The sequence below is a fragment of the Eulemur rufifrons genome, chromosome 21 (genome assembly GCF_041146395.1).
Source record: "Eulemur rufifrons isolate Redbay chromosome 21, OSU_ERuf_1, whole genome shotgun sequence".
NCBI lineage: Eukaryota > Metazoa > Chordata > Mammalia > Primates > Lemuridae > Eulemur > Eulemur rufifrons.
Genome location: NC_091003.1, coordinates 14,775,191 through 14,890,238, shown reverse-complemented (window position 1 = coordinate 14,890,238; position 115,048 = coordinate 14,775,191). Strand labels below are relative to the sequence as shown.

At 49.6% G+C, this 115,048-nt stretch overlaps 1 protein-coding gene across 1 annotated transcript; it reads right to left on the bottom strand.

Moving 5' to 3' along the window:
* Positions 1 to 1,928: 1,928 nt before the first annotated feature.
* ACACB (acetyl-CoA carboxylase beta) lies at positions 1,929 to 101,801 on the bottom strand. The gene is made up of 53 exons (XM_069497550.1): positions 101,500 to 101,801; positions 94,919 to 95,583; positions 74,588 to 74,720; positions 71,936 to 72,074; positions 69,544 to 69,653; positions 69,249 to 69,330; positions 67,926 to 68,024; positions 66,185 to 66,294; positions 65,961 to 66,071; positions 63,533 to 63,742; positions 63,051 to 63,221; positions 60,487 to 60,648; positions 58,613 to 58,776; positions 56,496 to 56,646; positions 56,309 to 56,412; positions 55,921 to 56,002; positions 53,854 to 53,999; positions 52,562 to 52,712; positions 51,197 to 51,331; positions 49,497 to 49,643; positions 47,463 to 47,651; positions 45,189 to 45,289; positions 43,135 to 43,223; positions 42,897 to 43,021; positions 40,508 to 40,621; positions 40,286 to 40,399; positions 39,244 to 39,333; positions 38,203 to 38,321; positions 34,646 to 34,783; positions 33,761 to 33,860; positions 33,552 to 33,659; positions 31,016 to 31,072; positions 30,736 to 30,777; positions 29,352 to 29,567; positions 27,506 to 27,661; positions 26,166 to 26,369; positions 25,068 to 25,223; positions 19,872 to 19,994; positions 19,496 to 19,765; positions 18,968 to 19,065; positions 17,844 to 17,964; positions 15,034 to 15,144; positions 14,044 to 14,187; positions 12,707 to 12,827; positions 10,858 to 10,954; positions 8,841 to 8,937; positions 8,140 to 8,275; positions 7,674 to 7,851; positions 5,831 to 5,943; positions 4,017 to 4,171; positions 3,146 to 3,316; positions 2,886 to 3,022; positions 1,929 to 2,174 (listed from the first exon to the last, which is right to left on the bottom strand). Exons 2-53 carry the CDS (start codon positions 95,572 to 95,574, stop codon positions 2,048 to 2,050), a joined length of 7,380 nt encoding a protein of 2,459 aa, XP_069353651.1. The 5' UTR covers positions 95,575 to 95,583; positions 101,500 to 101,801; the 3' UTR covers positions 1,929 to 2,047.
* Positions 101,802 to 115,048: the final 13,247 nt, after the last annotated feature.

Sequence of the window (115,048 nt, the reverse complement as noted above, 5' to 3'; positions counted from 1 at the left end):
GAGGCAGCCTTTCTGCGGCCTGTGTGGGTCACCCTTGTTCCCGTCTCTACCCCATTCGGGCCACAGTTACTCTAAAAGGTGGACCCTGGGGCACTTCTGGATTTAACAGTCACTGTCCGAGTTTGAAACCAGGCTGAAAAATTGAAGCAATGTACCTGTAGGCTTCGGGATACAAAATCAAGTCAATGGCAAAGTTCTTTTTTCAAAAAATAGTTTATTCTGCACATTTCCTGGTAGGCTCCCTGCCCAGCCACCGTTCTAGGACAGCAGCTATTTATAGACTGGTCTTTTCCCGCCAAAACCAAGAGGGCCTTGCCCGGCACAAAACCCTTCGGTTCCCAAAGCAGCAGCGATTCTCCACTGTCCCCCAACAAGCTGCAGGATGGGACAACGGGTGACTCCTCTTTCTCCCGCCCTCGCTGCCCCCATGCCCGCTTTACGTGCCGGGGCTGTCACTGGATAATGTCCAGACTTTTTTTTTTTTTTTTTAAACCTGGACATCCTCAAGCATCCCAGCTTGCAGCGGCTTCCCTGGGCAACCTCGTGGGCTTCCACGCCAGCCAGGCGTAACACGCCCACCGTGGCAGCAGGTTGGGGCCAAGTCCCCTCGTCCCTAACTCCAGCCCAGGTGGGAGGGACGAGAGGACCACAGACCCTGAGGCTGTGCAGGCTTCGGAGCCAGGTGCCCAAGGTCCTCCCTGAGCAGATTGGCGTGGTCATCACAGTCTGGTCCTTGGTCACCAGCAGCTGGGCCCACCATGGACATCAAGCCAACAGGTGAGGAAGCAACAGCAACTCAAGGGGGTGGTAGTGACGATCACAGCAGTGACATTTGCGCGCAAGCTGGGCCATGAGTCCGGGTGAGGGCTTCCCCTCCCCCTCTGTACTTGGGCAGGGGGTGCGAGCCCAGGGTGGGTGGCCAGTCCTGCAGTGGGAGGGGACAGTCCTTGTTCTCCTTAGAGGGACGAGGCGACAGAGGGCCTTGAGCCGCACAAAAGACTCCTCCAAACACCCTGGAACCTGCAACCGGGCATCCCACTCATTCTGCATTCCCTCTCTCGAAAAGACAATCTCCGCTAACGAGCGTGCTCGGCGCGGCCTGCCAATGGGACATTCCTGGCGATTCATTCAGCAGGGCCACTTGGGGAACAAAGTACCATTTTATTCTCTTAATAAAAAAATCATTCATACCCTTTCCTGAGCGACTAGACAGTATCCAAAGAAGCATCATTACAAAAATAGGTTTATCCCTCTAGTCTTGTCTACATATTTTTTTCCATGGCCCATTTATTTGGCTGAAATATATAAGATGCTTCCAACCAGTGCTGGTCTCGGAGTAAAAAAATAAAAGAGTCTGTTACTGATATCAAGAATACCTGGATCCTGGGCACCAAAAAGGAAAAAGGAAATGGATGTTTTGGTTCAATCTGATTCAGTGATGCAGCAAAAATGTTGTCTTAAGACACAAAACAGAACAAACTTGCCAGCTATGGAGAGGGGGCTATTTCTGGAAGGGCCCCCCCCCGGGCTTTTATGGAGACAGGAGTCAGCCGGGGACCAGCAGCCCTGCAGAAACGCCCAGGACTTTTTTTTTTTTTTTTTTTTTTTGAGACAGAGTCTCACTCTGTTGCCCAGGCTAGAGTGAGTGCCGTGGCGTCAGCCTAGCTCACAGCAACCTCAAACTCCTGAGCTCAAGCAATCCTCCTGTCTCAGCCTCCCGAGTAGCTGGGACTACAGGCATGCACCACCATGCCCGGCTGATTTTTTCTATATATATTTTTTAGCTGTCCATATAATTTCTTTCTATTTTTAGTAGAGATGGGGTCTCGCTCTTGCTCAGGCTGGTCTCGAACTCCTGAGCTCAAACGATCCGCCCACCTCGGCCTCCCAGAGTGCTAGGATTACAGGCGTGAGCCACCGCGCCCGGCCTTTTTTTTTTTTTTTTTTTTAAATAAGGAAGCCCCCGGCGAGGGCGTGTGGTCGGCGAGTCAACTCGACTTCTTGTGCCCGTGGTCCTGGGTATGGCTGGGTGGCCGGGGTCACAGGGTCAGGTGGAGGCCGGGCTCTCCAGGGTAGACAGCAGGTGGGCAACCTGGGCCCGCTCGGCTGGGCTGATGTGCTGGCTCAGGTACATCACGCAGTCCATGGCCACCTCGGGGTTTTCCTGGACCAGGCTGCGGGGGCAGGGGAGAGAAGGGCTGGGGTCACTCTTGCCACTTCACTCAGTGGCTCCTAGGGTGGCAGGGTGCTGTGCAGGGCCACATCCCCAAACCCGGAGCTCCCCGTTCCCTTCCTGCTGTGGTCACCATGGGGTGATGCTCCCAGGGGGCAGAAGGGACTTGGGACTAGGGACTAGGGACTAGGACTGGGGGTCAGAACGCCTTCAGGTACCACTGTCCCTGCTGGTCGCCAGCTGTGTGATGTGACCTGAGGCAAGGCACCTCCCCTGAACCTCAGCTTCATCCCCCAAATGGGGGGCCCTGTGCTCTGCTACATGCCTCACAGGGGACCCCAGGGGAAGGGGAGGCGGACCCCGGCAGGGACACTAAGCCTGGCAGTCAGAACGCGGGTTCTGTGCCCAGCCCCACTGTGCCCTGGACAGTCCGGCAGGGGTGACAAGTGGCGAGAGGCTCACAGCTCCTCAGAGCATCGCGGGGCTCTGTGCCTCGCCCTGCCACTGCGCCGGGAGACTGGGCACAAGGGGATGCGGTCGCTTTGCTGGGGGGCGGCCAGCCCGACCCCAGGCCGTGGACCTCGGCGCATGAGGCCCTGGGACTTCGAGTCAAGGTCCCAGGGGCCGCCGTGGAGTCGGGCAGCTGGAGGTGAACGCTGGCTCTGGTGCCCGCCAGGAAGCCCGGGGCCAGGCCGGGGTGGTGGCCACTCACTCCTGGATGGTCTTAAGGACGAAGTCGTGCTGCAGGCACTTGATGTTCTCGCGGATGGTGGAGTGCAGGCCATCCTCCGCCTGCCAGTGCTGCTCCAGCCACTGCACGACCACCTGGTTATTGTCCCACAGGTAGGCCTGGGGACGGGCAGAGGCTGCGTCAGAGAGGGACCCTGCTGCCGGGCAGGCTGCCCTCCGGCCCAGGCAGCCCCGTGCCCGCTGCCTCCCCAACCCGCCCCCCGAACCCCCGCCGGGGCCCACCTTGACGGCGCCCTCCGACTCCACGAACCAGCGGCGCAGCATGGACTGGATGTGCACGTGGCTGAGCGGGCCGCTGGCCTGCAGGATCTCCTGCCGGACCTGGTCCTCCAGGAGCAGGCGGCGCAGACGCCAGTACAGGAAGGTGCGCGCCGTCTTCCACTCCAGGATGTCCTGCGGACGGGCCCAGCCTGAGCCCCGCGGCCAGGGCAGGAGGAGCCGGCCCTGGCTCCGACCACGCCCTCGCTAGCGGCCGTCTGGGGCCGGGCCCAGCCCTGCGCCCATTTCACAGGCCAGGAAGCTGAGGCTTGGGGAGCTGCTCAGGAACGGGCAGAGCCAGGACCTCACCAGGTGAAGGAGTGTCCCCCATACAAACCTGGCACCTACCTGCGCCTCTAAGGACACAAAACACAGGCTCACGCAGAGGCTTAAGCCGGCTGGGAGGGACAACATTCCCACAAGGGAAGCTGACAAGCACGGGACACGGGGGACTGTGGGATGCCCTTGGGGGCAGGGGGTCGGGGCAGGGTTCGTGACAGTCAGGGGCTGGGCGCACACTGGCAGGAACTCTGGCTTCCAAACCCGGCCCAGGTCCAAACCGACGGAGGGGTTGTAAACACACAGAGGTCAGATTAGTGGTCCCCAAACTTCCGCTGCCTACTGGAATCTCTTGGGAATTAAAAACAAAAGCACAACTGCCCGGCTCCCACCCAGGTACTTGGACATGACCCATCTGGAACGACACCTGGATGTAGTTTCTTTAAAGCCCCCCGGGTGACGGTGACATGCGGCGTTTGACCCACGCCCAGCCCCTGGGCCTTCATCTCCTCCGTGTGTTGGAGGCCAGGTGGCCCCGCGGTGACAGGCAACTCACGGAGATGACGCCCTTCTCCAGCATCCTGCCCGGCGTGTCGTGCAGGTCGGCGAACTGCACTGCCACCTGGTGGTAGATGGGGAGCAGCAGGTCCTCGCGCGCCTTCAGCCGGCCCTCCAGCTCCTTGCGCTCCTTCTCCGACAGCTCGGGCGCCCCTGCGGGGACGCGGAAAAGCTGGCCCGGCGTTCGGAGCCACCACGGAAGGTGGCCACGGGAAGGGGGCTGGGGTATGCTTGCTATGAGAGGGCGCGGACCTTGCCCCGTGAGAGGTTTGAGCTTTAATGCCGATATCACTCCTGGACCAAGTGCAGTCTCAGAAATGCAAGTGCAAGACAGCACTTGGCCGGGCGCGGTGGCTCACGCCTGTAATCCTAGCACTCTGGGAGGCCGAGGTGGGCGGATCGTTTGAGCTCAGGAGTTCGAGACCAGCCTGAGCAAGAGCGAGACCCCACCTCTACTAAAAATAGAAAGAAATTATATGGACAGCTAAAAATATATATAGAAAAAATTAGCCGGGCATGGTGGCGCATGCCTGTAGTCCCAGCTACTCGGGAGGCTGAGACAGGAGGATTGCTTGAGCTCAGGAGTTTGAGGTTGCTGTGAGCTAGGCTGACGCCACGGCACTCACTCTAGCCCGGGCAACAGAGTGAGACTCTGTCTCAAAAAAAAAAAAAAAAAGACAGCACTGGACATGCAGCTTTCAATGTCCCCTTCTGTCACACCCGCTGTGCTTGTGGGACACTATCGATTACCATTTTAATACATACTATAAAATATAATAAGGGAATATTGGAAGCAACTCTATGCCAACTTGACAACACAGATGAAATAGACAAATTCCTTGAAATACATAAGCTACCAAAGCTCACCCAAGAGGAAAAAGATAACACAACTAGCCCTGTATAGCACAAAGAAGTTGAATTTGTAGTTAGAAACCTCCTGTGGATGATTTAAAGAAATAATGCCAATTCTACACAAACTCAGAAGAGGAGAGAACACTTTCCAGCTTATTCTATGAGATCAGCATTACCCAGATACCAAACCAGACAGAGAAATGAAACACACACGTTGCAATAAATCTCGTGAATAGCACAGTTACGAAGACACTGCCATCTCATACGGACATTTAAAGAGAATTACATCTAAAGATTACAAATGAAACAAAGCTATCATTCAAACAAAATTGGTAAAATACTTTATATCTGATTAGGAATTCTAAAGGAACATTTTGCCACCAAAATTCTCACGTTCCTCATTGTCCCAAAATACTTGAATTGTTTTATTTTGTGAGTGCTGAGAAATAAATTCATTATGGCATTATATATATTTTTTAACATGAAAAGGGTTGATTTAGAAATGTGAATATCTAAAATATGTCACAATTATTGCAGCCATATTTTGTTTCGTGTTTATTTTATTTTTAACATACTAGAAACCTCCGGCAGTATAGTATGGGCATGGTGCCTCATGCCTGTAATCCTAGCACTCTGGGAGCTCAAAGTGAGAGGATCGCTTGAGTTCAGGAGTTCGACACCAGCCTGAGCAAGAGGGAGACCCCGTCTCTATTAAAAAATAGAAAAATTAACTGGGTGTTGTGGCACATGCCTGTAGTCCCAGCTACTGGGGAGGCTGAGGCAGGAGGATCACTTGAGACCAGGAGTTTGAGGTTGCAGTGAACTACAATGATGCTACTGCACTCTACCTGGGGCGACAGAGTGAGACTCTGTCTTAAAAAACAAAATAAACCCTCCAGCAATAGAGCCAGCTGGGCCTCTCTTGACCTCTGAGGGGTGACGCCTTTGGGACCCTCTTACCTAGCTGTTCCACGAGCTTCTTGTAAGCTGGGTCGAGCCTTCTCATGGACTTTATCAGATCTTTCTTTCGGAACTTAATCTCCACGGTTCCCTCCGGCTCCAGAACACCCCCCCTAAAAAAAGAAGAGGCAGGGATGGGGGTGCACGAGGCATCGCCCACCAAGGGACAGCTCGTGGCCGCAGAGGAAGCACGAGGCAAGACAGCCAGGGGACCTGGGTGTCAGTTCTCAGCTCTGTCACCGACACACTGTGTCCTTGGGCGAGTCACTTCTCTCTGGGCCTCTGTATCTATATCCACAGGAGAGACTGAGCCAACTTTTTAAAATAGTACTTTCTGAAGTCTGGAGGGCCGTTTCCTGTCCAAGAGTGTAAGACTTTCTCCATGACAGCACAGCCTCCCTGCTCTTCAGCCACTGTCCTTTCTGGCTTTTCCTAATTTCTGCTCTTCTAGAGCCGGGACGCTGTTTCTGATCTCTTTAAAGCTCACAAAGGCACAATGAGAGCCCAGCGTGGTCCTGTACCAGCCGCCTGCCTATCTCTCCCCACCCTCTTTTGCTTTTGACAGCTTGGAAGCCCTAAAGAATATGATAGGTAGCTCTGAGCTTCCCGGTAGCCAGAGTGAAAAGTTAATGATGACACCATTTAAGTACTGCTCAGTATCTTGTCTTCCTGGAGGACTGACCTCGGCAGCTCCCCACGAGGGTTTAGGCACCCTGAAGACACGGCAGGCTTGGTTCGTTTGCCACCATATCACAACGACTAGCATAATGACAGCACATAGGGCACATAGTAGGTACTCAATAAATACTCATTGAATGAATGCATGAATGAGGGAGTGCACATAGGAATGGTGTGCCTGCATTTCGGGTAGAACTACTCTTGAGGGCTTCACATCTTGCACAGTATATAGTTTTCACTTGGAAGCCATCAATCCCATGCTGTTGCAAGCATTATTGTCATCATCCCTTCTGTAGGAGTTCCTCGGATAAATTCCTCCTAAAGAAATGCCAAGGCCGGGTGCGGTGGCTCACGCCTGTAATCCTAGCACTCCGGGAGGCCGAGGTGGGAGGACTGCTTGAGGTCAGGAGTTCGAGACCAGCCTGAGCAAGAGAGAGACCCCCGTCTCTACAAAACATAGAAAAATTAGCCAGGCATCGTGGCATGTGCCTGTAGTCCCAGCTACTTGGGAGGCTGAGGCGGGAGAATGACTTGAGCCCAGGAGTTTGAGGTTGCTGTGAGCTGTGATGATGCCACTGCACTTTAGCTGGGGAGACTGTCTCCAAAAAAATAAATAAATAAATGCCAAGAAGTTTTCCTCTCCCATGAAGAACTGATTTCTTCTCATGCAAGTATTCATTCAGTTATTGTTTAGCCAGTATTTCCTGACTACCTCTAGGAGGTCAAGAACTGTGCTAGTCCCTGGGTTATAAAACCGAACAAAATAGCCTCTACGGAAACTCATAGCTTTGGGAGAAACTCAGAGTCTAATGAAAGATAAACAACTCATCATATTTCCCTTTTCATCCTGGCTGCCAGGAAACTCATATGCTTTTGGTCTTTCCTTTTTATTTTTTGATTGCAAACTTCCTTGGGAAGGAGGTAAGTATAAGCTTTGAAAGAAGAGACAACATTCCTCCACCACCTTGGGGCTCCAGCTCCTTACTCTCTCGGGAAAATCTAATCGCACACAGATTTAGTTCTAGATTGGTAAAACTGGAGTTTCTCCTTCCTTCAGAAACTCAGAATAACCTTTGTGATTCCCAGCCAGTGGCTCAAAGGTGATGAGGCCTCAAGACTGGGAGGACAAGAAAAGGCTAAGCCAGGTTGAGGGCGACACACCCACCTGCTCTCTTTGTCCGCGTACATTTCTATGCACAGGGGGTTGATGGTGGCATCTATGACCACCCAGGAGCCTCCCCGGAGCTCTGCGTAGGGCGGGATGTAGATCAGGACAGGCTGTTTGTACTTCCTGAGGCCGTCCACTATGTAGGCTCCAAACTTCACCACCTGGTCGTACATGTCTGAAAAGCAAAGGTAGCCGGCTGGTTAGGTGACTTCAGGCCCCCCACTCACCCACGTGCGAAGCCACCACCCTGACTGTCCTGGGGGCCCTGAGATAGTGCGCTCAGCTGGGAGGCTTGCAGAGCCTGCCCACCCTGCGCCTCACAGCGTGACCTCTGCAAAGTCCCTTTGCCTCCAGCCCCCAAGCCCTCACCTGTAAGATGGGACGATGGTACCTGAACTGCCTCCTGCGCTCAGGGCTGTCGAGAGGTGCCGACCCCAAGGCAGCCGTGGGACGGGGAGCTCACCTTTCATGCCCCCGGAGAAGCCCCTCCAGTTGGCGAAGATCAGAAGGGGCAGCTTCTCCCTGCTGAAGTCCTCGATGGCCTGGGCCGTCTTGTAGGCCGAGTCTGGGAACCACACCTGGCCCGCCTGCTGGATTACCTGGGACACAGAGCCGCCTGGATCAGGCGCCTGCCTCCGCGCAACAATGGCCCCAGGGCACGGGGACAGCTGCCAGAGCCCCCATCCGCGCTGGCACCAGAGCCCGGGCTCAGAAGGAGGGCCCAAGGCACGGCGGCTCGGGACCCCGCTAGACCCTCACGCTGCAGCCCAGCAAGGTTTCCATGGTCCCCATGTCAGGCTCAGACAGGTGCTGAGCTAGCCCAGGTCACACTGTTCAGTAGCAAAGCTGGTCCTAGGAGCCAGCTCTGTGACTCCTGAGCTCTTTCTAGTATGTGCTGTGGCCTAGCGTAGGGACAGCAGCAGAGGCAAGATGGGAGGGAAGCCTGGCGCCTGTACCACCCCCTGGAGAAGAAGGAAGATGGCGCACGGCATCGTGCACCCCATAGAGGAAGCGCCAGAGAAACAGGCACCAGCCCCCCAGGGCCAAGGGCTGCCGAGCCCCCTGCTTCTCCCCTTCTGGGTTGGCACGGCAGGGGTGGGACCACCACGCCCAGCACCTACTGTCATCAGCTGAACCAGCAGCCGCAGCTCCCCGGCCCCTCACCTTGACCTCGGAATCCAGGTTGGCGGGGTCCGCGGGCACCACCAACTCCACGGAACGCGTCTCTACGGCGATCACTCCGACGGGGATCCCACCCAGCCTGGAAGACGACCACAGGTGAGCCAGGCCCCGGGCGGCACCCCGGGCGGCTCCCCAGGCGGATCTCGGAGGCATCTGGGTCCACCCAGCCCCAGCCGTGGGCATTTCCGAGGGCAGGCATGAGGCGGGCAGGGAGGATGCTATTTTTAATCTGGTGGATTGTTTTATTAAAAGGCGAAGGAAATGCCCCAAAGTGCAAGAGCCTCCCAAATTGGCAGACTTGTCAGTGCCCTTGTTGGGGAAAGAACCATCACAGGAAGGTTGGGACAGTGCAGGGTCTGGAGCAGCAGGGTCCACTAGAACCTTCTGTGACAAAGGCCACATTCTCTATCTGCGCTGTCCAATATGGTGGCCACAAGCTGCACGTGGCTGCTGAGCACGTGAGACATGCCGAGTGCCACTGAGGAACAGAATACGTCATCCTGTTTCACTTTAACTCACTTAAATTTATTTACTTACTTCATTTGTTTATTTATGACACAGGGTCTCACTGTCACCCAGGCTGGAGTGCAGTGGCACGATCATAGCTCACTGCAGGCTTGAACTCCTAGGCTCAAGTGATCCTCCCACTTCAGCGACCCAAGTAGCTGGGACTATAGTCTCGCGCCACCATGCCCAGTTGATTATTTTTAATTTTTTGCAGAGATGGGGTCTTGCTATGTTGTCCAGGCTAGTCTGGAACTCCTGGCCTCAAGCAATCTTCTCACCTCAGCCTCTCAAAGTGCTGGGATTACTGGCGTGACCCAACGCTCCTGGCCTTCACTTCAATTGTCACATGTGGCCAGCAGCCACCACATGGGACAGCGCAGGTCTATACACTGAGCCACACTTGGAAAGGGCTGAGGGACGTGACCCTGACCGAGACTCAGCTCAGAGGATGCTGCAACCTCAGCAGCCTGCTACTGGCCAGCTCTGAGCCGTGTGCACCGCTGGATTGTTCTCAGTTACCTGCACAGCGACCGACCCTGCGAGGCAGGTGGGGGCCGGGTGTCTTCAATCAAGGGAGGGCTTTCACGTGGAAGGGGGAGTCAATTTCATCTCAGGTTTTTACAAAAACTGTTTTTAAAATAAACCCTTATGGAGAAGCAACTAAGTGCCAATACTATGTGCAGTACTGTAATATGTACTGCCCAGGAGGTAAATACTAAGTAATAATAGCAGCAACCACCACTTACGGAGTACTTGGGAAATTTTAAGTGCTTAACATGTGTTGTTATTCTAATCATCACAATAATCCTGTGGGGTAGACTTGATATCCCCATTTTACAGATGAGGCTGTAGAGGCCCAAAGAGGGTGAGTGATGGAGGCCGGGGCTTGACCTCACATCCAACACCAGAGCCTGGACTTGTAGCTACGACATCGTACCAGGAATCTGAGTGGTAGAGTATGAGGATGCAACTTTGGGCTCAATATAAGGAAGAACTTTCTGGCCGCTGGAGCTGTCCAAGACCATGAAGGCTGTATCACTAAAGAGTGAGCTGCTCAACTCTGAAAGCATCCAAGCATCTAAGCCTCTACCAACAACTGTGTACAACAGGGCTCCTACCCATGGCCCTCCTGAAATGGAATTCATAGCGTTTGGTGTCTGAGCAGTTTTCTGGGGAGGGCACCTAGGGCCACCTTCTGAGTCCCCAGGGAGTCCGTGGCCCCCAGGGATAGGGGAGTGACCAGAGGGGAGGGTCCCAGTTCCCAGAAGGAGGTTGCCTGAGGTGCTTTCTAAGGCCACAGACAATCTGGATTTAATGAGGTCTAATATCCAGAAAACGATTCCTCCAAATTGGGTTTTTTGTTCAGAAAATCCTGGAGCCAGGGAGAAAATGTCCCAGGGGGCGCCCCACCCCATGCCCAGGACTAATGCCTGGGGGTCCCAATGCTTGGCGAGGCCAGGTACGTGCAGCCTGCTCCCGTCCTCAGGGTTACCTCGCTCGTCCTGTCACCACGGTCTGGGCCCAGGGTGCCATGATTTCCTTGAAGCTGCCCTGGTCGAAGAATCCACTCTGCCAGGTTCCCTTCAGGGCTGCGGGCAGAAAGGCAGGGGCCCAGGCGGACGGGCCGGGTGAATGAGGGCCCCACGGAGCGCCTGGCTGGGCAGACTGTTCTACACCCTAAGGACGGCCCGCCTTCAACCTCACGGCCCAAATGCCCCTTCCCCCAGGACCACACAGATCCCAATCCCTGCCAAAAAAAAAACAAAAACCCAAATAAACAGAGCTGCAAAAACACACAAAGTCAGGAATTCAGTCCTTACAGAACATCCGACTACCACCAACTTCCCATCAACACCAAACACCCCGAGATCCTAATCACATGCTCTGATTTCTCTTCCCAAGAGGCAAAGAGAGCCGATGGACGTCTCCCGGAAGCTGGGATTTCAGGGAGGGACCACCTGCTCGGAAAAATGCATCCCTGACCTGTTAGCTGCAGCTTAATAATCATTAAACTGGGGAGAAAGTCTTCAATTTCCCAGAGAGAGAGAGAGAGAGAGAACGATGACGTCAACTATAGCCACCGCTGGGGAGGAAACGGTGACTTCAGTCCTCACCACAGTGTCAGTTTTGACAAGGAGAGGGGAGTCAGACAGGTGAGGGGGTCTCAAGGTGCCGGCGTGGGAGGCCGGGTGCCCGGGAATGCGACAGCCCAGCCTCAGTGTCTGCCGGAGGGCTGGCCTCACTGCGTGGCAACGATGTCGGGGAGAAGCTGGACATATTTTAATTGGGATAATGAGCCCCCTCGAGAGAGCCGAAGGGAATCAGCAATGGGGAGCAGCGAGCCACAGGACTCCTTTTGCTGGCCGGGGTCTGGCACGCTCCGGAGGGTCGCCTCTCCCACATCGCGCGGCTGAAGGACCGGCCGGTGTCTACAGGGAGCAGCACGTGAAATTCTAGACTTGGGATACGGTGACGGGGAGCTCGGCTTTCCTGTTCTGTTCTGGTTGCTCCGAATGAAATAACATACTTCCAAGAGATAAACCTCCCCTCTCAGAGAAAGCGAGAGAGGAATGTGTGTGTGCAAAGGGGTGTGTGTGCGTGTGCGCGTGTGCATGTGTGTGCATGTGTGTAGAAGAGGCCAAATGGCCTATTCTGGATAAACTCACAGGAGTTCCTTTGTGAAGATTTAGCCAAAGAGAGAGAGACAGAGGCCCCGATGTTACCATGGGGCACTTAGGGGAGGGAGGTCACGATCACTTCTGCACCTCACTTCCAGCTATTAGTCCCAGAAACCAGAGGCTGTTTCTACCCCTTCTTTTTTTTTTTGGAGACAGAGTCTCGCTCTGTTACCCAGGCTAGAGTGCCATGGCGTCAGCCTAGCTCACAGCAAACTCAAACTCCTGGGCTCAAGCGATCCTTCTGCCTCAGCCTCTCAAGTAGCTGGGACTACAGGCATGCGCCACCACGCCCAGCTAATTTTTTCTATATATTTTTAATTGTCCAGATAATTTCTTTCTATTTTTTTAGTAGAGATGGGGTCTCACTCTTGCTCAGGCTGGTCTCGAACTCCTGAGCTCGAGCAATCCTCCTGCCTCGGCCTCCCAGAGTGCTATGATTATAGGCGTGAGCCACCGTGCCCAGCCTCTACCCTTTCTTGGTTAATGGCTCAAGAAAAGCATTGAGTAAAATCTTCATTCCTCCACTCCCCCTGTATTTGATCTTGGGATACTTCTCTGGGATACAGGAATAAATATCAATGCTTCTACCTAAGTGCTCCTTTATCCCAGGCCCAGGAAAGAAACCCAAGATCCAGGACTCGGGCAAAACACTTTAGCACTTACTTGGGTGAAGCCTGCCTGCAAGCATCCACCGGGGGTCATAGGGTGCTCTGGATGGGAGGAATTCAATTTCTCTGTCAATGGGATCAGTGGGTGTGATGACAGGGACTGGGCTGTGATTATCCTAAAAAAGAAAGCCAAGTTTCCAACTCAGTCTCTGGTGCTTGTCAATAACACCCCTACTCTGCTATCTGTGCTTTTCTCTTCTGACTATGATTGCGCCTAGTTATGTAGCAATATCCCCTCCCTAGGGCTCTGAAGCCACTGTTGGGATTAGAAAATGCCAGACAAGGATTGGCCATCCCATGCATTCTTTTGAAATCTAGTTTATGAGCTCTGGCATGTGCTTCGGGGTTCAGATGGATTCAGGGATGTTGGGAAGTGAAAGAAAGGTGGGAAAGGGTTGCTACCGCTACATAAGGCTAGATGAGAGGAAAAACATGGTCAAAGAAAGAAAGAAAAAGATAGACCGGCTGCAGATAGTGGTAGCGGTTGGCACGCAGATGGGGAAAGGGGCACTCGGGAATAACAATTAACATATGTGAAAATATGTTAAACTTGAGGATTTTTGGTAGAAGGTCTGGAATGAGCTGAACTCTGGAAACCAACCTTTCAGAGATAATTACGATGAAGAATAATGACCTCACTCATCTGTACAGAATGCCACAGTTAACTGTGACCACTATTATCTTATTCTCAACATGACTGTTCAGTAGATCTCCTACGAACCAGGCAGGACAAACATCATCACCATCCGACGACGGAAGAAGCAGTTCCCCAAACATCTGCCTAGTCAACGTGGAGTTAAAGAAGCCCCACCTGAACTAACTAATCATCACCATCATGAGTAGCAGCTGGGGAGAGTCTACCAAGTTCTGAGCTTTAAATACCATTGCCCTTCATCACCATGGTAACACCATGGGATAGGTGCTGTGATCATGCCCATTTCACAGATGAGGAAACTGAGGCTCAGAAAGATTAGGAGGCTGTGCCAGGGTCACACAGCTACTGAGGAATCAAATCCAGCTTGAATGTAAAAGCTTGAGGGTTCTCTATTGTCCAACATTGCCACTTCTGTCAGGGGGAATGCTACCCCATTTTAAAGGACCCCTAGAGAGCCTCCTTACAATGGCATCAGTGCGGCCAAAATGGCAAAGAACAGCTAGTGCAGGACTAGGCGTCAGAGAGGGAAGAAGGAAGGAAAAATCCACCCAGCCACATTTGCAGTGCTTCCTGCTCACCACTCTCCCACACCACTCAGGGGGTGACAGGGACACAGTTAGCAAATGAGCTTGGTAACAGAGTCTCCCAGGCTCCAGGCTGCAGAGAGGATACTGTACCTTTGGCATATAGGACAGCCACTCCAGGATAGTATAAACCCCCTCAAAGTCATCCGGCACGGTGATGTGGGACACGCCATTATAATGCATGATCTGCACGCCACCCAGCTGGTTGTTGGATGTGTAGACCTCTCTTCCCAGGACCTGCTTGGACACAACACGGTTAGCGAAGTCCTGCACGGCCCAGGCCTCTCCTTCCTGTTCAGAAATCATCTCGCTCAGTGGCTCTCACGCCTGGCTGCACTTCAGAATCACCTGGGAGTTTTCAAAACTCCCGACACCCAGGCTGCACCCAGGCCAGGGACATCAGAATCTTTGGGGCTAGGACCCAGGCATCAGTGCTTTGTTTTTATAAGTTTCCAGATAATTCCAATGCACAGCCCAATTTGCTGACCAGTGATGCAGCTGACTACTTTGACCATCTCTAAAGCAAAACCCGGTGGGGCACGGTGGCTCACACCTGTAACCCTAGCACTTTGGGAGGCCAATGCGGGAGGATCACTTGAGGCCAGGAGTTCGAGACCAGCCTGGGCAATGTGAGACCCTGTCTCAATAAAAAATTTAAAAATTAGGTGGGTGTGGTGGTGGAGGCCTGTAGTCCCAGCTACTGGGGAGGCTGAGGCAGGAGGATCACTTTAGCCCAGGAGTTTGAGGTTGCAGTGAGCTATATGATGACGCCACTGCACTCCACCAGCATGGGCAACAGAGTGAGACCCTGGTTCAAAAAAAAAAAATTTTTTTTTGTTGTTGTTTTAAAATGTCAGTAACACAGGGAGTTAATTCCATGAGAATAGCCTAAAATTTTTTTCTTTTTGGGCTCATAAGGGGCCCAGAAAATTACAAATTGGAAGAATAGCTCTCATATCTATGAGAATGAAACTGGTTTCATATTGAGAAACACCCCCCGCCATCAGAGGGCAATGGGAATGTTAAAATGACCCCTGTCCCCCACGATTCCCCTCACCACTCGGGAGGCCCCTCCTCTGTCACCTTGTTGAGAGCACCTGCCCCCGTGAGGATGATGTGGGAGTTCTCCACCTGGATCACTCGCTGGCCCAGCCTCACCAGGTAGGCCCCGATCCCAATCGCTCGGCAGGTCACCTGCAGGGAGAGGAGCTCCTCTGAATGCCCGAGACTGGCATGGCAACCCCTTCCCCAAGCCACGGGCGAGCCCGGGGGCCCACCGGGTATGAATGGCCAACGGCAAACTGACTGAGGCCCAAACAGCAGAGGCAAAAGCCTATTTCTCAGGCCCCCTGTTTGAGCTTGGCTTCCTATCTGGCAATGACAGGGTTCACAAAGAGGATCGTTGTCAAGATGAACAGCAGACTCTACTGAACATTCCAGATGTTAAGAGGCTTGTGTGTCGCTCCTCTGAGCTTGGCCATTTGTGAGCCATCACAGCCTCTTGCAAAACCACAAGGATGGGCCGGGCACGGTGGCTCATGCCTGTAATCCTAGCACTCTAGGAGGCCGAGGTGGAAGGATCGCTCGAGGTCAGGAGTTCGAGACCAGCCTGAGCAAGAGCGAGACCTCGTCTCTACTAAAAAATAGAAAGAAATGATTTGGACAGCTAAAAATATATAGAGAAAAAATTAGCCAGGCATGGTGGCGCATGCCTGTAGTCCCAACTACTCGGGAGGCTGAGGCAGAAGGATTGCTTGAGCCCAGGAGTTTGAGGTTGCTGTCAGCTAGGCTGACGCCACAGCACTCTAGCCCGGGCAACAGAGTGAGACTCTGTCTCAAAAAACAAAAGCAAACAAACAAACAAACAAACCCACAAGGATGTCTGTGAGTGCGTGTACAAACTGGTGAAACCCCGATAAAGTCTGTGCTGAGTTAACAGTATTGCACCAACATCAATTTCCTGGTTTTGCTAACGTACTATAGTTATGGAAGATGCTGTCATGGGGGAAGCCAGGTGCAGGGTACATAGGGACTCTCTACTCTGTCTTATAACGTCTGGTGAGTCCAACTATTTCAAGATGAAAAGATACATATATTTAAACTATCTAGAGAACAAGCCTCAGGAAGACACTTATGGCCAGCATCATCTACCTTACAGGCTGAAGATCTAACTTTTCATGTAAAAATAAGGCCTTGAATGACAGTTTATCATTAAAGAGTACTATTACTATTAGGTCATCAAATATGAAATGTCCGATTTCAAATCAGAAGTCTAGTTTATTATATCTCAAACAAGAAGCGATACAATTAAAGTATGTGCCTAAACTATGGACACAGTTTTGCCATCTTAATGGTAGCTTGCTATTCCAGCAGCAAAGAAGCCTGGAGAGCAAGTGGCAATGAAATCATGAAAGGTGTTTCCCACAGCTTGTTGAGAATTGAATATTTTTCCATGCAAGAAGTGGTCCAAAGCCTGGAAGAAGTGGTATCAGTTGGTACAAGGTCAGATGGTGGATGACAAAGAGTTTCCAAGTCCAGCTGCTGTAGTTTGAGCAGCGTTGTTTTTTTTGCGACATGTGGCTTTGCAAGAGGATTGGCCTGTCTTATTGACCAATCTTGGCTGCTTAATCGCAAGCATCCTCATCATTTTGTCCAGCTGGCTGCAGTGGACATCCGCTGTAATGGATTTACCAGGTTTCATGAAGCTGGAGTGGATAATCCCAGCGCTGGACCGCAAACAGATGAATTAGCTTTTTCTGATGAATATTCAGTTTTGGACTGTGTTTTGGCATTTCATCTTTATCCAACCACTGTGCTGAATGCTTGCGATTGTCAAAATTCATCACACATAACAATATGGTGAAGAAATGGTTCGCCTTTATGTCATGATGGCAAAGAAAGTCAAGCTTCTGGATGATTTCTCTGCTGACGCTCATTTAATTCATGCAGTACCCATCTATCCAGCTTCTTTACCTTGCCCATTTGTTTCAAATGGTCCGATATTCTTGGAATAATAACATCAACCCTTGCTACTAATTCACCCATGGGTTGAGATGGATTCGTTTCCACGACAGCTTTCAGCTCATCATTATCCACCTTGGTCTCAGGTCCCCCACATGGCTCATTGTCAAAACTAAAATCACCGTAATGGAACTTAGCCACATCCTTCCCAAACACTTCATTCATATTTTGAGCTGTCTGTACTGCATTGGTTCCACGACAGAACTCATGTTTGAAAATAGCATGAATTTTTGACTTGCCCATGGTCACAGTGAAATGTCAGAGATACCAACTGTCAAACTCAGTACTTAAGGAAATCGGACATCCCATACTTAATAACCTAATGCTGCTACTACTACTGGACACAGAAAATATTTAGAAAGGCCATGGGGAGGGGAGGAGGAATCCTCATTTTCTACCAGTTAAAGTCTGACACAAGTCCTTCTAAACACTCAATACCTTTGAAATAAGAGATTGGATCCTGATCCAAATAAAGCAACTATAAAAGGATACTTCTGAGACAACTCCTAAAACAGAAACCAAAACTGAGTTCTAATGCTACTAAAGAGTTGTTGATTTTGGGGGATATAGTGATAGTATTACAGTTACGCAAAAAACGAAAGAAAAAGCCCTCATCTCCCGATCCATTACAGATCCACCCTGAAGCATTTCCGAGTGCAAAGACGTACTGGGGGGTTGGCTTTAAAATATGCTAAGCGGGGTGGGGGCGGGAGGTGGATAGAGGACACGGGAAGGACACGGGAAGGCCTGCTACGGATGACTGGGGGAGCTTCTGGGCACGTGGCGCTCGTCATTGATCCTCTCTACTGGGACTCCTTGAAAGTCTCTATGATGGAGAGTTGAAAAAGGAAGGGAACTAGGAGGGGACTCACCAAGCTAATGGTGACGACCTCTTCGTAAGCCAGGGAGGACTCCCCGGCGATCGTGCCCGAGCCCCTGAGATTCTCCACGCCCAAGCCATCGTCCTTCCCAATGATATCCGTGATGACGTATCTGCCAAAACCCAACACAGGTTAGAGCCCAAGCTCTAACCCAGGAAGTCCCGAGGACCCAAGGCAGGAAGGACAGGGCAGTAAGGTGAGACCCCAAAAGTGGAAAAGCAGCCAGAGGCTAAATGAAAGCAGGGGTCTAGCACCCTCACGACGGGTGCTAACACTTCTAAAAGGGCAAGCACAGCATCAAAAATTATCTCCCTTGTCCCTCGACCTAAGATATCTGTCTGTACAGAGGCTGCCTTAGTAAAACGTTACTCCACCTTGCATTCCTTCAAAAGCAATTTAGAATAACGTTTGGTCTACAGAGAGATGGGGGTACACAGCTGAAGCCTGTTCACGGTCCAGCAAGATTCCATGACCACATAAGCCTGTCCAGTCAAACCCCTGTTAGAGATTCACAAAGCACGTCAGCATGTTAAAGGTTCTGACAAGGCCTGCACAGTACAGATGCTTATTAAATCTCATTGAACCCAATATTTCCCAAACTCTTCTGACTATGGAAATTTTTTCTCCCCCACATATCACTAACTAACATTCCGGAAAACCCAGTCTAGGAATTCCTGATTTAGTCAATCCCACTAAGGAAGACACAACTACCTGTGATGTTCTCAAAGAGCAGACCCCTGCTCTGCCCACATCTTCCCTGCTCGCCAAATCACCGATGCATCTGTTCAGCTAATTTAGTCATAAGGTACGAGCTTGTGGTTCCTGGGACATCCTGAGAGTTAGATCCAATCTAATTCTCCCTGCAGGACGTGCTATTTTTGTGGAAGGGGTGAGTCATTTTAGAATGACAAGGATGGGTTCGCCCTGGAGAAATGTCCCAAATGCTTAAGTCAGCAGTGCCTGCCATGGAAGCTTAGGGGTCCTACTATACAATCTCCACCACCCCGCTTGAAAATATCAATCACCACGAGCCCAGAGGAAACAAGACCGATTCCCTGTTACTAGCAGATATGAACCATGAACAAAATCAAGGAGCTGCCCGATGAGTTATTTACCTGGATTCTCCTCCTTCCTCGACGTGTTTACAGTGGACGGAGTTCAGGGAGCTGATTCTGGTGTAGTCTTGCGGGGTCAAGTACAGGTACTTAAATCCCTTAAAAAAAAAAAAATAGACTTCAGTGAGGCTACGAATCCAGTTACCTGTGCTGACAGCCACTGTTTTTTTTTTAAAATGTCGATATGGAAGGGGCAAATGTACCCCAGCAGCGGGGTATTTTTAACCTTCACATTTTCCGTGCACGCTGCATTCAGGAGATGCCCAGGATCTACCAGCTCAGTGTTTGCAAACTTTGTTTCATTATTATCCCCCTAAGGAGACTTTTTAGATATGTTTTTCCTAATCCCCACCAGTGAAATTTTAAAACCACTCCTATACTGCCTGGCTGTTCATGCACGACCTGTGCACCTGTGCTTTACACATAAAAAGATAAGATTTCTTTCACTCTTCTTGCAGGTGCTATCACCCCCGCTGCAAAGACACGCGCAGAATGGAGTCACCCTGCCACGCCAGCTTCATGACGTACTTTCTGGGGGTCTTCTGGGTCCACCCAAGCCACCTGGAACATGTGTTTGATCTCCTCTGCCATGCCGATGCGGGCCCCACTGTTGGCTGCCAGGTAGATTTTGGGGATGCCCTCTGCCCGGGCCAACTCGGATGCCCGCAGGTACAGAAGGTCCTCCCCTGGGCCAAACGATCCGATGCGGAAGGTGATGTCGTTGCCGATGACAATCACATCCCGCCCTTCTGGATACTCATGGGTCTTCAGCCTCATTTTGAAGACCACCATGCCTACCTGGCAAGAAAAACGAACACGCAGGGAAAATGAGTTCGTTCGTTCAGGGGGAGCTTTGTTAGAAGGGGTGACAGAGGCCGGGGGCTGGGCTTTGCTGAGCTGTCACCTCGTTGCCACCAGGAAGCCGGTTCAGCTCCACCAGCTGGCCCTGCGGGTCCAGCACCAACTCCGTGTATGTCAGGATGTCTTTGGGGTACTTGTCCGGCGAGCCCCACAGTTTAAAGAGAGCCTGGGGAGAGCAGAGGAAAGAGGAGAAACTTGAATCCATCAGATGGAGCTGATCTGTCATGATTTCAGTGTGAATTTTCTAGTTCTGTCTTTTTAAATCATGAAATATTTGAAGCATACCAAAAAAAAAAAAAAAAAAAACCCTATGTAGAATAATAAATAAACACCCAGGCATCAGGCTGGTGCCTTTGTCAAATCTGAATGTTTGCATAATTGCTTAAGATTTTTTTAAAGAAAGAAGAAAAATGCAGTTGAAGTCCCTGGTACACCCTCCCCCTGCCACTCCCCACCCCCCCCACACTCCCCACCCTCCTCCCTGCTCCACCCCCCGGTAACCATTAGCAACCGCCAGTCCCGAGCATTCTTTCTTAGGTCTTGTCTTCCTCATATGTGCATACGTTGAAACCACGTAGTGTTATTTAAACAAACTGTAAATAAACGGCGCCACCCTGGACACATCCTTCAGCAATTTACATTTTCTACTCCCCATGATGTTTTCGAGATTTTTCCGTGTTGATAAATTTAGCTCTTGGTCTCTGCTGTTCAGATTTCCACAGTAGGAATATACCACAAGTTATTTACTTCCAACCCTATTTAGGAACATGTAGGTTGTTTCCAGTTCTACGCTATTGCCCATGAGGCTGTAATCAACATTCCTATGGTCTCAGAAGCAAGGCTGAGGGTCCCCCCCTCCCCCACCACACACACCCGGGAGAACTGCTGGGTCACAGGGACTGTGACCTTCAACATCACTTGACATTATCAAATAGCTTCCAAATTTTTTGAACCCCTTTACAAGACCACTGAGAACGTATAAGAACTCCTTTGCTCTGTATATTGCCCAACATTTGGTTTTGCCAGATTTTTTTTTTTTTTTTTTTTTTTTTTGAGACAGAGTCTCACTCTGTTGCCCAGGCTAGAGTGAGTGCCGTGACGTTAGTCTAGCTCACAGCAACCTCAAACTCCTGAGCTCAAGCGATCCTCCTGTCTCAGCCTCCCGAGTAGCTGGGACTACAGGCATGCACCACCATGCCCGGCTAATTTTTTCTTTATATATTTTTAGCTGTCCATATAATTTCTTTCTATTTTTAGTAGAGATGGAGTCTCGCTCTTGCTCAGGCTGGGGTTTTGCCAGATTTTTAAATGTTTACCCGTCTGCTGGGTGTGAAATTGTATCATGATATTGATCCGTACTTTGCTGATTATTAGTGAAGTGAGCACCTTCTAAGATGCTTGTCAACCATGTGAGTTTCTCTTTGGCAAGTTTTCTGTTTATAACTCCTTCCCGTATTTTTAATAGTTTTGCTTTTTCTTTTTCCCTAATTGATTTATAACCATTCTCAAGATCATCTAGTGGGTGATAGTAGGCACTGAAACATATTCTCCCAATCTGGGGCTTAATCTTTTTTCTTTTTTGTGTAAACAACTTGTAAGTTTCAACATAAATGTATGGGCTTTTCCTGTATAGTTTGTGCTTTTAACTGACTCCCAGTTAATTTCCTCCTGAAATTTATTTTTGTTACTGGATGCAGCAGAAATCTACATTTATTTTTTCCAACTAGATAAGTGATTTCCCATGTATCTTTTACCGAAGTTCATCCCCCTGATTCACAATCAAGATCATGTCTACAAGTGGGTCTGATTCTAGGTTCCCTATTCTGTTCCATTGGACTATCGGTCTAGCTCCATCACAAAAATACCACATTGTCTCAATTACTGTTGCTTTAAAATAAGTTGTGACATCTGCTAAGATGAATCCTCCTCACTTTGTTCTTTTTCAAAACTGCTTTTGGTTTTCCATATACATTTTAGGATCAGCCTTTTTAAGTTTCACCAAAAAACTCTATATGTATTAATTTGAGTGAAACTGATATCCTCACAATATTGAATCTTCCCATCATTCATAAGCATGGCATATCTCTCCATTTATTTAGGCTTAAAGTATTTCAAGAAAGTTTTAAAATTTCCTCCATAAAGATTTTGGGGTTTTTTTGTTTTATTTATTCCAAGATAAACTTATGGTTGATCTTGATATTGTAAACGGTATTTTCCCCCAATTATATTGTATAATTAGTGCCGGTTTATAGGAATGCAATTAATTTTTGTATATTGATCTTATATCTAGCAATCTTGCTATATTCTCTAATTGGTTCTATAGATTCTCTTGGATTTCTTATACAGACATCTATATCATCTGCAAAAAAACAATTTTGCTTTTTTCTTCCAAGTCTTTATATCTTTTATTTCTTTTTCTTGTGTTATTGCATTGGCCAGTAACTCCAGTAAAAATGTGGAATAGAAGGGTTGATAATGGCTATTTCTGTCCTGTCCCTGTCTTTAAAGAGAATGCCTCTAACATTTCACTATTAGCTTCTATTAATTTTAGGTTGATATCTTTTATCAAGATAAACAAATTCTCTTCTATTCTTAAGTTTATTAAATGTTTTAATTAAAAATAGATGCTGTCTTGTCAAACTTTTTTGCACCTAGAGACATTTAAGTTTTTTCTTAATCTATTAATATGGTAAATTTCATGAACAGATTTCCTAATATAAAATAATATAAGAAGTCACAGGATAAACTCTACTTGATTTAAACTTTAAAGAAATCATTACCGGATTTCATTTGCTAATATTTTCTTATTTTTATGTCTGTGTTCATAAATGAAATCACAAATTTCCCTTTTCCTGAGGTTCTTATGTGGGATTAATAGTAAGGTAATAACCCGATAAAATGAGTTAAGCAGCATTCAATCTTATTTTTTACTGTCTAAACAATTTGTATGTGGAGGTCATTAACTGTTCCTTGAAGATTTGATTAAAACTGTTGTAAAACCATCTGGGCCCAATTTTTTAGCTATTTATTCAATTTCTTTAATGCCTTATAATCTATTCAGATCAGATTTTCTATTTCTTCTTCAGTCAGTTTTGATAAGATATATTTTCCTTGGAAATTTTCCATTTCATCTAAGTTTTCAAATGGATAGGTTGTCCATATTATTCTGCCTCTTTATCTTAAAAAAAAAAAAAAGGAGGGCCGGGCACAGTGGCTCACGCCTGTAATCCTAGCACTCTGGGAGGCTGAGGTGGGCAGATCGTTTGAGCTCAGGAGTTCAAGACCAGCCTGAGCAAGAGTGAGACCCTGTCTCTACTAAAAATAGAAAGAAATTAGCCAGACAACTAAAAATATATAGAAAAAATTAGCTGGGCATGGTGGCGCATGCCTGTAGTCCCAGCTACTCGGGAGGCTGAGGCAGGAGGATTGTTTGAGCCCAGGAGTTTGAGGTTGCTGTGAGCTAGGCTGATGCCATGGCCCTCTAGCCTGGGCAACAGAGTGAGACTCTGTCTCACCAAAAAAAAAAAAAAAAAGGAGGATAGATTTGCTTCCAACTTAGTCACGCTTCTTCCCATGTGGTCCTTGAGGTCAGAGGCAAAAGTATACAGACAATGACATTCTTAATCATAAAAGTTTCCATTTATTAAGCATCTACTGAATATGTTACATATATTTCTTCAAAGACCTTGTGAGGTCGGTATTATTATTATCCTCATCTTACAGAGGAGGAAACTGAGGCCCAGAGAGGAATTTGCTTAGGGACAACAGGAAGCAAGGGACAGACCCAGCATTCGAGCCCAGGCCTGAGTCACTCTGAAGAGCAGCTGTTCCTGCTATTTGGCATCTCTGTGCCCAAAGCACAGGCGCAGGTAGGAACTCACCCCTCCCACCTACAGTCAAAGGTCCCTGACCTTGGTGTTATGAATGTCATGCACAAAGTAATGGTGGCGATGTGCGGAGACAGCCACGACACCAATGTCAGCGTGTTCAGTCTACAGCATAAAAAAGTAAAAGCATAACAAAATACCTGAAGGAAACACACTAAAATGTCACTGTGAGCATCAGTGGTGGGAAGATTGTATACAGGTGAAATTATATTTCCTTATTCCTACTTTTCTCTATTTTCCAATGTACACTTTAATAATCAGAAAAGTATAACACCTAGCACTCTGGGAGGCCGAGGCGGGTGGATCGCTCAAGGTCAGGAGTTCAAGACCAGCCTGAGCAAGAGCGACACCCCGTCTCTACTAAAAATAGAAAGAAATTATATGGACAGCTAAAAATATATATAGAAAAAATTAGCCGGGCATGGTGGCACATGCCTGTAGTCCCAGCTACTCGGGAGGCTGAGGCAAATGGATTGCTTGAGCCCAGGAGTTTGAGGTTGCTGTGAGCTAGGCTGACGCCATGGCACTCTAGCCAGGGTGACAGAGCAGGACTCTGTCTCAAAAAAAAGAAAGTATAACAAAACGTTATTTTTTAAAAGTAGATTAAAGCTTCCTCAAAGGCAGTGACCCCAGCCTCTTCCCTGTGGTCTATCTAGCCTGAGAATGGTGCCTGCCAAGTACCAGGTACTTAATAAATGAACATGAAAAAAACAGCAGGAAACACATCAGAATGTTAAGCAATTTGTCATTAGGGTGTGGGACTATGAGTTACTTTTTTCTTTTTCCCATTCTCCTTTATTTTCCAAAGTTTCTAAATCATATTACTTTTATTACTGGAATAAATATTAGGTTTATTTTGGGAGAACACACTATGAAGTATGAAGTCAATCTCAACATTAATTTCTTTTTCTTCATGAAGATCTTGGTTTTTTTTTTTTTTTTTTTTTTTAGAGACTGTGTCTCCCTCTGTTGCCTGGGCTACAGTGCAGTGGCATCATCATAGCTCACAGCAACCTCAAACTCCTGGGCCTCAAGCGATTCTCCTGTCTCAGCCTCCTGAGTAGCTGGGACTACAGACACATGCCACCATGCCTGGCTAATTTTCTTTTATTTTTTGTAGAGATGGGGTCTTGTTATGTTGCCCAGGCTGGTCTTGAACTCCTGACCTCAAGCGATCCTCCTGCCTTGGCCTCCCAAAGTGCTGGGATTACTGGTGTGAGCCACCATGCCCAGCCCAACACCTCGTTGTTTAGACTGAGGCTAGAGAAGAGGATCTACGGACCGGGGTTTGGTTCTGGTGGAGTCTGTTGGGAGGAGCTGGGGGTGGTGACGCATCTGAGCTGCAGACTTGCCTGCCTGAACATTTCCGGGAAGTCATAGATGTAGGTGGTCCCCAGGGACTGGGCCTGGAATCGCTTGGCCTGCAGCAGGTCCTTGGTGACATACGGAGTATTGATCAGCATCCCGTGCTGGGGCCCTTGTTTGTTGCCAAAGGAGTGAAACATGATCTGGACCAGAAGGAAAGTAAAACAGAGAGTGAGAGAGCAGGTCTTAGAGAACCACATTCCTCCCCAGGTATCTCTTCCCCATCCTCAACAATGAAACAGTGTGGAGAAGCAAAGCATGTCGTATCTCGTAAAGACGGGCGTGCCTGGGATGGGCACGACTCTCTTGTTCACCGCTGTGGGCAACCAGGACAAGAAGGGACAGTGGGAGCTGGGGAGACGCAGCTCTGAAAATACAGCAATCACAGCACCACCCACATAAACAAGAGTGGGTGTAGAAACCGGTGACATTGAGCAAGGTCTGTACTGGGATTAACAGTACTGTGCCAATGTCAAGCCCCTGTTTTGATAACGTTAAGACAGTCACGTAAAATGTTCTCATCAGGAGAAGCCACGTGAAGGGCACACGGGAACTCTCTGTGCAATTTTTCCTCTGTACTAATCTGCAACTTCTTGAGAGCCTTGAATCTTTTATTATTTCAAAATAAAAAGTGTACATATTAATATATATATACACACGCATAAACATTTACACACACGCTATATAAATATATAAACACACACACATATATACAAATGAGAGTCAAAAGGATATCTGATTCACTTTACAAAAGTCTGTTCTAAATCAGGTTGGAGGAAATATCTATTTTCCTCAGTGAACCAAGCTGGGAACTGCATTGTAATCAAACACAATACTCTGTATCTCATCCTAAGTGTGACCTAGAATGGATTCAACTTAGCAGGACTCACTCTCCCTCCCAGGATAATGAACTACCAGGATTTGGAAGCTGACATGTTCATCCTAAAACTCAGACGGGCCATCCCAGCCCAGCATGGCAAGGCGAGGCGGGACAGCCACCGAATGTCATTCTAATCTACGCCTTGCCGTCCCGAGCACCCAGCCTCCGCTCTGGCTTAGACTTCCGTGGCCTGGCCCAGCCTTACGTTTCCGGATCTGGGGTCGGTCACTTCTTTGTAGAGGCTGATGTCCAGGTAGTAGCCCGACTCGTTGGTGAGGAACAGGCGGATGGGGACGGCGCTGCCGGTGGTGGTCTGGCGGATGTTGATCTTGACCTCAGCCTGCAGCACTCGGAGTTTCCACAACCGGCTGCCGTAGCGCATGACCATGGAGCGCACAGACTCCTCGATCTGCCCCAAAACACAGCAATTCCAGTCTCAGAGCCCATCATTCCACACGCACTTGTAATAGCACCGAAAACAACAGGATGGGGAGAGCTACTGAATGCAAAACGCCTGGGACATAAGTATCCAATAAAAAGTATCAGCTCGTAACAACCAAACGCATCGTGCTAAGCATTTAAATCCCATTAACTAGTTTTGCTCTCATAAGTCAGAGAAGCAGGCTTTTATCCCCATTGAGGGATGAAGAAACAGGCTTGCCTGAGCTAGTGTTCCTGTATCATACCATCTTTATACGCTGCTCAAGCCTGCACACAGTTTTCTTTTGGAACTACATGGCCTAGGGAAGCCAGGACACCTACAAGGGCCCCCTGCACTCTGCAGATGCCAAACGGATGCACCAGGACTCCTTTCATTGCACAACCACCCCCCCGCCCCCACCCATGAAACTCTGCCCGCTGACGATGAACCAGCCAACAGAGAACGGCTCAGCCACAGACATCCGGGTCCCGCTCCCCTCCCCCGCCCACACGCAGTCCCCAACAGAGCCTGGAACCAGGGAGAGCTAGAGATGAGTGCCGTGGCATCAGCCTAGCTCACAGCAACCTCAAACTCCTAGGCTCAAGCGATCCTCCTGTCTCAGCCTCCTGAGTAGCTGGGACTACAGGCATGCACCACCATGCCCGGCTAATTTTTTCTATATATATATATATTTTTTAGCTGTCCATATAATTTCTTTCTATTTTTAGTAGAGATGGGGTCTCGCTCTTGCTCAGGCTGGTCTCAAACTCCTGAGCTCAAACGATCCGCCCACCTCGGCCTCCCAGAGTGCTAGGATTACAGGCCTGAGCCACCGCGCCCGGCCCTCCGTGCCATTCTTAAAGGGAAGCGTGGCCCATACAGGCCACGGCGAAGATAGGGCTGTGGCTAAAATAAGGCTATCAAATTGAAGGCTGGAAGGTTCGTCCTCCTCCTGCAGCAACTGAGGCTCAAGTATGCACACATTCATCCTGGAATTCAGGTCTGGTGGGGTAGGAGACAATACCCCAAAGTGACACGGCACGAAGGGCCATGTAAGGTGGAACCCAGAGCCTGGAGAGAGCCCCATCCCCACCCCCACCCCACCCCCCGCAAAAAGGCGAGACCTTGGAGGGGTCCATGATGACGGTGGGCACGAAGTTGAGGAAGATGTGGTTGCAGTCGGTGCGCACGCTGGTGTTGTTGAACGCCACCTCCAGCTCGTCCATGGCCTCCAGGAGCAACCGCTCCCCCTCGTTCTGCAGGTACTCGAAGGAGGCTTCCTGCCAAAGGGTGGGGGGCAGGCGCTCAGGCCAAGGGCGCGGGGCCCGCTCCTGGCTGGCCAGGCACGCAGCCCAGAGAGGCAGAGGCAGGAGGAAAACACTCCCCTCCTCCAGAAAGTGTGCCGGGCGGGGGCTGCAGAGCCCTCCCTCCAGGGGTGAAAGGATATCAGATCTGTCAAGCATATCCACCGTGTCTCTTATTTTCTGTATCTTGACGCTTTGACATCTAGGGCCTCCCTGGCCTTGGAGGCACCCTCCAGCCAATTCCCGGAGACATAAACGATTCCACGTAAGCGCACTTTTCAAACACAAACCAACTAACCCAGAGCCCACATCCCAACCACCTGCTTTATCCAAGCTCACACACACACCTGCCCCCATCACCCACGGCCGGGAACCAGAGAACTAGAGACAGCTTCTCTACCCCAGGGCCCTCTGAAATGATGCAGACTAGCTGAGCCTAAACCTGTTTACCTCAGCCTGCTTGCTTCTTCCCACCGAAACCACCAGAAAGGCTCCCTCCGCCGCCCGGCCATCCCCGTGTGCCCACTTCTTCTCCAGAACTGTGAGTAACAAATGTCCCTTTTTTTTTTTGAGACAGAGTTTTACTCTGTTGCCTAGGCTACAGTGAGTGCCGTGGCGTCAGCCTAGCTCACAGCAACCTCAAACTCCTGGGCTCAAGCGATCCTCCTGCCTCAGCCTCCCGAGTAGCTGGGACTACAGGCATGCACCACCACGCCCGGCTAATTTTTTCTACATATATTTTTAGTTGTCCAGCTAATTTCTTTCTATTTTTTTAGTAGAGAGGGGGTCTCACTCTTGCTCAGGCTGGTCTCAAACTCCTGAGCTCCAACGATCCGCCCGCCTCGGCCTCCCAGAGTGCCAGCATTACAGGCGTGAGCCACCGCGCCCGGCCAACAAACGTCTTTTCAACTGCAATCGTCTCCTATTCTGTTGGCCCCACCACACCTGAATAATAAAACCTATTAAAACATCCAATTGACTGAGGCGGCAAAAGACTGAGATCAGCTTAACATCCGCTGATAGGGAGTCAGTGAAAACTAAACGGCACGCAGCGGACCGTCTTCACTGACACAGAAGGATCTCTACGAGCAACTGACCAACGACAAAACTACAGTCTGCAAATGCTCTGTCCACCCCGAGCTCCTGTCTGCAACGTTGTACCCGCAACTCTAGGTTGTAGGAATGGAATTATGCAGAGAAAGGGGTACTCGTGGGGTTGGCCCCTCAGTGGCAAGATTCTGGGTCCTTTCGGTTGAATTTTTGAAAATAGTTTTCAGTTTTGTTTAAAATTGTCACAGTGTAATCATGGATGACTTTTCTAAAGTGAGAGACAGTGAAAAACGATCACTCACTCACTCCAGGGGCAAACAGAAGAGATTCCCGAAACAAACTGGTATCTTTCTATCCTCTCGATTCTCTGCTCGTGCAGAGAGATCCACATGATACGAGAAACAGATCCAAGTGCCGCCAGCTGGGACATGATAATAGGCCACTTTGCTATCCGCCTCCCGCCCTGCGCTGGAGCGTCACAGAGCAGGGCCACGTGTGCCCGGTGCACCCCACCTCCCCCAGCGTGCAGCCCAGGGCCTGGCCCTGAGCAGGAACCTGAGCAAGACCAGAGCGCAAAGGACCAACGTGGAGAAAGAAGCACTCCGCAACATCTTACCTTCGTAATCAGGTCCGAGTGCCTGATGATGGCTCGCATGAAGAACCGGTGGTCCGTCACTTCCGCCCCTTCCTTTACCCTGGCGGCACCCAGGTAAAGGTGCATCTTGTGGTTGGCGCAGGGCACGGCAGTCAGGTCGAAGTTGCGCATCCGGCTGAGCTCTAGCTGGAAGGCCAGGGCGGGCTCCAAGTGACGGTAGATGCGATCTTCTGCAAACTGGAGGCCGGCCGGAGAAAGCAGACAGACACACACACACAGGGTTTGACATCAGGGCTGCATGCCTAATATTCTGCGGACACCTGGTATTCATGAGTTTAGCACTCGGGAATGTAGTGTTCATCATGAGCGCCTAATTGTGAGCCACCCCCAGGGCTCAAGAGATTTGCAGTTTTGCTAAGATCCGCGGAGAGCCACGAGCATTACAAGACTGGTGTGCTGGGTGCTGGGTGCGCCTCTTGCTTCCTGGGGGAACCCCCCCCCAGCACCTGCCAGTGCGACCAGGCTCGCCTCTGTCATGGCATTTGCAAGAAGTCCCCAACCTTTGGTTTCTTGGTGGACATTGTCCCCAAAAGAGAGTGACTGACAGTGCTGGAGAACAAACTAAAAACAAAAAAAGAAGAACCTAAAAAAAAAGATGGGACTTTGCTGGAAAAGTAAGGCTTTGGATAAATTAAAATAGAAAATGCTGAATTTGGGGAGGGGGGGGTCTTGAATCTGTGTTGGGAACAAGCCTACTATTCTAGAGTAGGGATTAGCAATCTTTTTCTGAAAGGGCCAGACAGTAAATGTCCCAGGCTGACAGATCATACGGGCTCTGTCACAGCCAGTCAATTCTGCTACTGTAGAGTGACAGCCACAATATGGAATCCACTGGGTGTGGCTGTGTTCCAAATAAAACTTTGTTCATCAAAACAGGCAGCCAGTCTGCAAGTCGTAGTTTCCAACCACTGTTCTAGAAGAGCATAAGAATGGCTGGGCTTGGTGGCTCATGCCTGTAATCCTAGCACTTTGGGAGGCCGAGGCAAGAGGATCGCTTGAGGCCAGGAGTTCAAGACCAGCCTGGGCAACACAGCCAGACCCCATCTCTAAGAAAAAGAGTTTGGTATAAAACAGTCTTCCTGCGTATACCAGCAAGTACAAAAATTATCCCAAACGAGACAGAAGCATGTAGGGAGGCAGAAAGGGCAAGATTCTCCAGTTCTGAGCTCCACACAGACAACACAAGGTCTCTGATTGGAAATCAGACCCCAGTGGAAGAATGGAGTCTACATAAACATTGCCATATTTTAGAATCTGGGGCTGCCTTAAGGACTGGGGGCTGCATCCTTCACAAATATCAAAGATGCCAGGGAAGAGAGAACAACGTCACTGCTTTTAGCCATACCTTATCTCTTGCTCTGAACGTGAAAAACTTGGGAAATTCTTTCTGCAAAAAGAAATCCATACAAAAGACAATTAAATCAACTCGTTGAAAGATCTGTGTGCTTACTTTGTGATTGTGAACGAGGACCCAGTCTGCTCTTAGAATGAATCGTTTAGAAAGCCTTCCCCTGTCTAGCGACTGATCTCTCCCACCCCAGTCTACAGAATAAACATCACATGAATGGCACCGAGGCCGGGAGAGCGGAAAAGAGTGAAAGAGATGAACTGAGTGTTGGACTGACCTCTTGGGCAATCAGGAATGTGATTCTTCGGAGTCCACAATCCACAAGGATATTTTTCTGCATTAAAAGCCAAAGACATGATGGGATGTTATCCGACCACAAAATGGACTGACGTAACTACCGCCTGTTACCGCACGGATGAGCCATGCAAACGTGAGGCTCGGTGGGGGAACTAGTCACAAAAGACCCCCTAGTGCATGATTCCATCTAGACGAACTGTCCAGAATCGGCAAATCCACAGAGACAGCAAGTAGATCAGTGGCTACCCGAGGCTGGGGCGGGACACGGCTCCGGGCTGGGGGACAATTGAGAGCAACTGCTAATGGGTACAGGGCTTTTCTGGGGGGGGCGGTGACAAAGATGTTCCATAATGGATTCTGGTCCTAACTGCACAACTCTGTGAATATACTAAAAAGCATTACATTGCACACTTTAAATGGGTTAATTGTGTAGTATATGAATTATTTCTCAATAAAGCTGTTACAAAAAACGATAATCCAGCCGGGCGCGGTGGCTCACGCCTGTAATCCTAGCACTCTGGGAGGCCGAGGCAGGTGGCTCGTTTGAGCTCAGGAGTTCGAGACCAGCCTGAGCAACAGCGAGACCCCGTCTCTACTAAAAATAGAAAGAAATTATATGGACAGCTAAAAATATATAGAAAAAATTAGCCGGGCATGGTGGCGCATGCCTGTAGTCCCAGCTACTCGAGAGGCTGAGGCAGGAGGATCGCTTAAGCCCAGGAGTTGGAGGTTGCTGTGAGCTAGGCTGATGCCACGGCACTCTAGCCCTGGCAACAAAGTGAGACTCTGTCTCAAAAAAAAAAAACAAAAAAAACAAACAAACAAAAAATGATAATCCAAACATCCTGTTGTATACGCTGTAAATATATGTAACTTTTATGAGTCAGTTATACCTCAATAAAGCTGGAGATGGAAAAAAAAGACAAATTGAGTGAAAAAGCATAGCACAAAAGAGTATAAACTATGATTCCGTTTATACAAAAGTTGAGAATGGATCAAAACTAAACTATATTGTTAGAAGTCGGGATACAGCCAGTTGTCTCGGGGGGTGGGAGGTGACAGTGAACGGAGGGGCCACAGGATGGCTTCTGGGGGGGCGGGAGGTTCATTTCTCGATCTGAATGCTGGTTACACTTGGGGTTCCCACTGACGTTCATCAAGCTACATACGTTTATGATGTGTGCGCTTCACTTAAAAATTACCCAAGAAAAGTATGAAACTGCTCCCTTGTCACTCTCTCAATGAAATAAATACTATTATAGGCAGATTTATGGGGAAAGAAAAAAAAACCCAGAAGACAAGAAAACAAAGTTATTATTTAATTTGTCGATATGGTAAGGAAAATTGTTAGGGGACATCCTGGATTTTCAGTGCGACAATCCCAATGCACAAATAAGGTGACATCTGAGCTGGCTGGGCAGTTTCCTGCCTCCCAGTGGCAGCTATGTCAAGAAGAAACAGGCTGCACAGAAACACGCCACTGTTCTCACAGTGGCTACCTCAGAGGATGGGGCCATGGGTTTTTGTTTTAAAGCCTGCTTTTCAGATTTCTCTGCACCTTAAACATTGGCTACAATGAACATTAATACATCGTGGAATTGTCAAGTAAAGGCTACATATATCTGTGAAAATAATGTCCCTAAGCTTTCCTACGGTGCTCCATGATTCAGCCTCACAGTGTCTCCTACCCATGAAGCACCAGGCCAGGTCCCCCGAGGGACCCCAAGGCAGACAGAGGTAAGAGGTGTCCCTCCCACCAAGATAACATGGGGACTAAAACACACATACACATAAACAGACTAAACAGCAACGGAAAATCCCAAGCTTTCTTGAAGTTGAGACCAAAGTCAGGAGAGTAAAGAACCCACAGCCAGACAGCACGCCTGGCACATCTGATTATTTTATGAACTAAGAATCTCAGATCCCATTTTACAGATGGGAAAACTGAGGATCAGAAAGGTAAAGTCACCTGCCCCAGGTCACACAGGTGATGAAGGCACACCTGCCTGGTCAGCGCCCTCGCACTGTGTCTACACCCTACCATTGCCACAGTGCTCCACATCTGTCTGCAGCCGAGGCCCCTGAATGGAACTGTCCCCACAGCCAGGGTGAGAATATGCATGGGGACAGCCACCACAGGCTTACAAAGCAACCCGCAGTTATCTGCACAAACCATGTTCCTGGCCGGCTTTTAAATTGCAAGTTTCTGGGTTACTCCAACAGAAACATTCCCCCCAAACCCCAAACTATTTATTGAGGGTGTCCTCCGTGCTCATGACAGGCTAAGTGGCGTGTATATTTTGTCATTTACTCAATGCAACACCCCAGGAGAGAGAAATGCGGTCCCACCTGCAGCCACCTCCGCCCAAGGTCACCGGGTACGAGGAAGAACAGGGCTTGGGTAGAAATGCCTCCCAACACCGTGCTGGTGCATGGACCACCCGGCCAAGACCAGCCTCTCCTCCTTCCCCAGGGCCCCCCGACCCGCCCCCATGACCAGAGCACACCCGGGGCACCTTGGATTGCACGAAAGTCCGAAAGAGCAGCACCAGCGCCTCGTCCTCCAGATGGTCTACGCACTGGATGGCCACGTTCAGAATGTGGATGGGCTCTTCCCGGACGCTCTAAGGGAGAAAGACGAGGTGCACGGTGGGAGGGGGTGTTGAGAAGGGCTGGGCCACGGCCCACCCGCTCCCCAGGCTGTCCCCTGGGCTCAGACACTTACCTTGCAGTCATCATCGGAGTACAGGGAGGTGCGCGCCTTGCTGAAGAGGGGGGTGTCTCTGGGCACGTTGGCAAAGCAGGAGATGACCTCGTCAAAGTTCCTGGGGACGCGGGCAGAGAGGGAGGGTGAAGGGCTGCTGTCCTGGGGGGCACGAAGCTCGCACTTTCGAGCCAGGCAGAGGGGGAGCCCCAGGAACCCCCTCTTTCCCGGCCGATGCTCTGTGATCTCATCCAACTCTGTGCAGACCTCAGACAAGGTGGTTCCCTGTCTAGGCCCAAGACACCCCTGCTGGGGTCTTTCCCAGGAAGGAAGGATGTGATCCATGTTCAGGAACAGAGGAGAGGATCCCAGCACTCTGGGACAACAGCTCTCAGTGTCCCCTGTGGCTGGCTGGGAGGCCCTAGAAACCTCACCTCACCTCTAATCAAACGAGGATAGTAAGAGTCATCCCCTCGTGCGGCTCTTGTGAAAACTCAACAAGATAATCCAAGCACAATGCTTAACACACAACAAAAGGTTGAGAAAAGACCATAACAGTAATGGTACTGACAGCCAACATTTATGGAGCATGTTAACTGCATGTTAATTATACTTTAAATATATGATATATATTATCTCATTTAATTTTCATGGCACCCCTATAAAATAGGTCCTTCTATTATGCCCATTTTGTAGATGAGAAAACTAAGACACAGGGAGGTTAAGTCATGTGTCGGTCTCACGGTTGGGAGAAGCAGAGCCAGGACTCACACACAGGCCAGCGGCCACACATCTCACGCCCTTGGCCCCAACGTTGTTACCAACTCGCTGCGCCAGGTATATGGGTCTGCCCCACCCGGGCGTCCAATGAATGGGGCGTTTAGGAGGCCGGGCCACAGTGGGTACCTGGTGAAGTCCTCGAATCTCTGGAAGGCCACCATGGCCCCCATGCGCTGGCACAGGGGGGAGAAACCGCTGTCCATGAAGAGCTCCGTGCTGTGCCTCAGCAGGTCGGGGTTGCTGATGCTGACAGGCATGGCCATCCTAGGGGGCGACCACAAGTCAGGGGTGACGCAGCTGCTTGCAGACCCGACCCTAAGAGCTGCGGCTGCCCCTGAAGCTTCAGTGAGCTGGACCAGGATTAGAGCCCTCTGGAAGCGGGGCTTAAAATGTTATGGGGGGGATGAAGGCTGGGGCAGGGGCTGAGGTGTCTCAGCCGACTCCTTAGAACCTGGTACGGAGGATGAGCCCAACGAGTGAATGAATGAATGAATGAATGATGTGCGCCTGCAAGAAAGTCCAGTCCCAACACGGCCCGAGGTAACTCCAAATGGTGAATTGGCTACACAGAGAATAAATGGTCCCAGCATCAGTGTCTCCCGGAGACCCCCGGCCCTGGGCAGCTGGTGTGGGGGCAGGCTGGGTCCTCAGGGACCCCCTAATTCCTCCTGCTCCATCAAATCTGCTATTGAGACAAAGCCAGCAGCCTGTGAGGGTTTAGCAAGCTACTGCCCCCAGGAGCAAATCCCAACGGGCCACCTGAGGTTGTTAGAATCTAGCCTTGGCATCAGGGACAGGAGGGGTTACCAGAGGTCATGCAGAAAGGTCGGCACAGCAGGCCTGAGACTGCTCTTAGAAAGGAGACCTGCTTGCAAGGCTGGCCTGTGGCTGGCGTCCGGGAACTTGGATTTGGGGTTCCCACCATCCCCTAAACGATAAGGCTGGCTCGCTGCCCTGAGCTGTTTGTACGAACAGTATGGTTCACGCTCAATGCCCACTTTCTTCTGGGAGCCTGGGACTTTGATGCCAGGCAGAGGATGCTTAGGTGACCAGCTGCCAATAAAAAGCCTGGTGCTGTGTCTCTAACGAGCCGGTAGCCAACCTGTCACAAGCGTTGCCACAACTCATTGCTGGGGGAATTAAGCATGTCCCGCATGAATCCTCTGGGATTCATGAAACCCTGCAGCTTGCACCTGGTTTCCTCTCGACTTCACCCCACATGCCTTTTGCCTTTGCTAATTCTGCTTGGTATCGTTGCACTGCAACTAGTCAGAACCATGAGCACTTTATAGTGAGTCCTCCTAGTGAATGATCAGATCTGGAGGTGCTCCTGGGGACCCCTGAGACAGGTGTGTGCATTCCTCTTGGGTACCCCTGAAATCATGATCCAGACTCCCCCCCTTCTCCTGGACAGCCAAATCCAGAGGTCACAGGCTGGCCTGGCAGCGTGGCTCAGCGCAGCCTACACTGATGTTGGTCCAGGCAGCATTTTTGACATCCATGAATTAACATGTATTCATGTGTTCATTTCACATGAATTAGCTGTCCCACTGAAAAATGGAGGGATTTCAGATATTTTTAAAACAAAATCTAGATATCCTGCTTCTGGTGGGAAAAAAAAGCCACGTAAATGTCTGGCTGTGATGGCCACGTCCCCACGGGGTAACAGAGGGGAGCGTGGCCAGTCCCACCCAGCGCCAACACGAAGCCCTGCCGACCTCTCGTCTGACCTCATCTTGGGTCTCAGTGACCCAATTCACCTCGTGCCTGGCGCTCTAGACACAGGTGTCTGTAGACAGCAAGCCAGGCCCTCCTGGGGGGAGGCTTCACTCCTCAAAGGCTAGGGGCGGCGGGGGGTGGGGCAGACACAGCCTTTTGGCCCTCAGGGCCATCGTGAGAGCCTTACACAGTCCGGGAATCCTTCCAGGGTCCTCAATGTCACTCTGGGTCAAAAATAGGACCCTGAATCTACGTGTACATCCTTTCTAAAAAACAAGGGACAGCTACAGCCCTTAGGAGAGCCACCTTCCTTGCCCAGCTGGGCTGAACTGCCGAGACAATACAACCAAAAGAGGAAATTTCTTGTTGGAGGTAGACAACGGCAAAGCATCTCACACCACACCTCCCAGAACCCGCAGCACGGTCCCAGGCAGCAAGCCGTCTGCCCCCTTTCCTCTCAATGCGGCAAAACGCCACAGTCCTTTTAGTTTTACTAAGAAGGGTAAAAACAAATCATAAATAGGGAAAGAAGGTGCCTCTTGGGGAAACTGTTTTTCTCCTCCATCCAAAACAGAGCAGCACCTTTCTTCTTAAAACCCACGGAAGGGCCAGGCGAGGTGGCTCACGCCTGTAATCCTAGCACTCTGGGAGGCCGAGGCGGAAGGATTGCTTGAGGTCAGCAGTTCGAGACCAGCCTGAGCAAGAGCAAGACCCCCGTCCCTACTAAAAATAGAAAGAAATTAGCTGGACAACTAAAAATATATATACAAAAAATTAGCCGGGCATGGTGGCGCATGCCTGTAGTCCCAGCTACTCAGGAGGCTGAGGCAGGAGGATTGCTAGAGCCCAGGAGTTTGAGGTTGCTGTGAGCTAGGCTGACACCATGGCACTCTAGCCTGGGCAACAGAGCGAGACTCTGTCTCAAAAAACAAACAAACAAACAAACAAACAAAAAACCCATGGAAGGAGAAACTTATCTTTTAGAATCCCAGGAGACTAGAAAAATCCCTGATCCAAGAGAGCACTTTGCAAGTCGTGCTGTTGCCCCACCACCACCAAAAAAAGAAAAAGAAAGCCTGAACCCCGTTGCCTGTATAGATCTGATCAACTGAACCCCCGAATCGCAAGGACACCGTTGCAGCCACAAGCAAGGCCTGGGGACCCCCCCGGGAACCGAACCAGAGGAGCGAGGGGAGTGCGGGCAAAGGCTTTGAGCTCCGGGGGGGGGGGGGGGGGGGGGCGCTGCGGTGGGAGGGGCATCACACTCTACCTGGCCAGAACAGGTCTTCGGGTCCTGAAATAAGATGGATTAAACAAGAGAGCGTGAGCCAGGGGGACTCAGACACATCAGAGGTCCCCGCGTGAGAGCACGGAGAGGCTTGTGGAGGGCAGAATGCAGTGGACACAGACAAGCCAACACGCGTGCTCGGAGGGCCTGCGAAGGCCGCGCTAAGAACTTGGAGGTGAGCGCACGGCCTGGGCTCAAACTCCTACATTGCGGGTATGAGAGGCTCAGCCTGTGTGTGTCAGGGGAAGGCCTCAGGGCTCCCATCCGTACAATGGGGGTGCAAACACACTTTGCATCCCCAATGATCTAGGACTGCACTGCCGGCTAGAATGTTCTATGGTGATAGAATGTTCTAGAACTGCAGTGTCCAACGGGGCAGCCATCAGCCACATGCAGCTATCGAGCACTTCCAACGCGGCTAGTATAAATGAGGAGCTGAATTTTAATTTCATTTTAAGTTAAACGGGCACGTGTGGGTAGCGGCTACTGCACCGGGCAGCTCAGATGTAGGAGGTGCACTTTGGATCATCTCTGTTTTGCAGAGAAGGACATACATGCGGCATCAGGGAGACCTCGGCACGCCCAGACATACTCGCGGGGTCTTCCCAGAGACAGGACCGCAGGGGCCAGGGAGGAAAGGGACACGGGCCGTCCCCAGCCACGTGCCACTCCGTACCGGTTCGGGTGGGAAGAGGGCAGCATGAACTGGAACTCCACCACGCAGGTGCCGTCCGGGAGCTGCCGGTGCTGCAGGCTGTTCAGCTCGTAGGCGATGTAGCCCCTCCGCACGTAGACCTGTCGAAGCAGAAGTATTAATACAACGCACGCTCTCTCAGAGGCCACGCGGAGCATCCTCAAAGCGTGAGAAGTCTCAGCCAACCTTCCGATCGTGCGACCCACAGGGTCCAAAAGACACAGTAGAGAGTGGAGACTCCGAGCTCAGGGGATGAAGACAGGAGAAAAAGCCACCACCAGCCGCAAAGCAACCCCGGGTAAGAGAGTCACGTTAACACACAAGATGTCATCTCGTATTTTCTTAAAAGGATTCTATAAGAGCAGGTTAAAAACTCTGATTTCCTGAGACTAACAGAACACTCCCTGGCTCTAATCTGGGGTTTGCTGCTGGCCACGCCCTCCTCATCCCATCACACAGGGGCAGTCACCTTAAGTTGTCACCTAGCCTCCTTCAGGCTCTTGTAGTTCTAAGCAGAAAAGTCTTTCAAAGGTACTGAATGAATGTGAGTACTTTTTTGTTGTTGTTTTTAAATAGAGATGGGGGTCTCACCATGTTGCTCAGGCTGGTCTCAAATTCCTGGCCTCAAGCAATTATCCTTCCTTAACCTACCAAAGTGCTAGGATTACAGTTTGGAGGAGGTGCCTCGGACTCAGCTCCCGGGGGTTGGTATGTGACTGTGCCCTGCTGGAATGACTCAGGAGATAGCAGCGGTCACCAGCACAGATTCTGGAACAAGACAGACCGAGCGCGAAACCTGGTTCTGCCACTTCCTAGCTGTGTGACCTCGTGCGAGTCGCTTCGCCTCTCTGAGCCTCAGTTCCCCCCTGTGTAAGACGGAGACAGGCGTAGAGCCCGCCTAGTAGAGAGCATGATAAGGTCGCGATCCAAAGGCGTGTGGCCGGGGTTGGGCGCAGGGTGGGTGGCAGCGAATGCTAGAACTGGTGTGGCCAATGCTGCCACTCTGCGGCCTCTCCTGCTCACCTCCAAGGACGCCATGCACACGATTTTGTTAGCATGATAGAAGAACGAAGGCAGGACATCAAAGATGGTGGTTTCTGAAAGTATTAATTTCTGTGGGAGATGAGAAGGGAAACAAAGAGAAGTATTAATAACTGTGAACCACTTTCAACCACCGGCTGGATGGGTGGGCGCAGTGGAACCGGGGAGGGGTCCTTCTTGCAGCTGCCACCGAGAGTGGCCGGGCCCCGCGGTGCACGGGACTCCCCCCCATGTCTAATCCCAAAGATCTAACCGTGAAGAACACTGGGGTGACTGTCCCCATGGCAGAGCTCCTGGTTCCAGACACTGATGCGGGTACCTGGGAGCTTGTGAATGAGTCAGAGTCTGGGGTCGAGGGGTGCCCTGGGACGATGATGCCACATCTTGGCCACAGAAGGGCTTCTAAACACGCTCCACCACTGCTGAATTCTTTTTTTTTTTTTTTTTTTTTGAGACAGAGTCTCACTCTGTTGCCCAGGCTAGAGTGCCGTGGCGTCAGCCTAGCTCACAGCAACCTCAAACTCCTGGGCTCAAGTGATCCTACTGCCTCAGCCTCCCGAGTAGCTGGGACTACAGGCATGCGCCACCATGCCCGGCTAATTTTTTCTATATATTTTTAGTTGTCCAGCTAATTCCTTTTATTTTTTAGTAGAGACGGAGTCTCACTCTTGCTCAGGCTGGTTTTGAACTTCTGAGCTCAAACGATCCGCCCGTCTCGGCCTCCCAGAGTGCTAGGATTACAGGCGTGAGCCACCGCACCTGGCCTGAATTCTTTCCATGGCACCTACTAGGTGGGCCCTCACCGCCTGCCACACGGTCCACCCTGCGGCACAGGGCTCCCCACCCACATCTCCTGGCGTCTCCCCTGCTGTCCCCTTTGGCAGCTCTGGCCACTCCGTGTCTGCGGCCGTGCCCTGCACCAGACTGCGGGCCCCTCGAGGGCAAAGGGAGCCGAGTCCCCTGCGGCCCCACCTGGGCTGTGGTGTGTGCCCTGCGGAAGGCGGAAGGAGGGAGACGGCCTCACCTTGAGGTTCTCGGGGCAGAACTGGTGGCCGTACATGTCAATGGCGGACAGGAAGATGGACTCCACCTGGTTGTGGCGCAGCTCATAGGAGGGGAGGTGGGAGGCAATCAGGACCTGCGGGGGGACAGGACGGAGGGCCGGGGTGAGCCGGCCTCCCGGGGGAGAGGGCTGGAGGGCCAGATGTGGGACGGTGCGCCCAGGGCCCGCACCTGGAGACCCTACCTGTCTGGCCCGGAGGGCCACTTTGCAATGCTCGCTCTTGCTCAGCTGAGTGAGCTCGTTGAGGATGGAGGTCAGCTCGTCTGACAGGGAGGGGTCGGGGCCGCAGAGCTCATCCTTTGGGGAACACAAACGGAATGCAGATGGCTTTCCTGCAGCCGAGAGAAACACGCCAACACCCACCTCGGCCAGGGAGCGCGGCTGCCCAGCAAGCTAGACAGCTGCCCAGCCTAATACTTAAAAAAGCTGGCTGCTACCTTCTACACACGAAAAGCCCAAAAAACATTTTTTTCTTGTTAACTTGGGTGAAACTATCTCATCTCATGTACCGTAGTTCACAGTATCATGTTTTGTTTTGTCACTAACAAAGTCCTATGACCACTGAATTGATATGTAGAAACTAAGTCCCCTTAAAGACTCAAAAAAGTTTCATTTCAAAGTAATCATTCAATTTGAAAGTTATTGAGGAAAGCCTCCTAAATACCAAATAGCATCGGGTGCAAAGAACTCACTATTTTCTAACAAATGCAACCAAAAAAGCCAGAATAATAATGAATCTCATGTATAACCCCCAAACTGTAACTGATTCAACATTTTTAGCCTTCTCCACCAAGAAGCCTCTAGAAAGTGTCCCAGTTCTCTGAGCTGAAAGTCACCCATCTTCCCCAGGTCGTCCTCTGGTGTACGTGATTTTTAGTAAATTCACGTTCAAAGGAAAGTCAATACACGCACAAAGAATAGTGACCAGCAAAATAATCCACAGACCTGATCCCAGGCCTTTAGCGAGCTGATTGTACTAGATTACAAGTGCATCTTGCTTTGCAAACACTCAAACTCCAAGAACTCCATTCAAAGGAGGTATTTTGAAAAGGGTTATATTATTTTAGCAATGGGATTCCCCCAAAAAGTAGGTATCTCCTTGGGTTCCCAGTCCTGATTGCACAATCAGGACTGAATACAATCACTGGGGGCGCCCTCTGTCCAAAATTAATTTTGAAAAACTTCAAACCTGCAGGAGAATTGAAGACCAATACGTTGAAAACTCCAATACTACTCATCTAGATCCACTCGTTAAACTCTTCCCACATTTGATTTTTCTCTAATAAGCATATACACATGCACACACACACACACACACTCTTTTGAAAGACACCATGATTCTTTACACTATTTTAGCATGTATCTCCTTGAGAAGAAAAGATATTCTCCTACTTATAACTATAGAACCATTAAAACTCCAAAGAAATTGAACATTAAACCAATAATATTATCTAACATACAGTTGACATTTAAGTTTCCCACTGGGGAAGCTTTCAAAAAGCACTAATGCTTAGACCCCAGCTCCAGAAACTGTGATTTAATTGTCCAGACAATTAAATGTCTGTATCTTTTAAGAGTCCCCCAGCCCCACCTTCTAGATAATTCTCATATGTAGCCAGGATTAACAGCTACTGCATAAAATGTTTAAGTGATTCTTTACAAAAATTCCAATATTTATGAATACATCTTGGTTAGGGTATTAATTGTCCTATAAATCTATGGCCCAAATTTGGCCCACTGACTGGTTTTTTTTTGTAAATAAAGTTTTATTAGAACCCAGCCACACTCATTCATTTACATATTGTCTATAGCTGCTTTCAGGCTATAAGAGCAAAGCTCTTGCAACAGGGGCTAGACAGCCACAAGCCTAAAATATTTACTATCTGGAGCCCTTTACAGAAAAAAATTTGCCAACCCCTTTTTACTATAAGCCAAGGCCAAGTCTCTCCTACTCTCCCGATCCTACATTTTCCAAGCCAGCCATCAGGGACTTATTAAAGAGAAAAACCTTTAGTTGTAAAAGACTGTTCATTATTATCCAGTAGAAGGAGAAATAAGAGCAAAGAAACTCCATACTTGTTCAAGAAGGCAAAACGAAAGACCTACCACAAGACTTGGAATCCAAAGTCCCCTAATAGCTCATGACTCTGAAGCCAGACTGTGGGTTCAAGTCCCAGCTCTGCGCTTATGAGCTGGGTGCTCTTGGGCAAGTGGCCTCACCTCTCTGTGCCCTGCCCAAGGGAGGTGAGAGCAGTACCCACCTTCCAGGGCTGCTATGAGAACTAAATGAGCTAATATTTATTTGTAAAGTACTTTTAAGAGTGGCTGGCACACAGTGGGTGCTCTGTAAGAGTTAGGCATGGTCTCCCCGGGAGCCAGCAAATCCCCCCCACTGCCTGATTCTGTAAACAAAGTATGACTGGAGGACACAGCCATGCCAATTCAATTACACCATACAATGGCAGTGTCGAGCGGTCAGGACAGAGACCGTATCCACCTGGCCCTTTTACGAAAAAGTCTGCGGAGTCCTGCCCCAACCCCCGCTTGGGCAAAGGGAACCCTTCCTGCTTACGATCAGCATGATCACCAGCTGGTTCTTCTTGGCCACCTGCGCGTGGGAGAAGATGCAGTCCAGCACCTGGGACATGTCTGGCTTGAACTTCTCCCTGAGGTTTATCACACACTTGTCGTAGTGGGCTACGGGGGAGACAAAAGACCACACAGGGGTAAGGCTCAGGCTTCTCCCCAATGTCCCTGCCTGGTGGCTTGCCACCAGTGCCACCACCGGTGGTAGTGGCGGCATCGCTTGCCTTGTTGGAAATGGTGCTCGACGTGCAAATATCTTCGCAGCAGATCCAACACCACTGTTTTCACGTAGCCGCGGGTCCCGCTGCGGTACCTGGGTAGGAAGGCAAGGCTGACCTTAATGCTCACGTTCCCCTCCTCCCGCGCCTGAGTGTCTTCAGCCAGCACTTTAATGATTATATTAAATAAAAAAGAGAAAACAGTAATAAAGTATCTTCGGAGGCTGAGGCAGGAGGATCGCTTGAGCCCAGGAAGTTGAGGCCAGCCTGGGCAACATAGCAAGATCCCATCACTATAAAAAAATATTTTTAAAAAATTAATTAAAACAAATAAATTAAAAATAATAATACTACTTTTTTTTAAAAGCATCTGGAGGCTGTGCCCTCTAATCCTTAGTCCTGCAAAGGACTTTTGCTCTAACTCTGCGGGCCAAAGACAGTAGGGACTTGCCCCACGTCCCACATCCCACTGGAGGCCAAGCTGGAGTAGAACCCGAGCCTGAGCCTTGGGAGGGCCCCAGCCGGGCTCCAGGGAGAAGGGAAAAAATTTAGGAGTTGAGATGCTGAACAAGGGCAGCCAATTTTAGCAGGCTTTAACCATTCAAAGCAAAAACTTCAATGAACCACCCAACCTGTAAAGATAGTTTTAAAAACACAAACTGAAAAGACATTTACCAAAAGATCCCCACGTCAATTTCACTTCCCTTTTGAAACAAAATTTTAACCTGATATTACTCCAAAACATTTCCTCTTCTGAAATATTTCTGAACACAGGGAATCGCGTTTCTTAGGAGAGGCAATACTAAGCTTTAGGGAAGTTGAAACCAACTTAACCTCAGCATCCCCAAATGCCAACAAAAGACCAAGAACCTAACACACTCACTGATCCAAATGTGATTTTAAAACACACACACAGGCCAACTAAAATATATATATAGAAAAAATTAGCCGGGCATGGTGGCGCATGCCTGTAGTCCCAGCTACTCGGGAGGCTGAGGTGGTAGGATCGCTTAAGCCCAGGAGTTTGAGGTTGCTGTGAGCTAGGCTGACGCCACAGCATTCACTCTAGCCCAGGCAACAGAGCGAGACGCTGTCTCAAAATAAATAAATAAATAAATAAAACACAGACACACACAGACACACACACACACACTCACAACACAGGACAGAGTTTGGATATTATGCACAGCACAGAAAATTTGCTAGGAAATTCGATTAATTTATTATTTGTTCATTTCTCCTAGCTGTTTCTCTGAAGCTTAAAAGATGGGTTTAGAGCTAGCAGTTGGTGTGTTTTAGGGGAAAGACTCCCCTCCTTTCGCTTTGTGATAAACCCACACTAAAAATCTCCCTCCTGGGCTGCAATCCTATATCGTCAGTGTAAGTCCCCACTAGCTGGGGACTTCCTTGGAAAGAGCAGCAGTCCTCCACAATGTCACCTTCTTTGTACCTGTGATAGTTTCTGGCACATGGAAGACAAGTGTTGAATTGATTGGTTCAAATCTGAGAATGCTTCAATTCTGTCTTCATAAGCAAAGCTTTCTTGCTAGGTAGCTTTTTCACGAAAAATGGCAAAAATTCTTTTTATCATCACAATATTCCTGCAATAGATAGACTACTCTGCTCAGCAACTACGCGAGATAAAATACAAATCATTCACCAACTTTCCTTTGCAATGGTCCCAGAAATCACCATAACAATTCGTATAGTCTTTCATCACACAAAAAACCATTTCACCCCATTGTCCCATAATCGAAGCTACCACCTAGCAAGTATTTGCTACAGGTCAGCACTTTGTAAAAACGAATCCATTTAAAATTCCAAATAACTTATCTTGTAAATCGTTTTTATTCCTGTTTTACCAAGCGGCACACTGAGATTCACAGAAGTAAAGTGCCTGGCCCAGGTTTCCGCTGTTAGGGATGGCACTGCCAAGACCATAAGGCACTTTTTGTCTCAGTTTGAGCCTGTCCTTAAGGGAGTCCCAGAGCACGTCCCTGGTGTAATACATGTGACAACTCAGTGTGACGCGCGCACCCCACGAAGGGCCCAGGACTCACCTCTGGACCAACTGCACGATGCTCTGAGTGTTCATGAAGAAGACCTCTCGGTCAGCCTTGCGCTGCAGGGTGGCCGCGTGACAGTCCAGGATGGTGGCTATCTGCGTGGGAAAACAGGACAGGTCCCACCACGGACAACCACGTGATCGAGAGGACCCACCACGGGCTCCCAGGGAGGTCCCATCTAAGCCTCATTCAAAGACCAAAAATTCAAGCCCCAAAGCCCTCCGGCCACCCCAAAATAGCCTCCTCAATGTATGTGCTTGAGGAATTCAGGCTGAGAAGGACAAGAACCACGTAAAGAGGTGCCCACATCCACATCACACCCCTCCACAGGCGTGGATGGCACCGAGAAAGGGAAGAAGGGAACGTACAACCCTAGCGAAAATGAGGGTGCTTGTTTTGGGGCAAGGTCCTGTCTTTAGAATTAGATTTCATCTGACTGGTATATTGCTTTTGGCATCAAAAATATTTTCTTTTTTTTTTTTTTTTTGAGATAGAGTCTGACTCTGTTGCCCAGGCTAGAGTGAGTGCCGTGGCGTCAGCCTAGCTCACAGCAACCTCAAACTCCTGAGCTCAAGCGATCCTCCTGTCTCAGCCTCCCGAGTAGCTGGGACTACAGGCATGCGCCACCATGCCCGGCTAATTTTTTCTATATATATTTTTTAGCTGTCCATATAATTTCTTTCTATTTTTAGTAGAGATGGGGTCTCGCTCTTGCTCAGGCTGGTCTCGAACTCCTGAGCTCAAACGATTCGCCCACCTCGGCCTCCCAGAGTGCTAGGATTACAGGCGTGAGCCACCGCGCCCGGCCTCAAAAATATTTTCAAAGCAAAAAAAGTCCTGCCTCAGTGACAAATTCCTGAAAGTTCCAAACGTGTACCTTCTCCATGAGGGTCCTCTAGAGTTTTGTTTTTTTTGTCATATTTTAGATGAGATATAACTTGCATACCATAATATTCCACTACCCCTCGCTCAGCGGTTTGTAGTATATTCACAAAGGTGGGCAGCTGGCACCACTATCTAATTTTAAAGCATTTTCATCGCCCTAGAAAGAAACCTGGTCCCTATTAGTGGTCGCTCCCCATTGCCCCTCCCTGCTCCAGCCCCTGGCAACCACTAATTGATTTTTTTTTTTCCTCCACGAATTTGCCTGTTCTGGACATTTCACTTAAGTGGAATCACATGATGGGTGATTAGTGTCCAGCTTCTCTCCGTTAGCATAATAGGTTTGTCCACGTGGTGGCACGAATCAGCAGCACGAATTCATTTCTTTTTATGGCTGAACAATATTCCAACCTCTAGTGCTGCTGGCCTCTGGGGAAGACATAAACTTCCCAAATCACTGCCGTGTGGCGGGGGATTGATGACAGAGGGCAGGAAGGAAAACCAGCAGAGGGGCTTCTTCCAGGTGCAAATTACCTTTAACATGTTCCACGACAGCAACAACAAAATGAACAACACGAGGCCAATGTGGAATTAGCAGAGAGATTTTATACCACCCTGGAATGGTTTCCATTCTTAGAAAGTATTATATATATCTAGAGCCCCCAGACTATCACCTTACAAAACCCAGAGAGAGGCCAGGTGCGGTGGCTCACGCCTGTAATCCTAGCACTCTGGGAGGCCGAGGTGGGCGGATCGTTTGAGCTCAGGAGTTCGAGACCAGCCTGAGCAAGAGCGAGACCCCCCATCTCTACTAAAAATAGAAAGAAATTATATGGACAGCTAAAAAATATACATAGAAAAAACTAGCCGGGCATGGTGGCGCATGCCTGTAGTCCCAGCTACTCGGGAGGCTGAGGCAGTAGGATCGCTTGAGCCCAGGAGTTTGAGATTGCTATGAGTTAGGCTGACGCCATGGCACTCTAGCCCAGGCAACAAAGCAAGACTCTGTCTCAAAAAAAAAAAAAAAAAAAAAAAACCCAGAGAGAATCAAAGCTGCAAACCAGTAAGAGAAACTTGCAATTTCTCCTAATGACGTCAGCCAGTTTCTTCTTCGGAAAATGCTCACTCTCTTTGCACAACTGCTTCTTCCTATTCTGAATCTGCGTTTTATGGACTGAGGCCTCGCGACTGCTGACGTTCAGCCAAACAACTATGGCTTTAGGGAAAACGATGGGATTCTGCACACAGGGCTGGGAGGAAACCCCAGGCCCCCAGCATGGGGGGGCGTAAGCGGGTCTCGGGAAGCTCACCTTGATCTGAGGCCCGACGTGGAGACTGACCGGGAGCCGGCCCGGCGCGAGCACCCCGGTGGGTGGGGGCACGTACCTGCTGGCTGGGGAACTGGCACAGCACTGAGGTGATGTTGCTGGCGTACTGCGCCATCACGCGGTGGACCGCCTTCTCCACGGGGGCGGGGATGCGGCCCGACACGCTGGTCATGATGTCCTGCAGCTCCAGCAGGGGCAGTGACGGGTGCCGGACGGTTGTCATGAGCTTCTGCACCCAGTCCTTCAGCTACAGCGGGGACCACAGTGTCAGCCCTCAGCCCTGCAGGGGCGCATGGACACTGCCACCCACCACGGGGTGCCCGACTCGACTCGACCCACCCGGGCCCCCTGCACTCGAGTGGCCGGAGATCTGGACCCAGCAGCCTCTGGAGCAGTCCAGAGTGGAACAGCCCCCTGACCACACGGGCAATACCCGGCTCGCCCGTGTCAGGAGGCCCCTACTCCCTCTCTGCGCATCCAGACAGCCAGCGTGGGGTGGGGATAGGACATAAGGTCGTGTGATAAGCTAACGTTTGCTGTGCTTAGTGCCAGACAGTGTTCTACGACCTATCTCTACATGTTGTCATTTGACCCTTAGAAATAACCCTACGACATAGGTCTCAAGATTATTCCAATTTTACAGCGGAGGCAACTGAACACAGAGAGGTGAATTAAGTTCCCCGAGGTCATTCAGCTGGTAAGAAGCAACCAGGATGCAAACCCAGGCCACTGAGCTCCTGAGACTTTTTTTTTTTTTCTTTTAAGAGACAAGGTCTTGGCCGGGCGCGGTGGCTCACGCCTGTAATCCTAGCACTCTGGGAGGCCGAGGCGGGTGGATCGCTCGAGGTCAGGAGTTCGAGACCAGCCTGAGCAAGAGTGAGACCCCGTCTCTACTAAAAATAGAAAGAAATTATATGGACAACTAAAATATATATATATACAAAAAATTAGCCGGGCATGGTGGTGCATGCCTGTAGTCCCAGCTACTCGGGAGGCTGAGGCAGGAGGATCGCTTGAGCCCAGGAGTTTGAGGTTGCTGTGAGCTAGGCTGAAGCCACGGCACTCACTCTAGCCTGGGCAACAGAGTGAGACTCTGTCTCAAAAAAAAAAAAAAAAAAAAAAAAAAAGAGACAAGGTCTTGTTCTGTCACCCGGGCTGGAGTACAGTGGCATGATCATAGCTCAATGCAGCCTCAAACTCCTGGGCTCAAGTGATCCTCCTGCCTCAGCCTCCCAAGCAGCTGGGACTACAAGTGCATGCCACCACACCTGGCTAAATTTAAAAAATATTTTTGTAGAGACGAGTCTTGCTATGTTGCCTAGGCTGGTCTCGAACTCCCAGGCTCAAGCGATCCTACTGCCTTGGCCTCCCGAGTACTGTGATTACAGACGTGAGCCACCCCACCCGGCCATGTATCAGTTCACTTTGAAACCTCACAACCACACTATGGGCTCGGTCCCATTATCATCCCTATCCAAAGACCATCAACATCGGCCACTGTGCCTGGCCTCCTGAGGCTCTTGACAGCCACCCTACACTGCTTCCAGGGTACCTGGCAGCCAGTGTTGATGGTCTTCAAATGATAATGGGGCCAAGCCCATAGTGTGGTTGTGAGGTTTAAAAGTGAACCGATGCATGGCCAGGTGCGGTGGCTCATGCCTGTAATCTCAGCACTTTGGGAGGCCAATGCGGGAGGATCGCTTGAGCCCGGGAGTTCAAGACCAGCCTGGACAAGATAGTGAGATCCTGTCTCTACAAAAAAAATTTTTTTTTAATTAGCCAGGCATGGTGGAGCACACCTGTAGTCCCAGCACTCAGGAAGTTGAAGCAGGAGGATCACTTGAGCCCAGGAGTTTGAGGCTGCAGTGAGCTACGATGATGCCACTGCGCTCTAGCTGGGTGACAGAGTGAGATCCTGTCTCAAAAAAAAGAAAAAAAAGAAACTGAGGAATTCCCTGCTAACAGGTCCTTCATAAAAACAACAGAGAACTGACCATCTTCTCACTTTAATAAAGACCTCTGATCCCACACTGCAAACTCTCCTGGCTCTTTGCACGTGTCTACATACACCTGCTCTGCACAGGTGACTGACCTTTATGCTAAAAATAGGCTCCGGCAGACAGTAGCCGCTCATGACGTTGGTCAGGTTTTCCAGGATGTTGTGGAAAACCTGGTGCAATTTCTCTCCAAGGATGGGCAGCGTCTGCTGGGACGGAAGCTCTCCCGTGAACGGCTCGGCCTGACAAGACACAACAAGCACGAGAGGTCAAGGACACTGTGGGATCCCACGTGGGATGAGACAGCTCAGGGGGACAAGGCGGATCTACCAGCTTCCACCACCCGGCTAGGATGAAGCCTGGGAAAAAAGAGAAGAAAATATCACATTGCAAAGTTAAAATTGCTCACTGAACACCCCAACGTGGGTTTTCCAAATAAACCCCTTTGCAAATATCCCAGTACCTTTTTTCATTGCCCAAACAATTTTGAAGGGGTTTTTTTGGTGGTGGTTTTGCTTTATAATCAAGATTATCTCCCTATTGTCCCTGTGTATTTTCATTCTCTACTGAATTGAATCCCAAAGACAAACACCTAGCAGGATGAAAATTTACAAAAATCTCGTACAAATGTACCTGATTTTTGTAAATCATACACGTTTAGCCTTAGATAACCAGATGGAATCAAAAGCTCCCCCGAGGGGCAACACAGACTGATCGTACCCATTCATCTAGTGATTCATTCTGCAAATATACACGGTGCAAGAGGCGCGAGGACCCGTGGTTGGGATGTGCTGTTCTCCGGCCTGGAACACCCCGTTTCCCACCCCTGCAGGCTCCTCTTGCCCTTGAAGAGCTGACTTGGGCCGGGTGCGGTGGCTCACGCCTATAATCCTAGCACTCTGGAAGGCCGAGGCGGGTGGATCGCTCGAGGTCAGGAGTTCGAGACCAGCCTGAGCAAGAGCGAGACCTCGTCTCTACTAAAAATAGAAAGAAATTATCTGGACAACTAAAAAATATATAGAAAAAATCAGCCAGGCATGGTGGCGCATGCCTGTAGTCTCAGCTACTCAGGAGGCTGAGGCAGTAGGATCACTTGAGCCCAGGAGTTTGAGGTTCTGTGAGCTAGGCTGACGCCACGGCACTCTAGCCCGGGCAACAGAGTGAGACTGTCTCAAAAAAAAAAAAAAAAAAAAGAATTCAGCAGTGGTGGAGCGTGTTTAGAAGCCCTTCTGTGGCCGAGATGTGGCATCATCATCCCGGGGGCCCCACCGACCCCAGACTCTGACTCATTCACAAGCTCCCAGGTACCCGCATCAGTGTCTGGAACCAGGAGCTCTGCCGTGGGGACAGTCACCCCAATGTTCTTCACGGTTAGATCTTCGGGATTAGACATGGGAGGAGTCCTGTGCACCGCAGGGCCCCGGCCACTCTCGGTGGCAGCTGCAAGAAGGACCCCTCCCCGGTTCCACTGCACCCACCCATCCAGCCGGTGGTTGAAAGTGGTTCACAGTTATTAATACTTCTCTTTGTTTCCCTTCTCATCTCCCACAGAAATTAATACTTTCAGAAACGACCATCTTTGATGTCCTGCCTTCGTTCTTCTATCACGCTAACAAAATCGTGTGCATGGTTAAAATTAATTGATACGTCTTTTTCTCCAATTAATCTGCCACATGGCAGTGATTTTTCAGCCTTGGCCCCTACAGCCCTGGCCCCTCCACCTGTCTAACTGAGCAGGTGGATGCCGTGAGCACACCTGCGCCAGCCAGAGCAGCTGGGCTGTGGTGTCACATACCGGGTGCACTTTAGAAGGGTCATCGAGCTCCAGCCTGGCCACTACGCAGCCGGCTTCCAGCACAACCCCCGGACGCTTGACGTACTTCACCCGGCCGCTTTCCTGCACGTTCAGGGTCATGATCATCTTCATCACCTGTTTTGCAGAAAGAATAAATAAGACAGAGCCCACCAGGACTGGCCTGCGTGTGTGACAACTCAGAGCCACCCAGAACTAGTGATGCTGGAGCAGAGACTGAGTCATTTAAACAGAGTGAGTCCCCGGGCAGTGTTCCAGCAGGGAGAATAGAGAAAACTAGCATTTACTAGAAGCCTGCTGTGTACCGGGCACCGTACTGTTCAAGAATTATCTCTGCAAAGCCAGCCAGGGGAGTAGGCGTTTATTGTACCCATTTTACAGATATGGAAACTGATGTTTATTTCCAAAGGAAGGCCTATCTCTTAGAAATGCAAATAAATCTTATTACTTAGGGTGACTAATACACATGTTCCTAAAATGTGCTCTCCAAATCAAGCATTTTGTGAAGGGCTCTTTTCTTTAAAGACGCCAAGAAAACCCCTCCGGGGGTCGTTTCATGCAGTGGAGAACATGCTCACAGCACACTCACTGGGCCCTTGCATTTGCCTCTCTGAGTGTCTGGATACACGTATGGCAGGAATTTTGTCACCGTGATGCCAGCTGCAGGCCGTCAGGACTGTGCTGCCTCTTGCCTGGCAGGTCACAGCTTGGGCCCCCGATGCCGGCCAGGCCTGGCTGGAATGCCAGGATCCTTCTCATTCCCTCTGTGATCGCCAGAAAGTGCCCTCCCCTCCTTGAGCCTCAGTTTGCCGAATTGCAAAATGGGGAATAATGACAGTTTCACCTCTTAGGGCTTCTATAAGATTAAATGAGATGAAGAACCTGGCATGTGGCAGGAGGTTGAGACGCATGGGCTACTATTATTCATTGCCATTGTTGTTACTGTTTTCCTTGGCAGCACAGAACGGGGTGTGGGTTTGAATCCTGGTTTTCTACCACCTCGACTGAGTTTCTTAGCCTGCCTGGGCCAGGTTCTTTCATAAAACGGGGATCACAGCCTGCCACGTGGTAAGCGCTTTGCAAGGGTTGGCTAAACACCTTTTAATCGACGCCATCACTACCATTAATCGGTTCTTACTCATTCCTGGGGAGGTGTGTGTTTTTTGAGGTTTTCTCTTTGAATACGGGAGGGGATTGGGGCTGAGCTCCACAGACTGGCTTTCTTAGGAATTTGCAGACAGTGGCCAAGGTGAGGCCTTTTTGCTCGAACACAGACAAGGCCAGGACAGCAGGGGTTCAGGGCAGGCCGGTGACAGACCCACTCCCCGGGGCTGACTCCATGGTCACCTCCATCTCTGCGTAGCTGCTCCCGGCCTCGACGTGGCCCCCATCCTCCACCGTGTACTGCAGCAGCTTCCCAGCCGAGGGGGATCTCAGGACCGTGGGATCGTTCTCCTTCTCAAACACACACGTCTTGTTGCCGATGGTAATCCGGTAGCTGGGAGAGAGGAGGTGCAGGGTAGGGGTCGATGAGGACCATCAACCCTGCCAGCTCCAGCAAGGCCTCTGACAGTATTTCCCCTTTCCTAAAGGCAGCCAGGACTGTCACCCTCTGTGCTGTTTCAGGGACTCTACATTCCCAAGTGGTGGCGTTTGACAGGTATCCCAGATACTGGGAGTGAGCTGGGTGAGCACAAGGGCATGATATGACCCTGTTTTGGCGGAAAGCTAATTCCTTTTACTGATATATTTGCAACCGGCCCCGGCCCCGAGACAGCGATCAATAAACAGGATTCAATAAACATTTGCTGACTCCAAGTCTTCACCTTACAACTGAACGGGGGAGAGCGGAGCCTATAATAATCTTGGATATTCTTGGCAGATAGAACTCGGGTTAAAAGAGAGATAATAAAACATTGCTCTTGCATGAACCTAGTCTGTCTTCTTGCAAAACACTAAGTGGAGCTTTTTCAGGCACGGGGCCTCTGGAATCCTCTCGCCTTTTACTCTCCCTGGCCGGGCTCTGTGCACGTTTCATTACGTGTGACCTCGGTGTGCTCAGAACGCTGGAGAAGGAGCATTGTTGGGCCCCATCTCATGCACCCACGTGCTAAAGCACCCAGAGCATCCTGGGTGCTCACCATAAGGTGCACGGTAGCCTTTCCTGCCTCTGTCTGCTTGTGTAGGGTGTTATCTTTCCCACTGGGCTCGAAGCTCCACGAATTGTGACCACGGTGCTATCTCAACACCTAGCTCAGCACCTGGTACGAGCAGCTCCAAAAACAACTGCTGCACTAACTGGCTGGACCCATCCACACGGATGCGTGGAGAGTGCACAGCTCAGATTCAGGGGGCAGCAGGTACCAAAAGACACACCTCCCAGGCCAAGGAGCTCCGGCTCAGCTCTGAATCCTCCAGGGCTGCTACAAAAGGGCCTCCCGGGAGCCTTCCCTACATGCCTGCCAGTTGCATAGAACTCTAACCAAGAAATTAACCTCTCCACGTACTCCCAGAATTTACCAGGGTACCTCGTCTAAGACCCTCGGACCTGCACACAGGCCGGCTCTGTGTTTTCGACTCCCACGCCAGAGAGAGCTGTGCGCGCCCAGCCCGTGGCAGGACCCGGCGCACCCACGCACCTGTCAACCTCCTCTTTCATGTAGGTGGTGTAGCTGTTCCCGTTGTAGGACAGCAGCAGCCCGCCGTCGTTCAGCCGGTGGGCGTCGATCTCGATGTGGCAGCCGTTCATGATGAGCACAAACATGGTCAGAGACTGCCGGGCCACCTGCAGGGACAGGCCTCACGTCACCGCCTGGGTTCAGGACAAGCTCCCAGAGCACTGTTTGGTCCCTCTGACAACATCTCCCGGCCTCAGCCCTCATTGCCCCCAGGAGCAGCAGCAGCTGATGGGGCCGGAGAAGGCCGGAGAAGGCCCGCCCCCTGGGTGGGCTGACGGCTGCTGGCAGAGACCAAGTCCCCGTCCAGCCATCTCCTGCCAACTGCATGCCCTCTGGGGCCGGGGCTTCCTTCTGATTCCTGTCTCCCGGCATCACCACGCTCGGCGGCAGGGAGATGGGCTCTCAGTCCGGGAGAAGCAGCCCTGCAGACTCCATTAGGAGCCTGGTGCAATGGACTGAATGTTTATGTCTGTTCCCAACCCCAAACGACACGTGGAAATCCTAACCCCAAAGGTGATGGCATTAGAAAAGTGAGGCCTTTTGGAGGTGATCAGGTCAGGAGCGGGGAGCCCTTCCAAAACGTAAGGGCACAGTGAAAAGACAGCCTTCAACGGGACAGAAAACAGGCCCTCTTCAGACACCAAATCCGCCAGTGTCTTGAACTCGAACTTCCCAGCCTCTAGAATTACGAGAAATACACTCGGTTCTTTATAAGCCGAGGTATTTTGTGACAACAGCCCAAATGGGTAAGATGCCTGAACCTGGGCCAGGGCTCTGCTCCTCAGACCCAGCTCTGCCCAGGTGCACAGGACAGATTTGGGACACACGACAGAGGCATGTGGCCGGGCCCTGGCCCAGGCTCCACATTTGGATCCAGCCGGAGTGCCGCCCCCATCCGGCTCTCAGCACATTGTGTGTGGCCCCACCTACAAAACACATATTTTGTGACAAAAGCTAGCAAGAAACACAGAAATATTTACTGTAACATTATTTGTGATAACAATAAAAATTAGAATGAAACTAGCAATGCAACAACCTTGCAACAGAATACTCCAGACCAGTGCTGTCCGATACAGTGACGCCTGCCTAACCACACGTGGCTATTTGAATTAAAATTAACCCACATTTGGCCGGGCGCGGTGGCTCACGCCTGTAATCCTAGCACTCTGGGAGGCCGAGGTGGGCGGATCGTTTGAGCTCAGGAGTTCGATACCAGCCTGAGCAAGAGCGAGACCCCATCTCTACTAAAAATAGAAAGAAATTATATGGACAGCTAAAAATATATATAGAAAAAATTAGCCGGGCATGGTGGTGCATGCCTGTAGTCCCAGCTACTCGGGAGGCTGAGACAGGAGGATCGCTTGAGCCCAGGAGTTTGAGGTTGCTGTGAGCTAAGCTGACGCCACGGCACTCACTCTAGCCTGGGCAACAGAGTCAGACTCTGTCTCAAAAAAAAAAAAATAATAATAAAATTAACCCACATTAAATAAAACATAAAACCCAGTTCCTCAGTCACACCTGCCACAATTCAAGTGCTCAGTAGGCATAGGCAAGCACCATACTGGACAGAGGGGACAGGGGACATTTCCACCACTGCCAAAAGCTCTGGCAGACAGTGCTGTGGACACTAAACTCATGCTAAAGAAAACTTGCTAATGATACAAGAAACTTTATGCTGTGATAATCCCAAGGCCATAAAACTATATTTTTTGTACCAGCCTGGACAACATAGTGAGACCCTATCTCTTAAAAAAAAAAAAAAAGAGGAAATTATACTGGATTAGGGCACTAAATCCAACGTGGCTGGTATCTTCCTTCCTAGAAGGAAGACAATGTGAAGACAGACACACACACACAGACACATGGTGTGAAACCCAAAGTGTTTAGGGTTCAAGGTCACCAACTCCATGGGGAGTCCCAAGGAACTTGAAGGCTCAGACCCAAGCATGAGAAAAATCCACCCCAGGGGCGGTTCCCTCAAGCCTCCATCGTGCGGGACACGTCCGAGCAGGAGCGCAGGGCGCTCACCTTGAGGATGTACTTGACGCCTCCGTAAATCAACTCCACATCCACGATGTTCAGCAGCGAATCTGCTGGGAGGACCTGGCCCCTGAGAAAGAAGACAGAGCCGCGGTCAGCCTTGGGAGGGTCCGAGACTCTGCAGCCATCCCCTGGATGTAAAAAAATGACCCAGCTCTCTGCCTTTCCTGCGCACCCACAACCCAGACGGCGCTAAAAGAACTAAGTCTGATCAAAGGGTGTGTGTGGGGCATAGCTCGCCCCAAGGAGCCCGACGACCTGCAGGATTTAAGGATCCCGGGCTGGTGACTGCCCTGCCACCCAGATAAAGCGTGTCCTGCCTTCTACGCCACTGACACGTAGCACCCGAGGGGGAAAGAGCCGCCGCGGGCCTTACCTCTCCAGAGAGTGTAAGAAATCCGTCATGCATGTCCTGAATATCCCGTCGGCCACGTTCAAGGCCCCGCACACGACCCCGAGCATGATATCCGGCTTCTCGGCCTAGGGAAGACTCTGTGCTTCAGTATCCGCGGGGACCTGGGGGTCTCGGCCCCCCGAGGGGAGACACGGGCGGCTCCCTCTACCTGCACTTTTTCGGCGATGAGGTGGTCCAACCACCCAGTGTCAATGTCATTGTTCTGGAAGCTCTCGGTCTCCAGGAGGTTAATGAGATATTCCACCGTGGTCCTGAAGTCGCCCCGGATGGACAGTTCCTTCAAAGCCACCACCATGTTCCTTGAGGGGAAAGGCACACGGATTGTTTTCCAAATTAGTACCTGCATTGACAGGGCTCCTGCGATCGCTCTCAGGACGCGGTTCTCAGAGCACCAGGAAATCTCGGCAGGTAAGAGAGGGCCCCGCGTCAGACAGCCAGGGTGTCAATCTCCTCGCCTCCACTTACTAGCTCGGTCATCCTGGGCAAGTGACTTAACTGCTCCGGGCCTCAGTTTCCTCATCTAGAAAATGGGGCAATAACCCTGACTTCATGAGGCTGTTTGAGGATTACAATGAGACAATCCTTACACAGCACAGAGTCATCGATCAATAAATGTTAACATGATGTATTGCCATTATTATGATTATTAACCATAATAGTTCATTTTAATAGAGAACCAGTCACTCTGCCTCTGTCTCTCCCTTGACCTACTCAAATCTGCTGTCCCCAGAGCTGGTGCCGCCCTCTCAGGGTCCCCACAGCTGCTCTGCCCAGTGTGCACAGGGTACACCTACAGATGGGTGACACTGCCACCCGGCTTGGGGGCCTGGCGGGCACCATGGCTTCCTCCCCTAAACACAGCCTCCGACCTCAAAGAGCACCGGTTCAACGAGCTAAACCTCCTCTCCCTGTGGACTCCCAGTGAGAGTGTTCGGGGAGGAACCAACCAAAGACAGGCGAGGTGTCTGAACGCTCCTCGCCCTGGGAGAGAGACCTTGCACTGTTACGAGTGTCTGCGTGCCACCGGCGGGCATGGGCAAGGGGCATCATGACCCCATTGTGAGGGTGAGAAAATGGGGACCCAGAGAGGTCACACGAAGGTGTCGACAGGCTACAGAAAGTCAGCTGTGGAGCTGGAAGCTGGATCAGAGCTGAGCCACCAGACGCCAGGGGACCGACTCATTCCCGTTTGCCCAGGGCATTCCCAGCTCTAGCACCGAGAAGTCCCGGGAACACCAGGACAGTTGATCCCCCTGTCGGACTCTGAGTGACAGCGATGAGAAAAGCTGGAATTTCTTGCTCTGCATTCTGCTGAAGCTGCCGCATCACAGCATGGGATGAGCCACAGGTCATTTCATTCCAAGAGGGCCGGGCCAGCTCACCTGTCTCCTCCCTATCCTGTTAAACCTTATGTGCTGCAACCTCCCATGAGCTCCAAGGATCTCAACTTTTCACTGAGCACGATTAAAATGACTTACCCTAGGCTGGCAAAGAAAGCCTCGTCATCAAAACCGCCAAATTTAATTTACTTCTTGGCTAAGTGTCCTGGGTCAGATTTTAATGCTTTCTAAATGATGACGTCCACAAGGCCTCTGGGATTTTTCATTCTGAAGGGCAGCGATCCACCCACACGAGGATGCAGAATTACAAAGTGAAGTGGTGTTCTACCCTTCTGCACCCGCGTCGCAGCAGGACAATGTCAGACGTGGTGCGTCAAAATTGGGGAGGCTCTTTGTCAGTGCGGGTTTCTCACCTCTGCAGAACTCTGCAGCCAAGTGTGCTGAACTGGGGACAAGGGGCTGCTGTCACAGCCTTCAGGGTGGTGAGCGGTTCACAGCAGGACACACCCGCTAAGAAATTTAGTCTCGGGCATGAAATACAGCCAACTAGGAGCTATGTGTGAGGTTTAAATTTAAAGAAGTTTCCCTTTCTCTTTTTTTTTCTTTTTCTTTGGTCAACTATGGTATTGAGAACCTTTTAAACGTCTGGTACCACCTTCAACAATCTTTGTATCTCCTTCAAGTTAGAACTCTTATAAGCTCAAGACCAAAAGACCTTGGTGAGTTCATTTTACTTTGTGGATCTCCAGTAAAGGAAAAGGGCAGACTTTGACCTTGAACTTCAAGCACACAGTATTTAAAATAGGATCTGCCCTGTCTGGGTCTCCTAAAAGACCAATGCATCTGAAACCACAGGGGAAGGACAGAAGGGAGGAGAGGAGGGAAGGAAGGAAGGAATAACGGAGGGAGGGAGGGAGATACTGACGAAATGGCCTCTTCCCGGTTCTCTCCCCAGGAGAAGCAGTGCCCAAACTGGGAATCGGCGAACTCGTGCAAGCCTCCGGCGGCAGCCACGCTGAAGTAACCCCACACGTTCTTGTTGCTGCGGAAATTTAGTTCCTGGACCGTCCCGGAGCTCGGCTTAAACCCCTGGAGCCCAGACGGAAAAAGCGAAATGGAAGAAATCATTACTCCAGATGTATTTTCACCAGAATTCAGGCCTGCGAAAACCCAAGAATGCCAACCACAACCAAGAGCTCAGCGTGATCAATAAAACATTGATCTCTCCCGTTACAGGTGTGGATGGAGCTAGTCACGGGTGTACCCACCTGAATACCTCAAGGCCTGTAATTTTTATTTTTAAAAAAACTGTAGAAAAGAACAACTGAGCTGGGACAGGGGAGGCGGTGCAGGTATAACAAGGGTGCACGCCGATGACTTGGAGCTGGATGAAGGGACATTCTGATTTTATACACTTGATGTTTTCGAAAATAAGAAGTTTAAATAACAGTGAAGAGTGGTTAGATTTCCAACTCTGGAGGATGACAATTCCCACAGGACCCAGGGTTCCCCCAGGTGGGACCCCACGGCTGCTAACACACACCTGATCCCCTCTGGGGGGATGTCCCATCCCTCCTGAGCACTGTTTTGTTAAGAGTGAGTGGACATGGACCCTCTCACTGGGATTAGTTTTCTTGAATTAAGTGCTGGAGCGTATTAGTTTTTGGAGAGGTGTATGAAGAACAGATGAAGTGGTCCAGGTGCCTGGGCTGTCTCTGAACCTGGTTCTCCGCCCTCCCAGACACCCGGGAACAAGCCATCATCCCTCCAGAAAATTCCCATTTTGCTTGTCCAGAGTCAGTGCTTTATTCGCAGCCAAGAACCCCAAACGGATGGAATAGCTACCACAGATTAAAATTATTTAACGAACAGGGGAGGGGTAACGTCTCTTGCCCCAAGTTTCCCGAAGGCAATAATGAAACAAGTAAGTTGCAGGAAATTAACGAGTCCTGTGACTCTCAAGGGTCAGTATGTGTGTCAGCTGCAGTAGAGGCCAGGTGGTTCCTGTTTTAAGACTTGAGTAAGACCAAGTCACAAAGGCACTCCCCATAATGGGCTGGGCCAGACTTTGTTTCTGTTGTCGCAAAAAGCACATGGGGACTGGGCACAGTGGCTCACTCCTGTAATCCTAGCACTTTGGGAGGCCGAGGCAGGAGGATCGCTTGAGGTCAGGAGTTCGAGACCAGCCTGAGCAAAAGTGAGACCCTGTCTGTAGAAAATAATAGAAAAATTAGCCAGGCATGGTGGCATGTGTCTGTAGTCCCAGCTACTTGGGAGACTGAGGCAGGAGGATCACTTAAGCCCAGGAGTTTGAGGTTGCAGGGAGCTGTGATAATGCCACAGCACTCTAGCCCAGGTGACAGAACAAGACTCTGTCTCAAAAAAACACAAAACACATGGGGCCAGAAGCCCAAGGACTACACATGACTGCCCGTCCCCAAGACAGAGCATGGACTTTGGAGCCCAACTGGGCTCAGTGACGGCCCCAACAGGTCCCAGGTGGGAGGCGGGAGGCAAGTGACCCCAACCTCTCCGGCTATAATGTGGGGTAACAATGTCCCACGTCAGCGATGTCACGTAAGTGAGCACTGAGATGCAGCAAGTGTCTCAGTAATCCAGTAATGCAATAAATCCCCAAATCCCATAAACCATGACATGTCCCATCCCGCACCTCAGTTTCCCCATTTGTAAACTGAGAGGCCACCTGGACAGCGGGTGTCTCCTCTAAGGGTAACATCCAGGGTCTGCCCCACGCTGGGAGAGTTGAGATGGGCAAACACAGGGGCCCCCACGACTTGCCTCATCCGGGTTTTCGCTGGTGATTCTGGCCGCAATGACGTGGCCTCGGGCAAGGGGCGGATTTGAAGGGGTCTCGAAAGAAATGGGCGTCACCGCCCACGGCGACTCTCCGTACAGAAGCCGGATGTCCTTCAGCCGGTGCAGTGGCACCCCCATGGCGATCTAAAAGCAAGAAATCCACCCCACAGACTGTCAGTGGGAGATACACAGTAAGAGACATGACACAGGACGGGGTTCGGTCAATGATTTCGGATATACTGAGCACCAGGTATACAACACGGGCTCCACCACGGCAGGAGAGGCAAAGAAGAAAAAGCAACAAGGTGGGAACCTGCCACCGCAGAGCAAACAGTGTGGCTGGGGGCTGGGCGTGGTGGCTGACACCTGTAATCCCAACACTTTGGGAGGCTGAAGTGGGAGGATCACTTGAGGCCAGGAGTTCAAGACCAGCCTGGACAACATAGCAAGACCCTCTCTCCACAAAACATTTTTAAAAATTAGCCGGGCACTGTGGTGTGTGCCTGTAGTCCCAGCTGTTTGGGAGGCTGAGGCAGGAGGATCGCTTGAGCCCAGGAGTTTGAGGCTGCAGTGAGCTGTGATCATGCCAGTGCACTCCAGCCTGGACAACACAGCAAGACCCTGTCTCTTAAAAGAAAAAAAAGCGTGGTTGGGAAAAGCAGCAACATTCATGAAACAACATCACACAACAAGAAAACGTTTGCGTCAAGTAACAGTTCTAGACTTTCAGCGCTATAGGAGGTGAGAAGGAACAGCGTCAGCTGCAGGGTTAAAGGTTTGTAAAGGCCACATGCAGGGGAAGCTGGACATGAAGACTGGGTAAAAAACAGACAATTATGGACACCGGCTTAACCAAGTCACCAACTTTAGCATTCGGTGCCTCCCGATGGGACATACTAAGGACGTCACATCACCTGTGTAATATTCTGCCAAAATGTTTATTGTGAATCTAATCAGGAAAAAATAAAGATCAGACATGCAAAGTGAGGGACATTCTGTCTGAACTCTACAAAAATGCCAATGTCAAGAATGAGCTAAACACGGCCGGGCGCGGTGGCTCACGCCTGTAATCCTAGCACTCTGGGAGGCCGAGGTGGGAGGATCGTTTGAGCTCAGGAGTTCGAGACCAGCCTGAGCAAGAGCGAGACCCCATCTCTACTAAAAATAGAAAGAAATTATATGGACAGCTAAAAATATATATAGAAAAAATTAGCCGGGCATGGTGGCGCATGCCTGTAGTCCCAGCTACTCGGGAGGCTGAGACAGGAGGATCGCTTGAGCCCAGGAGTTTGAGGTTGCTGTGAGCTAGGCTGACGCCACGGCACTCACTCTAGCCTGGGCAACAGAGTGAGACTCTGTCTCAAAAAAAAAAAAAAAAAAAAAAGAATGAGCTAAACAGGACGGGGGACCTGTCCCAGATTAAAGAGACACGACGATGACATGGAATGTGTGATTCTGGGTTGGAGCCTGCCTGGATTTAAGAAAACAAAAAACAGCCATAAAGGGACATTACTGGCACAACTGGGAAAATGTTTAATGCGGATGGTATATATGAGGTACACATGCGGTGTCAATGCTCTCTGTCCAGAGTGTCGTAATTATACTGGGGCGTTGTACCAGAACACCCTTGTTCTTAGGAGGCCCCCAAACTGCAGTGTCCAACAGAGGCCACATGTCGCAAGGGTTCAGTCAAACCATCTTGCAAATTTTTTTTGAGCCAAAAAATAAAAATTATATAACTGGAGAGAGAGAGAGAGAGAGAGAGAGCGCGCAAATGTAACAATTGGTAGATCTCCATGCACGGTATATGGGTGTTAATTGTATTATTCTCGCAACTTTTCTGAAATTTTTCAAACTAAAACAAATTTTTTTTTAGTTTTTAGAAAGAAAACTTCTGAAGGAAGGAAAAGAGGAAGGGATGATGGGACAGAGGGAGGAAGAAAGAAAGAAAGAAAGAAAGGAAGGAAGGAAATATTAATAAAAAAATTTCAGAGTTCTCATTAACCGAAGAGTTCATAACTCTGGGTCACGTGTTCTTCCCAGGGGTCATATTGTCCCCAAGGGGACAAATATTTGTTTTTGAGAATGAAAAAAAAAATCTTACTCTTTTTCTGTATAAAGCACAGATATAGCTACACTATGCAAACAGATATATGGTATATCTGTGATATTAAAATATCCCAGGGGAGGGATTAGGATAAAAAGTGTCTTAAAACAGTCCTGGGTGGGGCAGCAAAAATGAAAAAAAGGTTAAGAAACACGTCTCCAGGTCTACGAAGGTCTCAGGGGTCCATGAAGATCTGATACTGTATAAAATATATTTGCCCAGGAGAAGGCCCATAGCTTGTACAATGGCTCTATGGCCAAAGGTGACAAACCACTTCATGGAAGGTTCTCGGTTTTCATGGTGCCCCACGCTACTCACACATCACAGCAGTCACTGCCCAGGAACGGCAAGCCAAGAGGTGGGCAGGAAGGTGCCCCCCAAACCCAGGGAGCAGGACAGGCCCCCCTCCCATCCCCACCAGGGCTTGGAGTTATCTGACCTGCAGCTGTGCGGCCGGCAGGTTGACGTCAGCGATCATTTCCGTGCAGGGATGCTCCACCTGCAGGCGAGGATTCAGCTCCAGGAAGTGGAAGCTGCCGTCCTGGCTGTAGAGGTATTCGACCGTCCCCGCGCTCACGTAGCCCACGGTCTTGGCCAGGCGCACGGCACACTGCAAAGACACGGGGGGCCCCGGGGTTTGCAGTGGTCTCCGCGGGTCAGTGTAAGTGGTGACTATTCATTAACCCACCAAATGCAGACGGAGCACCTGTGTTGCGTGAAATATTTGGGGACCTCATAGATTAGCTAACCAAATAAACCTGTATGACGCCGAAATCATCTCCAGGACGGGCCCTCCTCCTCTTCCTGGGCACGCACCCCACCCTCTAGCCACGCTGACCATGCACACTATGGAAAGCGTTTGCTGACTCCGAGCTGAGACGGCTCTCCCTGCCGCTGTCCCCCAGGCGCCACAAAGCACACCTGCTCCATGAACTCGAATACGGCCAGCGGGGCGATGGTGGCCGGCGCCTCCTCAATGATCTTCTGATGCCGCCGCTGGATGGAGCAGTCTCGCCCGAACAGAGACACGGCGTTCCCGTACTGGTCGGCGAGGATCTGGACCTCCAGGTGACGGGCGTGCTGGGCCAGCTTCATGAGGAAGACCGGCGAGCCCGGGATCTCACTCTGCACCTGCAGGGGGAAGGAGACCGGCTCATTCTTCATAGGGAAACCAGCTCTAGAAGCTTCTGGAAGTTACCAGAAGAGTGCAAAAAACAATAGCAGTGATGCGGTTAGGAGACTCTTCTAGGATTCCACTGGTTTTTTACTTCTGCTGTCTCAAAGACATTATGTTCTCAGATTTTTATAAGTCAAACATTGTGAAAACTATGAAATTTCTCCCCAATCCCATCCCCTAAAGATAATGCACTGCTGAAAGTTTGGCCTACAAACCGGTTTTCTTCTACACATATAGCAACACATACAGAGAAAGTTTCTTTGAACAAATATGGGACCAAAACACACTACTCTGCAGTTTTCTTTTTCTCCTACCTCTTGCACTTTCTCAGCTAGCTCTGCACAGGGGGACCTAAGGACGAACTTATTCCACCGTTCCAAGGGCCGAAAGGCACTGCTTTCTACGTATGTCACCTAGAGAGTCTTAAAGACAATGTAAGAAGTGCACACTTGCAATGGTTTCTAAGACAAATAAGTTTTAAAAAAGCAATTTGCACTAACATAGGATGATCCCACTTAGATGAAAAATAATAGAACAACTGTATGAATGTCTATGTCAAAGTATAGACAGGGAAGGTTCTAGAAGAGACCCAGCTGCTAACTGTGGTTACATCAAAGAAAGCAGAAGTGGTTGGGAGGTGACGGTGAACAGGGCCTTTTCCTTTTTTAACACATCACTAGCTTGACTTTCTACATTAAGAATATTTTCACAGCGCGCTCAAGCATGGAAAAGGAAAAAGCTTCGGGGGGCTGTGTGTGCGTGGGGGCACAGGGAATGGGGGACTCTCTGTCATTTCTGCTCTGTTTTGCTGTGAACCTGATACTGCTCGAATAAATAAAATCTACTTTTTAAGAAGAAGAAAGCTTTAAAATCAAAAAGACCCCTAAGGCAATGTGGGATCCAGGACTGGATCCTGCCACTGGACAAGGACATTAGTGGGAAAACTGGAGAAATCCAAATCGAGTCTCGAGTTTACTTAACAGAAATGTACCCACGTCGATCTATTACTTTGAACAAACGTGGTGTAATTATACGGAAAATATTAGTAGCAAGGAAAACCGGGTGGAGGATAGACAGGACCTCTCTGAACGAGGGCTGCAACTTTCCTGTTAACATAAATTCATTCCACAAAATCCCCCCAGAAAACCTGTACACCCCAACAAAGACACCATGGTAGTGAAACTGCTTCTTTATACAATGTTCACATATTGCCGAGAGCCATATTATTAGTAAAACTTTTGTAGAAAACAATTTACTGATATATATTCGTTAAATGCATATAAAATGCATGCTATTTAATTAAGTCCTTCTCCCCAGGTCTTTATCCAGGAAAATAATTCAGAGGAAGAAAAAAAAAGCTAGGTATTACTTATAGTACTAAATACCATATTATACTTTGGTATTATTGTACCATTATTCATAATAATGAAAATGGAAACAAGCTAAACATTTAACAAAAAAGGAAAGGTTTCAATAATAAGGGTACAGCCACCTATGAAATACGGCACCATCATCAAAATAATTCTGATGGCTGGAACAACACAGTCACAATGTTCGTGATCTACAATTTAGAATTTTTTTTAACGTAAAGCAAAATTTTGTGTAGACTGAATATATCTTTAAAATCTGGACATGGAGACGGTCTAGAGGAAAACTTAGAAATATTAAGATGGTTAGGTTTAAGAATGGCAAGATTGTCAGCATACTTTTTTTTTAACATTGCTCAAAACAGGAGTAATGTTTTAAAAAAGGAAAACAAGTTACAAATAAGTAAATATGCAATTAGTTCCTACAATTGAAGTTGATCCTCTAGAAATGTTAAAAATGCCAAGACTACTAAAATTTACAAAACATCCCAGCCCTCCATAGGCCAACGTAGTCACCAACAGCGACCATGACCGTGTATCTCTGAAATTATGTACAGAGACACTGATGCACAGAATTGAACATCTAAGGAAATGGTAAAAAGAGGAACACAAAACCATGGCTTTTGTAAGTAAAAAAATGTATGAGTTTGCTTCCAGATGCCCCACGTCCATAAATCCAGCTCCTGCAAATATCTTCTTGATTGTCACCGAACAATGCTGATAGACACGATCTGGTGGCCAAGAAGTCGAGGAAGCCATTCCTTCCCCAAGACATGCGGGAAAACACAAGGCAAGGACCGCGCACCTGTCTGAAAAGCATCGGGAAGTCCTCCGCGCTCTCAGCCTTCCGGATTCCCTTCCCTCCGCCGCCTTCGGACGCTTTGATCATCAAGGGAAAACCAATTTTCTCCGCCGCCTGGGTGCAAAGGACAAGCAGACCTCTTTAGAGGCCAGACAGTTGCCGGTCCCTCCCAGGGCGAGGGGGTGGTTCTGGCTCCGGCGCCCTGGCCCGGAGGACCCCGCGTTTACCTCCAAGCCCTCGTCTACGTCTTTCACACAACCCTGTGCGTAAACGTCTTCCGGGACACTGATTATTTTCCCCTGCTGCAAATCGTCATCTGTCCACGCCACCGTCAGACCTGGAGAGTCGCAAAGAAAGTTGATTCCTCCTGAGGATGCCGGAGACGCTCGCAACTCAGAAACCCCAGGGCCGCTCCCCATGAAGCGGCTCTAGACCTGGGACTCTGGACCGATGCGACACAGACACGTCCCTTCAGCTTCCCACAGTGGCTTTTCATTGTCTCAAGGACGGACTCACCCCTGACCAGGAAATCAAGCTTAAGAAATTCAGACTGAGTCTACCAAGAACAAGCATATTAACTTGAATCCAAAAAATCCCCATTTCTACCCTAGGGAGTCATTTATATGTGAATCAATAGTATCTAAAACCACGAGAAGATTTAACAAATGAAGACAAACAAACAAACAAATTTTCCATTCCAAATTTAAAATTCAACCTCTGGAGCAAAACATCAAATTTAATAGGAAACTCTTGTTTTCCTGTTTATTTTTTAATTTGTCCTAGAAATTCCCCTTCTTGGAATTTATCCTAAGAAATTGATTAAAATGCACATATAGATTTAGCTATAAGATTATCAAAGCCTCATTCCTTTGAATCTTTTTTTAAATTAGAAAAAGTTAAACTGGAAACAACCTAAATCATACAACTGTAGAAGAAGGTTAAGTAAATGATGGTACATCCATACAACATAATCCTATGCAGGGATTTTAAATAGTGTAAAGTATATTTATTGACATAGAAAGATACTCACTAGTGAAAAAAAGTCACAAAGTAGGAAATATAAGATCTCTCTCTTTTTTTTTTTAAAGGATATGCCTTAAAAAAAGGTTGGAAAGGTAGACACCTAGAATTTAATAAATGTTCAATACTAGGTCATAAGATTACAGATGATTTCTATTTCTTTTTTTGTACTTCTCATATTTTCTAAGTTATCTACAAGAAACGTGTACCACTTCTTTTTTTTTTGAGACAGAATCTCGCTCTGTTGCCCAGGCTAGAGTGCCATGGCATCAGCCTCACTCACAGGAACCTCCCACTCCTGGGCTCAAGCGATCCTCCTGCCTCAGCCTCCCAAGTAGCTGGGACTACAGGCATGAGCCACCATGCCCGGCTAATTTTTTCTATGTATTTTTAGTTGTCCAGCTAATTTCTTTCTATTTTTAGTAGAGACGGGGTCTCACTCTTGCTCAGGCTGGTATTGAACACTACTTCTTTTTTTTTTTTTTTTTTTTTTTTTTTGAGACAGAGTCTCACTCTGTTGCCCGAGCTAGAGTGAGTGCCGTGGCTTCAGCCTAGCTCACAGCAACCTCAAACTCCTGGGCTCAAGCGATCCTCCTGCCTCAGCCTCCCGAGTAGCTGGGACTACAGGCATGCACCACCATGCCCGGCTAATTTTTTGTATATATATATTTTAGTTGTCCATATAATTTCTTTCTATTTTTAGTAGAGACGGGGTCTCACTCTTGCTCAGGCTGGTCTCGAACTCCTGACCTCGAGCGATCCACCCGCCTCGGCCTCCCAGAGTGCTAGGATTACAGGCGTGAGCCACGGCGCCCGGCCACTACTTCTTTAATGATTTAAATTTTTCAACAAAAGAATTTTTAAAAGCATACTTCTGTCACCCCAACAGCTCATGTGACCAAGATGGGGCTGAGAAGTTCCCCCAAGGTGAAGCTCGGTGTCCCTTACCGCTTCCGCTCCAGGGCAGAGTTGGGACCTGCAGCGTCTGGGCCACGATGGTGGAGGCGATCTTGTCTCCCAAGGCCCACATGGCCTCACTGGGAGGGCCTGAGGAATCAGGGACAAGAAGGGAATCAGGGACAAGAAGGGAAGCAGAGTCAAGTCAGCAACAAGACCCTCGAGGCCAAGTGCCGACCAAGTGCATAGCGCTGGGGCCAGGGGGGAGTGGACGACAAAGAACAATACTCCGGTCCCAGCTCTCAAGGAGCTTAACCTCCCACCAGGGAAGAAAAAATCTGCTAGTCTGCGGTCGTATCAGTCAACTTGCAACACATGTGGATTGTAAACCTGGTGTGAGTTACGACCTAAGCTATCGTGGCGTGTGCAACATTCACCGTGGAGGGAAGGCAGATAGCTGGACAAAGGAGGCAAGCTAGTGGCTCGAAGAGCTAGACCATGAGTGGGCAAACTTTTCCTATAAAGAGCCAGGCAACAAATATATTAATATTTTCAACCTTGTGGGCCTGCAGGTCCTTGGTCACAAGTAGTCAACTTTGCCAGCGTAGGGTGAAAGCAGCCATAGGCAATACATAAATGAATGAGGGTAGCTGTGTTTCAATAAAACTTTATTTACAAAGGCAGGCAGTGGGCCGGATTTGGCCCGTGAGCTGTAGCTGGCCGGCTCCCGAGGGGCCAAGACTGATAATAAGAGTCCCATGTGACAGTCAGTCAGGACAGGTACCCAGATGTACTCAGAGCCCATGACAGAGAGAAAACCTCAACGGGCACGGGTCACCAGGCAGACACTCAGGTGTAGACGTGCACCGAGATTCTTCACAGGCGGGCAAGTCTGTTTTCCAGCCCAGACAGGCGGAACAGCAGGGATTCATTGTGTGACAGTAAACGAATAAACGATTCCTCTAAACCACACACGGAAGTCAGGTAACACTATCACACATACAAAGTAAACAAACGCAAATATAAATCCTGGCACCAACAGATGCCCTAAGACCATGAGTATCGTTTTACCTAATAAGTAGTAAAATGAGGGGCTCTGGTCTCAAGGGGTTTAGGGCAGTCTAAAGGCCTGAGGACTCCAAGCAAAGGTGTGGCCTTCTTGGAAATGTGACCCCAAAGAGCATTCTGTCTGCCCCAACATCAGTCCTTGGCTGTGACCATGGTCAAAGCTCCTATTTCCATGGCCTGGAAGACTGCCCATGGCCCTGTGCCCTCCCACCCCAGACCCACTTGGTCTTCAAGACGAATCTGCCCCCAGAGCTGGGTGTCCCATCAGCACCCACCCTGCACACATCTGACGGAGACACTCCCTACCTAAGAAAGCAATTCCATGCTTGCGGAGCAGCTCCGGGAGTTTGGGGTTTTCGGAAGCATGGCCCCAGCCGGCCCACACCGCCTGCAAACACGGAAGGGGGCAGACAAAGGTCTTCTTTCAAGAACTCACCTCCCATCACCCCCAAGGCTCTTTGCTGTGTTCTATCAGCCCAGGAATTCAGAGTCTCATGGGACCCGGCCCCTCCACCCCCTTCTGAGCCACAGGATCAAATTAGTGCAGAACCTGGGGGCGTCCTACCACCCCGGGCACACTCGGGTGCCCCGACCCGTTTACCTGCACGGGGATCCTCTTGGCGATGTCCACGATCAGCTCTACGTTGGCGTAGTTGTTGTTGTTGGGACCTCCGGGAACAGGGACGTACTGGTCTGCCATCTTGATGTACTCTGGAGTCAGACAGAGGGGGGACAAAGAACTGCTGATGGACTGAGGTCAACTGCAGGCCACCTCGCGATGCAACCACGCAATGACTTCAAGGTCCATCCGTGTTGTGGCATATGGCAGGATTTCTCTCCTTTTTAAAGCTGAATCTAATACGATGTTTTGATTTTTAAATACTCCTGCTCTATAAGCCAGAAATTCCACATCTAGGAATATGTCCTTAAAAACACCACTCGTCAATGAGGCCAAAGTAAGAGGACGGTCACCAAGCAGCGTTTGGACCGTGAAAAGTTAGACTCCATCCAAAGATAAGGACTGGTACATATATACTATGGAATTAGATAAGATCCCAAAAATGAACAATGTGGAAATTTATGTTCAAAGACAGAAAGAAACCCAAGAGCAACTGTTCCTTCAGGACTGCCTGCCTCCAATGTTTACAGAACACACATGTGTCGGCCACCAGGGAGGTTCCAGGGACAGCGAAGTGAGCAATCAGATAAGCTCCCCCTCTTCATCGAGTTTGTCTTTAATGTTGGAGAAGACAAACAAGAAAATAAACACAGGCCGGGCGCGGTGGCTCAGGCCTGTAATCCTAGCACTCTGGGAGGCCGAGGTAGGCGGATCGTTTGAGCTCAGGAGTTCGAGACCAGCCTGAGCAACAGCGAGACCCCATCTCTACTAAAAATAGAAAGAAATTATATGGACAGCTAAAAATATATATAGAAAAAATTAGTCGGGCATGGTGGTGCACGCCTGTAGTCCCAGCTACTTGGGAGGCTGAGACAGGAGGATCGCTTGAGCTCAGGAGTTTGAGGTTGCTGTGAGCTAGGCTGACGCCACGGCACTCACTCTAGCCTGGGCAACAGGGTGAGACTCTGTCTCAAAAAAAAAAAAAAGAAAAGAAAATAAACACAGTAATTGGGGCCAGTGCCAGGAAGGAAATAAACAAGGTTCTCTGCGAGAAAGAGGCACAGAAGGATGCTGAGACCTGCAGGGAGAGGGCCCACCACGCACAGGGCTTTGGGGAAAATACCATCCACAGCGGGTCCAGCACGTGCCGAGGCCCTGCAACGGCTAAGTCAGCGGCTGGCCCCGGGACCGCCAGAGGCCGGTGTGAGTGGGGACAGTTGATGGATAGCAAGAGGCACGAGGTGAAGCCAAGAGGCTGGCAGGGACTGCGTCATGGGGGGGCCCTACTGGCCTGGGTGAGGATCTGGGATTTTAGTCTAAGTATCATGAGAGGCCCCAGAGGATAATGCTCTCAACTCAGATCAGGGTTCCAATCCCGCCTGCGTCACACGCTGGCTGTGTGACCCTGGGCAAATGATACATTTATGTCCCTGTGCCTCGATTGTTGCATCTGTAAAATGGGTCTGTGAGTAACACACGAGGCCACGTCAGTGCAGGGCAGAGCGTGGGCAGGAGGGCTCGGGGACAGTGCTGAGGTTGCTGACACTGGAAAGGGTGCTGCAGCCTCTGATTCTATGGAGGGTGTGAAAAGACCTGAGTTATGTTTTCAAAAGACCACTTTGGCTGCTGTGGGGACAAGGGCCTATAAAAGGGGAACATTATTCAGGAAAAAAGTAAATCATCCAACAGCTATTTACAGAATGATCCATTTTAATAGACATAGGCTGAGTACAGTGGCTCACACCTATAATCCTAGCATTTTGGGAGGCCAAGGCAGGAGGACTGCTTGAGGTCAGGAGTTCAAGACCAGCCTGGGCAATAGGGAGATCTCAACTTTACAAAAAATTTTAAAAATTTAGTTGGGCATGGTGGTGCACACCTGTAGTCCCAGCTACTTGGGAGGCTGAGGCAGGAGGATTGCTTAAGCCCAGGAGTTTAAGGTTGCAGTGAGCTATGATGACGCCACTGTACTTTAGCCAGGGCAACAGAGAGAGACCCTGTCTCAAAAAATAAAAAAAGCATAGACAGGTAGGTAAATGAATAGAAAAACAAATGAACGATTGAAATACTGTACATGCATCTGCAGGAAAAAATATCTGGAGAAACAGACACTAATCTGGTGGAACACACATTTCTCAAAGATGGGATTTCCGCTCTGCACGCTAACCATTTGCATTTTTATAAGGCACACGGGTCATTCTTGTTACCAGCAGATATTTTAATTAAATAAAGAAGAAAGGGCAAATAAATACGGTCTCACGAGAGGTCCTGACTCCGTGTGGGGTCCAGGATGGCCTCGCCTGGGCAGGGTGGCAGAGGTGAGGGCAGGTAAGGATGGGGCATGGTGGGGAGCGAGGGGTCCAAGCCCAGGTACCTGCATTGGCCTTGAGGTCCTCCGGGGTCACCATGACCACAAAGCGGATGGCCCGCTCGTTGCGGAACATCTCGTAGGACCACCTGCGGATGGAACGCATGCACTTGACGGCGGCGATGCCGTTGTTGGCGATCAGCACCTGCAGGGGGAGAACAAGGAAGGAGCTGGGGATGCACATCCACCTGTGCTGGGGGCCGCGTGCCGCCCGAGTCCGTCTCACGGCTGCAGAGACGCCTGCGGTACCCGGAGCGCATCGTTCCTCTTTGCATTTCTACGGCACGTGGCCTGGCACAGAGCCGGTGCTCCAAGTCTGCCAGGTGCACGAATGGATGAGTGAACGAATGAATGGATGATCAGTGAGGGATGGCATGAATGGATGAGTGACTTCCGATTCCTTTGTTTGGTGCCATTGTGATCACCCTTAACGTTTTCTGAGTGTCGAGCATGCACCAAGCTACCGTGCGATGTGTTTCATCTGCCCTATGTCATTTCATCCTCCCCACAGCCCTTTGAAAGAGGTCTTCTTATTAGCCCTATTTGGAGGTTAATGACATCAAAACTCAGAGAAGTGAAGGCACTTGCCCCAGGTCACACAGCTAGTAAGTGGCAGAGCAGGGACATAAGCCTTCCAGCCTGACCTGTGCTCTGAACTGTTCCCCCTACACCACGGCTGCCACCGCATTCTAAAGGTTAAAGGTCCCAGGTTTGTTAAAGGGGAACAGCAGTAATGCTGGTGGTCCCCAACAACAGAGAATAATAGAAAGGGTCCTGGTTTCAATTCCCAGTTGGGTCATGAACTTGCTGTGCGGCCTTAGACAGATCGCTTCCCTCTCTGAGCTTCACATCCATATAAAGAGGTCAGACTGGCCGATCTCCTGGTCTGCTCTCTAAGAAATAAAACTAAGCTCTAGTTTTTTCTTGTTTAAAAAAAAAAAAAAATTATCCAGCCTGGACAATGGAGCAAGACGCTCTGTCTCTTAAAAAGACAAAATTAGGCATATGGCTTCAAAGCTCAACTGACATAGCAATTGTATCATTTTAAGGCCTCCTCGGTTGCTGTCTGATCTTCATGACATCCAAAGTCTCAGTGATGTGGGATGTGATGTGGGACGTGATCGCCTCGATTTCGCACAAGGGGAAACTCAGCCCAGAGGTCACATCCCACGAGTGGTCACCCCAGGATTTGACCCCAGGGCTCCTGGCTCAAGTAAAATGTTCTTACTACAGTGTCAAAAGTGCCTCTTGGGAAGAGGTGAGGAAACGGCTGGGCCTGGCTTTCTCAACGTATTACCAAAGCAAGGCTGGGTCAAGAGGGAAGGACCACGATGACCTCGGGATGGCCCAGTGTCTCTTGGCCTCTGTTGTGGCGTAACGAATGGTGTGGGAGCCCCACGGGGGAGGATGGCTGCTGCAGGCCAGCTTGCCATTCCGGGAGCTTTCCCACGGGGAGTCTAGAAAAGAGGGCAGGGAAAGGTCAACCCCTAAGCCAGAAAGTAGGACAGCTCCAGGCTGAGGCTTTCTGCGCCGCCCCTGCCTCTGGGCGCCTGAGGACTCAATGCCAGCCACCAGGTGGGCTGGCTACAAAGCAGCCCCCTGGCAAATGCGGCAAAAATTCAGCTTCTGGATCCAGGAGAGTCTGAAAAGGGTGGAGGAATCTGCATTTCCAACCAGCAAGACTAGCGGCGGCAGGTTTGGGAAACTGCGTGAGCTACCGCTCAATACCGCACCTCCCAACGCCGGGTTGAGGGTGTGGGCTCTGCATCCCAGTAGCTGGGGTTCAAATCCCAGCTCCACCACTGGGCAAGCGACCCCTACCCACCCCCCACCCCCCCACCGAGAGACTCCGTGTCCTCATCTGTAAAATAATGCCCACGGACAGAGCCGTGGGGTGGTTAAACGAGACACGATGACGCAGAGCAGGGAACAGGACGCCTGCCTCGCACAGGCCCTCGCCCGATGGTAGCGGCTGCTCCTCCCATCCTGCTATTGCTGCTATTATTATTCATGATTACCACCGCCCTTGAGTAAAATGGAAAAGATCAAGGCCTTACAGCCAAACGGACCTGGGTTCAAATCCCAGCTCCACCACTTACGAGCCACGTGACCTTGAACAACTAAAGTCATATCCCTGAATACCGGTTTCTCCCTGAGTCTGATGGGAATAACCACACAGGTACACGTCTGACCCAGGGCCTTAGCTGCACGGAATAGAAGACAATGGGAAACGCCAGAATAAACGGCAAAGCTTAGCTATTTCCCTTTCGTTGCTGTCCTTCTAGTACACGAGTCTCTTCTCCCCCAAGAAGCCTTCGGCGGGCAGGGCTGGGTGTGACACCTCCCGTCCAACAACCTGGAAAGCGGCCTCCCCCCGAAAAGCACCCAGGGTCCTCTGCAGGGGCCCCCTGACCACGCCCAGAGGCCTCGGCCTCCCCCAATGTGCGCAGGGTAAGGCACCTGTCACATCGGGCTGAATGAGGGCGACGAGCTCACGAAGTCAAGCATCGGCGCCAATCGAGTGTCACGGGAGGGTGACCCTCGCCCACCGCAGTGTGAGGACCGAGCCTGAAGCTGCTTCTCCCACCTCCAGCTGGGAAGAGGGGGTGCCCTCCACCCCAACCAGGCCCCACCCAGAGCGTGGGGACCCATCCGTACCTTCTCAATGACCCGATCCCCTCCGAAGCGTGTGACAAACTCGGCCGGGGAAGCCACAGTAAAGTCTCTGTGCAGATCCAGCTTCTTGTGTTCCCGGCCCCTCTTCACCAGGTGGAGACCAGACATGCTCGGCCTGCAGAGCGGAAACGGCAGACAGACAGAGCCGCGTGAGCGAGGGAGCCCGGGAGCTCCCAGGAGGGGTCAGAGCGCAACCCCTGTAAAACCTACGTCTGCAGAGGAGCCGAAGTGCACGGGACCCTCTCTGCTTCGCACTTGCGCCCCAGAGACCAAGAAGCAATCCCTACGGAGGTTCAAGGGCAGGAGACACCCTTGAACTTGACTTGCCCCAAGTATACATGTAGACCTTTAATCTTAAATTAATTTTGATTTTACACGCCCATAATTTAAGAACCCAACGTTATACTAAAAAACTTATACCAGGGATGGGAGCTTTACATTCCAACACTTCAGACTTGCTAAATGGGATTGATATCTTCCGTGGATTCTTCTGTATTCTTATTTCAAAATTTTTTTAGAGAACTGAAAACAATTTTAAAAATGTAGGCCGGGTGCGGTGGCTCACGCCTGTAATCCTAACACTCTGGGAGGCCGAGGTGGGCGGATCGTTTGAGCTCAGGAGTTCGAGACCAGCCTGAGCAAGAGCGAGACCCCACCTCTACTAAAAATAGAAAGAAATTATATGGACAGCTAAAAATATATATAGAAAAAATTAGCCGGGCATGGTGGTGCATGCCTGTAGTCCCAGCTACTCGGGAGGCTGAGACAGGAGGATCCCTTGAGCTCAGGAGTTTGAGGTTGCTGTGAGCTAGGCTGACGCCACGGCACTCACTCTAGCCTGGGCAACAGAGTGAGACTCTGTCTCAAAAAAAAAAAAAAAAAAAAAAATGTAGAGCAACAGAATAGAGGTTCCCTTCCCTGCCCCTCCGCACCGGCGGAAATCACCGTTGACTTTTTCTGGCGGTGACAGTCCTCCATAGCTGTCAATAGCACGTGGATGCTACCCTGTGAGTCCCCACTTGAGAAACCGTCCCCGGCCTTCCCATCGTGACAGGTGCAGATTCAGCTCTCTCTACCCCACCCGTCCCCCAACCGATAAATTTGGCAAATTCGGAACTCGGTGTTTTATGAGTCTGTGATTATTACTCATAGATGAGATTGTGGTAGGTCAGATTTTATTTCCTTTCTTTTTGTTTTTTCCTGGACTCACTGATTTTTTTTCCCCTTGACTCAGTGTTCCTGGTACCAGTTGCCATTATTAATTCATCCCACTCCTCCAATAGACTCCCAGGACACGTAAGATAATTGAGCCGTCCGCTTTCTGTTTCCTTTGGTGACATCCCTCCTGGAGGCTGAGTATCCTTTTGTCTGGTCTGGCCCCCCACGCCAAGAGGCTTCCCTTTGCTGACATCCCTAGAATTCCCTTTACTGTTCCCTGGGGGTGGATCTCTGATTTGGGGGATTGGGTGTCTCCCTCTTTCTTGGTGGACTCCCTTGTTTTGCTGGGGCTTATCCTGCAGTGGATTTGTCCAGTTAACAAGATGGTATAATGGCAGAGCGCGTGACGATGACACCCTCCACCTGCCTGCCCTGGTCTTTGTATCACCATCACCCTGGAGATTCCCTCTGACTCTATGTCGTATCTCCTGTCTCCTGTGTGTTGCTCTTCCTCGGTTTACCCCCTGGTTTCAGCGGAAGACATCCTCAAGTAGCTTTCTAAGAAAGGGCATTCAGGGAGTATGTGCTTTGCAGCCCTGCATGTTCTGGAACTTTCTTCTGCCCTCACCTTCAACCCTAGCATTTGGCTCCAGAGGGAATTCTAGGAAGGAAAACCTTCAGGGTTTTGGAAGCCTCACACCATTGCACTGTAGCTTCCAAGGTTGCTAGAATGAGAGCAATTCTGACCCTTGACCCTTTGTAGGTGACCTGTTTTTTCATACCCAGAAGTTTACAGGATCTCCTCTGTGCCCCAGCACACAACAGTGTCCCGGTGAGGGCCCAGGTGTGTCTGTTTCCACCTGTGAGGCTGCACATCTCCCGGGCCCTCTAGATCTGGAAACTCAAGTCCTGGGGATTTGTCTTCAGACTTTCTTTCCCTCTTTATTCTTTCCAGAAGTCCCATTACCTGGATGTTGAAATTCCTACACTGGCCCACCAGTGTACGCATTTCTCCCCCTCCTCTTCTCTCTTTTTGTCTACTTTTCTCAGCCTTATCTTCTTTGGGCTTTTTGGAGTTTTTTTTTTTTTTTTTTTTTTGAGACAGAGTCTCACTCTGTTGCCCGGGCTAGAGTGAGTGCCATGGTGTCAGCCTAGCTCACAGCAACCTCAAACTCCTGGGCTCAAGCGATCCTCCTGCCTCAGCCTCCCGAGTAGCTGGGACTACAGGCATGCACCACCATGCCCGGCTAATTTTTTCTATATATTTTTAGTTGTCCAGATCATTTCTTTCTATTTTTAGTAGAGACGGGGTCTCACTCTTGCTCAGGCTGGCAGCCTTATCTTCTAACTGTTCGACTGGAGTTCTTCACTTTGGCTATCACATTTTTAATGTCCAAGGGCTTGTTTTTGGTTCTGCGAAGGTTCCCTCTTGGACAGCACCCTGTTCCTTTGTGTGCAACACCCTGCCCGACCTCAGGGAGGACATTAATGAGAGCATTTTTAAGTTCTCTTCTCCGGCACGATTCCCGTTTCCTCCAAGTTTCCTGCATGCGTTTGTTTGGGCCCTGTCTTCCACATTAGAAACTGCGCCCAGCTGTTGGGTGAGCCTTGGTTCTGCCCTCACAGCGGCGAGTGGGAACAGAAGCCCCGAGCGTGTGGCGGGGCTGGCTGACCCCAAGCTCAGTGTAGGGTGATCGAGGAGTCCCGTGTGCTGGGGATCCCCTGAGTCAGTATCTTTGGAGTCTTTCTCCCTGGCTGGCCAGATTCCCTGGGGAATGTCTTCTGGTCTCTGGCTGGACGACAAAAGCTAGTCAAGAGCCTGGGGGGACAGGGCAGTTCTAAGGATTCGGCACCTATACAGACCCTCACCCTCCTATGTGGGACACAGGCCCCATCCATTCAACTGTGTCCATCAATCCCCCATCCCAAGACCCTCTGCTTGTCCCTCTCCCGAGACGGAACTGCCTGACTTCTGCTGGGGTTGAAGCGGACAGCCCCGGGAGCAGAGGCAGGGATCTGGGAGTCTGTTACCCAATCCTTCTCATTTTGGTACCCCCTTCACCACTCCCTTCGCCCCCAGTTCCAGGGCACCCCATGTTGCCAGCCACTGTGCCTTTCGGGGGCTCTGTGGTGCACATGGTGGGGGGGGTGTCCCCAGCTGTCCTCACTGCTGCATTAGGACTCAGCCTTCTCAGTTCTGCTAAGCCAGTTACCACTCTCGTTCCTCTGCTTTCTGGCTTCCAAAATGTTGGTGCTAATCTCCCCTCCTGTTCTCCCAGCCTTGAAGGGTTTCTATCTCTTAAAACAAAAACAAAAACAAAAAAACAAGAAAATCTCTTTGCTGTAGTTTGGTAGGGTTTTGAAAGGACCTGAATCAAGTGTGCACGCTCAGCCTACTCTCTCAAGCCGGCAGTGAGGCAATGGGGTATGTGGGCTGGGAGCCGTCTACAGGGAATGAGGTAGAGGTTAACCACCCACAGGTGTGTCAAGTGACTGAGTCATCAGGCATCTTGGGAGGCCAGGGCCGAGGGGTTCAAGGGGCCAAAAAAGTCTGGTGAAGAATGGACCGATCCCACCACCGAACATCCCACCATCTATCGTCCAGGCAGGAAACAGCAAAGCCTGAGCAAATAGGCAGTCGGGAAAGAGGAGTTCCATTTTACAGATGGGCAAACTGAGGCCCAGTCCATCTTTCCGCCACACCAGACCTTTCCCTTTCATGGGATGGAGTAGAAATGGTAGGGGTGGAGGTTTTCTGCTTTACAAAGCCTCTGTGTCCAGTATGGTTCCCTGTGGGAAAAGCCTGCTACAAACCCGAAGCTTCCCCTGCCCCCCAGGGTGAGCCACCAAAGGCTCTGCCTGTCAGAGATGAAGAAACAGGCTTCGAAGCCTGGAGAACAAAAACAGATGAATGACAGAAACCATCATGTTCAAATGCCACCATCAACAGGATATGTCTTTTCAGTTACAACTTTTCTCCACTCAACTGAGCTTTAAGCATGGTGCCCGAATGAATGAATGAACTAACGAACAAGTGAACACATGATTGCTGGCACTTCAGATAGCCTTGCCGCCCCCCCTCAACTGCAAGCAGCCTTCCTTCTAACACCTTCCAGGACTGAACTGCTGAAATGAAACAGGTCTTCGAAAAGTGCTTTGGAAGGGTCAGGATCATCTTGCAAATATGAATAGTGCTTTTACCATAATTATGTTCCATCAACCAGCAAGCTCAGCTTGTTTTTTAAGAACTTCGTATCTTTACAAAAACAGGCAGATGCATCATTTGCAGACCCCTGGGGAAACAGACACTGTTAAAATGTTAACAGCGGTTATCAAAGGGTGGTTGAACCCAGGTGGTTTCTATTGTCTTCTCTTTGCCTGTGTTTTTAAAATTGTTGTCTGCCATATTATTTTCAATAGGAGAAAAGCTATTAATTTTGGAACAGGAACACGCAAAGACACGGCCATTCCAGTGTCCCGTGGGTAAGGCCCTCAGTTTCCCCATCTGTAAAATGGGGATAATAACACATACCTCGTTAAATAAGTCAATACGTGGAAATAAGGATGAAATAAGGTTATGAGGATTAAACAAGTCAACACACAGCAAGTAAAAGATGGCGTCTGGGGCACAGTAAACGCTATGGTCATTTCAATGCAGTGACGCCAAGAGGATCGGCGACTGCTAATCTCCTAACCTAACTGGCCCCTCGTCTGCACCCTGCTCCAGGAAGGCAAAGCCTGTCCCCTACTTGTCCACTGTCCCCATTCTGTCCGTGACCTTTTCTGACTGTCTGGCTTGATCCTTCAGCTTCAGAAAGTCTGAGACATCATCCCATTTCCATATGCACAAGCATTAAAACTCTCGCAAGCGGACCTAAAGCACAACAAAGAAAAACACCTTTCTCTGGCCTGGGATAAAACCACTGTGGCCACCGATTTGATTTCAAAACTGGTGACAGAGCTCGTCCATCACGTAGGCCACAAGCCCATCACCGCAAACTAGGCAAGCGAGCACACCATGCTGCCGGGGTGGCTCAGTTTCTGGCTCGGTCTGCAGGCTAGAGGTTATTTTCGTTCCCTTTAGACAGTGCTGCAGGCCAGCCACCGTTGGCTCTAGAGGACTGACCTTTAACCGCCTTTTGCTCCCGTTGGAGGAGGATCATGCTAAATGCTGTACCTTTGCCCAAGGCTAATCCCTGTTCTTACATAGCAGGGCAGGTGCAGAGGCTGAAATGTTCCCCGGTGACTTTGGAAATGGTTTCAGGTGCAATCAACAACAGAGGTGTCAGCCAAACAGCAAACACAGTCAGCTGCCTGGGCACAGGACCAGGCCGGACCGTGCTGAGAACGCAGGAAATAACCATTCTCCGTTGCCCACTGTGGACTGGGCACAGGGACTTCTCACGCATCCCCCACTGCCCTTTGCAGGGGGAGGCTGTCATCTCTTGCTCGTGATGAGGAAACCGAGGTTCAGAGAGGCCCACTTACCACAAGTCACACAGCTGATAAGCGGTAAAGCTGGGTTTCTAAAGTAAGAGGCAATATATATAATGCTGAGTTTTCAAATGGGGGCAGTTTCACTCCCCAGGGGACATATGGCAGACATTTTTAGTTGTCACAACGTGTGGGGTGGGGCTACTGGCATCTAGTGGGTAGACACCAGAGATGCCACTCAACGTCCTACAGTGCACAGCACAGAGCCCCACACTAAGAATCGGACATAGGGCTGCAGTTGAGAAATCTGATAGACTGAAACCATCATCCCAGCCTTCGAATCCAGAATCTACCACTTAGGGCCTGTACAATCCTGGGAAAGTTACTTCAATACTCTGTGCCCCTCTGTCCCCTCATAGGATGGAAATAATAGTAGCCGCCTGGGCCTGGCCTGCAGTGCATAGCTTGCAACACTTTAGGGGCTACGCCTCGCTGCAGGGGAACTATTGCTGGAGCCCACAGGCGAGGGCCCTGGCCTTAACCAGCCCTTACATCTCTTCCCCTCTCTTTCCTTCTGAAACCAGGGATGCTGAGAGCTGGTTTTGAGCCATGCAACGCTGTAGTTACTATTAGCACCAGGCAAGAAAGCAAGAAAGGACATCGTGTAGCCCAGTAAAGGCTGGTAACTTAGGACTTATCTTGCAAACAACACAAAACTAGACTCCAAGATAAATGGGCTCTTGGGAATTTTTCAGGCCACCCACCCGCCTCAATACCTCCTGGGATGACCCTTTGGCTAGGCCAGGGGTGGCCCATGGGCCAAACCCAGCCTGCCATCTGTGTTTATACCTCCACAAGCTAAGCATGGTTTAAACATGTTTTAAATGAAAAAAAAAATCAGAAGAATTCTGTTCTGTGTCACATGAAAATGCTATGAAATTCAGATTTCACTGTGCATAAATAATGTTTGACCAGAACACAGCCAGGCCCGTTCAATTACATATTAATATCTATGGTTGCTGGTGCAGGAAACAGAGGAGATGAGTAGTTAAAACAGAGACCATATGGCCGCAACGCCAAAAAATACTCTCTGGCCCTTTACAACAACACTTTGCTCACCCTGAGCTAAGGCAGGGAGTTTCAACCCTGTCTCAAAGAGCTTTAAAAGAATCTGATGTTCAGGGCCCCATCCTGGACTAATTAATCGGCATCTACATTTTGCAAACCGTCCCCTGCGACCAGGAAATTCTAACGTGCGACTAAGAGCAGGAACCACCAATAGATGTACAACCAACATGTCAACGCAACCAACATTTCTGAGCAGAATTCCCAGGGCAGTGGAGTCCCTCATGATGGCAGATTGCGGACCTCACTAAAGACCCGATGGTGGCCGGGCACAGTGGTTCACGCCTACAGTGCCAACACACTGGGAAGCAGAGGCAGGAAGATCGCTTGAGGCCAGCAGTTTGAGGTTCCAGTGAGCTATGATCACACCACTGTCCTCTAGCCTAGGCGACTGAGCGAGACCTTGTCTCTAAACCAAAAGCCCAGATTCTTCTGCCAACCATCCCCAAATGCATTTCAACCCTTTCTTCTCCACTCTGATCCACATTAATTTCTCCATTCGCTGAACTTTGACCCCATGCGCAAGCCAAGGAAAACTGGTCATCCTTTGAGACTTCACCTACATATGAGTTCTGGCTCCGTAGATGGTTCAGGCCTTCAGGACAGGATCCTAAATGCCTCTTGACTCTGGAAGGCTCTTTTGCAACCGAACTCTGGCTTCACTGTTATCAGCTAGTGCAAATGTGTCTGCCAAGCTGGGCAGCGCTCAAGATCTCCCGGGTACAGTTGCAATAACCCTAGAAAGCCCTACGAGGATTAGCCCCCTTGACAGATGAAGAAACTGAGGTTCCAAGGCTTCATGCCACTTGCTCAAGGGCACACAGCTCAGTGGCAGAGTTGGGCTGTCTGACTCCATCTTTTCAGCAACTCTAAGCTAAGAGAATAATATAGTCACCCAATAAAATTTACCCACATTGTTATAAATAGGGGAACTCCATGTCCTGGACTCGCTGGGACAATTCAGAATTCTTGCGAGTTTATTTATTTTTTTTTGGATTACAGTGGTTTGTGATATGCATTTACGTTGGGCTTAAAGTGTACAGTTAAATGTTGCCAGGCACAGTGTAGTCGCAGCTACTGGGGAGGCTGAGGCAGGAGGATCGCTTGAGCCCAGGAGTTTGAGGCTGCAGTGAGCTATGTTCGTTCCTGTGAATAGCCACTGCACTCCAGCAGCCTGGGCAACAGAGAGATAAACATTAAAAAAAAAAAAAAAAAGATTGATATGTTAATCTTTTTGTGTAAAATAGCTTAACAGATCCAAAAAACATATATACTTTGTAGACATGGCCTGATTTGTGTACACTACGACTTGAGTGTTTATGCCAGAAGAGTTAGATCAGGGTCCCAAATGTGTCAGCAATGTGACCTCTGTGCTCCACCTGTATACACCAGAAAGACTGTGACCCAAAGCCTGGTCCTCTGTCCCTCTCTGGGCCCTTTGCTCAGACACAGCCATGGGCATGTCACAGAGGATGCCCTTAAAGACGCTGTTAGTCTGCTCAGCAGAAGCAGCAAAGATCTGGAAGGCCGGCCTCCCTCCTGGCCGGCTGCCTGCAGGGCTGGGCCACATCTCTGGCCTTCTCCGAACCTCCCATTGTGGAGCTAAACAACCTCTGAGGCCCTTCCGGCTCCAAGAGCCCTCGCTTCCCTGGCCTGCCCATGAGTCACAGGAACTAGTTATGCAGCCCTGTCCTTTAGTCTTCTGACTCGTCCGTCATTAGCAGGGGCCTCTTATTTTTGAAGGAGTCTACTCAAGCAGGCTGTGCTCCCCAAGCAGTAGAACCTGGCTGCCTACACAGTGGGCCCTTTGGACGACCGCCTGGGTTCGAACCCCATTCTGCCCTCACCGGTGCTGAAGGCCTCAGTCTCCTCGTCTGTAAAATGGGGATGACAGCTTCCACTTAGCGCCCCCTGGTGGTGCTGCAAAGTCGGCATGAGGTTGCATCTACAAAGCACTCGGCCTGGCAGACGGAAAGCAGCCCATGAATGGGAGCAGCTATTGCCGCTGCACTCATCGGCCTTGAATTGGAATTACTGAGAAGACAACCAGCTTCTCTGCTGGATCGGGAATTCCTGGAGGGCAGAGGGCACGTTTCCCAAACACTTTTGTGTTCCTCCCTGCTCCCAGATGTAAGCCTTATTCATGGGAAGTGTGCAAAGAAGGTTTATGGACCAGATAAACACATCCTAAGTAAATAAAAGATGGAGGCAGAGATTCAGCTACAGGAGTATTCCTCATCGTGCTGTTTACAGCAGCAAAAAAGGAGAACCAGCCTGAATATCCACTACTTATAGAGGATTTCTTACACGTTTTTAAGGTGCACCCATTTAAAGGAAAGCTACAGACCCACTAAAAAGCAAGTCATATAGAACAGTGTTGGCAAACATTTTCTGCCAAGAGCCAGACAGTAAATAGTTTAGGTTTTACAGCCAGTCTCCGTCCCACTGCCCACCTCTGCCAGTGAAGCACACAAACAGCGACAGACTAAAAATAAACCAATGACCGCGGCTGCATCCCAATAAAACTTTATTTGTGGATGCTAAAATTTGAATTTCATGTAATTTTCACATGTCACAATGTAGTATTCCTCTTTGGATTTTTTTCCACCCTGTAAACATACAGAAACAATCTTTGCTCTCAGGCCATACAAAAACAGGAAGCGGGTCATAGTTTACTGAGCCCCATGGTAGAAGAATACTTAATGTTGAGAGAAAAAGCGAGTTACAATACGACATGTTCTGCGTGACTCAAGTCTACAAACCGTATCTGCACGGAGAAAAAGGTTGTGAGGATATACAACTACTGTTACCAAAGATCACATGGGATACGATTATGGGTGATTTTTGTTCCTCCTTTTTGCTTAACAACACTTCTGAATTTTCAACAACAGACATAGCATCGCTTCGGTAATTTTTTAAAAGTGCAATAAAATGAAAAAAAAGAAAAGAAACAAAATCAAGTAGGCGGAGCAAAGAAGCACTCTGGCACAAAGATGTCTACACTAATCTGCTCAGAAAATGACCCTAACTACGATGCCTGCTCAAGTTCACGTTGACTGGCTCCAGCCGTCAGCTTCAGAAAGACCTGTCTCCCATAACCTTCACCTTGCCCGAGGCTAAGGAGAAGGAAGAGGGGGAAGCGGTGGCCCCCGCCAAAGGCTCAATCTTGAGGCACCTGTGTGCTCCGGGGAGCCCTTCTCCAAGCACCGTCACTGCCAAATCCAGCCTCCTCTTCTCCCGCCAAGGCCAGCTAGTGTTTTCAAGGCGGGCTCCATCTCCCCAGCGGCCAAAGTTAAGCCTGCATTGCTTTGGGTGGGGGTGGGGAAAGGGGGGATGCTAAGAGGACGCACAGCTTGACCTCTGGGTGGGAGAGAGAGGACTCCCTAAGTTGGTAAAAGATAACGGTCATTAAAACTGTAAGCTTACTTACTTTACGTTGTGATCAGAGAAACAGACCTTGCACTTGGCAGGACTCATGTTGACCGCCCCGCCGGCCGACCCCACCTGGTTCCTGCAGGGGTGCAGAGCGCGCACCCCGTAATTCCCTGAAACACACCCGGGGCCCCGGGGCCCAGCAGGGCAGCCAGGTCGCGACAGGGAGGCGGAGGAGCTGTCCCGGGGCGCCTTGGGCGGGGTTCTGCAGCCGCCGGCGGGCGTCCAACTTCGCGCTGCGCTTGCTCCATCCCGAAGTGCGCCCCGCACGCAAGGGTCTGTGCAGACGCGCCCGCCCAGGCCCCGCCCAGGCCCCGCCCCCGGGACTCCGCCTCCCGGAGGCCCCGCCCCCGGGACTCCGCCTCCCGGAGGCCCCGCCCCCGGAGCGGCCACTCGCAGACCGCAGCTGACCTTGGTTGGGCACCTGATGTTAAAAATCTCGGCTTCCCAGTCCCACGGGCAGGTTTGCTCTACGCCGCCCAGGTGAGCTTCCAGCACGCACTTGGCGCCACCTGGGCCCCCGGCTCCTGCTGTGATCCTGAATAAACTGCTAAGACTCACGTTCACTGGGTGCGCCTTCGTGCATTTGTCCCGCTGAATCCGCACAGAGATCTTACTGTTTTTGTCCCCGTCATACAGAGGAGGAAACGGTGGCCCAGAGACGCATGTTACCCTAAAGGGCCAGAGCCGGCGACTTGAACCCAGACAAAATGATTCCAGTTAGAATGAATGGATGCTTCTTCAAGTAGTCGTATAATAGATGCGAAAGATCCAAAACACTGCCTAGAAAATACTGCAATAATAATAAATGTAACTATGTTCATAGCAAACAAGCAAAAAATAATGTAAATGTTGGCAAGTCACTTCCCTTCAAAAGGCACAGCAGGGAAACACCTCTAGGGGGCGCCAACGACTCGGCTACGGTGTGACCGGTGCGGCCTCCACCGACAACAGCTGTTTAACCAACCCCGCCTGAGGGTGCGCTCAGCTGTGCTCTAAATATACAGTAAATAACATTTTCAACAACAGGTTAAAAAAAAAAAGTGAACAAAATTCTCAGTTCATAGTTTCTAGTAAGTTCTTCACGGCCTTGTCTTCGCCTCCTCCAAAAAAGAAACCCACGTTAGGCTGATTTTTTAAAGTTTCAAACCCAAATCAGAAAGTATTCATCCTCCGAAGGACCCAAATTTAAATGTAACCACCTCAAATTAGGGAAAGCAATGAAAAGCAGAAAAGGAAGATATTGCAAAACGCTCCTTCCCTACCCTAAGTCAGTTAGGATCGTGCAAAAGAGAACTGCTCGCTGGCGTCCTTGCACATTGCTCTAGATTTTTATTCTCTGTTGCAAAAAAACCCACACTCCTCGAACACAGTGTGGATATTTTAACTTCTCAGCTAACGCAGCCTGCGAGACAGCCTAACACACCACGCTTCCCCCCCACACCCCACTCCCCACCCCGGGTCTCAAGAAAGGGATGTCACTTTGATGCGCTGGCTCTGTGTTCCATCAGAGTGATAGTAACTTGGATTTTTCTTTGCATTATTAGGGAATAGAAGATGGGAAGTAAATAACAGACACACCTATGCACAACGGCACCTTTATACAAACACCAACAGTTGTGCTTTTTGATGAAATAGTTTAAAGGTGGCTTTAGTTGTCATCTCATGCTTTAAGCACTTCCTCTCAGACTTATCAGAGGCTAAATTTAACTTGCTGGTACCGCAGAAGGCAAAAAACCCAGGCCAATGGCAATATGCGCACTAAATCAATTGGAAAACGAGAATGCAGGTGGAAAGACTCTGCAGTGAGTGGCCTTGGACTTGTCCTTACCCTCCAGCATGACCTTGGGCAAATCCCTTCTCTCCGCTACATCTATGAAATCATCCACATCTACTTGCCTTTATCAAAAGCATAGCCAAATAAAATAATCCCTTTCAATATAGGATGGGGGAAATATTACATGAAGGATAGAGCAGAAGTGAATGATTTTTCTAAAAGAGTAAATGACGCTGAGGGAGGAGGTGGAAGTATGAGCGGTTAGTTACTCTGTACCCTGTATTCATTTAATAGTCACACCTCCCCAAAAGCTTCCATATCCATTCCACAGACAGAACAACTCAAAGACAGGGATCGTGTTTCTCCCAAGCTCCCAGAAAACATTTTTAGGAGCTAAAGAGATTTGGAAATGGGGTTTCTGCCAGCCCCGTCCCAAATCAGTACATGAATAAGCAAATTAAAACATTATAGAAAGATCCTTGGCATTCCATTCTGGGACACATAAAAATATTTATAGAGAATTTAAAGTTTCCTGACCTGCTCAGTGTGAAGAGCCCAGGGGAGGGGGTGTGGATGGGGAGAAGGAACAGAGAGAGGCTGGGAGACTGCCCTGTGAGCCCACCCAGGATGCTGTCTGGGGGGGGGGGGGGAACACCACGTCCCTGAAGTCAGTTTGCTTTCCTGCTGTTTCTTCTCCTGCCTTCACCTGCAGGGCCCCTCCCCCACACCCAGACTGCACAGAGCCTCATTTGTCTTTCCAGGACTGGAGGCCTCTGTTGCTAAACCTCTCTTACCGCAAGGATCCCAACATGAGCAGTGGCAGGGAGGAAGGATCTGGCACCTGTGTGCTGCCTTGGACTTTATCCTTTTATCGGGGACACTTCACCTGCCTTTTCTTTTCTTTTCTTTTTTTTTTTTTTTTGAGACAGCATCTCACTCTGTTGCCCGGACTCCTGGGCTCAAGGGATCCTCCTGCCTCAGCCTCCCAAGTAGCTGGGACTACAGGCATGTGCCACCATGCCCGGCTAGTTTTTTCTATGTATATTTTTAGCTGTCCATATAATTTCTTTCTATTTTTAGTAGAGACGGGGTCTCACTCTTGCTCAGGCTGGTCTTGAACTCCTGAGCTCAAACGATCCGCCCGCCTCGGCCTCCCAGAGTGCTAGGATTACAGGCGTGAGCCACCCGCCCGGCCCACCTGCCTTTTCAATCCTCTTCCTCCGCCGTGCACAGAGGTTGCTACACTTTCAAAGTGTAAGCCTGGCAAGGGCTTGGGAATGGCCATGGCCACAGGCAGGCACTTGGGAAGAAGCCCACTTCATGGATGGCAACTGAACCCCCTCTGGGCTGTCCTCTCCTGGCACCTGCTGGCACTCGATCTCAACAACGTTCCAAGGTAGGCACCCGTGTCATCAGAGAGACAGAGATTCAGAGATTCAGAGATCTGCAGAGATTCAGCAGAGCAGAAATTGTAGCTCAGAGAGATAACGAGACAGGTCTGAACCCAGACCTGACTGCAGGTCCCGGGCTCTTACTATGACACTTAAAGCTAGTGGCAACGATTGTACTCTGGGTACTGCTTTAAGTGTTGTGCTCAGAGTAACTCAATTAAAACTCAAAGTTTTAACTGGCAACTCAAAGTAAGCCGGATCCCAGCCCAATGAGGGAGGTAACACGGTGACCTCATGTCAGAGGACACTGAGGTGCAGGAAGTCACCCAGCTTGGCCCCAGGTCCCATGACAGCTAAGTGGAGGAGTCGGCACGCCAGTCTCCAGGCTTTCTCTACAAATGATGGGAAATGCTGGGGCCTCCCCGAGGGCAGAGGCTGGGGCCCCCCGTCTGTGCACCCACAGAGCCAACTGCGGTGCCCGGCACCCAGCAAGGCTGCAGAAAGTGCTCCTGAGCCAACGAACGGACGGGCCGAACCTTACATTCTCTACTTGACCATTCCATCCCTTAAGGTGTCCTCGGTCTTGCCTAGACCCCAGACAACCTGCGGTGATTTGCCAGGGAGAAAAAGGTTCTATATTAACAAACCTTCCCCCCATTTTCCAGCTACTCGCTTCCTCTATCTCCTAGCCCCCTCCCCGCTGCCCACCCTCCCATCCACAAAGGAACAAAGCCACAGACTATTAGAGCCATGAAGGACCTCTGAGCATTCAGTCCAGTCCCCAAGAGGGCAGGTGATGTCCCCAAGCTCACACAGCTTATTGGTTGCCCGATAAATTGCCCCTGTACCCTGATCCTTCCTGCTCATGGAAAGGACATACTAGGAGGATGGAGGTCCCCGTCCTGGAGCCCCAGCCTCTCAACCCCCTGGGGGAGGGTCAGGCAGCAACGCCAACGCTGGCAGTTGGAACAGCGATTTCTGATCCATGTCTGCTGAGCGTTTGGGTTTGACTAGTGCTCTGGACCTAGGGTTATCTTGCTGGGAGACCTTGAACCTCTTATCTAGGAAGTGATATGATTGGTTCACTCTTTCCCCTAATATCTGTTATACTGTTTTGTGATTAGACAGTGTTCAAATGTGTTATAAAAATGATCATTAGAGCAGAAAGTTAGAAAATGCCTAAGAAAATTTAAAGCACTCATAATTGTACTGCATAAAAACAATCGGTCACTATTTGGAGACACTCCTTACAGTGTCTCTAGACACAAACACACACTCACACACATATTCATTAACCGCATTTATTAATCAGACACATTTTTTTTTTGTGCTTACTACGTGCCAGGGACTACTCTAAGTGCATTCCACACACTCTATGATCCCCACCATCCCTAATCTGAAATTCCCAGGACGTGATGTGCAACCGAACTTGGGAATTTATTTTTCAGGAAGGTAAAAACTTTATGTTCCACATTATCCCATTAATAATTCAGCAGCCAAGGCATGAATATTCATACAAAATGGGAGAAATAGTGACTAGAAGTCACTTTGCATCAGTTCAGGACAGGTTTTGCTGCTAAATGAGGTCACCACCCATTTAAGAACTTCGGTGTCCTAACTTTAAGTCTCAGGACTGCAGCTGAAACCTGAGTGATCCTGGACCTGTCCCATCCCGTTCAATCCACACGTGCACCCCCAGGATGGTACCGTTAGGGAGCAAGCTAGGAGGACGGTGGCTTTGAACCTGAGTATCAGACCCCAGGCCCACTGTATGCTACTAACCAGGCAGCACAAAGTCATCGGACCTAGATTCTTAGCCAGCCCTTGTCAAGTGGAAAAAGGAGAGAAAGGGTGAGTTTGCATAACCGTATTAAAGACACAAGAAAAATTTAAAATTGGAGTTTAACCCTACAACTAGCTTACAACGTTACAAGATACATGCAAAAAGAATTCTATGCAAACAAAAATTAACTGCTGACCAAGAGCAACCGCTAGAAATGCCCATTCATTAGTTCATTCAGTCATTCACCCATTCATTCATTCATCCGTCCACTCCCACACTCCCATTCATCGAATGCTGTGCACGCCCCCAAAATGCAGAATTCTGTCTTTGCAGGCTTGCGTTGCTCATTTCATTCATGCATTTGGCACACCTTCAATCAAAGTCGACCGTGAACCAGCACTAGGCTAGGCGGTGTGGACAAGCAGAGAGCACTGTCCATACGGCCCTGCCTCGCGGAGCTTGCCATTCAGGGCAGGGGACAGCTATCAGCCCAGTAGGGAAGTAAGGAAATAAAAGACATGATCTCAAGGAGTGATTCCATGTTGTGAAGGCAATAAATCAGCGTGATTGCTAAAGACACTGGAGGTGGGAGGGGAATGGGGAAGGCCCTTGGGGGAAGTGACTTTGAGAGGCAAAGAGCTAGGAGTGGAGGCAGGACCAGCTACGGAATTTGCAGGGCCCGGTGCAAAATGCAGATACGGAGCTTCTTGCTGAAAAATTGTTAAGGATTTCAACCCTCCAAGAGCAGAGCATCAAACCATGCGCGAGGTCCCCTCTCAGCACAAGGCATGCCTGTGAAGCCGGCCCCAGTGGGAGGGCTGGGTGGAGGGTAGAGAGAAAGAGAACATTCCAGTTCACGGGGAGCAGTAAGTGCAAAGGTCCAGAATGGGGACACAGTTGTGAAAGTCCTGGGATAGGGAGGACACTGCAGGCAGGAGAAGGCCCCTTTGAAGCCGGCTTCAAAAAGAGCTTCCTCCGGAACCACAGCCTTAAGCACGAGCATTTTCCATCCACGCCTCCCCGCATTTCCAGTGAGCGGGCTGGCAGGAAGAGGCCGGTGTGGGAGGTGGCCTTCCAGGGCAGAGAAGGGACTGGGGGGCTCCCTGGGGGAACCGCAGAGGGCAGGGCAGAGCCACAAACATGAGTCACTGCTATGCTGTGGTTTCCACGCGAGAGCAGAGCTCTGGAATAAAGACCCTAGGCTGCTTCCCCGCCGGGCCTCAGTTTTCCATCTTGGAAATGGAGAAGGGATTGGGTCAGGTCTGGAAGGGCCAGCCCAAACCCTTAGTCCCTGCTTCTGTTTTGCAGAAACTGGGCCTCAGTAAGTTAGGAGATTTGCCTGAGAGCACAAGGGTACAAACCATTTAGCAGCTTATCAGAAAAAATGGTAACGATTTAAGAAGGGAGCTTCCTGGATTCAACTAATCGGAAGTCTTTTTTTTTTTTTGAAACAGTGTCTCACTCTGTTGCCCAGGCTGGAGAACAGTGGCATTATCATAGCTCACTGCAACATCCCACTCCTGGGCTCTGGGGATCTTCCTGCCTCAGCCTCTCAAGTAGCTGGGACTACAGGCATGCACCACCACACCTGGCTAATTATTTATAAAAAATTCTTTTAGAGATGGGGTCTTGCTATGTTGCCCAGGCTGGTCTCAAAGTCCTGGCCTCAAGCGATCCTCCTGCCTCAGCCTCCCAAAGTGCTGGGATTACAGCAAGAGCCGCCACTCCTGGCCTTGTTCCCCATATCTGCCTTCTTGAGTCTGGCTTCATTTCCTCAACCCTCCAGCCAGCTGTAGGTCCTCACTGGCCAGCCTGCCCACACCACTGTTAAATAAAATGCACGGGAGGTTGTGGTTTTGGACTGAGCTCCTCTACAAGGCCCCAATAGACCAAACCAAAATGGATCATTCGGGTCAAGTGCCACGTAATCAAATTGAACTTTGAAATGGGCCAGTTTTCCAAAAGAACAGGAGATTGACAGCGACCAATCAGAAGGGGGCCAGTTTACCCGAGCTGGCATGATAAGGAAGTCCCTTCCGTTTTAACCATATAAGGAAAGTCACTCTGAAACGATGAATCTGCTCTCTGTCCCTTGTTCCCTGTTTCTTCAGCCCTCTTCTGTCCCTAAAGCCAAGCTCCTCTGCTCAACTCCTCGGACCAGCCAGGCTGTTTTATAGAACGAGGCGTTGCCTGATTCTAGAATCACTCATAAAAACCAATTAGACCTTTCAACTAAATTTGTTGTGATTTTTGTCTTCTGACAGCACCCTTTATGGCCCACACCCCAAAATCTGCTTGAGTGTTGACCTGCGGACCCCCGGGAAGAGGCATTACTACCCTGTGCTAGAAAAGGCCCAGCAGGTGCTCTCCACGTTCTACAGATGAGGAACTGGAGGCTCAGAGGGGAGAAGGGACCGACCCCAGGTCACACAGGACACCAGTCCTCCCTGTGACAACCCCACAGTGTCCGTTCATCTCTACATTTTGTACCTCTTGTGTATAAAAACCAGGATCCCTCTGTCCTTCCTGCCAGTCCTTTTCCGGGACAAGACGAGGATAAAAAAGATTTACTATAATGCTAGGTTTTAGTGCAATGGAGATACAAGGGCAGGAAATTCACTCAATATTTTGGATTTATTTCCTCTATGAAAGATAGGTAAGTATCTTTTGCCTTTATAAATGCACCAGCTCATAAAAGCTGTAGTTCAAGCACAAACCAACAAAGACCCCTCAAAAATGGTAGGGGAAGATGGTGGGTGGAAAGTTAGGAGACTTCCCCCTCTTCCAGCATAACCTACCATTTAGGGATGCTTTTATTCTTTTGCCAAGTACCTTAGAAATATTCGTTCATTTAATCTTTACAACTTTGTGGGAATCTAAGACTCGGGGAAGAAGAAGAAGAATGATGATGCTATTGTTTTGTCAGGTCTGTTGGCTTGATAAGTTCTTAGCACCAGGGGAAGTAAGTCAGACAGTTGGTTCCTTCTTAGCCATTAGGTTTGGATCTGCACTGTTCCATACAATAACTGCCAGTGATATGAGGCTATTTAAGCTTTAAATTAATTAAAATTAAAATTTAAAACTCAGTTCTGGGCCGTTCGCAGTGGCTCACACCTATAATCCTAGCACTTTGGGAGGCTGAGGTGGGAGGATCACTTGAGGCCAGGAGACCAGGGAAACATATCGAGACCACATCTCTACATTTTTTTTTTTTTTTTAAATTACATGGCGGCATGTGCCTGTAGTCCCAGCCACTTGGGAGGCTGAGGTGGGAGGATCCTTTGAGCTCAGGAGTTCGAGGCTGCAGTGAGCTATGATCATGCCACTGCACTCCAGCCTGGGAGACAGAACAAGAACCTATCTCTTAAAACAAAACAAAACAAAGCTCAGTTCCACAGCTCAACTGTCACATGTGACTAATGGCTGCCATATTAGGCAATGCAGTTCTAGAACATTCCATTCTAGACATTCCATCATGGCACAGCGTTCTGTTAGACCCCACTGGTCTAGCTTGAAAGTTGCCTCTTCCAAGAGCTCCTCCCTGACTGGACCACATCTTTCTAAAATAGATCCACCCTCGGGTATTCCCTCTTTACCCTGTTTCCTTCCTGGCATTGGACACACTCGGAAACTGTCTTAATTTGTTTCCCTGTTTATTTGTACATTTCTCATTGCCCTGCTAGGAGGTAGGCTCCCTGAGAACGCAACCACACCCATCTTGTTTCCTGCGGGCGCTGTCGCGATAAATGTATCTCCCCATCCCTCCCACTTATGCAGGTGCCTGCGTCGCTGTCACCCATCGCAGACGCAGGCAGACAGACCCGGCCTTGGAACTTGGCACCACCGCTTCCTAGCTGGGAATCTTGGGAAAGAAACGGCACCTATCTGAGCCTCAGTTTTCTCATCTATAAAATGGGTATCTACCACCAGGGATAGATGGATAATTTATACAAACTGTAGGTAGAAAGAGGGCAGAGCAGCTCGCGCGTTGGGGGACAGGGGTGTGGGTGGGCAAAGGAGAGGCCCAGGAAAGGAACTGGGAGGAATCCACTGCTTATGAAGCACCTATTGTATACTGAACTCTACATACTTCACAAACATGAGCCCATCTAATCCCTTCCGTATTTCACAGAGGAGGGATTGAGGCTGGGAGAGGAGAAGGGCCATGTCCAAGGTCACACAGCAGGTGGTGTTGAACCCAACTCCTCCTGACTCCAAAGGCTGTCCTCTTTGTACCAGACTCTGAAACTTTCTCTTCCTTTATCCTTTCTGGAAACTCAACATAGTCTTCCCCTGAAGACTGTTAGTATAGGGAATACTTCCCTTTTCCTTTTTCTCTGTCTTCTAGCAACCAGGGTTAAAATGAAGCTCACTGCTAATGCAAGAATCCATCCAGATTTTTCTCATTGTATTAGAGCACAAGAGATGCTTAGAAGAATAGCCAATAAAAGTCCAGCCCCACGGGAGAAGAACAGACTGGAAGGAAGGTACGTGAGAGCAGAGGTTCCCTCTGGCTGGTGAAGTGACAGCTGGTGGCCTTTGTCTTCTCTCTGCTCCCCTGTGTTTCTCAAGTTTTCTACCTGGAACTGCTATTTTCCATTTGTCATTTGGGGGCGGGGGATGAGAAAGTGGATAACAAGAATGATTTAAAAAAACCAAAGCCACCAGCTGCACCCCCTGGGATGGTCCCACCGAACGGAACTGACAGGTATTCGTTTCCAACACCCAAACTGATGGAGACGACTAGAATATCTGAGTCTCTGCTTTTTAGACATCACCGGGGGAGGCTTGTTTTTCAGTCCTTAGTTACCTGCTGAATGAATGAATGAATGAGCATCTCTTTGGGAGGCAGGGAGGACTGTCCCTCCCTCAGGCTCCCAGCGTCATTTGTGGCCCTCGCCAGCCTGGGCTCATCTGGCTTACACTGTGACTAGTGACACACAAGGTCAGCCTTCCCAGGTAGGCTGAGATCTCCCAGAAGGCCAGTTTCCTCGCACGGGGCCCTGTGTGTGCCATAGATGGTCAGCAACTGATTTTGAAAGGAGGGAAGGGAGGAAGGAAAGAGGAAAGGCTCGTGTCTTCTGCTTTTCCGCATAGTCACCCTCGAAGCGTTGGGGACAGCAGGTGGCTCCATGGAGAGGGGAAGGGGCTGGGAAGGAGCAGACCCCACCCTAACTCTGCTCCCCCCGTTACCAGGAGGAAGGGCACGTTACCTCATTGTGGAGACGCGGGTCTCCGGTTCACCTGTGGTCAGAAGCCCCTCCAGGGTCAGGGTCCCCAGGCTGGCCCGGCTGCCCTTCCGGGAAGACTCACGAAACGAGCCGGCGCCAGGGTCCTCGTCCGAGGAGTATTCGTCAAAGGAGCCCAGGATGAAGTTGGTCATCAGCTGTTTCTTGATGTTTGCCTGCTTCTTGTCCTCCTTGGAGGGGGACCTAGCTCGCTGGCCCTGGGGCTGGGCCGGGGAGGACAGGCCGTTGGTATCCGGGGCCTCCGGGTCGTCACTCCCTGTCTCATTGGCTTGGAGTTCTGGGGAGGGCGACGCATCGTTGGAAGAAAGGGGGTCTCTTGGGGGCTTCTGGCGTGAGCGTGGCAGGGAGACCCTCCGCTGAGCGGAGTCTTTGGGACACGTCGGGGAGGCCGGTTCTGCCTGCTGGGGAGTCCTTGGCGGAGAGATGTCGTCGCCGCCGTTCTCCTGCGGTGGCTTCCCCGCGTCGTCCCAGTCAGCAAAGGGCTCCTGGCCCGGGATGGAACTCGCTTCTGATTCACTCATAGTGACTGGCTCCGAGTCCGTCATTTTCCGCCAGATTTTTAACCAGGAAAAGGTCAGGCAGGAGAAAACCAGACAAGACAGAAAAAGAAGCAAGACCATTCAGAAAATCTGGAAGGAGAAAGAGAGAGACATATTTAGGGTCGATATAATCCAGCTATTTCTCTCCCAGAGGAGCTAGTGGGGTGAGAGGCAGTTGGGGTTCCGTGGTTTTGAGAAGCACAGGAAGAATGGAGATGGGGCTCTGCTCCCAGGAGGAGAGAGAATATGGCTTTGGCCTTGGCCTTGGCCTTGGCCTTGTTGCTTCACCCCCCCCCCCCCGGGGTCTCGGTGTCCTGCCTCGAACTTAGGTGTCCCGGCCCATGTTCAACATAAATCACAAACTCGAGCGCGAGAGAACCAAATGAGATGATGCATGTGGGAGGACTTTTTCTAGCCGCATTAACTCATAATGTCACCACATGGAGACCACCCAAGTGCCCATGAACTGATGAATGCACAGAGTGGGGTCTGTCCGCACACGGAGCATTGCCATAAAGAGGACCAAAGCACCAGTACATGCGACAGTGTGGATGGACCTTAAAAACTCGCTAAGTTAAAGCAGCCGCTCACGACACATCACATATTATGTGATTGTACGTAGGTGAAATGTCCAGAGTAGGCAAATCCCAAGGGACAGAAAACAGATCAGTGGTTGCCAGGAGCTAGTGGAGCAGAGGTGGGTGGCTCAGGGGTGCAGGGTTTCTGTTTGGGGTGATGAAAATGTTCTAAAACCGATCGAGGCAATGGTTGCGCAACTCCGTGGACGTCCTGAAAACCACTGCCCTGAACTTGACCTGAGTGGATCGCACGGCGTGTGAATTACGTCTCAACAGAGCTGTTAGTTTTAAAAAGGACTCTTAACTACGTTGCACTTTATAAATATAAGGGGGCTGGATGCGGTGGCTCACGCCTGTAATCCTAGCACTCTGGGAGGCTGAGGTGGGAGGATCGCTCGAGGTCAGGAGTTCGAAACCAGCCTGAGCAAGAGCAAGACCCCCATCTATTCTAAAAATAGAAAGAAATTAGCTGGACAACTAAAAATATAGAGAAAAAATTAGCCAGGCATGGTGGCACATGCCTGTGGTCCCAGCTACTCGGGAGGCTGAGGCAGGAGGATGGCTTGAGCCCAGGAGTATGAGGTTGCTGTGAGCGAGGCTGATGCCATGGCACTCTAGCCGGGGCAACAGAGCGAGACTCTGTCTCAAAAAAATAAAAAACAAAAAATAAATAAATAAAAAATGGGGCCTGAAGATGTTGAAATTTCTGAACCAATTTTGCCACAGTTATATGGTAGAAGCATTACAAAAAAAGGGCCACAAAGTTCAAGCAGATCCATTTGGTGTCTAAAAGGCTTTTTCTTTTTAAATTTCAACACAGTGCTCTTAAAGGAAGTGGGAAAGTTCTCAAGATTTCCCAGAACTACATGATCCAAGAACTTCTTGCACTTTTGGCAACGGAATTTGCAGATATGTTGGCGAGGGTATTTTCTAGGTAATACATAGGGTCAGAAAGTTGTTTTTTTTTTTTTAAGATCATCAAGTTTTTTTTTACAGAAAAGTCAGTCAAAGGTGGTTCAACTCAGTGTAACACACTACATTAATAGAACAAGGAAAAAAAATCACATGATTATCTCAAGAAATGCAGAAAAAGCATTTGACAAAATCCAACACCCTTCGTGATAACAACATTCAGAAAATGAGGAATAAAAAGGGAACTTCAATATCCTAAAGTGCATTTATGGAAAACTCACAGCTAACATCAGACTCCTTTAAGATCAGGAACAAGATAAGGATGCTTTCACCAATGAATGCTATTCAACATTGTACTAGAAGCTCCAGCCGGAGGCACTAGACAATAAAAAGAAAGAAATGGCATCCAAATTGGAAAGGAAAAAGTAAAGCCATCTCTATTCACAGATGGTGTGATCCTATATATAGAACATTCCAAACAAACCACACACACACAGAAAAAACCTACTAACTGTAGACATAATAAACAAATTAAGCAAAGTTGCAGGATACGAGATCAACATGAAAAAATCAGTGGTGTTTCTACATACCAGTAATAAACAATCTGAAAAGGAAATTAAGAAAATAATTCTGTTTATAATAGTATCCAAAGAATAAAATGCTCAGGAATAAATTTAACCAAGGAGGTGAAAGACCTGTACATTGAAACATTCTGGAAACAAATGAATGACTTAAATAAATGGAAAAACATGGCATGCTCGTGGATTGGAAGACTTATTGTTAAGATGGCCATAAATACTCAGAGAGATAAACAAATTCATATGGAATTGTAAGGGGCCCCAACTAGCCAAAACAATCTTTAAAAAGAACAAAGTTGGAAGACTCACATTTCCCAATTTCAAAACTAACTACAAAGCTATAGCAAACAAAACTGTGGTACTTAAAAATAAAACCCATTCTCCTCTATGGACAATTTATTTTTGACAAGGGTATCAAAAACATTCAATGGTGAAGGAATCATCTCTTCAACACATGGTGCTGGTTCAACTGGATTTCTACATGCAAAAGAATGAAGGGAACCCATACTTCAGACCACATATAATAATTAACTCAAAATGGATCAGAGACCTAAATATAAGAGCAAAAATCTTACAACTCTTAGAAGAAAACATGGGGGTAAATCTTCTTGACCTTGGATTTGGTGATGAGTCTTAGATATGACACCCAAAGCATGAGAAACATAAAAAAAAAAAAAATAGGTGCATTTGACTTCATCAAAATTAAAAACTTCTGTGAATCATATGATGTTATCAAGAAAGTGAAAAGGCAACCTACAGAATGGGAGAACTATGTGCAATCCATACATCCGATAAGGGTCTAGTGTCCAGAATATATAAAGAACACCCACTACTCAACAACAAAAAGACAAACAACCCAATTAAAAAAACGGGCAAAGGACTTGAATAGACATCTCTCCAGAGAAGATTAATAAATGGTCAGTAAGCACATGAAAAGACATTCAACATCCTTAGCCATTAGGAAAATGTAAATCATAACCACAATGAGATACCACTTCACAGCCACTAGGATGGCTGTAATCCAAATGAGAGAGAGAGAAAGAGAGAATCATAAGTGTTGGTGAGGAGGTACAGAAATTGGAATTCTTGACCATCGCTGGTGGAATTTAAAATGGTGTGGTTGCTATGGAAAACACTTTGGTGGTACCCTAAAAAATTTCAACATGGAATTACTAAAAGATCCAGCAATCTCACTCCAAGGTACCTCCCAAAAGAATAGAAAAAGAGACTCAAACAAATACATAACAGCACTATGGGTGCCTTTCTGACGCCCAGGGCTTGTTCTTACCCCAGGACTTCCCAAGCATGGCACTGTGGACATTTGGGGCTAGAGAATTCTTTGTGGTGGGGGCTGTCCTGTGTTTTATAGGATGCTGAGCAGCAACCCCAGCCTCTACTCATCTGATGCCAGTAGCATCTCCTCCCTCAGTTGCCGCAACCAAAACTGTCTCCAGACATTGACAAATGTCCCACCGTGGGGGCAAGACTGGCCCCGGTTGAGAACCACTGGTCTCAACGCCTGTGCCTACTCCCTGCCTTCCTCTTGCTTCTGAATGGGGAGCTGGGAGCTTCTGGGGGCAGAGTCTATTTCTTCTTGTGACGGTTTCTCTTGCACATAGTAAATCCTCAATAAAAGTTTTTTAAAGTGTCAGCAAGAAAGGTCAGAGTCCTGAAGCAGCTGGCTCACACCTGCCCACAGAAAAAATTTCAACATGCGTGACCGGCAGATGGCATCCCCAAAAATGTTGAAAAGCTCTCCTGGCTTCCCCAGAGGACCAAGAGGTTAAAGTCTTAGAGTCCTACCCCAGGCAGGAGGGTGTGACAGGGTGTATGGGCCTTTCTAGACCTGGCTGATCCCTGCCGAGTGGCCACTGTCCCTCTCATGCCTTCTGCTGGCCACATTGTCCTTTCAAAATTCCGGAGTCCGCTCCCTTGGGGCTCTCTGCTCAGCCCACTCTGGCCAGCCGAGTCAGCCAGCGGGTATAGACCTCCATCACGGTGACACGGACAACACGGTGTGGAAATGGGCTGTTCATCTGCCTGTCTTCCCTGACTGCTTATGTCGTCCCTGGGGACATCGACTAAGTGCCATTCATTTATGGAGCTTTCTGCCCAGCTTGGTGCTTGGCACACAGCAGGTCCTCAAAAACCATGTGCTGCATAAACGAATAAATCCATGAGCACATATTGAGCACCCACCGATGGTTTGAACCGAGCTGGAATTTTGACTTTTAGGGTCTCATTTCTGAAACTGCATTCAGGAACCTCAGGGGAACGAGCCGGGTGTCTCCATGGCAGCTCCGAAGGAGAGCACCTTATAGGAATGTGGCCGATTTTAGGCAAATTTTAAATGTGCACATTTGCAACTGTGAGATATGAGAAATAGCAAGCGCACGTTACCTCTATCCCAATTGAAAAATACTTGAGTTCTTGCTGAAAAAAATGCAACATCAAAACAAAAATGTGCTACAACGGCTTGGCATTTAGGAGCCCTGAGAACACATTCCTTACATTGATTCCCATTGGAAAGCCAATCAAATTATGCAAGTTTTGCATTTTGTAAGCTCTCTGGGAACTTGCTCAGGCAATCCTGGCTGACTGGGACTACGAATAAAAGGTTGGGTAGGTGGTGCCTGCAGAGGAGGCAGGTGGATGGACAGATAGGCAAGGGAGTCAGACAGGCATGGCGGGTGATAGAGGGAGGGCAGCTCACGCTGCCAAGCTATACATCGGAGGTTCTAATGAAAGGAGTGCCCAGCCCTTTCCCCAGTTTGGCCCTCTCTTGTTCTGCAAATCTTTAAGATCGGCTATTACTCCAGTCAATCTAATTCCCCAAACCCTCCTTGCCAGGGTTACCTTCATCTGCATAAAAACCCTCGGGGTCTTCTCTCTTTCTTTGCAGAGTAGTGACTGGGACCCAAAGGTCACTATAGGAGAACTTCTCCCAAGAGAAACAAATGGGGGAGTAGTTTGAGAAAGTTACCGAAGAAACTCTCGGGGCCTCAGTTTGCTCGTCTGTAAAATGGGGATACTAATTCTTGTCCCATTGACTGGCCTCGCCATGGCTCTCTGGATAACCTCTGTCCAGATGCAGCATCTACACACACCTGAGCCGTCAGGTTTTTTGTGTGCCTGCAAGCTTCCAAGACGCCTCACCTTCACCCTGGCTCCAAGCCTCGGAACGACTCAGTGGGTGTTGTTATTGTCATTATTTTACTTCTATTTTACAGTTCGGTAAACGGTGGCTCAGAGATAGCAGCTCAGTAACTTGCTCAAATCGGGACCCGACACCCATACCTTTCCCACGGCCCACCACCGCCGTGGATTTAAATACACTCCAGAAGGAGCGCGTGCTACAAGGAGCATAGAGATACAGTCCTAGAAGCAGACAGACACCTGGCTGTGTACCTTTAAAGCTGGAGCCGCAGATAAGATCTGTTAGCTAACAATGCTGAACGTGGGCGGTGGTCTAGAATGAGCACTGATCATGCGGCTCGATTCCACACGCAGGAAAGGCCAGAGGGTTCCTTCCAAGGAAACTCTGTAGGACCGTATCGCCGCAAGCTGTTGCCCTTCGCTGAAATATCCCAGCTGACTTGAAAACTGGACACCAGCCAAAGCTAATTTTAATTTCTTGCAAACTGAACCCAAACAACAGCTGCTCGGTGCCGGAGCAATCACGGTCCCTCCCTCGCCACACACACACAATGCATGCAGGAAACCGCTTGGTCCCCACAAGTGCTGTCCGGTGGCCGGTCCAGGGCAGGGGTGAGGGTGGGAGCTTGTCTTCCAGCTCCCAACCACCGCAGACATATCCCTGTACCTAGCGAGGGCCTCGAAGGACAAAGGGGACAGAATGACAGCACCCAGCAAACCCCTGCCCCGCTTGGATTTTTCCTCCCAGCAAGAGTAACTCCTGAGCACCTGCTGACACTCACCGTCACCGGGGACGCGGCCACCAGCTCCATTCTGGTGCGAGTCCGACAGGCGCCCACAGGGTGACTAAGAGAACCTGGCCCGTGGGGGTGTCACCTTTCAGCAGGAGGCTGGTGGCATGCATCAGGCCACAGGGGAGGGGCTTGGACCAGCCAGTGCTGTGACACGGGTGCGTGTCTCCCCAAGCTGGGCGTAGAGCACGCCTTTATCTGCACCGGCAAATTTAAGCCATCTATGAAGGTCCTCGCTCAGCTCGCGTGGCCCCAAGCTTAGGTGCTTAAGAGGCCGTCTATGTACCCTCTCAGGGGCCTGCTGTCCCCCAGGGCCACCTCCCCCTGACTTGCCACATGCCTGTACTTAGCCCTACTTCACTGCTCACGCAATAGCCCCCTTGCCCAACTCTGCATCCCTGGAGAGGGTTTTAAACGCTCCTATAACACAACAAGCAGACAAGTAGACGGGAAAACAGGACGGAGGCAGCTCCCGGCCCTGTGTGTCCATCTGTCAAGTGGCCAGGGACCCGCCCACCAGCAGGCAGGTGGTTGCAACGTCCTTTTGCACATTCTGAGATGATTAAACTGATGGGGCCAAGCGTGGCTGGCAAGGCGTGAGAAGCTGACCAGTGACAGCCTTGACCTGCACGTGGCCTGCAGGGCCGGGGGTGTCACCGCTGAGGGTGTTGGCAGCTACCTGCGCCAACCTACAGCCTAATGTGGGGGAACGCAGGGGCCACCCACCAAGTCCTGTGTCCTTGTTTTACAGATGAGCAAACAGTGGCGCAGAAGTCACACGGAAATTAGCAACATCCCAGGGCTGGGGCCGAGGTCCCCAGCTCTAGGCCCGTGCTCTTTCTCTACCGAGGCACGACTGGCAGCAAAAGTTGACTGTCATCGGGCACCTTGCTCGGTCCGCTCGAAAAATGACCTGGGTTCACACCTCGGTTCTGCCACCCACAAGCTGGGTGAGTCTCGGACAAGTTAAATGCCGTCTCTGATCCTCATCTGCACAATGGGGCTAAGGACAGTATCTGCAAGAGTTTAATCACAGTGCCTGGTGCAGCTGGGCTCTACATGTCACCATCTACACTACGAGGGCCTCGGGCAGGGCCACAGCTCTGGGGTGCTCTGCCACCGACAAATCTCAGACAAACCCCGTCCCCTTCTAGAAAAGGAGGGAGAATTCCCAGCCTCACCCACCTCAGCATTACTGCGAGCATCAACCAAGATCCGTTATCCACTCGGCACCAAATACAACCTTCCCTTCTTGGAGCGCCACATGGAAAGAACGAGGCAGGTGGCCGGGAGTGTGTAGTCAGCGCGGCTTCCGCTGTGAGCGTCTTCCTCCGCCAGTGGACACACGGGCACCCGTCTCTCTGTCCCGGTCAGGTGTCAGGGCCACTCCCTTAGCATCAGCCCAGACGGGACAAGCAGACCCCCTATCAGGGACAGTTCCCTGGGCTTCCAGCCGTGGGCAGGGCGGGGGTACACTGAAGGGGCGAGCGTTTCTCCAGAGAGAAGTCTCTGGGTCCCCCGCAGCGTGGCCCAGGCTGCACGAACATCTCATCTGTTCCCTGATCCAATGGGGACGCTCTCAAGGACTTTGTGTGTGTCTGGGGAGCTGGGGTGGGGGGGTGTGGGGGGACCATTTTTACGTTATTCCAGGAGAGGAATTTTTTTAAAATGCCAACACAGGGGTTGAAGAGGGGAAGAAAAGAAATGTTAGGGAGCACTGCAGGAAAAGGAAGGGATTCCTAGTAAGCCAGGTGGTTTTCTGTGTCATCAGCACTTGCTGAGCACGCAGTGCATGGCGGCCACTGTGCTAAGCGTTTCACGTGCAGGCTCTCCTCGACTTCCCCCCACACCTGTACGGCAGGTACCACTTCCTGCCCCCTATACAGGTGAAGGCACTGAGGCTCCGTCACTCCCTAAGTTCGCACTTTAAGGACCCAGGGGACCTCACTTTGGAGCCCGAGCTCGTCATCCTCACGCTCTCTTGTGCCGCGTGCAGGACTTCCCCCTGCAGCCTAGGAAAAGCCCTAAGTCGGGAAACATAAGAAGTGACTGTCGGGGGTCACTGCCTGGTTTCTTAGACTCGTGGGCTTGTTTTTCAATCTCTCTGTGTCCATTCTTAAGGAACTTAAAATGCAACAGAGAAATAAGCAACATTTATTTGTCAATGAAAACGTACATTCATTAAAATAGAAAAAAATCAACGGTTGTCACATATTATTGCTTAAGAACAAAAAGAAAGAAGTGGCAAAACTACTTCTCTAGACTTTGGGTTCTTCTCCTGGGAAAAGTTTTGAGGGAAACAGAAGTGTTCTGTCCAAATAAAGAAAAAGCCTTTTAAATCAAGATCTAGCTGCTAGAATTTCAGAATCGGGAAAAGCTGCACCTGGAAGGCAGTTCAGAGAGGATGAACCCCTCCCGGGCATGGAGACAGATGGGAGGGAGGGCAAAGAGAAGGGGACATCTGCCTTAGGACTTTGAAGGTTGAATAGGAGTTCTCCAGGTCACCAAGGGGGCAGGACATTTTGAGCAGAATTTGCTCTTGGCACTATGCTAGATGGTGAGTTTGTATTCTGCCAGATAAAGATGTGGACTCTGCTACAGTTACTAAAGCAGGAGCTGTGATTAGCAAATTCGTTCTATTGTAAAAGATATTTATTTGCTTTCTTTTTTACTTTTTTTTTTTTTTTTTTTTTTGAGACAGAGTCTTACTCTGTCATCCTGGGTAGAGTACAGTGGTGTCAGCCTAGCTCATTGCAACCTCAAACTCCTGGACTCAAGCGATCCTCCTACCTCAGCCTCCCGAGTAGCTGGGATTACAGGCATGTGCCACCATGCCCGGCTAATTTTTTCTATATATTTTTAGTTGTCCAGTTAATTTCTTTCTATTTTTTAGTAGAGACGGGGTCTCGCTCTAGCTCTGGCTGGTCTCGAACTCCTGAGCTCAAACGATCCTCCCACCTGGGCCTCCCAGAGTGCTAGGATTATAGGTGTGAGCCACCGCACCCGGCCATTTGTTTTCTTTAAGATTTTTGCATCTGAAGAAGCTATGTGACCACTTTTAGGTGACAGCAGAGGGAGGGGTGCCATCCCCACAAACTGTGAGACTTGAGAAGGCACACACTGCCACGTGATCCAAGAACCTTATCTTCCCCTGCAATTGTGACCAAAGGTGCTGGTGCCACGTCAGGTTCCCCCACCCCAAAGGAACGAATGATCACTGAGATCAAAGGAATTGCAACCCGTGGGGCGTGGTGGCTCAAGCCTGTAATCCTAGCACTCTGGGAGGCCAAGGCGGGAGGATCGCTTGAGCGCAGGAGTTCAAGACCAGCCTGAGCAAGAACGAGACCCTGTCTCTACTAAAAATAGAAAAATTAGCTGGGCAACTAAAAATAGAGAAAATAGCCCAGTATAGTGGTGCATGCCTGTAGTCCCAGCTACTCGGGAGGCTGAGGCAGGAGGATCGCTTGAGCCCAGGAGTTGGAGGTTGCTGTGAGCTAGGCTGATGCCATGGCACTCTAGCCCAGGCAACAGAGCGAGACTCTGTCTCAAAAAAAAAAAAAAAAAAAAAAAAAAGAATTGCAACCATCATCTCTAGGGAGAGACTCTGCTCTCAGATACTCCCTGGCTACAAATACTAAGGGGCCCTTATACTAATAATTAACAATTACAACAATTCCTCCCATCAAAATAAGCCTCTTGTATGCAGGATCTTGTTTACTCCTCACAGCAGCCCTACCAGGGAAATATTATTCTTAATCCCATTTCACAGATAAGAATCCAACGTCCAGAGAGGTGGAGTGACTTGTCTGAAGTCACACAGCTTGGAGATACACGGCGTTCAATCCCGGGCTGCCCGGTGACTAAGCTCGGTTTGTAACAGGTGGAGGTGAGCTGGCTGTAGATTCAGTTGTTTAACAGGCTACCCTCTCGGATCCGTGGAATCAGAGCCTGGGAAAGAGACCCAGAGAGGGTCAGCAGTTGTTAGACTCATAACATCTTCTAGCATCTGGGTCCTCGGGAACCCCAGCTGATATTCTTAGAGTAAGCGTAAAATAACTACGTCTCAAGTTTTGTGCCAAATTCCAAACCGCTGCAGCCTAGAGTCAGGTACAGGGGTGCAGCATGAGAGGCCTCTGATTTTGGAACAACTTCAGGGAGAAAAACACATTTAAGAAAAGTCTGTACATTTCAGTTTCCTCCCAGTTAGGAAAGGAGCAGATGGCCACGCCTCCCACGGTGCTCTCGGAGCGTTGACCCAGAAACGTGCAGGTCTGCAGTGCTTGGCACACTGCAGGTGCTCAATTCATGCCTGTTGAGCCAAACCAAACTTTGGATGCGGTGCATCTGCCGGGCCAGGCAGAACTGGCCCGAATGGTTCCAGTTCAGACCCTGCGCTGGAGGAAAGTAAGAGGAGCAGTTTTTCCACCTGCAATGGAAAGAGAACGTGTTGAGCTGTCCCCACGGCCTGTGAGGCTGATCTGTTCGGCCAGTGTCTCGCTCGAGCCATCCCTGCAGAAGCTGCTCGGGTCCGCTGTCCCACTCTGCTAGGCCCTGGGCCCTTGCCACCTTCACAGGCAGAATTCCGTCCTCCTTCCCCTCTATTCCTGCTGTGCTTCGACGCTGCCTTCTTCAGCCGTTCACTCATGCATCAGCGGGAGCTTCCTGAGTGCCTGGCAGGGCTGGCGCAGGCTGCTGAAGACCCGGCCCCAACGGGACAGGAACGGCCCAGCCCTGCCCTCGTGGGTTTATGATCTCACGGGCGGACAAGACACAGGCCTAAGAATAATCGCCTGGGCTTTGCTCATCGGTGGCTTGTAAAAGCACCTGGCCAAAGGGTGATGGGCGAGTTGACAAGGGAGGGCATGCTGGCGTCCCCAACTCAGATAAGCTGATGTCACTGAAAGTGGGATAGCTGGACACTATGTTCTTCTCGGCACGAGGCAACAGACAAACATAGCAACATCTTTGCCGTATTCTTGCCAAGGATTTGTATCTGGATGGACTCAAGCCTCTTGGCACAAGTATTCATGCTTATTTCTAGGTACAGAGGGATGGGTCAGAGGACAGCTGGAAGATGCAATTGGCCAAGTCCAGAATGTGGGAAATCCTACGGGACAAATGACTCCGTTTCTTCAAAAAGTAAATGGCACTTAATACAAGGAGGGCTGGCGATTATTACAGATTAAAAGAGATTTAATAATAACTTTTGTGGGTCCTGATTCGAACTGTTCAAAAACATGTGTGAGACAATTGGAGGATGCTGAGCTTCAACTATGTACTGGATTAAGGAATTAGCATTAATTGTGTTGGAAATAATTAAGGCAGTGGTTTTTTAAGAAGTCCTCATCTCTTTTAGAGATGGGTATTTATGGGTAAAACTATATGGTATCTGGCTCTGAGATTTGCTTGAAAATACTCTGTGTGCTGAAATATTCAGGGATAAAGATCAGATGTTTGCAATTTATGTAAAACGCATGAGAAATTTAGGTAGATCGAGGACACATGACAAAGCAAACATAGTAAAATGTCAATGGCAGGATCTGCGCGGTGGATGTAGGGGTGCTCGCTGTAAAATTCAACTTCATTGTGTGTTTGACAATTTTATAACATGCTGGGAAAATACAGGGCAAACAGGCATAGGTGTAGACGAAACTAGAAGGGCAGAAAGTCGACGGTTATTGAAGCTGGGTGGTGAACTTACTAATACTTATTAATACTTAATAAGTGGGGCCTCTTTTTTTTGAGACAGGCTCTTGCTCTGTCACCCAGGCTACAGTACAGTGGCATACGCACAGCTCACTGCAACCTCAAATGCCTGACCTCAAGTGATCCTCCTGCCTCAGCCTCCCAAGTACCTGGGACTACAGGCGTGCGCCAGCATGCCCAGCTAATTTTTCTATTTTTACTAGAGATGGGGCCTTGCTCTTGCTCAGGCTGATCTCGAACTCCTGGCCTCAAGCGATCCTCCCTCCTCAGCCTTCTGAAGTGCTAGGAATTACAGGTGTGAGCCGCCGTGCCCAGCCTATTCACTCTACTCCTGAATGTGTTTTTTAAAAACTTGTTTCCTATACCAAAAAGATAAAAAAAAAAATACAATGCAAACACCCTGAATGCTGACAAAAAGCTGAATATTAGTAGCCAATGCTCATCAGCACTAATTTGTGCTAGGCTTTGTGTTAAGCATTTTATCATCATTATCTCCCTGCACCCTGTGAGATCAGCACCAGGAGAAGCCTGATTTTATTGAAGAGGAAACTCGGGGTTCAAGAAGTTAAACTGGTCCGAAGTCGCCCGCCCTGGCAGTGGCAGCTGAACCAAACTGCAGCTTTTCAACGGCTGCTCACTGCACTCCTTCCCAGGATCTACATGGCCCTGGTAATCTGGCCCCTCTAAGTCCCTCTGCACATGCTGCCTGGAAGGTTCTGGAATGTTCTTCCCATCCCTGGTTATTATCTCTTACTCTTTTTTTTGGTCTTTGGCTTCAGTGTTCCCACCCCAGGCGCACCCTGATAGCATATGGGTCTTTCTTACCTCGACCCCCGCCCCCCCACAGCATGTCCCTTTTCTTCATGCCATTTATCACAGGCCACCACGACACTGTATTTTCACGAATATCCTGCCTCCCTGTCCCCACTGGAACATCAGCTTCCTAAGGGCAAGGACTGGCTCTGTCCTGCTCCGGGCTCCCCCCTGCTCCGGGCTCTGCCGCACACAGAGGGGTCAGGAAACACCTGTTGCACGCCTGCACCTAGCTCAGGTGTGTCTGCGTGCTGAGCCGACCCCTCCTTGGGCGCATGTGCTCGTTACAAACGATGAGATGAGGAAGTCTGTTGCCCAGGGTCACACTGTCATTAAGTGGCACAGCTGGGACCCGAGCTGGGCGGTCCAGCTGCCTCGTGAGCACGTGTGTGGGTCCGTTTTCTTCATCCTTTCTCTTCACCCACCACCACCTCGCCCTGGGGCCGAGTTAGGCAATAGCCTGTCGGCAGATCTCCCCGACTCTCTAGTCTAGCGTCTCCTTGTTCCCATTCATCTAGAACCCTGGCAGACCTCGAGCCTGCGAACTGTATCCATTCTGTGACTCTGCCTCCCAGGATCCTGCAAGGAAACGAGGAAAGTAGCAAAATGAAATTCTTCGGTGTTTCTCAAGACGTGGCTGTGGAATACCAGTCCTGAAAGATGCTCCCACCCCTGCCAAAAAATAATGCTTCTAGGGCCAAATCCCAAAGTCACATCTTGGAGAGAGTCCCGCTGCAGCATGTTAGCGTAGTAAAGGCTCTGAGAAGTCCTGCCGTAAAGGGTCTGGATTCTCCATGGCCAAGCTGGTGTTTCCCAGACTGACTGGCCCCAGAGCCCCCTTTCCAGCTCACATAATCCCACATCAGGACGGCTCCAAAAGCCCCATTTTGTTGGGAGTGTGGAAATAAAAGACCACAGGCTACCTTGTAACACAGTGGGGAAACCTCCTAGGATTAGCTGGGAGGGGCATGTCCAGCAACTGATTGCTCTATTTAGTAATTGGAGTCTGCATCTGATTTACTCGGAACCCTGGGCTAACTGCAGGGACCTTCTCTAGAGCGTGGTTGTTATCTGGGTCCCCAGCACAAGTAAGGGTGGCTGGGGTGTGGGTCCAAAGAGAGGACTTGTGGAGTAGCGCGGGCCTGGGTGGAGACTTTGCCACTTGTTATCTGGTTGGGCTGAGCTCGCCATGGAAATTCTCTGAACCTTGGTTTCCTAGTCTGTGGAACGGAATAAATAACACCTCCTTCCAAGGAGTGTCCGCAGAATTACGTAATGTCCAGTGATTAGATACCCGAGGCGTGCCAGCTACCCCGTGATCGATACCCCAGTTGCCCTGCTGTGCCTAGCTAGACTCTCCAATACAGGAAGCCCTGGGTTCCTGGAATATGTGAACATGATCTATCTTCCCAGAAAATCACCCTACTCTGTGGTAATACATTTACTACCATCACAGCAAACGGCTCTGTAAGAAGAGAACGTGAATCATGCATGCGCTTTTCAGATCAAACTCAAGATTTCTTACGGTGCTTCTAGGTAGCCCTGGGTACAGATGAACTCTCCCTTGAACTGAGGAGTCCCCGAGTCAAAAGTTTGGAGGAAGCATTAGAACAAGGTATCCCAAAGTTTCTGCTGGGATAAAGACCTCAAGGAACCTCTATTTCAAAGGATTAAAATGTTCATTTCCCCGTGAAGATGGAGTATCTCGTGGAATACTCTAATTTCTATCTCAGACCTAACAGTGATAAAAGTTGGAAGGCGTTTTACATAACACCTGAGCAGGAGTAAATGAAACTCCTTCGGGAAGCTTCTCGAAGAAAGTCACAGATTGGGGATGTTGGCATCTCTGATCACGTGATTTAGGCTTGTCTGGGTCTTTCCATTTAACATTTGGAAAAGATAAGTGAAGGAATTGTGTCTTGTAAATAACTCCAAAGCACTGCTAGAAGGCAAATGCAATTATAAGACAGTATTTTTACTTTTCAGTGTTTAAATGGAAAGTCCTGAGTTCCAGGAATTCCCTAATTTGGGCAAATCGGGACAGCTGGTCACTCTGCTTATATGGAAGCCTATTTAAGAAATAAAATGATAGACGAGAGAGAGAGAGAGAGAGATGTGGACCATGTGAATGCACAGAATAAAAGGTCTGGGAGGTTCTATGCCAAACCGTACGCAGCGGCTCCCTCTGCGGGGGGGGGGGGGGGGGGGGTTAAAAAAAACGCAGAGCAAGGAGATACCCATTTCCCTCTGTTCTGCCTGATGCTTCTACTTGCGTACTGCTTTGCAATGCGGCTTTTAAAAATTTAAAGAAAATCATGTCTTCCTAGCAATATAGGACAACTACAAAAGCTTTACTCTTAGAGTCAGCTTTTTTTTTTAAAAAAAAAGCAACCCTTTGAGAAAACACAATGCTTATCCTTAAGACAGAAGCTTTAGAGGCAAAAAAAAAAAAAGAGTGTCATAGAACCGCCTATAAGTGGGTTGTGGAACGAGGCAGGCGCGTGTGCAGGGACTCCCAGAACACAGCCATTTATAGAAGCAAAGAAAGGCCTTCTCCTTCATCTCGTTACATTTCAACGTCTTCTCATCAGCTTCCCTCAAGCAAGCAGGAATCGCTGTTCCGGTTTCCCCTGGAAAGCCCAAGTGCACGGTTTTGCTCGGGGGTGGGGGGTGGGGCGGTGGGGGGGGGTTATGCTATGTAATTAGTTCCCGTTCACTAGGACGCCGGCTTTGTCGTCGGGGACCCCAGGGAGGGGCGAGCTGACTTACCACTTTATTTCTTCAGCTTTTCTCCTCCCCTGTCCTCCCCAGCTGCATTCAGGGTTACTTGCATGAGTCCTCCTTGCTGCGGGCCTGAAAGCCTGCTGGCTGCTTGCTGCTGTGACTGTAAATGTCACTTTTAGATTAACCAGCCCCTGCTGTTTAAAAATATCCCTGAGCTTAACCTTCAAGGCATTGAACAGCAGGAGGAAAAAGATCCCTACCAGACCACCTGTGCCGTGCTGGCCACTCGGGGGAGACGCCCGCCCTCTGACTTCCAATCCCCTAATTCACTTTATTTCAAAATTCTTAGACATTAAAGACGCGAGGCATCTAAAGTCCACCTTGTTGCAAGCAATAGGAACAAAGTCATTTTGGCTCTCCTGTGACAAGCTGAAAATTAACTTCCTACAGGTGTTGGTCATTTGAGAAAAAAATAAGCCCACAGGGAAAACCTTGAATGGGGAAGCCGATCTGGCTTCTCCCCCCTGAAAAGATTTGGCAAAACACTCTCGGGAGTCATGCCGCCGAATGGAACGGTTCCCATTTCTCGTGACTTGGGGATTAAAAAAAATAAAAATAAAAGGCTTCATTCCCGAGTCAGGGTTGCTGGCTCTTGCTGGAGCGGAGCAGAGGGAAGAGTGTTTTCACCGCGGGGAGGGCAGGTGGCAAGTGGGACAAAGGTCATCTCCAGGTCCCAGCCAGAGCAGGCCGTCGGCAGCAGGGAAGCAGAGACCACACAGCGGTGTATTGTGCTCAGACGGCAGGGACGGGAGAACAGCAGCTCAGAGGCTCCACTTTCTGTAAACACGCCTTACGAAATAAAATCTTAGAGCAAGTGGAAAAACCTGAATCTGAGCAAAACAGCTTCAGTTGCTGCTTATTTTCCAAGAAGGAAAAGTCATGCAATATTGGGCTTTCTGGGATTTTTTCTCCCCTGGACGTGGAAGCAGGAAGTGGACTTCATGTTACCCACGAAGCCTCAGCACCCTGGCAGGGCAAGTGCTCAGTACAAGCTGGGCGCGGTGGCGCACACCTGTAGTTCCACCTAACCTGGAGGCCGAGGAGGGAGGATCGCTTGAGGAGTTCAAGACCAACCTGGGCAACATAGTGAGGCCTCATCTCTAAAAAATAAAAGAGTAAAACAAAAAACAAAAAACATTCGCACAATGCCCGCCACATAACTTCATTTCTTGATAAGACAACTTCGTTCCAGAGAAGCTGATGTAAACCCTTGAAAGAGGTGCCTCAAAAAGGTGGCCTCCCTTTCCTGGGAGAGCCATCTGTGATTCAAGGAAATTTTTAAAAATTCCATTTAAAAAAATTCCTTCCCAATGACTCCAAATCAGAATGCCTTTGAAATCAGGCTGATGGGAGTTCAAATCCTCACTCCATGACCAGCGGCGATTCTGAACAAAAGGCTGAGCTTCAGTGTCCTGCTTTACCATATGGCTGAAAAACTGAAATGACATGGTGAGCCTCTAGCACAGGGGCTGGCGTGTAACAGGCACTTAAATAGTATCTTTCTAATGAAATTCATTACTTTCAAAAAGACTAAAGAGAGACACACATACACACACACAGATGAAGGACTCTGGTGGTTCGGTTCTCCCTTGACACTATCTCTTTGAGATGTAGGTATTTTCTAGAATACGAATGGCAGGCTCAAAACCAAAGGTTATTCATAAACTCTTTCCACCCAACACAAGAACATGAATAGAAACATAGTTCTTCAAACATATCTTAGATTCAGAAAGTCACATGTACCCAGTTACTTGTCAAAAAAAAAAAAATGAAGTGACCACCTAACAACAAAACAAGGCACCTGGAAAGTTGTTAGTCTTTTTTTTTTTTTTTTTGAGACAGAGTCTCACTCTGTTGCCTGGGCTAGAGTGCCTTGGTGTCAGCCTAGCTCACAGCAACCTCAAACTCCTGGGCTCAAGCAATCCTATTGCCTCAGCCTTCCCAGTAGCTGGGGCTACAGGCATGTGCCACCATGCCTGGCTAATTTTTTCTATATATTTTTAGCTGTCCAGATAATTTCTTTCTATGTTTTAGTAGAGACGGGGGGGGGGGGGGGGTCTCGCTCTTGCTCAGGCTGGTCTCAACTCCTGACCTTGAGCGATCCTCCAGCCTCGGCCTCCCAGAGTGCTAGGATTACAGGCGTGAGCCACCAAGCCCGGCCAGTTGTCAGTCTTGACCCCTTGTGAGAATGCAGATGCCTTTCCCCATCAATTAAATAAGAATTTCGGGGTGGGGTCTGGGTGTTTTTTAGTTTCCCCAGGCTTGAGGATCACAGTCACTTATCTGAAGCCTCCCTACCTCCCTTCACCCCAAACACAACAACTGGGACAGACAAAAGAACCCAGGAAATCCTCAAACCAGAAGGGTGGAAAGTATTACTCTCCTGGTCTGCTCCACCCCCCAACATTTGCATTTCCAAACATCCTTCAAAACCTGAAGACTAGTTCCAACCGAGATAATCTGCAAGACCTGCAAAGGAACTTTAAGCTGTAAGGCCCAAATTAAAGGAAGTGTCAGAGGACTCTAAATAGACAAAGAGGCCGGCTCTCCAGCTTTCCTCAGCTTGAGTCAGCACAAGTCAACACAAGAGCCCCACACCTGTTTTTCCTTGTCTATCTGGAAGGTTTTAGAAGGATGAAGAGCCACTACCCTACGTATATGCCAAAAAGTTTGCTTCTCCACCAGACACCCTTTCTAAGACTTTTTATACCAGGAGCAAACCGAAGCAGAAAGTGAATAAGAGGGAGAGAATATATTATCTAATAATGCAAATATACTAGCAACAGGCTAAACTCTTATTTTTAAAAAATGCAAACAATTCAGAGTCCCCAGCCTTGCCCCACTAGACTCACATCAAAACCAGGTAGTGATTTTTACACAATTATTTTATAACTTGAGGTTCTCAGTACACCACTCACACGATACCCGACTTGTGTTACCAACTCCGAAAGCCTTCAGCAGATACCGTTTTCCTTACCTGGAAAGGGAAGAGACAGGCATTTTTGGCCAGGTTCTCACAAGCCTTCCACATCGTGCCACGTGGAATTCTCCAGATCCACACACTGCATGTGGAGCCCCAGCTACCTGGCTTGGCGAGGGCTGGCTCTTCCGTGTAGAATACTCTTGTTCCTCTTCTTGGCCTGGAAACTTCCTTCGATTGCCACTTAAACATTCCTTCCACTGTGAAATTGTTTGCTTCCTTTCTATTCCCACCTCACCAGACAGGGGAAGGATACAAGGGTTTGCAAACTAAGGCTTGCACCGCCTGTTTTCCTATAGCTCCCAAGCCAGGACTGGTTTTTACATTTGTTAAATGCTTGGGGGCAGGGGAGAATTTCATGACGCATGAAAGTCATATTAAATTCAAATTTCAGTGTCCATAAATAAAGTTTTATTGGAATATAGCCTCATCCACTTGTACATTTTGCCCACGGCTGCTTTCTCTACAATGCAGAGTTGAATAGTTCCCGTGGAAACCAGATGATGGCAAAAACTAAAATATTTACTATCCAACCTTTCACAGAAAGTTTGCCAACCCCCGACCTAAAGGGCTAAGACTGCCTTTTATTTTTGCATACCAAGTGCCAGAATCATAGCAAACCCTAAATGTGAAAAAAATAAAATTACTACCACATAGCTAAGAATTAATCAAATTGAGTAGCCTTGTTTCTAAAGAATCAGTGATTAAATGTCATCTTTTTTTGGCAGGGGTCATAGACCATTTAAGATGCTGCTCTACGTTCTGGCTAAAGTGTCACTAAGCTTCTAAATGTCAACATAATTTTAACTCAAACATTAATAATTATTGTTTGCTTTTTGAGTTATTTATGTCCACACAGTTCACTGCTGTCCCTACTGGCAGTGCTGAGTAGGGAGAGAAGTGTCAAAAGCTAACTGGTACAGAAAAATTAGCCCTTCTCTTCTCCCGGGGATAAGGCAGGCCATTGTAGTGTGTAGGGGAACACCCCAAAGTTACCCAGAGGGCAAACTGACAATGACAACGCATCTGCCTTCTGTGAGAGACTGATCACACAATGTGGAATCGTAAACCCTTCTCTTCACAGATAAGGAACGGCAGGCCCAGAGTTTTGCTTGGAAATACTGCTTCCTCTCCGCATCTGTCCTTAGCTCTCACTGATGCGTTTTCTCGCCCATTCAAGGTAAAGTGCCCTTGTTACAACCTTCGTGATACTTGTATCTTCTTCGTCAGCCACCGGGAGATCCTACCTCTCTCTCA

Bases quoted from the DNA above. Each gene is read 5' to 3' on its own strand.
- ACACB (XM_069497550.1), bottom strand. From the start codon at position 95,574: ATGGTCTTGCTTCTTTTTCTGTCTTGTCTGGTTTTCTCCTGCCTGACC. The intron at 63,222-63,532 runs GTGTGCTTTGTG...GTGTCTTTGCAG, and splicing joins TATTCGAGTTCATGGAGCAG to TGTGCCGTGCGCCTGGCCAA. The intron at 49,644-51,196 runs GTATGTGACACC...GTGTCTTGTCAG, and splicing joins ACCCTTCTAAAGTGCACCCG to GCCGAGCCGTTCACGGGAGA.